The 141,115-nt window shown below is 37.3% G+C and overlaps 15 protein-coding genes and 1 pseudogene across 33 annotated transcripts in view; 5 read left to right on the top strand and 11 right to left on the bottom strand.

Annotated features, from left to right (window-relative positions):
* The window catches only part of OSB3 (organellar single-stranded DNA binding protein 3), a 10,448-nt gene extending 1,088 nt beyond the window's left edge, over positions 1–9,360 (bottom strand). The window contains exons 1-8 of one of the 3 annotated variants that reach the window (XR_605255.6): positions 8,732–9,358; positions 6,960–7,098; positions 3,871–3,967; positions 1,077–1,165; positions 860–977; positions 599–735; positions 333–507; positions 164–238 (exon numbers count right to left, since the gene is read on the bottom strand). Coding sequence is in view for 1 of the 3 variants with exons in the window: in XM_008801991.6 (XP_008800213.2) it covers positions 164–238; positions 333–507; positions 599–735; positions 860–977; positions 1,077–1,165; positions 3,871–3,967; positions 6,960–7,098; positions 8,732–9,129 (1,228 nt within the window). In the remaining 2 variants the exon portion in view is untranslated. Of the gene's footprint in view, positions 1–163; positions 239–332; positions 508–598; positions 736–859; positions 978–1,076; positions 1,166–3,870; positions 3,968–6,959; positions 7,099–8,731 lie in introns of all 3 variants that reach the window. The other 2 variants (XR_605256.6, XM_008801991.6) reach the window with 2 other exon arrangements.
* A 3,516-nt stretch (positions 9,361–12,876) lies between these two features.
* Positions 12,877–20,467, top strand: LOC103714662 (suppressor-like protein). Its single transcript, XM_008801992.5, has 5 exons — positions 12,877–14,235; positions 14,659–14,994; positions 15,787–15,923; positions 16,825–16,979; positions 19,991–20,467. Exons 1-5 carry the CDS (start codon positions 13,082–13,084, stop codon positions 20,165–20,167), a joined length of 1,959 nt encoding a protein of 652 aa, XP_008800214.3. The 5' UTR covers positions 12,877–13,081; the 3' UTR covers positions 20,168–20,467.
* A 10,015-nt stretch (positions 20,468–30,482) lies between these two features.
* On the top strand, positions 30,483–34,014 carry LOC103714663 (adenosine/AMP deaminase family protein). The gene is made up of 11 exons (XM_008801995.6): positions 30,483–30,725; positions 30,897–30,967; positions 32,101–32,192; positions 32,267–32,326; positions 32,437–32,670; positions 32,758–32,834; positions 32,931–33,000; positions 33,181–33,294; positions 33,385–33,451; positions 33,546–33,650; positions 33,745–34,014. Exons 1-11 carry the CDS (start codon positions 30,625–30,627, stop codon positions 33,867–33,869), a joined length of 1,116 nt encoding a protein of 371 aa, XP_008800217.3. The 5' UTR covers positions 30,483–30,624; the 3' UTR covers positions 33,870–34,014.
* Positions 34,015–35,821: 1,807 nt separating this feature from the next.
* LOC120112858 (protein DELETION OF SUV3 SUPPRESSOR 1(I)-like) lies at positions 35,822–40,980 on the bottom strand. Of its 4 annotated transcripts, XM_039132806.3 has the most exons (4): positions 40,727–40,980; positions 40,452–40,493; positions 39,187–39,201; positions 35,822–36,131 (listed from the first exon to the last, which is right to left on the bottom strand). In XM_039132806.3, the coding sequence occupies exons 1-4, from the start codon at positions 40,818–40,820 to the stop codon at positions 36,001–36,003; spliced, it is 282 nt and encodes a 93-aa protein (XP_038988734.1). In that variant the 5' UTR covers positions 40,821–40,980; the 3' UTR covers positions 35,822–36,000. The 4 variants fall into 4 exon arrangements, with proteins under 4 accessions (XP_038988734.1, XP_038988735.1, XP_038988736.1 ...); XM_039132807.3 differs by lacking the exon at positions 39,187–39,201 and having other exon boundaries at positions 40,727–40,977; XM_039132808.3 differs by lacking the exon at positions 40,452–40,493 and having other exon boundaries at positions 40,727–40,974.
* A 2,339-nt stretch (positions 40,981–43,319) lies between these two features.
* LOC103714664 (uncharacterized) lies at positions 43,320–49,407 on the bottom strand. Of its 6 annotated transcripts, none has more exons than XM_088713643.2 (7): positions 49,171–49,407; positions 47,283–47,490; positions 46,479–46,607; positions 46,240–46,279; positions 44,291–44,412; positions 44,015–44,136; positions 43,320–43,886 (listed from the first exon to the last, which is right to left on the bottom strand). In XM_088713643.2, the coding sequence occupies exons 3-7, from the start codon at positions 46,488–46,490 to the stop codon at positions 43,580–43,582; spliced, it is 603 nt and encodes a 200-aa protein (XP_088569769.2). In that variant the 5' UTR covers positions 46,491–46,607; positions 47,283–47,490; positions 49,171–49,407; the 3' UTR covers positions 43,320–43,579. The 6 variants fall into 6 exon arrangements, with proteins under 6 accessions (XP_088569769.2, XP_088569770.2, XP_089784392.1 ...); XM_088713644.2 differs by having other exon boundaries at positions 46,479–46,612; XM_089928266.1 differs by lacking the exon at positions 46,240–46,279 and having other exon boundaries at positions 47,283–47,444; positions 49,171–49,406.
* Positions 49,408–50,351: 944 nt separating this feature from the next.
* Positions 50,352–51,612, top strand: LOC103714666 (calmodulin-like protein 2 pseudogene; annotated as a pseudogene). Its single transcript, XR_015974439.2, has one exon. The product of XR_015974439.2 is annotated as a calmodulin-like protein 2 pseudogene (transcript).
* Positions 51,613–52,620: 1,008 nt separating this feature from the next.
* On the bottom strand, positions 52,621–62,015 carry LOC103714690 (triacylglycerol lipase SDP1). Of its 2 annotated transcripts, XR_016398916.1 has the most exons (5): positions 60,676–62,015; positions 59,204–60,070; positions 58,629–58,772; positions 57,317–58,509; positions 52,621–56,791 (listed from the first exon to the last, which is right to left on the bottom strand). XR_016398916.1 is itself a non-coding variant. In XM_026807508.4 (4 exons), the coding sequence occupies exons 1-4, from the start codon at positions 61,225–61,227 to the stop codon at positions 57,511–57,513; spliced, it is 2,562 nt and encodes an 853-aa protein (XP_026663309.3). In that variant the 5' UTR covers positions 61,228–62,015; the 3' UTR covers positions 57,157–57,510. The 2 variants fall into 2 exon arrangements, 1 of the variants encoding a protein (XP_026663309.3); XM_026807508.4 differs by lacking the exon at positions 52,621–56,791 and having other exon boundaries at positions 57,157–58,509.
* Positions 62,016–68,607: 6,592 nt separating this feature from the next.
* LOC103714667 (putative calcium-binding protein CML15) lies at positions 68,608–71,912 on the bottom strand. Its single transcript, XM_008802003.6, has 2 exons — positions 71,123–71,912; positions 68,608–69,042 (listed from the first exon to the last, which is right to left on the bottom strand). Exon 1 carries the CDS (start codon positions 71,695–71,697, stop codon positions 71,128–71,130), a length of 570 nt encoding a protein of 189 aa, XP_008800225.3. The 5' UTR covers positions 71,698–71,912; the 3' UTR covers positions 68,608–69,042; positions 71,123–71,127.
* Positions 71,913–80,271: 8,359 nt separating this feature from the next.
* On the top strand, positions 80,272–83,778 carry LOC103714668 (uncharacterized). Its single transcript, XM_008802004.6, has 2 exons — positions 80,272–83,316; positions 83,403–83,778. Exon 1 carries the CDS (start codon positions 80,660–80,662, stop codon positions 83,303–83,305), a length of 2,646 nt encoding a protein of 881 aa, XP_008800226.3. The 5' UTR covers positions 80,272–80,659; the 3' UTR covers positions 83,306–83,316; positions 83,403–83,778.
* A 2,668-nt stretch (positions 83,779–86,446) lies between these two features.
* On the bottom strand, positions 86,447–93,380 carry LOC103714669 (uncharacterized). Of its 5 annotated transcripts, XM_089928105.1 has the most exons (8): positions 93,265–93,380; positions 92,034–92,080; positions 91,161–91,226; positions 90,375–90,535; positions 89,610–89,738; positions 87,420–87,541; positions 87,138–87,259; positions 86,447–87,009 (listed from the first exon to the last, which is right to left on the bottom strand). In XM_089928105.1, exons 5-8 carry the CDS (start codon positions 89,728–89,730, stop codon positions 86,706–86,708), a joined length of 669 nt encoding a protein of 222 aa, XP_089784231.1. In that variant the 5' UTR covers positions 89,731–89,738; positions 90,375–90,535; positions 91,161–91,226; positions 92,034–92,080; positions 93,265–93,380; the 3' UTR covers positions 86,447–86,705. The 5 variants fall into 5 exon arrangements, with proteins under 5 accessions (XP_089784231.1, XP_026663297.3, XP_026663298.3 ...); XM_026807496.4 differs by lacking the exon at positions 91,161–91,226; XM_026807497.4 differs by lacking the exons at positions 90,375–90,535; positions 91,161–91,226.
* Positions 93,381–95,211: 1,831 nt separating this feature from the next.
* Positions 95,212–96,573, bottom strand: LOC120112857 (Gibberellin-regulated family protein). 2 transcript variants are annotated; one of them, XM_039132804.3, is made up of 4 exons: positions 96,404–96,573; positions 95,952–96,032; positions 95,824–95,857; positions 95,212–95,732 (listed from the first exon to the last, which is right to left on the bottom strand). In XM_039132804.3, exons 1-4 carry the CDS (start codon positions 96,470–96,472, stop codon positions 95,551–95,553), a joined length of 366 nt encoding a protein of 121 aa, XP_038988732.2. In that variant the 5' UTR covers positions 96,473–96,573; the 3' UTR covers positions 95,212–95,550. The 2 variants fall into 2 exon arrangements, with proteins under 2 accessions (XP_038988732.2, XP_088569895.2); XM_088713769.2 differs by having other exon boundaries at positions 95,952–96,070; positions 96,404–96,547.
* Positions 96,574–104,190: 7,617 nt separating this feature from the next.
* On the bottom strand, positions 104,191–107,865 carry LOC103714672 (acyl carrier protein 2, mitochondrial-like). The gene is made up of 2 exons (XM_008802013.5): positions 107,586–107,865; positions 104,191–104,534 (listed from the first exon to the last, which is right to left on the bottom strand). The coding sequence occupies exons 1-2, from the start codon at positions 107,805–107,807 to the stop codon at positions 104,358–104,360; spliced, it is 399 nt and encodes a 132-aa protein (XP_008800235.3). The 5' UTR covers positions 107,808–107,865; the 3' UTR covers positions 104,191–104,357.
* Positions 107,866–121,366: 13,501 nt separating this feature from the next.
* CRR42 (DUF3148 family protein) lies at positions 121,367–123,073 on the bottom strand. The gene is made up of 3 exons (XM_008802014.5): positions 122,917–123,073; positions 122,215–122,658; positions 121,367–121,631 (listed from the first exon to the last, which is right to left on the bottom strand). Exons 2-3 carry the CDS (start codon positions 122,487–122,489, stop codon positions 121,529–121,531), a joined length of 378 nt encoding a protein of 125 aa, XP_008800236.2. The 5' UTR covers positions 122,490–122,658; positions 122,917–123,073; the 3' UTR covers positions 121,367–121,528.
* An 8,019-nt stretch (positions 123,074–131,092) lies between these two features.
* LOC103714674 (protein EARLY RESPONSIVE TO DEHYDRATION 15-like) lies at positions 131,093–134,128 on the top strand. 2 transcript variants are annotated; one of them, XM_008802015.4, is made up of 3 exons: positions 131,093–131,247; positions 133,156–133,530; positions 133,656–134,128. In XM_008802015.4, the coding sequence occupies exons 2-3, from the start codon at positions 133,173–133,175 to the stop codon at positions 133,817–133,819; spliced, it is 522 nt and encodes a 173-aa protein (XP_008800237.1). In that variant the 5' UTR covers positions 131,093–131,247; positions 133,156–133,172; the 3' UTR covers positions 133,820–134,128. The 2 variants fall into 2 exon arrangements, with proteins under 2 accessions (XP_008800237.1, XP_088569417.1); XM_088713291.2 differs by lacking the exon at positions 131,093–131,247 and adding an exon at positions 131,274–131,503.
* A 3,475-nt stretch (positions 134,129–137,603) lies between these two features.
* On the bottom strand, positions 137,604–139,939 carry LOC103714675 (ubiquitin-conjugating enzyme E2 20-like). The gene is made up of 6 exons (XM_008802016.6): positions 139,597–139,939; positions 138,737–138,764; positions 138,375–138,602; positions 138,176–138,239; positions 138,014–138,073; positions 137,604–137,937 (listed from the first exon to the last, which is right to left on the bottom strand). Exons 1-6 carry the CDS (start codon positions 139,722–139,724, stop codon positions 137,897–137,899), a joined length of 549 nt encoding a protein of 182 aa, XP_008800238.1. The 5' UTR covers positions 139,725–139,939; the 3' UTR covers positions 137,604–137,896.
* A 39-nt stretch (positions 139,940–139,978) lies between these two features.
* Positions 139,979–141,115, bottom strand: part of LOC103714676 (uncharacterized) — a 20,966-nt gene continuing 19,829 nt past the window's right edge. The window contains exon 14 of the mRNA XM_088713119.2: positions 139,979–140,113. The gene's annotated coding sequence lies outside the window, so the exon portion shown is untranslated. The remainder of the gene's footprint in view (positions 140,114–141,115) is intronic.

The raw sequence follows: 141,115 nt of genomic DNA on the forward strand, positions 1-141,115 counted from the left end.
ATGATCTATTCCAGGCATACTTGAAACTTTCAAGAAAGAAAATGGGCAAAAGTAGACTATTTAAATTCTGGAAAAGGTCAGAATGCTTATAAAATCTGTACGCTATATTGAAATGGCAAGATAACCCAAGCACAAACCAAAAGGAGAATCCTGTCCCACCCACCGTCATTCTTATTTTTGGATACTGCAGAAGATTTTTTTCCTTTGTTAAATTTATGAATTTCCCCACCAACAATTCCTGCAAATTCAACAGCATTTGCCAAAATTTAATAACAATCAGATATGTAAAGATGCAACTCAATAGGTAAAACCGCAAAAGATTACAGAGGTACCATTTTCAGTATTTTGGGCTTGTGCTACATTTTCTTTTGTCTCTTGATTTTCCGTATTATTGCTTCCAATGAACACTAAGCCACCCAATTTCGGTAATACCCAATCTGGTGCACGATCAAGCCATAATCCTATCCAAGTATCCTTGTGCGTAAAATCTGGGTACTTGGAAATTTTCTGTACAGCATGAAAGATTTTACAGTTATGGATAATGACACATCCCATCCCAAAAAATGCAAAAGGAGAAGAAAACAAGAGAAATGATTACCAATCCATTCGCTTTATCCATCCGATTATCCCTCCACTGTTGTGGATTGACAACAAGATCGCTCCATAATTTCATAGAACTCTCTGGCTTCTTTAAACTCTCTGGCTTCCTTAAACTCTCTGGCTTCTTTAAATTGCCTAAGATAAACATAATGCAGCATTATGACTTGATTGAATAAGAATATACTTGGTTTTATTATCCTATGACAGATATTTCTTGCTTCCCTACTAGAATAGTTAAATTTAAGAACAACATACTTACCACTATTTCTGAATGACAGACCATCCAATTTTGATAGAACCCACTCTGGAGTAGAGTCATTTATCCAAAGTAGTTGGCCACTCTCCTGGTGTCTAAATGCTGCAGACTTCGGATGGCTCTAGACATATACTTACAGGGCCAATTATGATTGAAAAACAAAAAAACAACAACATCATGAGCAAATAGACATTAAAAGAAACAAAAAATAGGAACTAACCTGATTTGATCTGTTATCCCACCATTCACGAGGGTTTGCAAGAAGGTCATTCCACAAGTGCAGGCCAGATGAATTTTCCTCCAGCTCAGCTATAATGAGCAACAGTAACTTGGTGAGCATGTGAGATCACTCACTAATCAGATTTGAATAGTCAGTCAAGAGTCATGAGCTAATATTTTTAGGTATATTCAACTAACGTCATTAATAATTTTCATGGAGATGATTAAAACAATCATAAAAATAGAACAGTAATTACAACAACATATGAAGATATACAAAAATAACAAAAAAATGTTACTACACCTTCACAGAAAAGAGATGATGGCAGCAAACATGTAGACCGAGGCATAAAGATGGGAGAACTAAAAAGTGTTAACTATAGTGAACAAAACTCAAGATTAAAACTCTACATCATTACTGTAGTACAAGATGGCTTACCATAGAACCCATAAAATTTTAGAGCTGTCATCACCAAAAAGAAGGCATATTTAAATATGAAGGAATCTTGACTGCACTAGGTTTTTGGAGAAGCATATGATTCAAAAGTCATGATTCTGATGAAACAGAACCTCATTTCTTATTCAGAAAAAAAATCATGAGAAAAGAGACATAATGTGATGAATACAGTAAAGCCATTATGATCTTGAGTCCAACCTTATGAAACAAAAACCTTTATTTGGTAAATAAGTGAAGAGAACTCTGCTATCTGTGATTTCATTTTATTCGTCACACAAAAGAAAGGATACCTGTTAATCATGCAATGACTCACCAATGATCTAACTTTTTCTGCTCCAAATGTAACATATATACCGAGAAAGCGGAACTGTAGTTTCTGAAAGATAATATGATTAACTAGAACACTTTCCTTTAGACTCAGTAGGCTACAATGCTCACATCATCTCCAATAGAGATACATCTAGGTTTATTCTGGGGTGTCGATGGAAAGGCATGAGTATATCTCTTGTTTAAATTTGAATAACAATATTATTTTTAATAAGAAACCATGTCTATTATGGACAGGGATAGATCAAACAAAGTCCCGCTTCCCTGTTATCCTGGCAATAGACATGTGATGTTCGGATTAATGATCCAAGGGAGAACTGTAGTGATTTATACCATAAAAGATAATGCCTTTATTTAGGCATATGCTATCTCTCATGAGGCAAGTACATTTACATTCAAGAAATGAGAAAGATTCAATAGCTTGATGGAGAAACATGACCTAAGTGAGACAGGAACTGCATGTTAGCGAAAAAAAGATTGTTGGACACTTTTCATCACAGTGTCAGGAAACTTCCACTTAGGGCGACACACCCACATCAGAATCTCTCTGAAAATTATTCCCTGATCCTGCTTCCTAAGCATTTCCTTAATGAGACCCACTTCTCCTCTCCTGCAGTTGCACTTGGCTCTAGTAACTAAAGTTTTAATTGCTACTAGAGAAGGGGTTTGGAGCGGAAAGAAGTGAAGAGAGAGAAAGAGTGCAAAATTGAGGTTGGCCTCTTTTTTAGGATTCTTTGCTAGCCAGGCTACACACACATTAGTAGTTCAAAAGTCCATTGTGCAGGAAGGCACACTATTCATTTCAAAATATAGACCACTAACATTAACAATATTGCTCACTTTGATAATTGTCTCAAACCTACAGTAAAATCACGAACATCAACGAGTCTAACAGTAAGCACTAGCAAAGAAAAGAAAGTTTGCTCCTTCATGATCATCTACTTCCAAAAAAAAGAAAAAGGATAACCATGCAGTAAGTTTCCAAAAAAAAAAGATGTTTACCAATGTCAAACATTCCAGTGAGTGTCCATTGCTGAGGTCAAAAGTTAAAAAACAAACAGAAAAATGACTAAGCATTTTCATGGCTTTTAAAATAAAATGCATAACTCCATGCACAAGAAATTTATACGCAGCATATCATTAACCCCTCAATTAAGCAATCATGGTCTTGACAAGCTAGAGAAACAGATTCCAAAGAAACAAGAGAAAAAATGCATATGTCTGAACCTGCACTAGACGTTATATTTACTAGAACATTGTTGAATGGGAATACATAAAATTTGAATCAGAAAGATCAATGGACATATCACAGAAAGAGAACTCTGTAAGCAAAAGAAAATATAATTAGCAGACATGTTTAGTCAAAACCATATGGACTTTATTAATTGATGGATGAGAGATGCAATCAGCATGGTTCTTCACACAACTCAAGTAAAAATCCTTTTGACCCATTGATAGTTCCTTAGCACCAGTCATCATTACTGATCACCAGAGAAACACCACTATAGATGAACTTTTTGTTTAATACAAGACCTATTGACCCCCTGCCTTATAAAGGGAAGCTAAAAAGGAGAGAAAAACTAGGAAAAATGTGATGATAGGAAGCTGAAAACATTTTAATAATTATACATGCATGCATATATGCATATTTACGTACATACATTATACATATACATATACATCTCAAGAGAAAATAGAAAATCACAACAATGAAAAAGGCAAGATTTTTACAAAAGACGGTTCCGGAATACTAATTTCTTAGTAAGGTGTAGATAGGTGCAAGGATCCATTAAATTACAATATATGAAGTGTTTTCCTCTGAACTTGTTATGTTATGCTAAAGGACAAAATTTGTATGAAAAGCAAAGGAAGATTGCAAATGAGATTAAATCACAAAGTATGCCAACTCATGCATCACCAACCCAATGTTATTAAATAATGGATTCAAATTAAAACTTCATATAACCAACAAAAGCAAATACAAGGTTTAAGTTATAAAACCAGAATTAACCTGAACCATCTGAAGCCACCTCATGTTTTTCAGACACTTTCTGGCCTTCCTTTTCTGGACATTCTTTTTGCACAAAACTTACGCTATGAGCTAAGACCTACAATAATCATAACTTAGGTGTCAATTCTAGAATCAATACAATGAAATTAACATCAATAAATCAAGACAGCAAAAAAAAGGAGAAAACAAGTAATAGCAGCAACAAAAGCAAAATGTGTTCACAACACCAGCCCCAAATATGTTGGCAAGACCCGTAGGTCATGTTAACAGTTATTTAGTGTAATTAATAAGAAAAGGGTATATCTAAAAAGTCTAAATATTAATTAAGGACACCGTTTAGTTGATTTGTGTTGTGCATATAAAATATATTTTCAGATCTAATTTCAGAATAGAAAATATTGACAATTGAGGAGTGAATTTCTGAAAATGGTTTCACTTGAAAACAATTACCCATTGCTGTGCCTGTGCATAATAGATCTGATGGTTTCCTATTATCTCTTTATATTACTTTGTCATTTAGCTGGTTTGCTTACATATTTTTTCGAGTAACTACTGTTTATGTAAAAATTTATGAATTGGTGTTTTGTCAATAAATATAATCCATACATTCTATGAAAACACATGGAGAGAAAATATAGCTAAAGAAAAATGTATTATCAGCATCTTAATCTTCTGACATTGCTTGAACAGGTTTTTTGAATATCTCAGAAAATACATTAAAGGTATTCTTGTGTTGTGATGTAATAATTGATATTGCACAATTTTCAAGCAAAAAAAGTCCAAAACATAACCAGCTATGTATTTGATCTATTCTTAGAAGGAATGGATAACTTGAGTTTCATATGCTACTTAGCAAACATCAGATGTAAGTCACCGCCCAAGATCAACAGTTGCAATTGAAGGACTAGCAACAACAATGCACTCATCCTTCTCCGACAACAATTGAAGAAATACTTCACCAAATAAACAGCATCAATAACTCAAAGTGCTTGCATATGTGAATAGACTAGTCTTTGATTTACTAATGCAAACACACTTGAAATGGTCCAAAGAAGAATCCAAACAACAAAAATAATGCAAAATAATGTAAGGGGCATAATCCTACACTAACATTACGAGGGCAAATATCGGCCACAGAACGTATCTGGGAATCAAATTTTGGGCACTAAAACATGTCATATTATCTTATTTGGGCTAGAGTGTCCTCCTATTTGTGATTTGAGGCTGCAGCTTTTATTAGTTTGGTGATAAATTCAAAGTAATTGAAGATTGCTTTTGAACCAAGTCAAGTAGAACTAGATGAATTTGTATCCAGAGATTTAATAGAGTTTCTGACTTTTCCTCCTTGCCTGATTTATCTTAAGCATGAAATGGCTGTAAAAGTTTGACATTTATCACTTAGTTGAATAAACCTTAGAGTTTTGAGTGGATTACTCCTCACCTTTTTTTAAAGTTGAAGAGTCCCACATCCTCTCTCTTTCTCTCTCTTCTCATCTACTTTAAATATTTTCTTTTATGTAATGTTCAATCAAACTTAAGACCAACTGTCATATAGCTTAGCATTGGATGAGTTCAAAACTCCAGGAACTATGAAAGTCTGGGTTCAATTTTAGTCATAAATTTCAGTGCCATAACTTGAGGTGCAGCATCCATTTCACCTATAATTTAAATGATTTAGGGCATATGGAACACATATTTTACATGTATTAGATGCACCAAATGGATTCATGTTCACGAAGTTATCATGGCCTCAAAGTGCCCTAATGGGAAGTAGAGATGTAAGAGCCCTTTTCCAATAACTTTCAGTCATTAGTTTAAAGTCTTAACTAAATCAATGGTTAGATCAAGTCTAGGCTTCCTATGGTTTATTTTCTATATATGTAGGGGTGGTTTCATCCCCAAAAGGTTGAAGATAAATTAATGAAAGTTTTATTTTATTCCTCAGATTTTGATTATCTTTATATTCCTTCTTTTTTGAGGCTCAAGGCTTCGTGTATAAGCTGCTAGAGCATTCACCCTGGACCTATGAATATCCAGCAAAAATTTTCTACATAAAATAGGAAGTAGGATTCAGGTTACTAGAAGAAGCTCTAAATTCAGATCTCTACTTCTTGAAGAATCAATCACACTGCTTTTCTGTACACGAAGTATCTAGGCATGCTCGACCAAACAAGGCCATCAAGCTTTGGAGCAAGTTCCTTCAAGTTCAGCGAGTTCAATCCATCAATAACATTATATTTCAAAGCTAGCTTGTTCCTTCCACTGACGGGAAGCATTTTTCCTCTTAGGAATATGATTCCTGAAAAGCAGATTTCTAGGAAGATGATGCCTGGAAAAGTACTTTTGGCATGTTTGGTTGGCCATGGAAAAGTGACAGATTTCCAGATTGCTTATGTTTGGTTGACCGTCCACTTTCTTGGGAAAGCTATGTATAATTCCTATTATATCCTTAATAAAAATTAAGTCTTTAATGCCTCTTTAATGCTGAAGAACCTTTTTGGAAAAAATAAAAATGGAGTGATTCCTGGTTCATGGAAAAGTAACTTTCCCATGTTTCTCATGGGAAAGACTTTCACATGAAATGTGGGAATCATTTTTCCATGGGAATACAACTTTTCCAACTCTCTCCTTTGCAAACTCCAACCAAACAAAAGGCATCTCATTACTTTTCCGTTGACCACACTTTCCCCCCTTCTTTTCCCGTGAACCAAACGAGAGGGTCATTATTATTCAGACTATCAAGCTAGAAATTGCTGGCCCAAAGTCAAGATGAGAGGCTTATATCAATTAATCAGTTATTTAGGCAGTCACATAGAAAAAATGGCATGGAAAAGCAAGCCAAGGAGACCTTGTTCATATATTAATAAAAAAATTCAAAAAGCTTTTTGCTTCGACAAATAGCAAGGCCTCTCATTATATTCTATAGCCAAATATTTTCCCACAACCAAGTGGCGGCACCATCTAATTATCAATATTACAAGGTTAAAAGTCTCAGTGAAAAATATGCTATGCCAAAGTTTGTTTATGTTGGAAATTGGGTAATGGTGAAAAGATAAGCCAAGCACTTCTGTAAGGGAAAAAATATATACCTGTATTTTGGTTTGAGCATCTTTAATTGTGAATGGTGGTACATCTCCACTTAACTTTCCAATTACATAGATAAGGTCATTTTCCTTCAAATGACATGCAGCACATTGTGCCAAATCACCTTGAAAAATAATTGGAATCCTGAACAAAACAAAAACAAGAAGTGAAACTTAATGTAGTAAATAAAAGTTATGCTAGTTCCAGAAAGTTAGAGGACGAGATGGGGTATACAAATATCATATTAAGATGGTTTTCTTTTTTTTGTCTGAAAACTATAATCCAAAGATTAAGAAGGGAATCAAAATGGATGTTCTGTTTTCACTGATATTTCTTAATGATGCATGACCAATTAAGAATATCAGTTTTAGGAGAAATGATATCAGCTGTAAAAAATAGTAAAATAATCAAATACTAAAGATTAAGGCAAAGTCATTATCCATTTGAGCAAAACTAGGAGCAAGAAAAGGAAATAAAAGACTTAGGAAAAAGAACAAATCAGTTAAAGCATTGTCTTCCTTCATGAACAAAGAAAATTACAATAATCTAAGTTCCAATGCTCCCATAATGACCAAGCAATTAAATATCAAAAGAATTAATTCTTCAAAGATTCAAATAAGTGCATAATTAGAAAATTTTGATGCAGTATATCCGTGTGAAACAAAGTTAGTATATATACTGTGAAGTAATAGCTCAATGAGAAACAAGCAAAGAATACCAATTTTCTAATTCTCAATCAACTTGTTGAAATTAAATACAGCATGATATTCCTAGAGAAGTTGCTATAACAGATCGTATAGCTGTGCATTAGAAATCAAGCAAAGAACAGGATCTCCTGAGTGCCATTTGCATTTTGAAACTGTACATAACATACTCACACTCCCTGATAAAACGGGATAAAAAGGTACAAAAGTCCAACAATCAAACCAGATTATAAGAAAATGAATAGATTTGGACCACAAAATGTAGAACTGCCAGCCTATTAGATAGAGTCAAAATATGGCCAAATTCACAAGGATACTTACATAAATAATCCGACAACACTTTACATGCATATAGACATACATGGATTTTCTACAGATAAAAACATTAAACTATCAAATATAACACAAGTAGAACTAGAATCTGGAGAGGACGGGGTCAAAAGTTCAAAGAAAAAAGATAGTCAGAATCTTGAAAAATCAAGAATAGCATTATTTATATACAAATTCATGCTATGAAATAGATTCACCACTATAAAGTTCCTTGAAGTTGGAAGTGATACTTGATGAAAATTGAAGATGTTGTGGAAAAGTATAAGTGAAATAAATATATTCAAGAAATAACCTATTCAAGAAGATATTTGCTGATCTATTTTAGATCTAATAATCAAACCTAACTCGAATCAATTTCAACAGAATGGCCATGAAAAAACAATAAATCCAAATGGGAAAGTGATTAGCTTATCAAGTTTGAATTTTGACATTCATGGAACCAACCATTTCCAGCCAACTCATGGCCCTACTTATAACTACTGAAGTTCTGCGCAACGAGTAGACATAATCAATGAAGCTAAGAGTGTAATAGGAATCAAAGTAAAAGAACGTCAGGTAATTATGGCAACATCTCCACCATGAAGCTCAGAAAAATTAGAAACATCGGATATATCTCAAGTAGACAAAAAAAAATCATGTACTAGCAGACAGCCATGAAACATCGCAACCAATCAGCCATTTTTTCCAGTAGAATTCAAGACGTAACCAACAATAGGAACATCTCAACAACAAATTAAGCATACCAGAGCTGTGGCAAACCCTTAGTATTTTCCTGAACGAGGACCGACACAGCGGCGTACAAGCCGTTGGGCAATGTCTGGAGCTGGACAGGCACGCCGACAGTCCCGACGAGGTGCACCGAATTGGCAACCTTGGGCTGATAGGGGACCTCGGTTGGCCTGGGCAGATCCTTGTGACCAGAGGGATTCCAGTCGGAATTCGAAAACCCTAGAGGGTCCTTTTCCGGCTTAGGTTTCGGCTTCCCCTTATAGTTGCGCTTGGCCGGTGCGGCGGCGGCGACGTCGGTGGAGAAGAGAGCGGAGGATTGAAAGGCGGCAACTGCGATGGGGCGAATCGATAGCTTTCTGGATTGGAAGGAGGAAGAGGAGAACAGGGAGGCGAAGGCTCGGGAGAGATTCATGGAGGCGGAGAAGAGATCGAGGCCGAGAAGGAGAAGAGGAGAGAGCTAAAGCCCCAGAGATTTTCGGAGTTGGGAAGTTGAGTGTATATAAAAACCCTAGTTCTTGGCGATTGATGGGAGCGTTCGGTTGGCTTCGGCCGGAATGGGAACGGGAAAGGGCGTTTTGATGCAGCGGCGGACAACAGCCTGGGTTTTATTAACAAAAATTATTTTTATATGTGTTTTTGGTGTATTAAATGGTGGTATAACAAACGTTTTAAATAAACCGCTATTTTTTATAAAAAATGGTCCGCTGTCAAAATCATTATCGGCCGTTACAAAAATTATAATAATCATTATTTATCTGAAAATTATAATTTTTAAATTTTAAATATTAAAATAATTGTTAAAATAATGGTTATCATAGAAATAAAATAATAATGTTATTTTCTATTCATTTTTATAATATATTTTTTGACTGTACAAGCATTTTTTGATTTTTTTAAATGAAAATTAAAAATATATTATTTTTACCTAAAAGAAAGTAAATAAAAAAAAAGTTGTATTTACATTATAACTCAATAAGATAGAGAGACATGATTTAGGCTCGGACAAGAGAGCTCTCCCACCAAACCTACTAAAATATGATTGGAGAGGTCTATTTTCAGCATAAAGCATTTGGAACTCGAACTCAGTCCAAATGAGATGAGGGTAGATAAATATGATGTTAAGAGAACAGCTTATTGACCGCGCATCCATCCCTTGACTAGCCTGACAAAGGAGCCTACTTTAGCGGAGTTCTCCTATAGTGGTGGCTGCTCTCCCCCAAGAGAAGAGATTTTTGGGAAAGAAAAGGCCCTCAATAAGAACCTAGTAAAATGAGCGTGAGAGTCTTTAGAGTATCTTGATGAGGGCCAAATACAATGCATGATCTTCAGCTCTCAATATTCAAATTGGGCGACAGTTCTTTCATCTAGAAGGAGATCTATGTCCGCGCCCTGGTAGTGCTCCCCTCGATTAGATGATCTATTGGTGACGGTCAGTATATCGATGTGATTGATAACAAAGCAGCTGCTTGGGTTGTTGCCTACCATGATGCATTTCTACATGCTTCTAAATTCACTCAGCCTATTGCTCTAGTTTCAAAGATGTAGGCAACAACCCAAGCGGTTGCATCTGAGGATTGTGATAGATAGTGTTGCGGGGACGGCCTTTGGCCGGAGCCTCACACAACAGCATAGCCCACATTAAGCTAACAGAGAAAGAGGACTGCGTTCCTCCCGAAGTATTGTCCGCTTTGGGCGCTCCGGCCCGCACGATCAGCGCAGACGGGGGGAGACTGATGCCCTCACGATTTTGTCCTACAAAAGAGCCTTCGAGAGGAAAGGATTTCCACCCCCCATTTAAGGCACAGAACCTTCCCGCTACTAGCCGATGTGGGACTAAATTCAAGGCCCCCTCCTCCCCACAACATAGCCCCCTCAGCGGGAAGGTCTTGTGTTGGATTTTACCCGCGACAGCCCCCAAGACAACCTGAGGGGTAGTCAATGGAGAGAGGAGGCGCCCCTACCTGGCGCGCCATCTGTTGCGGGGACGGCCTTTGGCCGGAGCCTCACACAACAGCATAGCCCACATTAAGCTAGCAGAGAAAGAGGATTGCGTTCCTCCCGAGGTATTGTCCGCTTTGGGCGCTCCGGCTCGCGCATCCAGCGCAGACGGGGGGAGACTGATGCCCTCACGGTTTTGTCCCACAAAAGGGCCCTCGAGAGGAAAGGATTTCTACCCCCTATTTAAGGCACAGAACCTTTCCGCTACTAGCCGATGTGGGACTAAATTCAAGGCCCCCTCCCCCCCCACAACAGATAGAACACTTCTACATGCTTTTGAAATCACTTAGCCTACTGCTCTAGTTTCATCCGAGATGGGGAGGGATATATGGAACTCTCATTTTGCTTTTACAGCGAACCAAGTTGTTTTCGTCTCATGGGAGCCCCCCATCTCCAAGCCTTTTTAAGGTGAATTCCGATGTAAGCATAACTGATAGCGGCGATAGAGGAGGTGTGGGCTTTGTGATCGTGAGTCATGACTTTAGACTAGTCACGACTGAGGAGGTGTGGGCTTTGTGATCAGGAGGTTCTGTAATCAGGGTCGACATATTTTTGACATGACTACTCTTAGAGCAGAGCTGAGAACTACCTGGGAAGGCCTCACATATGCAAGGCTTGTCTTGGGTGTGGACAACATCCAGCTTGAAGGGGATTCCGCCATAGTGATTGAGTAGTTCTAGGATTTACATAAGATTGATGATGGACAAGCTTTGTTGCGGGACATTTATGGGCTAGCGAGAGGTTGTGGCACTTTCAGAGCTACTCATGTCTATCGGGGCCTTCTGGAAGAACCATGGGGTTGTTCCTATCGGTGAGGACTAAGAGCTCGGTAGAAGCCATGGTGTCACTCTCCTCTTCAATCCACTTTCTCTTGGTGAGCCTCCCGGCCTCTCCCCTCCCCCGCATGCCAACTCTCTCTCTCTCTCTCTCTCTCTCTCTCTCTCTATATATATATATATATATATATATATGCATGCGTGTGCGTTTGCGTGTGTGAAGGCTCAAAAAAGAAAAAGCTCCAACTTTTGATACTAGAGTATCCGATAAAATATTTGAAATTTTGGTACTTTAGAGTTGATAACCATGGGAATCAGGAAATGAGTTACATAAATGATTGTTACTCTTAATGCACCCCCGTCTTCAAAATTAAATAAATTAACTTAAATAGTGATACAAAATAGTAGCACTTACCCAAAATTTTTGGTCGATTATGTGCATCTTCCATCATTGATCTTGTACATAAAAAATGAATATTCATTATGTACGATATATTTTTTATTATGTCGGTTGATTGAGGAAAATCTTTTTATAGCTTAATGTTGACGACAAGGTTGTTTTAAAGGGTGGAAGAATAAGCGAGTAATAATTTTATAAACAATCCTAGCCTAAATCAGCACATATTTATTTTCTATTGTTTTATTTTATTTTATTTCTTGATATATGTAAGAATAGCACATCAGTTCTTTCCTTGTTACACATGCTATGTTAGTCTTACACTGTGAATATATAAGCCCATTGGATCCAAGATTTCAGTTATTTTTGTTCAATAAAATTTGCTAACAGACATTGAAGATGTTGATTCAACAATTCTTCTTCCACTCTTTTTTTATTATTTTATATTTTTTATAAAAATATTATTGATAGGAATTAAGTCTCCATCACATAGCTTGGATAGTTGAGTTTCTACGTGTTATGCTTCTCCAGAAAGCTATTAAAAACGTCAAGCTACTAGTAATAGCTCACAAGTTTCTTGCACTTGAATCGACTTAATTATAATTGAGCTCGACTAGAGCTTGAATAGCTCGAACAATTTTTTGAGTCAAGCTCAAATAACAAAATTTTTGGCTCTTGTGAGTCTAATCAAGTAGATATACATAATATTTAATAATAATATATTTTATTAATTTAATATTTTAATATATAATGTTATCTTATTTTTATTTTAATTATAAATTTTAATTATGGTCGAAACTTGAATTTAACTATGCGTATAGTTTGGTTGATATTCGAGTCAAATCGAATCAACCTTAAGTATTATTTTTTTAATTGAATCTAGTTTCAACTTATATATTAAAGCTTGATTGGGTCAAATTTTGAGCCTAAATATTTTGAATTTAGTTGAGCTCTATCTTCTAGCTGTTCTACCTGGCTAGGCTCAATTGCACCCCTTGGAGGGCCTTTATATGTTCAAAATCGATCAAGGGCGGTATCCTCAACTGATTCACCGACATCAGCTCAAAATTTAAGCTGGAACACCGGACCTACCCGAATGAACTGTGGGTGATAAATCTCCGCTTCTTCCCGTTGCTCCGTCAGAACCCAGAACCTTCTCAAAATCCAGGGAACCCTTCGCGAGGGAGACCTCCATGGAAGAAGCTCGCCGGAACCCTAGAATCCCCGAGGACACCGTCTTTTACGCTATTTACCCGGACCTTCCGCCGGATTCCCCGCCGGCCGAGGCCGCCGCCGCCCTCCGCTCCCTCCACCTTCACCTCATTCAATCCGTCCTCGCCCCCCACCTCCGCGACTACATCTGGCAGCACGAGCCCTTCCACCTCTCCATTCCCTCCTCCTCCTCGGCCGCCTCCGCCACCGCCGCCAGCAACTGCCCCTTCTGCGGCTCTCCTTCGCTCCCCCACCTCCACGGCAAGACCCGCTTCGGCGACAACCTCGATGACGAGTGGTTCATTGTCTTCCTCCTTTTCGAGGCCTCCCGCGCCGTCCCATCCCTCTCCGCGCGCGTCTGGGACTCCGATGGCGAATTCCTCCTCATCGAGGCCGCCTTCTCTCTCCCCCGCTGGCTCGACCCCGACACCAGCACGAACCGCGTCTTCATCCGCCGCGGCGACGTCCAAATCGTCCCCCGAGATCGCTTCCCCTCGGGCCCGCCCCTCGCCGCCGCCCTCGACGCGGTCCGGAGCGAGGACGTCGACACCAGGGCTTCAGATGCGGTCCAGGCTGCTATCAGTCGGAGGATCTCCAGCTATCCGGAGAGAGCTCGGGCTAACACACACCGGGTCAGGGTTAGGGTTCCGCTGCCGGTGGCCCAGGTCTTAAAGCACGAGCCTTGCTTGGTTTCGCTGGCGGTGGAGGGGTTCTACGACCGTGATGTGGATTCTATGAAGGACGCAGCGCGGATGGACAAGTTCTTGAGAAGCAACGGAGGAGGGATCGAGATGGTTAGGGTTTCAGTCCCGATGTCGAGGGCGATGTATGCCCAATTGGTGCAGCAGAACTTCCAGGCTCCAAAGTGCTACCCGATGCCATCGAGGGAGGAGGGGCCGGCGGCTTACATCGAGGCCGAATTGGGGATGAAGATAGCTTGTGGATTTGAGATGATGTACCAGGAGAGGCGTCGGGCTGGCAAAGAAGGAAAAGGGACCACTTGGGAGGCTTTCAAACGGAGTTTGGAGAGCAGTGGGTGTTTTGAGGGCCTTCTTCCAGGATCAAAAGAGTATCAGAGGATTATGGATAGTGCATTGGAGTATTACAAGAGCAGTTCTCTATCTTCTCGGACAAGGTATCAATGTTTTCTCTTTTTAGTTCTCTATCTTCTCGGACAAGGTATCATTGTTTCATCTTTTTATTGCTAATCTGACATATGTTTCTAGATTTGAAGTATAACTTTCGGTATTAGTTGAGTACTGACTTACTGCAATAGTTTTTTTCATGATTATTCCCAAACCCTGATAAGTTTCCATAGATATGCACTAATTTAATACCAGCTACTTAAGGTTAGCTAAATGGTCCATTTGACAGAATTTTGGTAACTCCGGTATGCTGGTACCTAGCTTGAACGTCTGCATGATTCCATCCCATGCTCGTATATTTGATTTAGAAAAAGCGTGAAGCCTCTTCTAGATGTACCTGCAGTCATGCAATTAGAGATAGATTTGCGAAGCAGGAGAGAAATTGATTGCTATGATGATGTATTTTGGTGCAGGGAGATCATGAATGCTCCAGTTCTGCGCATAGATGAAATTCTTTCAATGCCCTGTTCCGTTGATGATTTTAAGGGTATCGAGCTTCCTCTAAATGATGATGATTCTTGGCTGTATAATGGAGAAGATGAATTGAACTCAGCCATTTTGGAGAGGCAGAAGGAGATGGAAAATTACAAGGCTGAAAGGAAGCACAGAAAGGATAAGCGGCAGAAAGACACTGCCGATGGTTCTAGTTCACTCTCAGATGATTTCAATCTTGGAGACATAGTGGAAACTATGCAAGCATTTGTGCAAAAAGTTTCAAGCTTTGAAGGAGCAGAGGTTCCTCCAAACAGGTTCTTTTCCATATTCTTTGAAGACTTCATCAGTTATCTAGACCTATTTGGAGATATGTCTTGTTTATTAGTCTAATTGACTGTATTAGTTTTTTTAACTATGGGCGTAATATACTCTGGATATATTCCTTTGTTTCTACTTTCACTTTCACTTACACTTTCACTTTCACTATCTTGAATGTGCTGCATAAAATAAAAATGTGTCCTGGAGCACTCAGGAGCAAACTATCAGCAAATCCATCATTTTATCTTAAGTAAGTTAGCTGCCTGTTCTGTATGTGGAAGTTTTTCCGTGAAATTATGATTTGATTTTGTTAGATTTCCAAATATTATGGATTAAAGATTGCATCCACCTAGGAAGAGGTACTTAGCCTTGTATATGGTATTGTGACAATGCTAAATTATTTTCTATCTAGGAACTTTACAGTTTAGGAGAGTGCAATTCAAAATTCAAATTTGAGTGAAGCCTACCACTATAGGGTAAGGAGAACTGTTGATTCTTACATGCAGATATTGCAGTAGTCCTCAGACATTAGGGCAACACTGTCTGCTGCGAATTTAGTCTCACCTTGGAGCCAACCATAGTGAAGATAATCTTTTTGAGAGATGGCTTAAAGCCTAAAGAGATCATCGGTGTTCTTAAAGGCTTAATTATTTTGCGCCAGCCTAATTCAAATTGTGCTGGGGCTTTGCATTTAGTTGTTACTTTTCATTGTGAAATTCTATTTAAGTTCTGAGCAGCATGTGTCAAACTTGTTTCTTTATCTCTCTCTCTTTTTTTTTTGGGGAAAGGAACTCAAAAGCAGTGGAACTGGATGCCGATCAATTCATGAAAATCATGGGATCAGTGGCAGGAGAAGCATCGCGTGAGGAAACTGCCCGTGATGCTGATATTGAAGGAGATACCTCATCATCTGATATGGATTTTGGTACTTTCTTTATTGCTTTTTCTTGTGTTATAATTGTGTTTTGCTTTATTCTTTGTTTATAGGTTATAATATTTAACTAATTGTTCGTCTATTGAAAGAAAGTTATATTGCAAGTGAAATATTATATCATCTTGTACTAATTCTCAATTTGAAAAGGCTTTAACATCAACCACTTTAACTGTTTTATGGTCCACTTGTAAAGCTAATAATGATTGAGGTTACCTGCTGTGAATGCCCTGTCGCATAATTAATCAATGGTTTTTAATATCATGGTGTTTTTTTAAATCTGCTATGATTTGAGTATTTAATGGCTAGTGTTGTCGGTCTCTAAATCCACGTCTTTTTTGGTTGAACTTTCAGAATTTTTTTCCCCCTAGATTAAAAAAAATGGAGTCAAAGATTTGAGGAAGAAAATGTGATTAGGATAATTAGATATGAGTGTAAGTCTGAAACATGCAGTTCTTGTACCCCATCTTTAGGACTGTGAAGAGTATTGGGAGCTAATAGTTAGGCACCAAAGAATTGTGTAGGAGATGTATGAGCTGAAATGTGCCCCCCCCCCCCCCCCCCTCCCCCCTCTCTCCTTGCCGTGGAAAAAAAAAAGTTGGCTGGTTAATATGGTTATGAGTCATGACATCAAGGGTTTGTGGATATTCTGGTAGGATGCCATTGGCTTGAAGAGAATGCTAAGTGAATTTTTAAGGTCATGATCTTTAAGGGTTGGAGGTATCAATTATAAATACATCTCTTTGGTTAATTCTGCTTACATTCTGCATATTTCACCATGTCATACTTGTTGATGAACGGCTTTCTTCCAGCCATTCTCTAACGTTTCGTTTCTTACCAGAGTGAGGATGGTGTTCCTATTCTCTTATAGATGGTTTCAAAAATGATTTTGCAGATGATTCTGAAGATGAAGGTGATATTGCTGAAGATGGCAATGGGGATACATTTATGCAGTCCTATTCTGATGCTCTGAATAAAGAATTAAATGCTACTACTCTTAAAAGAAGCTTCATTCATGCAAGTCAACAACACTCCAACAATAGCAATGAGGTGATCTTATTCTTTACGTTCTAATTTGATGATTTCTTTTGACTTTCTTATCATTCTTGTCTTCTCCATATGTTGCATTTAAGATAGTTAATATGCCTATAGAACTTAAAGCATATCCTCTTGATTTATGGTTATGTTTTGTCATCTCTATGCAATTGTCTAAGAAAATCAGCCCATTTCTGGAAAATTTATAGAGTGGATAGATCGTAGTGCCGTAATTGAATAAAAGTTGAACAAAAGTTTTGGTGTTTTTGGCCCTTGGCTTGCAGGTTTAGTAAGTCCACTAAAATTTGACCTAATCCTTGCATTTGGTCATTGTCTTTTGCTCTGATTTTGCCACACGCACTGATACACAACTGCTGATTTGATGTAGCAAAATGAATATTAAGTTTGAAAGATTAATCTTATCATATTTCATCAGTAGATTGCAAATTTTAGTATCTGTATATGATAATAGTAATATAATACAAATATTTTATAAGGGCTTAGTTATGAATTCAAGTTCTATAAGGGTTTTATGAGTTTTTTATCAGTAAATACTGATAAATAGAAGGAATCATAAATTATTCATTTTTTTATAATGTTCTATGTCGAACAAGACAAAGTTGGGAGTTCATAATTTTAGAGATTATAAGGGCATCTCTCATGCTTGATGTGCACACTGGCCTTATGGGTGTCTATATTGTGTATGATTAGGGGTGCAAATGGGTCGGATCGTGTCTTGAGTGACCCCGATCCGATTCGGTTTCTTGTTCGGATCCTAATTTTGGACCCAGATCCGATCCGATTAAAGATTGGATCGAGTCCGGTTGGGTCTATGGCTACAATTTTTGACCCAACGGGTCATTTAGATCGGATCAGGTCCATGTATAACCCAGACCTGATCCAAAAAATTCGAGTCCGGTTTGGGTCCGGTCCGAATTTGGTTCAGGTTTGGGGCGCACGAAAGAATGATTGATCTCATTTCGCAATATGGAATGTTGGATCTTGGTCCGCACAAATCTCCAAGCACTCTGAACTCCATTTTTTCGCTAAAAAACTCCTCCCTTGCTGCGGCTGCGACCTGTGGGCCTGCGGGACCAAACGGGTAATAAGGGCTTGGGTTGGGTCGGATCGGGTCGTTGGGTAAACGATTCAAAAGTGACCCGTAAGACAACGGGTCGAGTCGGGTCCGGGTCGGGTCGAGATTCAGTAAACTCAGACCGACCCAAAAAATAGGGCGGGTCCAATTTTAGGACCCGACCCAGCCCCGCGGATGCTCCAATTCGGATTGGGTCGGGTCGAGTCGGATCACGGGTCAACCCAACCTATTTGCAGCCTTATGTACGATGGAGAAATTTGAGAGTTGTTGTTCATTAAAGATGTAAGAAACAATGAGTGTGAGTACCAATACTTTTATTCATGAAGTTCATGTTTCATTGTAGTGCCAGTTACATAACTGTGTTGTGATCTTGTTTCAAGATTGTCCTTTTGATGCCTTTAAATTGATTCTCGTTTATATTATGTTTCTTTACTATGTAGGTTTCCCTATGTGTTGTGATAGGGTATCCCCTATTCATCTTCTATTATGGCTGGATTCTCTTTTGGCTGGAAACAAAGAGCAAAAGTACCTAGCAATGCATTATATATGTTTGTTAGTGTATATGAATCTTTCTATCTTTTTTTTTTTGATCACACATTTCTTTCCCTCAAGTGTATGTCATCTTGTGCAATTTGGATGGGCTTTAAACATCAAATTTGCATGATAATAAACTGCCTTTAGTCCACAAGAATGTCTTATTACTTGATGAACTATATTGTTTAATGGAAATTTGGTTTGTTTGAATTAAAATAAATTGAAATCGTTTTTCTAGAACCATCATATATTCTTTGCCAGCATTATTCATCTTCTTGGTTGTTAGTCTATTCAAGAATTTAGTATATATAGCATACTTTTCACTGTTCTTTTTCTTTGACGACAAGAATACATATGCACACAGGTGCTGTTTTGAAGTACAAAAATGCTCAACAGTCAGTAGCAGTGTCAATCTTTTCAATAATGTTTATAAATGTTAAAGTTGTTGATATTAGAAATCCGAAGTAGTTACAATAGAAGATAATTTGAAAAAAAAATGATGACGACATGGATTCTAAATATGATGCCACCAGCATAGAAGACACTACCTTTACTTAGATTTGCATTCTTGTTGACAATGGATGAGCGGAGGTTTGTTAAAAATTTAGTGCAGTCAATTGACTAGTTATTTCTTCAAACAAAGCTAACTTTTTGTTGGCGGGGCTGAAATCAAATCGGATGCCAGAATATCCATATCCATATTTGTTTTGTTTGACGAATACATATACAGATATGGATATTAGTCGGATGCAAAAATTCATATCTATATTTGTTTTAAACGGATACGGATATAAATTAGATATTGAAAGTATGGATATAAATATGGATATAAGTCAGATAATTAAATTTTATGACTACAGAATCAAAGATACTACTAAATGAATGGTAAATTAAGTTAATAGTATGTTAATGTGGTTATATATATTTTTAAAAAGTCCATGAGTGCTATGAAATTAAATAGAGTTACAAATAGAAACAGATATTTGGATGCGAATCGGGTAGTTGTCTATGCATATTTATATTTGCTTTTCTTTGACGAATATGGATATTGAATACAGATGTTAGTTAGATGCTCAAATTTTTATCCATATCTGGATAGATTCGGAAATGAAAATGGATCCGAATAGATATTATCCGGTCTATTTTTACCCCTACTTATTGGAATTTTTTTTGTACATCTTCCTCCGGATGGTTGGTTTAGAATGTAACATAACTCGTAAATCATAATCCACACCTTTCATGCCATCAAATCCAGCTTCCTCTTCTTTTATTTATTTATTTATTTAAATGCAATTCATCAAGTCCGGCTTAACCAGGTGGTTATGTGTGAAAATTGGATGGAAGGTTTTTATCGCAATTGTTTTTATTTCATTAAATTGTAATATTGTAATTTCAGGGACCATCAAATGCTCCTAAGGAGATGGATGAGGAATTAACCCCCGTGGATGTGGATGCAAACCTTGTGAAAAGCTTTCTTGATTCATTTTCTTCTCAACAAGGGCTTGCAGGACCGGCTTCCAACGTGCTTGGCCTCATGGGTGTAAAGGTCCCTCCTGATGCGAAGAAGATGTAGCACATTTCTTTTGCGCATGTGTGTCGTTGCAATTATGAAAAGAGTATATTCAAAGAGGAGGTAAATGTATAAGTTTGTGCTGCAAGGGACAATTTACATGCAACGGGCCTTGTTCTTGCTGAAAACTGAGTGACTACTTGATAATTCACGAAGAATCATATATGTATGTATATTCTCCATTGCCACAGTGATGGTCAGCTTTTGTGAGCCGTCATGAGTTGGAAAGCATAAAATTATAATAGTTGTAATCATGAAAGGTGAATCAAATATGAATAATATCTTTTGAAAATTCTGAATAAATTATATGGGTGTAATGAGGTGATGGATTGCTAGAGAGGTAGAAATTTATAAGTTCAGCATGAAGGCAAATAAAAATAAAGTATATATTTTTTATATATATACGCATGTGTGTGCGTGTTTTATAATATTTATTGAAGTGCAAATCTAGTATATGGTTGACCAGGTCAACAAAATCAAGATTCAAAGTTGGACAACCGAAGAGTGTGGAGATCGGCTGGAGATTTGAAATCTACCTTCTAGATGTTCAACCAAAAAGCAAAATTAGATACCTTTTTAAATTTGGGTCAGTTAGCCTTAGGCATCAAAAGTTTAAAAGTTTTAATTAGCCATCAAAATTTTATTTTTGTTGCATAGTTAATGGAGTGTGAAAATATCAAAATATTCTTGATTGGAAGATGTTAGACTTTGGTGTTTGTGCAATCTGAAAATGTTCCATCTTTTATATTCATCTACTTATGCAGATTTTAAAGTACTTCATCTTTTGTCATTCATTTACTCATACAGATTTTAAAGTGCTTCATTCTTTGTCATTCATTTACTCATATAGATCTTAAAGCACTGCACATATCTCTAAGTGCTCCATCCTCAGTAATCCATCCACATGCACAGATCTCCAAGCATGTCATCCTCAATCATTCATTCATCTTCATAGATTTCAAAAGCATCATGTCATCTATCATCCATTTACTTTGCATAGATCTCAAAGTGCTACATCCTATGTTATTCATCTGCCTGCACGAAATCTCAAAGCACCCCATCTTTTATCACATGTCCACCTATGCAGATCTCAAAGCTCTCCAACCTCCATCATCTACGTGCCTACATAGATCACAAAGCGCTCCATCCTCTATCATTCATCCACCTGCATAGATCTCAAAGCATCCTATCTTTTATTATCCATTCATGTGCATAGATCTCAAAGCACCATATCCTCCATTGTCGCACTGATGGTCAACTTTTGTGAGCCGTCATGAGTTGAAATGCATAAAATTATAATAGTTGTAATCATAAAAGGTGAATCAAATATGAATAATATCTTTTGAAAATTCTGAATAAATTATATGGGTGTAATAAGGTGATGGATTGCAAGAGAGGTAGAAATTTATAAGTCCTGCATGAAGGCAAGTGAAAATAAAATTATATATATATATATATATATATATATATATATATATATATATATATATATATATATATATATATATATATATATATATATATATATATATATATATATATATATATATATATATATATATATATATATATACACGCGCGCATGTGTGTTTTATATAATTTATTGAAGTGTAAATCTGGTTGACCGCGCCAACAAAATCAAGATTCAGAATTGGACAACCATGGAGCCTGGAGTTTGGCTAGAGATTCGAATCCACCTTCTTGATGTTTAACCAAAAAGCAAAATTAGACATCTTTTTAAATTTGGGTCAGTTAGACTTAGGCTTCAAAAATTTAAAAAATTTAATTAGCCATCAAAATTTTATTTTTGTTGCATCATTAATGCAGTGTGTAAAAACGCCAAAATATTCTTGATTCAAAAAGGTTAGAATGTGGTGTTTGTGCCATCTCAAAATGCTCCATCTTTTATATTCATCCAGCTGCACAAATCTTAAAGTGCTTCATCTTTTGTCATTCATCTGCTTACACAGATCTCAAAGCGCACCATCTTTTATGATTCATCCACCTACACAAATATTAAAAAAGATGTTGATTATGATGAGACGTTCAACCCAGTTATCAAGCCTATCACACTTCACACTATTCTTTTTCTCGCAATTTTCGAAGGTTGGTTCATTCGGCAATTGGATGTCAAAAATACGTTTCTCCATGGACTTCTCACTAAGAATGTTTATATAAAACAATCTCCTAGTTTCACTGACCCAGATCATCCCACTTATATATTTGTAAGCTACAACATTCTCTTTATGGTCTTAAACAGATGCTACATTCTTGATTTTAGCGGTTGAGCTCTTATTTATATACTCTTGGCTTTTCTAGATCAAGGCTGACGTCTCAACTTTTATCAAGTATACCAAAGAATATGTGGCACTTATTCTAGTTTATGTTGATGATATTATTCTTACTAGCACTCTTATTTCTCCATTAGATGACACTATTACTCTTTTACAAACTGAATTTGCCATGAAGATCTAGGCCTTCTTCACTACTTTTTGGGCATTGAGGCTGAACTACTAATATTGGACTTCATGTGACCCAATCAAAATATATTTCTAATCTTCTTCTTAAAACTAACATGGATGGTTCTAAGCTTGCCTCGATATCTATATTTACCGAGTTCCAACTTTCTCATTCTGATAAATTTGCCACTTTTTGATCCAACTCAATATCAGAGTGTTGTAGGTGCGCTTCAGTACCTTACTTTTATACATCCTAACATTGCCTTTGCAGTCAACCAAGTATGCCAATTCATGAATAGGCCCACTTCCATGCACTCGCATGTAGTCAAGCATATTCTTCGCTATTTAAAGCATATTATCGACTATGGTATTTATTTAACCAAAAGCCCATTCTTTTTCTTCATGCCTACTTCGACACCAATTGGGCCGGTGATCCCGATGACTGATGTTTTGCAAATGACTTAAATATTTTTCTTGGCCCTAATCTCATATCTTGGAGTGCTAAAAAACAACACACAATGGCATGTTCAAGTACCGAATTAATCTAAATACAAAGTACTTGCCAATGCTATTGCTGAATTAATTTGAGTTCAAGCTTTACTACATAAATTGGATATCTCACTTTTTTAAGCTCCTATATTTTGGTGTGATAATTTATCTGCCATATTTCTCACTGCCAATCCCATATTTCATGCTCGGGCCAAGCATATTGAAATTAATTTTCATTTTGTTCGAGAGCGAGTGACTCTGTAATAACCCCAAATTTTTTTTATATAAAAAAGGATAAAATAGACCTTAAAATTGATATAAGGGGTAAAATTGGAAGAAAATAAAAGTTAATGGCATAACAGTAGATGCGTTGAAGTGTTAGGGGCAAAATATAAATTTAATAATTTTAAACAAAGGGTGAACAGTGTTTGATGTGATTTAAATGGGGGGTTTGTGCTGTGGCGGTGGGATTTAAACAGAGAGAGAGAGAGACAGAGAGAAGGAAAGGGAGTGGTCTTAGGCGATGAAGAAAGAAAAAAGAAGAAGAAAAAAGAAGAAAGATGAAGGGAATTTGAGGTGGAAGGGAGCTCTGGTTGCGCTGCCAGCTGAAGAAAAAAGCGTAGGTTTCCTTCCCCTCTATGCAAAGACCTCAGTTTTCAGAAGAAAAAAGGTAAATACCCGATTCCTACCTAGTATTCTAGAGAATTTAGGCTATAGAAAGGGTAGATGACAGTTTTAGAGGAGGTTGAAAGAGGAGGAGTCGGATTTCGACAAGGTTTTTCTGGGACTGCGGAAAATCTGTGTCGATGTGCTGACTTCAGTGACATATTTCGGGGGTCAATCGGCCTCCGATGGTGATGCATGCTTACCTCTCTGGAAACCTCTATAAGCGTAGAATATTAGGTATAAATTTCATAGAGTTTGGAGTTTGGAAAGTAGATCAAACATGGGATGAAATAACCGGCTGTCGGTCCGAGTTACTGTTCATCCGGGTGGGAAAATAAGAAATTTCATGTCATAATAGGGTATTAAGCCTAGATTAGGCTAAGGGGAACCTTGTACTCATGCTAGGGAGTCCCTAATACACATAAATGGTGAGTTAATTAATAGAAGAAAAAAAAAAGAAAAGAAAATATGTTAATTAAGAAGGGGGAGTTGAGTCAATTAAAGTTTCTAAGCTTATGATTGATACATAGATTATGAGTCCTTGATACAAGACTAATGTATAATTAATGCATGTCACAGTTGGGCAAGAAGCTAGGAAACAAGGGGAAGAAGTCCCTCACTGCCTACTGTAGATTTTGAAGGTGTATCAGGACCGTGCCGAATTGGCAGGTGGGTGGGAGTTATGTACTTTGCACCATGAGCATTCTTAATTCATTTTCATGAATGTTGCCAAGTGTGAATTGATTCCACTTAAGCATATTGATTGATATTGTAGTAGATTCCTCTATAATCTTGTTTCTCCGTGCTTGATTATTTTGTACATGCATTGGAGGGAATATTGAGAGAAATTACAAGGGGTAAAAGAGTAGTTAAATTGGTTCTGAGTTGTGAAATGACTTCTTTTGTAAATTGATTTCATTTGCTCTATTTCAAAGACTTGTAGAGCTTTTTCAATGGTATATTGAGTTGCATTACACTCCATTGACTCCTCACTCCCAATCCTGATGTTAGTTTATGATTGGGTCGTGGTCGAGTGAGTGGTAGTCTTGATTATACTCCTTTATAGTTGAGTATTGGGAGGGTGCATTATGTCATTTATGCATGGCTTGGCAGTATCTACAGGACACCTATAGTCAATGGGGTTAGACATCAGCCTATGTGCACATAGTTGTCCCCTGGGTGGACGCAGCCCAGTCCTTTTCTAGGGGGGATATGCCCTAGGCATAGGATCGGCCAGTCCTATGACATATATTTGCTTTCCGCCGGGCATAGTAAGTCCCCGCGAGGTGCAGTAGGCTTTCCGTGGATGTAGAATTCCTACGAGGTGCCATTTAGTATTCAGATGTGAGATGAGTCTCACGGTTTTCTATGGATTTCTGTTCTGGATACTGGCCAGCATTTGTATGTTGGGAACCCGCCCATGCCGCTGATATTTCAAAACAAAAATCAGATGGCAGCGGAAAGGGGGCATGTGCGGGATCGACGTTCATCGCATGAACGTTGTTTCGAGACCTTTCGTAATTAGGTAAGAATTAAAACTTTTAAAACCATTAGAAAGATCAGATCTTCACCTTGCGCGGGTAGATGATCACCGCAAATCTGAATTCGTGGTTCTCGGAAGAGGGTTCGCTTGAAGCCGTTCAAACGTCCGGCCTCTACGGGTATCCACACGAAGTAGAGGACCGATCAAATCTTTCTTGTCTTCCCGGGGTGCTAGCTCCCTTGCAAAGACTTCTTTTGATGGCTGATCTCCTCTCTTTCAATCAACTCTTGATTGCACTTGAGAGGAGGAAGAAGAAGGATGAACAAGAGGAAGAAGATCAAAGCCCTTCGCAGCCTTCTTCTTTTCTCATGTGTTGAAGCCAAGAGGAGGAAGAAGGGATGTCGCCAAGGTCTTCTTTCCCTTGCACCTTGCTTGCGGTTGAACCAAGGGAGGAGAGGGGAGGGTGGCGGCAGCAAGAGGAGGGCTTCAAGTGCATTAGGGCGCCGGCCCCTTGCCTCCTCTTATATAGCCATCTAGGGCTCCTACAATCTAGGAGCCCTAGAGTTAATTCCATAAGAAGGGGGCGCCGGCCCCTCTCTTCATGCCGCACACAAGGAGAGGAGGAGGGGCGTGATCCCTCCTTGTGATGCCCTAATCCTCCTCTAAGGAGGATTAGGTGTCCCTCTTATGGCTAAGTCCTAATCCTATTAGGCTTTAACCAAATCATGAATCAATTGGGTTCAATCCATGCTAGTCCTAATCCTATTAGAACTTGAATGAACCATGACTCAATTGAACTCTTCAATCCTAATCCAATTAGGAGTCATGTTGATTCATTAGATTAATAATTAATTTAGACTTAAGGAATCCTAATCCAATTAGGATGTATTTAATTTTAGTCCTAATCCAATTAGGACTCTATTTGAATCCGAAGTCCTAATCCAATTAGGATTTCTAGGAATCCTACTCCAAGTAGGAATCCAATTTTAATTCAAAATTCCTAATCTCATTAGGGTTGTAGGAATCCTATTCCAAGTAGGAATTCCAGTCCTACTCCAACTAGGATTCCCAGTCCTAATCCAATTAGGACTCTAGGAATCCTACCCGAAGTAGGATTTGTGTTTAAGTCCAATTAATTAATTCCCATTGTTCCTTCTTCAACCGAATATCAATCGAATTGATTACTCGTGATTCATAATCACTATTCAACCATCGGATCGGTCAATACTTCTAGTGTGTGTGACCCCATAGGTTCTACTCTGACTGGTAGTGAGATATATTATGATCTCTATCACAATATCATTGAAAACTCCTTTCAATGGGTTGGAACGATTCCAACTCAACTCATTAGGGTTTATCGATCATCAAGATAATCCCTATGAGTCCCACCATCCACCAGTGACACCTAGCAGCATGTAGTGGCTACCCAGTAGAATAGAAAGATGAACCTCTAGGTGCAGTTAACATGTGATACAGTCCTACTATCGTAGATCCCTACAGGACGGAGGTCATGGACAACTCGTCAAACCCCATCGTCTGTCATATGTCAAGATTTATTCGACTTGAGTTTGATAGTGGAAAACTCTTTTTCCACTTTATATTACTGCCCTGGCCAAGGTCTTTAGAACTCAGTCTAACAAATCACATAGGATCACTCCTCTTCTATCAAGGTCGATAGATTCCTTATAGGTGCATACCCTACTCCTACAGTGAACTTACTGCAGCCAATCTACACTGCATAGACCCATATGGCTAGAGACCATGTATGTGTGTAGTCAAACTACAATAACCTCACTGTGAGTAGCCGCAGCACCGCAGGTCAAAGGACCAGTCACACTACTGCAACATCAAGCAAGTCACTGACGAGTGGATAGACATCCAAGTGACTTCTTGTCTTGGTCACGCTCAGTACCCTTGTTCTCTAACAAGCACCTGCACTATCACTTCAGTGTCCCTACACTGTGGACTCAAGTCTCGTCCATCCATAAGGAAAGTGATCTGTGCACTGATCGGATCGATCACCGTCCTCGTGATGATCCATTGATCAGGAGCATTTAGAAATTAATCACCAATGATACATGGCTCAAATTCTCAACTCTTGAGAATATGTATCATCGTCTTATTAATTCCTTGGACGATTCATAGACACATAAATAATATGAATGAAAAGATGCCTTTTATTTATTCAATAATAAACAGTCAAGTACAAAATTATGTCCCTAGAATCAACAATGTGTCAGCCAAATTGGCTTCTAGGGCATACATCTAACATTGTATTATTGTGTGGTGTCATATTTCTGCATATGCATGTGACAATAGGGAGTTGTTATGGTTCGCCTGGGGCGTAAGACTCACATCCCGATAGCTGTCTTGTTGATGATTCAGCCTATTGACACCTGATTTATATGTTTCAGTATTATAACCTGTTGAGCATATTCATGTTATCATACATGCTTATTTGATTATTCTATATATGCTCCAGATGAGTTGACTATGACTATAGTGATATTGTGATGATTTACTCCATATTTCTTATGTTGAATTATATATATCCTGTCATTGATGATTGCTCATATGTTCTTGAGATTTCACCTCGAGCCATGATTATATCTTGTCTCATGTGCATAGTACTCTCTACTCCACTCACTGAGTATTCATATACTCACTCCCCAGTTTGATATTTTTGTTGCAGGGCAGATGTCGTTTAGAGAGGAGCAGGGTTAGAGATTGCCTACTGGTTGTACCGCTCCATAGTATAATATAGATAGAGGTTTATACATTTTGGTGTAATATAAACCTTCTGTTGTACATAGTGTATAGTTACAGTCATAGATCCTGTTGTGGATATGGATTAACCATGGATGGATTGGAAAGCAGGTATATATATATGTGCAGATCATTTGTGTGCCTGTGATGATGTATTTCGATATCTTGTCCAGGTTTATATTGTAGCAGGTTATATGTGCTGCTCTGACAGGTAGGGTTGTGTATATATTGTTATATCCTGACAGGTTATTATAGGAAGAGTGATCATTTTGTGCATGCCTTATGCCAAAATATTTCAGGGATTTGTTGATGTTTGTGATAGGTTAGTAGGATTCTACGCGGTGGCTGGTGGCCTTATGTCTACCTGCACCCTAGAACCGTCGCGGCGGCCCGCCGGATCGGGGCGGGGGTCGTGACAGGCTCGTCATCAGCTTTATGTCCAAGTCATCTATTCCAATGACCAACTTGCTGATATATTCACTAAAAGACTTACCTCCTAAAGCTTTCAATAGTTGCATTTCAAGCTCTCAGTAGTATCCATCTTAGCTTGTAGGGGGTGTTGGCAGTATTTTCATCTCAGCTCTATATCAAGCCACATATTAAGGATCCATGATTCTAAGAATTTTGAATTTCGAATATCATAAATTTAAGGTTGATCCTAGAGATCCATTTGTTATTTTTTCTATCTTTGTACCATCCTAGTTGTAATCTCTTGTACTTTCTCAACTATAAATATACATGATGACTACCTCATGAGAGTAGGTAGAAAAAGTTTCCCACAATATTTTATTTCCCACATATTCTCCTTCCCACGAAGGTAGATAGGAAAAGTTTCCCACAACATGAGGATAGGTAGGAAAAAAGTTTCCCATAATATTTTCATTACAATCACCTATATGTCATCATCTTCTAGATTGAAAAGTCTTTGGGGCATTCATTAAGTGCACCTCACAATTTCATAAAGTCTAAAGACACTAATTTGGCAACTGAATGTTCAACAACCTTCTATGCATCACACCAATTAATGCAAATCACCAATCCCCTTGTGCTACATGGCAAGAGTACTTTCCATGGGTATGAGATTGATTCCCACAACATCACAACTTATGCCACAGCCAAAGCATGCTCAAGAGGCATGCGAACACCATTGGTTGTCACTATAAAACCCCTTTCCTTGTCAAAGAGTAGGTCAAGAAATTCTCTCAGGGGAACTCCTTTATCGACCACAAATGAAGAACAAAATCTGGTGTGAATCTGTTCTGACCCAAGAATTCTTCATTGATGAGCTTGCCGAATCAAAGCTTGTCTAGCCGATATTTTGCACTTCCTTCCTGTTTCCACTAAGAAAACTCTATTCTCCCATCACAATTACTAAAACCATCATTTCCTGTTTGTGCGAAATAACATCTTTTATTTGCTCAGAAAGCTTTTGGTTGGATGCTATTAACCTTTCAACAAAAACTAAGTAACTTCTCCTCAAAAAAAAAAAAAAAAAAAAAAAAAATTAAGGTTACCAGCCATTACAATGAAAAATAATGTGAACGATCACTATGAAATATGACTGCCTTCATTTGTCAAAGTAATGGAAAATACAACCATTATTTATCCAATCAGCCCTGCACTAAATTTTTGTGGAATAAAACAATAGCTTTTACATAACCAGTGCTAGCAGTTTCCACGTCCACAACCCTAGGGTGGGGTGTGAGCTGCCGTTGTACCTAAAAAAAAAAATTAAGAAAAAGTGATAAAATAGCAAAATGATACTTTTATCTCCTTTAAGAATATACTTATAAAGAGATCTAAGTCTTTTGCTCCAAAATATATTACAATATCAGAAGAAGCAATTTGTGGTAGGAGTCATATTGCTCAACTACTATAAATTAGGTCAATTTCTTTCACAATGTTGCGGATGACTATCATCACCTTCCGTTAATTGCTCGGAATATCTTCTTCAATTTTTGAATACATTTACAACGAGATATGCCTTCCATGAAGCACATAAGCCGGTGGATCGGACCACAATATTTTATTTTTTTTTTGGCTACAACAGAGACTCATACTAGTTTAATATAAATACATTTAAAGAATTTAAAAAGCAACAAATTTTGAAGCGCTCTAGAGAGCTTTCTCTTACTAGTTCAGAGACCTCTCTCAAAATGATTAGTCACAAATGAGGCCATCTAATCCGCAGCTCTGTTGGCTTTATCAGCATATATATTTAGCTTGGAACACGATGCCATCAAGTGGTAGATGGGAGCCACCAATGCCACCGATTGGATAACAAATTTTGGAGCATGAAAAACTGAAGCTTCCGTATTCCTGTTATCTCATTACCCATTGCTCCTTCTGCAGAAGCGCCGTTATAACTGGACATCACGTAAAAGATGGTTGCCGTTATAAAAAATTCCCGCTGCCGTTATGTTTGACCAACACAGAATGGAAATAAAAAAGCAAGCGTATTTTGGGAATTTCAAACCTAAAAAACAGCCCTCGACCTCTTGCTCGTAGGCTGGACTAGCGTTTATAGATCCCCTCAATCTTTTACCCCCGAGAGTTTTACAAAGAAAGAGCGATCACAGAGAGAGAGAGAGAGAGAGATGGACGGCAGGGATATGGAGATGAGGGAGTGGTGCCATGAGATTCCGAAGATAGAGCTCCATGCTCACCTCAACGGCTCCATCAGAGATTCCACCCTTCTGTGATTCTACTCCCCTCCTCTCTCATCCTCTCCTTTTGTTTTCATCACAAATTTTTCTCTCTCTAGACCTTTTCCGTTTGTTCCAAGTATGATTGTCTCGTTTCCTTTTTTTGTTTGAGTGGATTTTTTTTTCTGTAATTGTTGTTTTGCTCTTGGAAATTTCTTCCTCAGGGAACTTGCAAAAGTGCTGGGCGAAAAAGGTGTCATTGTTTTTGAAGATGTAGCGCATGTGATTATGAAAAGTAAGTATAAAATCATGTTTTTGCTCAACCTCTATTATTTTGCCATTTTTTTCCCAATAAGTTGCTGATTTAGATCCTGTTATCAGGCAAATTTCTTGTCCTGCATGTAGCCACTTTGAAAAAGGACTTCAAATTATAGAGAAGTTTTTCCCTTCACAGATCTTGTAACATGTTGTGTTTGGTTTGGAGAAGCAAACAGTGCTGGCTTGTTGACTTGCTTTCAGAAGTATATCATGACATTCTTACTAGGACTTCCTTCATGAATCATTCAACAGATATAGATTATTTCCAGGGCTAAAGCCTTAGATGAGCAAAGTTTTCCCATATCTTTCAGCACAACTTACTCTATCTATGATATTTATTTGTTCTTGGCTTTACCATCTCAGTTAGCTTTGTATCGCTATACCTCTTCCCTATGATGCAGCTTTTTTTAAACTTACAGCAAAATATCAGTCTTTCACTGCCTTGTGCTACCATCCTAATCTTCAAATTGTCTTTTTTGCTCTGCATTTGCGCCAGCCTTATTGTCTTATTGTAGTTTCCATGATTTCATGCTATTACGCAGCATTTTGAAAGCATATCTCCGTTTCATTTCTATTACTTGAATTTTACAACAAGCATTTTCATCTACTTCTCGAAACTTATGTATAATAAATGAAACTTAACTGATATAATCACTTTAATTTGCTCTTGGAACGATTTGGACTGATGCAGCAGTCTCATTTGTATAGATTTCCTAGAATTTGCATTCAACATATTCTGTTTTGGTTTTAACAGTTCTTTTTTTTATTTTTTAACTTCATGGCACTTCGTTATCTTTTCAATTTTGTCCCTCTTGATTTCATCTCATTAATCAGGACTATATCATCCATAAGTATTCAACATGTTTGAGTGCAGGGCCTCTTATTCAGAAAAGGGGGATTGTGGATATATTAAAGGCCCTCTTGAAAGTTTTTGGAGTAAAATGTGTACAAAGGAATTACAAGAAATGCAATATTGAGAATAAGCATAGGGTTTGTGTAAATCATAGAAAAAATCTGTTAATTGTGAAATGCATAAAAAGCTATTTGTTTACCATTACTGTCTTTCTGATGAATCTGCTTATCATTATTTCTTATTATGACTTTATGCAGATGGCAGATCCTTGCCTGAGTGCTTCAAGCTTTTTGATTTGTATCACATTCTTACAACTGACCATGAAACAGTAGCAAGAATCACCAAGGAAGTATGTTCAATGCATCCTTGTTGAAAGATCTCTGTTGTATGTCCTACTTGGTCTTAACTCGTACTTTGAAACAGGTCGTTGAAGATTTTGCAGCTGAGAATGTTGTCTACCTGGAACTAAGAACAACTCCAAAGGTATCCCATATGTGCATTTTTCTGACCAAATCAAGTGGATCATTCATATCAGGAGCTTTTGATAGTGAACATGACCAAGTCCACTATTTTTTGGTTTCCTAATCTTACAGAAGAATGAAGCTAAAGGGATGACTAAGCAATCTTATATGAAAGCAGTTATTGATGGTTTAAGAGCTGTTGATACCGTTGATGTTGCTTTAGCAAATTCTGACTCAAGTACTGATTATTGTTTAGAACCTTCACCAATAAATGATACACAAGGTAGAATAAAGAGGAAAAAGATATACGTCCGCCTTCTTTTAAGTATTGACCGTCGTGAAACAACTGCATCAGCAATGGAAACGGTTTGAGAATTCTCTGTTAGACTGTATGTTATGTTTTTAAATGCTCTTGTGAAACTGGTTTCATCCTCAACTTTCTCAATTTGATAGGTTGATTTGGCAATGAAACTGAAGGATTATGGGGTGGTTGGTATTGACCTCTCTGGCAATCCTGTTGTTGGGGAATGGTAAATTAGAACGGGTATATGGTTATGAAGAGAACAAATGCAGTGATGTCTCTATTCTTAAATTTATCCTTTTTCTTGTAATGTTTTGTGTTGCAGCCAAACCTTCATTCCGGCACTAAAGCATGCTAAAGAACTGGGGCTCCCTCTTACCCTCCACTGTGCGGAGGTGCGTCAGTTTTGAGAAAATTTTCACGTACTTAAGGAAGAGAATATGCTTTTTAAGCCCCAATGTCCAGTTTCACTTGAAGTCAAAGCTAATTTTAAATTATTTTATTTTTCTTTCTTAGTGTCTAGTTTGTCATTCAAATCAGCTAACTAGTTTGTTGTTGTATCTTAGTGACTTTAGATACCTAACCGGAAGGAAGTCCAAGCAATGTTGGGCATCCACCCCGAGAGGATAGGTCATGCTTGTTTTATTGAAGAGGAAGAATGGAGAAGGATAAAATCAGCAAAAATTCCGGTTAATTTATTGGCATCTTTCATTATGCTTCATCCTTGGTAAGTTTTAACTTCCACCAGTTCTGCTGAAGTTATTCCTCCATTTATGCAGATAGAGATATGTTTGACTTCCAATGTCCGAACTGAACGTTTCCATTCAATAAATGATCATCATTTTGGTATGTTCTGCTCCATCCTTATATTTATCAAACTTCCTAATTGTCAACACCATATATTTCATTTTAGCATATTGACTATATGATGTTTATGCAGTTGATCTGTACAGTTCAAAACATCCAGTGGTCCTTTGCACTGATGATTGCGGGTTATTCTCTACCACTCTTTCCAATGAGTACTACCTTGTGGCCTCAACATTTGGTAGGCATCTTCCTCATTTTGTCAGTAACAAAAGTCATTAAATATGGAAATTATGTAATTTATTGCTGGTTCCTTTTTTTTTTGAACTATTAAGGACTCGACAAAGGTCAAATGTTCCAGCTGGCTCGAAGTGCAATTGAGTTCGTGTTTGCTGATAATGGAGTGAAGCAGGCTCTGAGAAGTATATTTGAAGCTGCTGAGAGAAAACTAATGCCATAGAATTTGCTTGATCAAAATTATCACTCATTATCACACCATTAATGGATGCCTATTAGCTTCAGACATTGTATTGAATGCTTGGTGATGTTATCATATTGTTTTTCAAACAGTGAAGATATCTGATGTTTTCAGGATTGCAAAGTTATCATGCTGCGATTAGCTGTTTTTAATTATATTTCCTTGGTGAGCTGATGAACAAAAACATGAACATGAGGATGTCAGCTGATCAAGTTGGTAAAGTCTCTTAGTATTGATGCAACAGCCCTAGGCTCCAGTCCAGCCTGACTACAAATTTATCCATCATGCAGAACTAAATACAAATTTTATCCATCAAAAGTAGGTTATTTTTCCCATTCTTGGTGGATCAGATGAACTTTGATCCAGGCGATCACCTTATTAAAATTTAAAAGAAAAAAAAAAGAAAAAAAGAAAAGATACAAACATCAGTTTTCTTGCCGTAAAGTCGATACTCATTAAAATGCGCAGATGATTCTTGAGGTCACGAGGACAACTTGCCAATCTATCAGCATAGAGGAACATATTTGTTAATAAAAAAAGCTAGATCCGGGAGGATGATCAAGGGAACTTGGTCATTCATATGTCGAGCCCACTGATCTGTGCTTTCAATTTTGACATTGGCCTCGAACTTTGTAACAAAATGCTTCTTGAGAAGTAGACTCATTTTTTATGGCTGATTCCTCTTCTGAAACATGGCATGCGAACAAGAGACCTGACTCTTTCATCTCTGCCTGCGATATTACTTTTTCTTTCTTGTCTGTTGTTAAGAAATGATGAGACTATACTTCATAGTATTTGGGTTCTCTTCCTGCAAGGTTAACACTACATGCCTATTGAATACTAGAAGTTATTTGACTATGGGAAAACAGATTCCATGGTAGAAAAGTGAACAAAGAGGCATGAACTGTAAAGGTGCTGAATTTTCCATATCAAGCATAGAATGTTGCTTCAGATCATGCAGGGTTCGACGAAATTTGTATATAATGGTGTGGATGTTTTCCAAAGAATAGTCATGCGAATATCGAAATGACTGTCAACTTAGGCAAGAGTTTCTTCACAACATGTTCTATATTCTTGATAACAAACCCTCCAAAAAAATAAATTAGCCTTCTATCATTTAATAATTAACAGAACCATCATTACCAAAAAAAAAAAAGAAAAGATGATCAAACCATTGTTACCAAAATGGGTAATTATCAAAACCACCAGATTTGGTTTTCGATTTTTAAATCCACTATAACCAAGGCATTGAATTTTCAAGAGCCACATATAAAGGACTGCAGTTTATGAAACCATTTGGTATAACATAACCATGTATCTATTAATTAATGGTAAAATTTTCTTCTAACTCCTGCCTATGTAATTTGATGACAAAGGTAATGCCACATTAGTTATCGCATCGTTCAGATCAATAAAGTGGTTTTGGCAGCATCTAGAGTAAGATCATGATGCGGTAGGACGCAAACGGATGCAATAACCGCAAACATGTTAAGAACAATGACATGGCCATTCAAAGCTGTCACAAATCTCTATAATAAATATTCACTTGAAAGAAATTGCTGTCATAGAAGACATGCCCGCATCTATTGCAACTGTTGATTACTTGAATTCTTGCTTCAGACTAATTAATCCATGCAACTATCACCACTATTTATTATGTAAAGCTTCCTTTATCTCTAGATACATTCCCCAGAGCTCTTACCCGAGAGCAGAACCAATTAAGGAACACTGATTGGAGAAAAAGCATCAAAATCTATTGCAGATCGCTGTAGCGAAAAAGCTCCCACTTGGAAAACACTGACCAAATATCATGCTTCGCTCGGCCTGGCGCTGCCCTCATCCTACTGACCAGCGTTGCATCAAATAAGGTTCACACGAGCGAGTTGTTTGTAACAAAAAGAGTTAAAAGTAACAAAAAATTCAAACAGTAAGACTACTAGAGAAAACAGTGTTCACATTAAGGCAACAATACTAATCATATTAAAATATGTTTTTCGCAATGATCAAGTATTGAAAGCCAGAGAACTACATTCTTTAACGTCCAACTAAAAGGAAGAAAGGACTACTGCAAGATTGAGCAGAATAACTGTTTCCCACTAAACATGGTAAGAATTTAACTCTTCTCCGAGTTAAGCTCGAGCTCCCTCCTCAGCTGTAGGGAGAAATCATCACTGACATCATCATCATCCCAATCATCCTCCCACTGCTGCATGGCTTCTTTACCTTCTTCATTGTCATCCCATTCTGCAATGTGTTTAAGACAACAGTTAAAAACGCATGGTTAATCCTGATTCTCACTTATCCATGAAGAGTCAATCTTATAGAATACGAAGAAGCAGTTTCCATTAAATTTTTTTTTTAAAAAAATGCAAGCAAGTTTCTTCATCATCATCACCAGCTTGTTTTTCACTTTAATAGTTATTAAAGTACATCATTAATAGGGAATAACAAATACGACAGCACAGATGTCAGATATTATTCAATGCTATTATAAGTCAACCTGCAACTTCATTCCACCATTCTAGACAAAACAAGTTGAGTAATCTCTGATTTGATTTGACCTATTCAATTTATGTGACTAACATAAATTGACCTTGCATAGCAACATAAATAAACCACCTCAACTTACATGACTTTGAGGAACACAATTTGTGGACGTTTATACTATCTGGGTGCCCAGAGATCCAGGCAACCAAAAAATAATAAGTCTGATAGCTGGTAAATATGAAAGATTAAAAATAATCCAAAAAAAGAAACATAACAAGTAAGATGAAAAAATCAACAGCAAGTACCAACGAGACAACATTCGATATTGATTCATGAATCAATCACATCCTCCACGCATAACACAAAACCATTAAGGTGAGTGCCCAGGCAGCCATCTACAACAAATTGGTCTTCTTGAACTAATTGGAGACAAGAGAAAGATACACATTTTCTGTGGGAGAGTAACCACAATATTCAGCAGAAGGGCAACAGATCACTCTGCAGCATTAGAAGAAGATTAGAAAGCAGTGTTTCGCTCAATAAGCTCAAACTAACTTGTTGTACAAGAATTCCTCTCAGTCAGATTTTATGTAGATAAGTGAAAAAAAATGAACATTAAAATCGAAGGAATTTTTAGTTATGAGTATTGAAATTCACATTTTATAATTATAGAGTATTTTGCAAATTTGTGGGATTGATTTGATTGGTGAACAAGAATATTACATAATCATGAACTATCATGCTTATTGGTTCCTAAGTCATAGACAAGGATTCCCATTCCTATAGTACCAATGCATCCGACTATTACTGTTCGATTCTGTTGAGTAAACAGTACCTGGGACACCACTATGACACCAGTTCGCTTGGGGCATCCCAGTTGGCATTAGTCAGGACCGACTGGTTCACTAGTTAGGTCACCCAAGACCAGCTGGAATAGGTCCCATGCACAAAGAAGAAAAACCTAATGGCTCTCTTTTGTCTTGTTGGTTCAATCACGGGAGGGAGCTCCAAAAGGAAAAGAGAGAATGAGAGAGAGTGGAAGTAGAGGAAGGGGAGAAGAAACCAATTCATTAAAAACATGCAAGGAAGGAAGTGTTCGTATCATACCTATCAAAAGGCTCAAGAGGCCTATTTAAGAGGATAAAAGGATTTGAAAAACATTAAAGACAACAAAAATCTTAAAGGGGGGGGGGGGAGGGGGGTGTAGTTGGAGACATCCTGGTAAAGCATCAGGATTCCAACCTATCGTAGGTGTTGAGACAGGAGCATCCCAATACCATATCGACCCAATACAAGACTGAGACAGGTGCGGGTACCATGTCTTAGATCCTTGGATATAATGGTCCAAAATCTTCTGGCGGACAACAAGTTGTCACTATGTACATGCTAAAAGAAAAGAATTCTAGAGTGGCCACTATAATCAACTTAAGTTGAAGATGCATATTAAAAGAAAGACGGGAAGAGAGCAGCACATGCAAATCCTGTTGAAGGGAAAATGATACCTGGGTGTCAATGGGGTTTCAAATAGCAAAGTGGCTCTTCAAACTCTTTCTGACAGATTTTTTAAGTGTTTTAATATGACTGATTTCAAGATATCAGTTACATTAGTTAGCAATGGCCTGTTGTTTCAGCTTAGAACAAAGAGACAATAACCATAAATTATGATCTTTTCTGCAGAAATATTTTTCTTCGATTTCCTTAATTCTTCCTATTCTTATCAAAGCTTCCTGGGTAGGGCTGAAAATCATCCTTGACTAGCTGTAGATTCAACTATGAAGTCAAATCATCCAAAACAAAAGGAAAATTTGCCAAAGATTCAGTGGAACTAGTTTTTGAAATATAATCATGAAGAAATTCTTATATACGAACCTGGCCGCAATATCTAACCGCTTTAGCAGGATAGTGAAAAAAATCAGTTCTCAAATTACCATAAAAAATAAATTATAAAAAAAAAACTACACTAGCAAGTTGCATTATGTAGAGGATACATATGCTGTTCATGAAGCTATACATAATTAACTTTCCTATATATGTTTAGAAATGAAAGCAAAATAATGAAAAAAGTTAGAGAATGTCGGTGTTATGCCCGAACTTAACCACAAAAATCTCGAAGCAATCAAATTCCACTAACCAAATAATAATGAACAGCTACACTAACGCACTGCACCACAGTTTGAAATTTGAGTATGCAAAAATTTAAAAAAAAACACTGTGTTTTTCATTATATTTGGTTGTGAAAATAATAAAGGTCTAACTGCTAAAACTCTCAAATAAGGCATAACATAGAAGTACAGGGTTTGCATGTTACACACCTTTTAACTTGATATGATATCCTTCACACCTATAGAGCCTTGCTAACGAGCCTCGATGCATTTTTGAAGAGGCTTACCTCTAGATACAAAGCGAAGTATGGCCTTATATGGCTTCTTAAACAATGAAATCTATGACACTTACAATTCAAAGTCATAGGAAAACTTAAAACATTAGCACAGAGCTACTACATCAAACTCTTTTAAGACCTCTATATATCATAGAAGCTGTCTTCTGCAGATTCCAAAAAGAACTAAGAACATAAGAAAAAATAGCAGACCGCTTCATGAATTTGGCCCTCATGAGATGTGCACCATACTACCATTCATAAGTTAATGATAGGTCTTATTTTATCGATCTGAATGTTGGGTAATGATTTAATTATAACTGCTTTGATCCACTTGAGTTTTCAACATGACACAACAAGAGCATTTAGTTGCAATATGCAGCATTCAAGGGACAGCTTAACCCTTAGGCAGAAGGTCGAGGCCTAGGCCAATACCTGAACACCCAATATCTGAAAAAAAATTCAAAAAAATATGAAAACAGAAAATCAGAAATAAATTAAGAGAAATTAGAGTGATTAGGTAATTTAAGGAACTTTTTACATCTATTTGAGAAACAATTACATTGTAACAAAATACATTGACTTGTAAATTTGCAAATTTTCCCCACAGTTTGTGCAGGCAGCATAACTAATCAATCATCAAAGAAAGATCATATTTAATAATTGAAGCAACTTAATGCAACAAGTCTACAGAACGATTAATAATTAATGCCAGTGTTTTAAAATGCAGTGCATAAGGTTGCATCTTGTATCTGATTCCTTGACCAGACCAACGTCCCTAAATTCAGCTACCATATGCGGCCAAGCCACATATGAGAGAAAAGACGGACAGCTTAACACTACACAAACATATATGCGACAAGATTAGCATTATGCAGCTGCATTTCTTGCATACTTATCATTGCATGACCACATATGTAGCCCCATTAACATTGCATGAGCACATATGTGACCCGTTCTTATGTAGGCCCACAGGTAGGTTCATGCATATGGTTAGGTTAAATGCAGATTTTAGGCAAGGCAGATATGTACGTAAAAATAATATCAATATGTTACTTATGCTAGAATTTTTGCTTTTAAGAATTACATACTGAGTAGTATAAAATAATTGTTGGATGTTTTTCTTATTAATATTTCTATTAGTTATCAACAATATTGCAATTTTTATTGTAGTTAATATATTTTTATTTATTTTAAATATTTTAAAATACTAGTTGATTATGCATCCATATTTGCAGCATGCATAATGCATATTCACTATGAGCAACCGCCTCTTAAAACACTGATAAAGGCAAAATAAGAAGTAAATGACTAAAAATGAATTATTGAAAATCATAAACTACCGCTAAGGTGTTTGGGCACCAACAAAAAACAAATGGGGTTCATAATCTATTCCCTTAACATACACTCTTTCCAACATACTTAGAGCCCAACATGTAGGTAGGAGTGTACTCAAGCTGAGCTTGATGAATCATATCTGACTTTTGTGCCTAGGGTTCGACATTAAGCACGATTCTTCATTACTTAATTGAACATGAGTTCAAGTTGAGAAGAAAGCAAACCAAGCCTATTTCAATCGAACCGATAACCATAAATCAATCCAAAATTGATTGAGATTGCATCAAGCTCAACTAGAGATTGATCCAAACTCAACTAAAGCTCGAATAAAATCTAGGTTCAGGTCTGAATGAAAGTTTGACCTGTGGTACAGAAAATCCTGCCTGCCTTTTCAATCACTTGAACTGCAATCATAAAATTGATGATGATCATAAAAATAAACACTGTTTGCATAAGGAGAAAAAATAAACTAATAAAAACACGATCGAATCACCTCATCAAACTAATCCTACTCGTAATTACTTCTTCCTCTCTTCAATCATCGTTTATTCTCAGTAAAATTCAACACCAAATCTCAGTGATTCATCTATTCCGGCAAACGAAACAAACGAAACAAAGACAGATCTCTAAACGTTACCTTGGTCGATCTCGAACTCCTCGAACTCGTCATCATCCTCAAAGAGGTCGATCTTCGCGTCCTCAGCTGCCGCGGGCTTGTTTTCCGTCGCCATTCCAGAAGAAGATAAAGGGGATTCCAACGTTTACGAAACCCTAGCGACCCGATAGCTTCTTCTTCGCTGAGGGAAAAGGGAAGCCGCCCTTCTTATAAAAAGCAGCCGATGATGGTGGGTATCGTCTTAGCTCCACTACCCGGCTCGTCCAGCCCAGCTCAAAATTTAGCGGGCTCGGACTCTAAAGATAGTCCATGAGTTGCCCTAGGCAAAAAAAAATATAAAAAATAAAAAAAATAAAAAAATTGGGCCCGGCCTGAGAAAATTAAAAATTAGCCGGACCCGGCCCATCCGAAGGTAATTGTATAATATTTAAAATATATATTTTATATGTTAATTATATTATCTAATTATATATTATAAATAATAAATCTTATAGTTAAATGTTAATGAACAAACCAATATCGGTCTGTTGGGCGAGCCTGGTACCAACCTTTTAGGATTGGGCCGGGCCTGAAAACATGGAGCCCAATTTCATGTATGGAGCCCGACCCGGCCCAACGTTTGATCACTTCGAAACATGGTTTTAAGTTTTAGAAATAGTATAGACTTTTGAAGCATGGTTTTATGTAACGGTGTTATAACCGTTATAGCAGCCATTATAATAGTTTCAGTCACCTCCTATTATGTTATTAAGATAAGTAATAAGACATCAATAGGCCCAATATCATGTTGTTTTTAATTCAATGGTGCCAACTACACAAATCAAAGTGGATCGCCCAAGAATAACAGGTGTTGTCATCTAACTCTTCCCTCAAAAGGGTAGCCATCACTAAAATGTTGGAGCTACTATTCTGTCGAGCTCATACTCATGATTTTAATTTTTAATTTTTTAAACTCCATTTCTTATTTTTAAAAGATAAGTATGTAAAACTTGATGGAAACCTACAAGTGTAGCAAGAAAGTGCTGTTTCTATAGATAAATCAAATCAATAGAGTATGTTAGGTAACATATTTGACAACACTGGAAAATTCTTGAGAGATTCGAACAATCTTAGTTTTTTCAGGCATGGGAAATTCTGGGGTCAAATATAAATAAATAAATAAGCTACACACCAGATGAGAAACAAAAGAACAAAGAGAGAGTTCTAAACAGAATAGATCACTTTATTATATGCACAGGAAACTACATTCTCAGGTTTCCAATCATTCTGTAAAACCTCAGAAGACATCAGCAGATTTTAAATGACAACTTGGACATAAGGGTTACCATGGCAAGAGCACTTGAAGCATCTGAGAACCTATAAGATTTTCCCCATTATAAGATTTAATGCAGCCACTTAACTGGAAAATCATAGGAGTCAAACCCGGAACCAAATTGGGAAACTAGAAATTAATTATTAAGATGTTCACATGCCAACTTGAACTTGGCATGATTCGCACTCCAATATCAAATTAAAATGCTTTCTAAATTAACAATGAATATACATCGTTCTCGTCACAAAAATATGTAATCTGTCAACCTGTATCTGCCCATACGCATATAAGATATCCATTTATTTCTTACTCATGACAGCTAGTTATTTATGTGAAGTAAACATTTGATTCCATCAAGTATTTGAACTACTCTTTTTCTATCTTTTCGCTAAACTAGACGTGATAAAATTTAAGGAGGTCCTGATCTAAAATGATGGTGAACAATGGTCAGGCACACTTACCCCATATAATAGCAGCAACATTAACTTTAGCATACAGACAAACAGCAGTAAAATGATGAGAAAGAAAAGTATCAATGCTTGAACCAATTAAATTAAAGTATTTAAACCAATAATTATAATTTGTAATATTTAAAGCACCTAGAAAAAATTACTATGTTTTGGAGGTCACCTATCTACCAAGGCCACACATGAAATGAATGGCACCCATGAGTGTGCGTTAAAATGTATGGCAGGAACTTAAGATGGAAAATTCACATCATCAAACATAATCTTCAGATTGTAAAATGCTTGGGAACACAAAACCCAATAGACTTGAATGCGTGTACAATTGAATGCTTGTAAAACATAAACCAAGACAGTTGATGTAAAAGAGACCCAAAAACATTATTGTTGTTTATAGATATTTTGAACGTTGTAAATTATGATCAACAATGTGGATGTCTAATTTGATATGTCATACAGACATTTACCAGCCAGCTGATGAGTAGCATAACCCAAACAAAATGTGATACTGTAGTAAGACCAAACATGAGCCAGAGCTGGCTTCTTCAGAAGCATTTGAGCTTTTGAAAAACAGATACGAATCTCTCTTCCAAGTATCAATGAGGAAACAGCCCAAGATAGCCTTTCCATGCTAAAAAAGGGAAAAAAGAAACATAAGCTGAAGAAGTAGACTTTATAATATTTGCACTTAAATGGTTTGATATCATAATTTAGCAGAGTCAGAAGAAAAACCTGTCCATCTAGACATTGCCTCTAAAAATAAAAATACAATCTCTTTAACCAAAATCAAGAACTATATAAAATATGGATCGCATATAATATAATAACAGGTAAAATATTGAAGAAAACGAGTCTGGAATTGTTTAGTCATAACATTTATTGTAGCGACTTACAAGGAACAAGAAGCTATGATAAACCAACAAAAAGCATATCTCTACAGATTACACCGCCCCAGTCTATAATGCGCTAACACAGAATGGTATGGTGAAAATTTTGTGGTGAAATGTAACCGATAAGCCACCATATAAGGAATACAAGCTATTTGTTCATTCATATAATACCAGAACATTCATTTAACAGGACGGTCATACAACCAACTCATGTCTTAATTGCATTAACATTAATTTCTGGAGCATCATTGAGAAGAGAAATAAGGTCCTTATAAAGATTCTCTGACTTATTGGAGTTTGAATGTTCATCTGTCAAGGATGCTACTTGCTGATCTCCTTCCGAATGATCTTGAGAATGCACCGATCCATTCTGCAAGATGCTATTATAATACATTTTGAGAGAATCATTTGCGGATATTGCTTGCACAGATTTATCCAAATTCAGGAACCTCTCTCTGTTCTCAAACTTCTTCACCAACTTTTCTTTAGAGGAATCTGAGAGGCCGGCAAGCGCACTGTGTTTGTAATTACCAAGAAAATTTTAAAAGAAAGAAGGGCAATCAGTACGGATCAATATATTTCAAAAATGACTTGACATATTCATGCGTAGAGATCAGGACTCATAGCAGGAGCCTCTTTTTACCTAGTAATGCCCCTGACAAGGCCCCATCTATAACCAACATGTACAGATTGCCTAAAGCCAACATTAAAACCCTCTTGTGCAGAAGCTTCCTTGCCTGCTGTTATACCATCTCGATATCCCATCCAAAATTTTGTCAAGTCATCCAAACGGTCGTGGTTCAAAAAGTTTTTAGAAGATCTTGTTCATATAGAGATGCAGTAATGAATTAGAAAATTCTGCGCACATAAGCTAGTAGACGAAGATAAGTGAATGATTTGGCATGGTCTGAAAGGATACTGTATGATTTTTGTTAAGCCTGCACCTCCCTTCTCTGTTTAATACAGATGCATGACTCGAGTCATCATCTAAAATGTCATTTGAAAGATCATCTTCAAACCAAAAATTATCACTTCCATCATCTGAAACAAAAATGTGCCAAGTCAACAGATCTAGTTAGTTCCTTCTAAATCAACTATAATAGTTGCTTTTATAAAATTCAAACTCCATGGAAACTCTCAAAAACCTATAGATAGCAAATGCACAGAGAGGATATAACATTGCAGGGCACAACAAATTCGAAATTACTGACCAGATGACTATAGGAAACTAGAACATACACCACATAATCCACACAATAATACTCTCGGTCTCCCAAAAATATGGAATATGTATATATTTTTTCTTTTTTCAACCATAGATACCAGATACTATATCTAGTCCTTCCAATAATACATGAAAAAAATGAAATATGCAATTATACAATATTATACATATATGTATGTATGTATGTAGGTATGAATGTGTGTATATATTATGTGAGTATGTACGTATTTAAAAGCAGCCATTGAGTATATATGCCATTGATTTAACAAATGAGCCATAGCGATTACAAAGGTTTTCAGCAACTCAAAAAGTGGTTGAGCAACTAAAAATCACACATTCCTTTACTCCTAAAATTGCATCTGGTTACTTATAATTAGCAATAACAACCACATTTTTTCTAAAAAATGATATAACTCAGATAATGGAACTAAAACTAAAAGTCTAAGTCTAGTATGTATTTTCAATGGTGGTAAAATTAACTAAGGATAACCCCAATTCAGTTGCCTAAACCATAATATCACTACAAAAAAAAAAATTCTAAGGCACAAGGTTGGCTCCCATATACAAAGTGTTTGTAGGACCTGACATAAGAGACAAATAACAGCACACAAGCTTTCCAGTGTAGTTAGTAAGTTGACTTTAAAACTGTTCTCACTGATGGGCTTTTTTGAGATTGGAGGCCCTTGATTTTCTGTTGCTGGATTTGCCAAGTGTCAATAGGAGATAGTAATATCTTGGCATGACTCAAATGAAGTGGCAAATGAAGCCTATCTATGCCATATCCAAGTAAAAAAGGAAAAGGAAATGGCGTTTGTATACTAACAGAATATATCATTATTTGAGACATTTTAAGTGCTGTATAATGTAGGGGCGCCATCCCACCCCATGTATTGATTAAACCTATTTAGCATATATAATATATGACAAAATCACTAATTTCAAGCAATCTATTATGTGTTAGAGAACAATGCTATCCATCATGCATGGAAGTATCTTTGTCATCTCGAACATGCTTTCTTGGTGTAAATGTCTCAATTACACATTTCCATGTAATTAACTCAGTAAGTTTTTTGGGGCCCCTCATCTAGGGTATACTTCCATGAATTTTGGGCTAGCTTAAATAATGTGGATCTAAAATTATGCAATATAAATCACCTGGTATGCTACTGAAAAAAAAAAATGCATATGCAGAACATCTGACAGGGGGTGGCAACCTCCGCAGGATCACAATAGCAACTCAAGTAACTCTTGAAGTATAAAGATGATTTGAACATTCCTTGGCATGCATAGCTACCTGATTTTCAGGATGTTAAAATATGCCAAAGCTAATATAGAGTATGATTATATTTTTTTACATTTGAATCACACCTTGTATCAACACTAATATAAACAGCGAATCTGTTGTCCCAACAAGAGCAGGACACTAAACTTTCAATGGTTTTTCATTCACTACAATAAAAGATCAATACTTTAGCAAATCCATCTAAACTAAAATGTCACCAAAGGATTTCTTATATAGTTAGAAAAAGAAAAATTTGAAGGCCAGAGGTTAGGAAAATTACAAGAATAAAGTGCCAAATGATTTTGGGTAATATACGTTATAACAAGTGGAAATTATCACTTGATATGTGCTAAATCTGTACCTGGATTCACAAAGAACCAACTCCTGATGATAACTGTCACCTTTACATGACAAGGAGAAAAGTTCAAAAGGATGCCATTTTCAGGTCCACAGAGTACAACAATTAGAATTTTGAAAACCATCATGAGCCCTTATAACATCCTATGCAATATAAAACCAAAATACTCGACAAGATAGAATATCGAGAAGAAAGTCAGGTATTTGATTTCACAAAGTATTAGCAGGACCATGAACTCAAACCTTGTATATCATTTTGATCTCCCCTAGTAGATGGCAATGAAGTATTTTCGATGTTTAGTTGCCCAATTGATGTAGTTAGACCTCCAAGGCCCTCAAGTTCATTATGTGCACCATCTGCCATTCCAATCCCTGCACTATGAAACCAAATTCAAATATGAGGCAATATTACATAATACCATAATGATTGTAATAAAATGTATGTCTTCCAAGAAAACCAGCAGATCTTTACATATAACATATTGCACTTTGCAGATCTTTGCATGCATATGTCGTTTATATAACTCGAAACTAAGAAATAATAGGAGACAACCCATAAAAAATTAATGAAAAAGAAAAAAAAAATGTGCACTACATAACCAAGCTTTCGATCAATATATTTAGCGAAAAAAAATACAAATGTCTGCACAGATTGTGCAACCAATGCTAATCTTAAAAGGATGAAAATATGGCCCATAGCTTTGAACAAAATCTACCTAAACTAATTATTTGCCATATGCACTACTTTGACAACACCTTGTTCGAATTTTTTAAAGACTATTTCTATCGACTTAGAACAGCAAATTCTCAAAATTTGCCAAGCTCTTCAAAAATATAATAGAATAACATAAAATACCTGAACCTTGACTTGCACTTGGAAAATACAGATTATCAGGCTAAAATAAACTTGGTGGACTCTTTGGGCTTACGAAGATCTACTAGCAATTAAGAGCTAGAATGGAAAGTAATGCCTATCAAATTGATGTTTATAAAAAATGATCTTTACGTTAGTAAAATAAAATTAGTTAGAGAGAGAGAGAGACTTACCTGGCACAGCATCGGCCAGTCGACGAACGGGTAGAGAGAAACTGAGCTGCAGGGTGGATGGAATTCTCGGATCGTTGAAGAAGAAAGAGATCCAAACAAGGATGGTATCTGGGTCAGACTGGGTTTGAGCGTCGACTCTCAAGAGGATATTTCAGTTCTTTTCTGAATTAGGGCAACTCTTAGTTTCTTCCCATTGTTGGATATGAATCTACCATTTGCAATATATATTAGTAAATATAATATTTGAATCATTCAACTAAGATCTAGCAGCTGTGCTACTTCAGATAAATCCACAAAATAGTTGATAATTACGAAAATTATTTGTATCTATAAATATATATATGAGAAAATAAATTATGTAATATATCAATATATCCATCAAGAGAGACAAGGTGGACACACCTCAGAAGCTTGTATGTTAATCACAGGTCAATATAGCTAGAGATAGATAAGATAATGATTGAACCACAACATTTAAAACCCCTTACGCCACTCACATTCTTAGGATGGATGAAATTGAAATAACAAGAACATGCAACAAATCCAAGAAAAGAGATGCAATGAATTGTTGTTCCAATCTTTTACTGTGCAAACTAAGAAAAAGAAAAGTTTTGATGCAATCTATTTAGTGGCTTAAAGGCAATAACTGAGGGAGAATGTTGTTTAAAAAAAATTATAATCAGCAGAAAATTTATCATTTGCTGAGGGGCCATTCAAGAGGTGATTTGCACCTGATGAGATCCCATAAATCCATCATTCATGCATTAAGTCAACTCAGACATACAACCTCAGTTCATTTCTAATGAACTTTAAGGGAAATTTAGTACATATCCATTAGCAAATAAGCAAAACCATGAATTACAATAACTATATCATGTGTTTACAATTGGATAATTTAATATTTTTACAGACTTTCTGATTACAACATGAAAACGCCAAAAAACTTAACTTTCATCTATTTATATTATCGTTCAGATCCTTGTCAACTATAACCCTGTATGTCAGTTCAAATCTTCTTACCCTTTCTAAGATAAATTGAAACAAATCCAATCTCTCCCACGAAGGTTTTTTTTTTTTTTATAATCCCCTGGAGCACATGCACATCTGTTCAGAAATTCTAACCACCTCATCCGGATGATTTCATATCCATTATCTTTGATTGCTCTGTTTTACTTGAACATCTTTTGCCATTACCATCCTATGCATGTAAAACAAGCCTTTGAAAGTGTTTTTCTTTTTCCTGTTTGACATGTATATCATTCCTCTTCCTTTTTTCACTTCAAATCTGCTTAGCATTTTACAGTCAAATGATTAGTTAGAAGCACATATAGGAGCTTATTGAATTCTTAAAAAAAAATCTGGATACTACGAGTTTAAGCAGGACAGTATCCCATCTTAAGGTTAAAATCATATCCTCCTAAATCCCATTAAGCAGATCGACAAGTTCTCCTACAAGCTCAGACACTTCCAAGAAACCAAAGTGATCACACGAAAGAGCTTGAAGATGCATAAAAGGTAATTGACATTACTCTTATTAAGCTATACATAGAAACCAAAGTGACATCTATCTAGATAGATAGATACACACATACGAGCATATTTAAGTATGTATTTATGTATGTAATGTTATGTATGATCATATTCATATGAATATATAGATAACTAGAACTGCAATGATAAAATTGATGATAATCATAAAATTAGACACCATTTGCATAAGGAGACAGAGTAAACTAATAAAGACACGATCGAACCACCTCATCAAACTAATCCTACTCGTAATTACTTGTTCCTCACTTTAATCATCGTTTGTTCTCACTAAAACTCGACACCAAATCTCAGTGATTCATCTATTCCGGCAAACGAAACAAAGATCTCTGAACGTTACCTTGGTCGATCTCGAACTCCTCGAACTCGTCATCATCCTCAAAGAGGTCGATCTTCGCGTACTCAGCTGCCGCGGGCTTGTTTTCCGTCGCCACTCCAGAAGGAAGACGATAGACCTGGGACCACTGGCACAAGAAATCGCCACGAAGAACACAAAAGGTTAAATCAAACTCTAATTCCGGTAGCTATTTCACCGCTCGAATTGGCTTCGGAGAAGACTGAGAGAGTGGGGGAGGGGTTCTAGAACCTTTACGAAACCCTACCTCCGATCCGATCGCTTCTGGAAGATTCCACCACCGGCTCGAAGCGGGATCTGACCTCCAGGTTGCCACGTAAGATTTTAGATTCCATGAACTAATCATGGGCCTGACGAGCTATCCGGCCCGCCCACCCACCCTAAAATGTAGCATGCTTGAACACCAAAATTGTCCCATTGGTTGGGCGTAGACCCAAAAATAAAAAAAAAAGCAGGGCCGTGTTCAAAATAGTGCCAGGCCTGAAACTTTGAGTATTTAGAGATGCTCTCGTTATTCTCAATAAAATTATCTGATAACATATCGCTTTGTCCCAAACATGCTAGTTCCGCTCACAAAAAGGCGATTTCTTATTGTTACTTGTTTTCTTCCTTAGGGTCGATGAAGTTTGTTACATGTGTGCTATTAATAGAGTTCTTTCTGGTCAACAATATCTCATTCGCAATGGAACAGGGCTCGATGCATCATTTTCTTTTTTTTATCTTCATATTAAGAGTTCAAGCAGAGTTCTTGAAACTTCGAAATTTAGCTCGTGAATACATCGTATTGGTATGTTCACATTCCAATTTGGATCAAGAGAATCAGAAATAATAATAAAAAAAAGACTCCCATTTCAAAAATGGAACAAATATCCTAACCTAAGATTATTATTTTCTGAGAAAATTAGTTGACAACAGTTAAAAGATGGGACGCCGAATGACTATACAATAGAAATCTTTCTATATATATTATATATATATATATATATTTAAAAAATATATTATATTAGCAAATTATATATTATAATAATAAAATTTTATACTATACGATGATGAATATATCAATATCGAGCCTGGTATTTCGAGATTAGGCTGGACCTGGACAAAAAATTAAAGCTTAGGCCCAAGGATACGGCCTGAAATTGCCATGTAATCATTTTGAGATCTGCGCAGGCGGATGATTGGCGGAGTTGAGAACGCTTTCAGATCTCCGCAGTGGGTGATCAACGGCGGATTCCCTTCTTTGGCGCGAAAGATGCAACCCCCGATATCAAATACTATTCTGACTCGTGATCCAGCATCTCCGAAAAGCAAAGCAAATAAAAATCAATGACAAGGATTGGTGGGTGGAAAAAAATTGCGCCGAAAATCTTCCCACGAAGCTTCCTCGAAGCTCACTTCCCTTCCCCACCACCAGCCCATCGCTCTCCCTTTTTAATCCCCCCGTCCCAACCACGAAGTTTCCCCTGAACTACTCTCTCTATCTCTCTCTACCTCCCTCCCCAAATCGAAGAAGCCATGAAGATCTCCATGGGAGCCTTCTTCGGCTCCTCCAAGAAGTCTTCGAAGAAGAAGGAGAGCCGTTCGATCTCTGGCAGCGATGCCTCCTTCGCCTCCACCGCCACTTCCTCCTCCCCCGACGGCTTCATCTCCTCCGGCCTCCACTCCACCCCTCGCTCCGTCCTCCCTGCCTCCCCCGGTCTCCGCCCGGCTGAGAAACCACCCTCCGCCGCCGGATCCAACGACCTCTGGCTCTTCTTACCCGCCTCCTCCTCCTCCTCTGTCTCCGAGCTCTTCGCCGTTTTCGACTGCGACGGCGACGGCAAGATCACGCGGCAGGAGCTCGAGGCCGTCCTCCGCAGGCTCGGCGGCGCGGATCCGCCCACGGAGGAGGAGGTTGCGTCGATGGTGGCGGAGGTGGACCGCGACGGCGACGGGTGCATCAGCTTGGAGGAGTTCGGGGCGATCGGGTCAGCCTTCGGGCCGCCGGCGGGGGCCGAGCTCCGGGAGGTCTTCGCCGTCTTTGACGACGACGGCGACGGGAAGATCTCGGCGGAGGAGCTGCAGCGAGTTTTCGTGATGCTGGGGGACGACGGTTGTACGCTGGAGGATTGCCGACGTATGATCGGTGGGGTCGATACCGACGGCGATGGATTCGTCTGCTTCGAAGACTTCGTCCGCATGATGGACGGCAAGAGATGAATGAATAGATCGTGTCACGACCAGATGAAATCAAACATAAAGGAATCGTGTCATGACCAGATGAAGTCAAGCAAAGAATGGACGGTGCTGATGGATGATCTTTTTGGTTTTTGGTTCTTCAAGAGGAAAAGAAACAAGTACTAAATTTGTAATTACCATTCAATATCAACCATCAATCCATCATGTCATCTTTTATGGGTATTAATACAAATATCTTTTGTTCTAGAATGTTCTTTGTACGTGACATGACTTTAATACTTATATATATATATATATATATATATATATATATATATATATATATATATATATATATATATATATATATATATATATATATATATATTAACTTTTTTTTAAGGCAAAGAGAGGTTAATCTTCCCTATCCATCTCAATCAACCAAATTTAACCCTCCAATCTCTTCTCCTTAGGTAAGAGATAATACCATCAAAACAAGTAATTGGTGACATTTTTTTAATTTCTTTTTGTGTTAATATTCAACTTGATTAGCATATGAGAATCCTATCATTTCTTTTGATTTTAGTTACATGACATGCCTGAAATTTTCATTATAATATATTTTAATTCATTTTTAGAACTTGAAATGTTTGATGGGCCACTAGCCAAAGCAATCAAACATTAAATCAATAATTTCCTAGTATCTGGTATAATGCGAAAAAGAAAAAAACAAATGCTGTGAGATAAGTGATGAACACTTTACATGATGGTGGAGAGTTAGAAAAGAATATGGAGGTGATCAAATGAGTATTGTATCCTTTAACATGTATCAATAAGCTTGACTTGATAATCTACCCCTACATAGATTAAGCTCAAATAAACCCCAAATATCGATGTCAATAAATAAGTTCATTCATCATTTGAAGAAGTGAGTGTGTTTCGTAGAGGATTCGTGCCAATGAGCCTAAGCAACAAGTTGCATCCTTTAATCATATTTGATTGCTGGACGAGTTATGCTGAGTTTTTAATATGAAGTGGCTCAAATATTTCTCTCTTAAAATTTTTAACATTCTTTAAATAAAAAAAAAATGTGTCTAAAAATCTTGATCTATTGCCAACAAGACCTAGTATCCATGGTTAGCACCTCTTTTCTAAAGAGTTGCCCTTGGAGTTTAAATTCTAGCGGTGAGATCACTGTACTGGAATTTGGAAAAAATAATCTATTAAAATGTAATGAGATTATATTCTAGCATATACTCAAACAAGTACTGTAGCAGATACTCAAAAATTTGCTGAACTATTGGGGTTAAAATACATTATGTATCCTTTTGCATTAAAAATACAAATATAATAATTTTAAAATACTATATTTATAAAAACAAGATATCACACATAAGTTGGGGCCAAAATGACGACAAAAAGTTCTTCAAATTTGTTCTTCTAGTATAAACCCAAAATGCTTACGATGCGTAGTTTGTATTGCAAATAACCATACAACACTTAATAGCCATCATCGGAAGATGAACTGCTGGTAACAAAGATGCGCCATGTATGATATATAAAGCTGATTTGTTTGACAACTATTTATCTCTCGATGGCAGCCATTGAGAGCTTTATAGCACCCTGCAATGTAAACTATAAACCATAGGGGATCCCTGTGTCAAAATAAAGATTCCTTCAAAGGCAACAGTCAACACTTGAACACAAAGACCAAGCAAGAAAGCAATGGATTAAATAAAAGATACTCCAAATGGTTCCTAGATGCAAGGCACATGTTTGCAAGATAAGATATATAGCCTTAGCCTTCCCCACATGCATGTGATAAGTAAAATGAGGATTCAAATATACAGCTTACCTGGTCACCTACTAGTGCTCTTCTAAGTATATATGTGCATGAACTTGATGTGAAATTGTGAACTCAAGAGGGTCAAAACACTTTTCCTAAGTTGCCAAGCAACCAACATTACCATGGTTCATGTGAACCCTTTGTAGTTTGGGAAGAGAGAAGCATAGAGACAGCTACGTCTCTTAGAACAGAGATGCTGCAAGTTAGTTCTATTTATGTTTGGCTATGATTTGGGAATTAACTTTCGGCTACAAATAATTTTGTGCATCGAAAAAGGAGATAAGAACAAAAAAATAACTTTAAGCCAAGAATAGTATATGACAGCTTCTACTTGAAAATAGTTATACGAAATGTAAGTAAGTTCGACTAGCATAACTATTTTTAACTTATTTCTATTTTTAGAAAATTACTTTAATAGATACAAGACTTATTCCAAGCCTTATCCATTATTTGTTTCCTAAACCAAATGCTGCTTTGGAGTAATATCTTCTTTTTTTTGGGTGTCATAACAAGTATCATAGTTAAATTTGTAAGATGGCTCTTGCCTCTAGAAGATCATGTGCACCTCATCATGGAATCATGTGCAAAGTTCTTTCTTCTATTTAAATTATCCACCTCCATCATTTTATTAAATTCCTCTAGAGTAAATAAGCCATTTGATATGATTTATGATACTTATTTTCATTTCTTTATTCTCCTAACAAATGAGAACTTTAAGGCATACCTTCTATAATTATTTTTCTGAAAAAAGATAATGTGTTGGTCATCCCTAATGGTGAAGACTAAGCTACATATTATACTTTCAGTTAAGTGTTAGTTGTAGAGATAAAGTAAACAAGGAAAATAGTATAACCACATATGTCACACCATGCATATTGAGTTATAGTTTACCATTTGCACCCCTATTTCTGTTGTGAGTTATGTTCTGTCCTCGAACTATAAAGAGATGTTTCTCAGCTGTCCAACATGAGAAACTCCGATAGGTGATTCTCCCACTATTAATTTCTTTCACAATATATAGTTTTAACTAGTTTTACCAAGAAAAATTATCGTGCTCGGCTAGTGCAGGAAGTAACAATGGTAACAACAAGATGGGCTCAGCATAGCCGAGGCATCTTATCAGTTCCTTTATTTGTTCTATCCAATCATGATACTGATAGGCCTCTCAATCTTTCCACAAAGAGATAGGCTTTTTCATCTTTAAAAACTTAGATCTGTGCATAATAAGTATAATTGATCTTATTTTCTTAAAATATCTGATTTTTTGATCTCTCCATCATCCGGCTGCAAGAGAAAAACGTCAATCTAAGAAGATTGCTAGCCAATCTCAAAATTGACCTATGACCTTAGAAAAATTTGCTAATTTTGTGCTTTGCACCTGTAGTGTAGCCTCAACCATAATCAACATCAGAGATCAATTTAAACATCGAGTTGCTAACAAGAATGCACTTAAATGACAAACAAAAAATGCAGTTCGGTAAAGCGAAGAGTGAAGAAGGACGTGGTTGGATGACAGTGTTGCATGACATGAATGGAAGTCGAGGGAGAGTATTCTATAGAAATTAAATGTAGAAAAAATAGAAATGATGTTCCATCACGGTATTCCTATTTTCTGACTAATGGTTAGATATGAATTTTCACAATTCCAATTCTCAAATGATATGGATATCCATATTCCTATATTGCAACTAGTAGTGGAAATGTGATTATGTGAATATGAATGTCATCAACGTCCAAATTCACATTTGATCCATTTTCCGCCCTAGCTAGCTGCTAAAGCCATGGCTCCAAACTACCGGCGCAAAGAACAAACTTAGCATATTTTTCTAAGATCATAGGTGAATTTTGAGATTGGCTAGCAATCTTCTTAGGGTCAAGTTTTTCCCTTGCAGCCTGATGATGGAGAGATCAAAAAATCAGATGATTTAAGAAAATAACTCGTTTTCACTTTTATTCATTTTCTTTGTTTTGTTCTTATTTCCTATGAACTTTAGTTCAGCTATTTGTGCTTGTAATCTCCTTTCTGGTGGTTATTGCTTAATAAGCTTGCTAATAAATAAGTGGGAAATATTTTCCTGGTGCCATTCTTTTCTTCCACATGAATGGAGGGGCAAGGGTTTTTTTATTTTTTTCTTCCTTTTCTTTTGGGCAAGTAACTGCTTTTAAATATCTCTAGGGGCTAAATTAGTTTGGGCTTCTTTTTCTGTGTCAATTTTTGGAATTCTATTGGGCAATATGATGTGAAGTTTATCTGGAAAGCGTGACTCCGCTTTCTTTCCCTTTCTCTTTGTAGTGTTCTGACCAAAAAAAATTCTCTTGCTGGTTTGTTTTTTCCAGTATTTTGTAAATTTAATATGTAGATTTTCACAACTACCATGCAGCCTTTTCCCCCCTTTCCCATGCAAACAAATAATTCCAGACAGTTTTCCAATAAAGAAGTTTTATGAGACAATGGTGGTCACTGACAGTGGGAATTTGTAAGATCTACATTTCAAAGGCAGGAACACTACAAAGAAATTTTGACAAAACTTTGATGAAAGAAATTTTGATGAAATTTTAAGCTGAGTTGATTAAATGTTATGATTTAAACAGACTTGGTTAATCCAACCCATCCATTGATTAACTGAGAGTGGTAAATGAAAATCAAACTTTTCCTCGATTAGTTACCAATAAACATATGCAGATGTAGAAGGAAATTGGTATGTTATTTGCCACATAATGTATATGTTAGAAATTCTTACTATTACATGAGCTGTTTCTCTTTTTTGGCTTATCATGAGATTATCACAGAATTTAATTAAAGAAGTTAGATTTTTGAAATGTATTTTGAAAAGAATCAATTCTTGAAATCTAGAAGTATCTTTACGCTTCTAGCAAAAACTTGGCTCGGGTCACAAAGTAAGTTTCGCTCTGGAATTTCAGGTGATAGTTCATGTTCTAGTCTTATGCTGCAAGTAGATTATGCCACCGAAATCCAAAATATTAGCATCCTTAAAATTATTTTGTAATTTCATTAGGATTTTTTACTAGTTTAAAAGGAGTAGAACTGTCTCACAACTACAGAAGAACCCAGAAATTTTTGCCTCTAAAAGGAGTCAATACATGTGTTGTCAATGACAAATTCATAAAGATCATACAATTGTCAGTGCTATTGCTATATTACAGATTTACACAGCCTGAGATAGCATGCATTGTAATAGGAGACAAGGAAAATGATAAAGAATAACGGATAAGGAAAGAATGACATCTTACAGTTCAATTGGAGGAAAGACATCCACCACAAGTCTAATGTTCCAGCTCTGCACTTAATGCCGAAATAAAGCTTGCACATCTTAGGAAGAGAGAGAAAAAAAAAAGTGAGAACCGAAAAGATAAAGAGAGAAGGTGAAGAGAAGGAAAGGGCGATGGTGGTGTTACAGGAGTAATAAAGATAGATACCCAGATCAGTTTTTATCACGATGTTTCTTTATTTTTCTAATTGTTTTGAAAACCTTTCTAGGGTTGCTCAGTTGCAGCTTCATCTATCCTTCCGCTATGAGCTTACACAAATAATGCTAACTTGCCATGCATAACAAGTAGATGTAAGGCAGAGTAGCTCTAGTTCTGCAGTCATATAGATAATGGTTATGATCACTGCAGTTCAGGTAAACTCCTACAATGGAAAACAAAGGCTTCAAGATCAAACTACCGTGATCTCTAATGAAGTGGGTGCTTCATAACATCTAATAAGGCAACATACTGCCCCATAAAGACAAAATCACACTTTGTTGATGTAGCTTGACATACAATTATACATTTGACTTTAACATAACATAGCTTCCTAAGAAGAGTTAGATTGCATGAAATTCCAGCAAAATAAGCATAGATGATTGCAACATATAAAAATCGTTAATGCTGTTGATGGATGAAGAAAGGCACAGTTATGAAAGTATGATATGCAAGCCAAGTTTAAAGGTTGCATCAAGAAGTGATAAAAGCAAGGTTCTTTAATATCTTCATATTGAAAAATGCTCAAGTCACATCATTTGCAGACTATGATGCATTTGATTGAGAAAACACCATCAATAGTGCTAAATAATGATGTGATATATTCTCTGTACATGGAAAACTCAGAAGAAATGACTTTACAATGCCAAAGAACCTGTTGCAGATTAGCCTTCCTTTCAAATTAACAACCAGTCTGAGAGGCCATGAGATGATAGGCTGGCACATAACCCTCTCATAAATGGAAATACTGCCACCGAAAATAACAGGGCGATGTAAAATGGATGCCACTGCATTTACCCATGTGGTTCAACTTGACCCCTCAAAGGATATTGATCTCATTTTTCAAGCATCTTATTGCTATCAATACTTCCAGGTTCATCACAATGTAGCACTGTTTCATCAATGCAGCTCGAATTGGCTTCATCATCCTCACATTCAGAAGCTGTGCTGGCAGTGCAACTTTCAATATGGACACTCTCTACAACCGCATCTGGCGAAGAACCTTGATGTTGCTCAAAGTCACTATTCATGTTCCCCAAATTACGAGCTTCTTTTCTCACTATGTTAAACACAATTCCATTATGAATCGTTTCAGGCTGCAACAAGTCACCTTCGGAAACCATAATGCTACTAGAAGCAGTTGTTGTGATTCTATTACCAAGCTCATGTGTATTGGTATCTGTATTCTCTGAATTTATATCGGAAGTTTGTACTCTAAAGTTGGTAGAACATGGGTCCCTACCTTCCATTTGAACCAATGGAGAGTTGGATTGTGTAGCTAAATGTTCAGTTTCATCTTCTGTGGACCAATTCCTGTTTGGCCCAGACTCAAAATCAAGGTTCTGAACAAACTTAATAAATGTCTCGGCAGAAGCTGTCCTCATAAGAGGACCGCCAGACCTTGTCCAAGAATTAAGTTCTACGCTCTCCGATTCACTATCGCTTCCATCATGCAAGCTTCGCTGACTATGCATATTCCTGTTTGACGAGCTCCCCACATGACCAGACCCTTGGTGGATTGAAGCAAGGGCATCTGCAAATGCATCTTCTTCGGTGGAGCCCACTGAGTCCTCTCTTGAGATCCGATTCCATGAAGGGATCCTTCTAGATGGACTGATCTTGACTGTGCTTGTGAGCCCATGGGAAGCAGCAGCCCTCATAGCACTCCTCTTTAGCCTTCGCATGTGATTAAGAAGGGCAACACATTCATCTAAAACAAGTTCAATAGCACAGTTTGCCTTCATTGCAGACAGCTTCTCCCAAGTACATCTCCGTCCTTGATTGGCAGCCTTTTGAAGCTCCACATATGATGGGTTTTGTATAATCTTTGAATACTAATAATAGAACAGTAAAGAAAAGGAGCAGCAAATCAATCCAACATATAAAAAACCCAAATGTGAATAGCAGTCCATAATGGACAAATATGAAGAAAGAAAGAATGAGTATCAGATACCTGAGCAAGAGTAGCAGGCATTACAACCGTTACATCCCCCTCCCACTCTTGAGCAAACAGTTTAGCAATGCCTCCCAATGGAAAGCCAAGTTCGAGAATTTGATTGCATCTATGTTTCACCTCCATCTCAACAAGATGAGCAAGCTATTTCAAACACAGAAAAAAGAAGATGTTGATGATGACCAAACTATTTGATAACAATAACCATATCACAATTACTGAACTAGATAAAAGAAAAAGACTCCATCCAGAAGTTACGACATAAATGGATTCAAGCATAGAGACCTAGGAACAATATAAACAAATGATTGTTTAGAACATACAACATATTTTTTGGAACATAGAATTATCAAAATCTTATATCTTTGAAACTTTTGTACTTGCATGTGGTCATCATCCTTAGAGGCAGGTCTAACTCATTCGAGAGGTTTCAAAATTATGGAACACTGTATGACAGAGTACTGAAAAAAAAATAAAATAAAATCTGCCACATGGTAAGACTCCTAAAATGTAGCATCCAAGAATGATTTGACACAAGGAAAGATGAAAACAGCTTTAAGTGCATGAAAAACTACCTTGGCAGCAAAATTGCCTCCATAAGCTCTCACAAGTTCCTTCAGTCTTAGCAGGGGAGCAATGTGAGGATTAGCTTGGCTGACAATGAAATGGTTCACATTAAACAACTCCTTCAACTGCATAATCGGCAAATCACTCTCCAAACTCCCATCTCTCCATCGGCGGGATGAAGTTCCTGAAACCTTCTCCAGTTCCTCAAAAAAGGGTGCATGGAAGGGAATAATATCTCCAAATCTATCCTTTGCCATCAACTCTTGAGCCTCAAAGAGGCCAGGAAATGCACAAGAAGCAGTAACAGCACTCCATATAACAACATTCGGTGATGTCAAGTAGTTGAGGCATCTTGGTGGCTCATGCTTTCTAGGAGAGCAAACTGTTATATTCAGAACTCGACCAGTCATATCATAAGCCTCTTGAAATGTTAAATTGCTTGTGAGGTGCCTCAACATCTTCTGCAACTGCCCAATCTCATGGACTGCACCATAAGTTGTAACCCTCTTAACGACAGCCAAGATTCCACCCATATTATCAAAGAACTGCAAGGAACGCCAAGAACTCTCAAAGAAGCTCTCAATTTCAGGCCATGTTCGAGTAGCAACAATTGCACACATGATGGAGCCTACACTGGACCCAGCAATTATCCGTGGCAGAAGCCTGTTCTCTACTAATGCTTTTACCACACCCACATGGAATGCTCCCAGTGATGCACCACCACTTAAGAGCAGTGCTGTCCTGCCAAAGGCATGCCTTGTTTCTTGCATGAATGCAAGCTTCTCTTCCAATAGCAACTCCTCAGATTCTGAATTGCAGACCATTTTCAGTTGGGTAGAGACCTCATCAATGTATTCCTTTATGAGTTTGGGCACCTGCATCACACACAAATTTGTGTTTCTTCTTAATCCAGTTTTCATGGTGAACCACACAAGTACATTTACAAGAAAGCTGGCGATGATTTTTTCTCCCAAATAATAAAAGAAGAAAATACATTTGTTCGCTTTCTTTTCCATACTAGCTCTTCCTAGTCTTCTCTCCACATAACAAAAGGATAAGTTCAGTCGGTTTGGATATCTCGCTGCCTGCTTAAACAACTCATGGCTGCCTTGTGATTATTTCCCAAAATGATAGACACCTTCTTTAGAGTTCGTTGAAATTTGATGCTTTTATTTATGTTAATATAGCTATATCTTGGTTCTTTCTTTTCCTTTTCCCAGCCTCAATGTTTCACTGAATTTTGATAATTCTTTCTAAATTATTAACTTCTATCCGAGGCAAATAATCCTTAAGTCAGATTTGCAATAATCGTATCAAGAATATGGTTGTGAGGATATAAGACAGAAATATAAACAGCAAAGCATGCAAACATAAGCAGGACAGATTATCAAAGTCACACATGTTACGCGAGAAACAACCAGAGCATAAAAGTAGGACTAATCAGCAAAACTAACAAATTGCAAGCAAAAGAAGTTATTACCTGAAGCCTCCCCTTGTGGAGCTGGGGATTACACATATTACCCAAATTCCTCACCAGATCAGCACGCATATAGAAAACTATGTCCCTCAATGATCCTTCCTCCCTGCGGCGCCGAAGCTCCTGGAGCTTGTTCCTCACCAACTCCTCATCATAATGTTCGGACTCATTTATCTTCGGCGTCTCCTTATCGAGCATCTTGGCTGCATGGGCCCATTCCTCGTAGGTCAAGGCACTCCTCATCATGTTGTGCCAGAACTTGCGGCGGTAGGCCGACTCCGACCGCGGCCGCACATTGGTAAACTGCCTCAAGAGGAAGGCAATGAGGGTGACAACCACCAGGATACCCCGGGTGTTCCTGGGGTGAAACCAGGACACCACCGGAACTACGCCATTCCTTACCCTGCCGAGAAAGACCCGGAGGGCCCGCGCAATCCGCCGCCGGAGATCCAACATCGTGCGGCAGAACAGGATCCGGAATGCGATCGTGCGGCCGATGACCGTCGAGGGGCCGATCGAGAACGGATCAACATTGGCTTCATTGCTGATATCCATCCCCCCCCTCCCGGATACTAACCAGAAATCGAAAAGAAATCAGAACTTTTCGGCATAAACTTGGAAAAATCGGACCTTTCTAGGCCAATTCACATATACTTGGAACGCCGCAGCAAAATCTCAGCTTTCCTGCAAAAATGGATCCAAGAGGGTGCGGCTGCTTCGGAAAGAGGGACCTTTATCCCCAAGGAGAACCAAGGAAGGTTGCGGGTCAAAAAGAAGGGGGAAAACACACAGTTTTCAACGAAGCCCAATAGGAGGGCGATTGAAGCAACACCCGATAGAGTTCGGAAAACCGAAGGAAGGGGAAAAAAGGGTCGCTGACGAAAGAGAGAGATGTCACCGTAATCTCTTGCACGGAATCGACAAAAGAGAGAGGGACCTTTAACCAAAACATCCGTCGGGATTTATGAGGGCACTGCATTGAAGAGAGGAGAAAACAGGCTTGGTGAAAGCGACACCCATCCGAAATATCGATTCACATGGAGAGAGAGAGAGAGAGAGAGAGAGAGAGAGAGAGAGAGAGAGAGGGCATAAGAGATGGCGAATCCTTCGATGTTAGGTGACGAGAGAGAGAGAGAGAGGCTTTGCGTCTAATGGAAGAAGTTCCCGAAGATCGCTGGAGGAAGCTAAAGATCGCGCAACCCAACGACTTCGCTGAGCTGAAGAAAATGTAGCAAGAGAAGGAGACCGCTTTCTTGTCAAGACGTGAACGGGAAAATGGGGGAGAACCGCTGTTCAAGGAAGAGGGGAACAGGAGATGTGAAATTCTAATAATAGGAAAGATGAGGAACAGGATAAGTTGGATGAGTCGCATGGTGGGATACTTGGATTGGATATTAGATTTTAGTTGTGATGGCTTTTTTGGCAGGTTTGGTGAGTCAGACACAACCAGTCCAAAATGTTTTTAGGTCAGAATACATTATGATCGGTATACATATCTGCAGCACCGCTTGATGGGTACCGTTTTAGGCCCTGTTTGGAAGAGCTGCTGGTAGTAGAGCTTTTGAAAGTAGAGCTGTTGGAAGTAGAGCTGTCTGAAGCAGAGCGTTTATAAAAAGTTGTTTCGGTAACTATATTTCTAAAGTGCTGTGGCATTTTAACATATGTTTGGTAAATAAACTGAGAAAGTATTTTTATGTGACAAAATGATCATAAAGAACATTACCAGTATTATACAACAGAGCATAATAAAATATAATATGTATTAATGCATATAATATAATATTAATGTAATGTAATATAATATTATTATAATATAGTACTATAATATTATATATTATAGAATAATAATTTAATATAATATTAAATTAGTTAACATAACATATCAATGTATTATGATATAATGTAATATAATATTATATTTATAGTATAATATAATAATAAATATATAAAAATATTATAATTATTAGTGTAAATTAATTTTTCATCCTTCCAATGACCATTTATCTCCCTATATAATTTTCTAGCTAGGTGATAAAATTGGTTAAATAATTAGTACTATTTTTATTTATTTATTTAGATCAGGTTATTTGCCACTCACTCATTATTTATTTTATTTATTTTATTTAGTTATTTATTTATCTATTATTTTATTTCATTGAAATATAGAGGGGTCGCCGGTCATGGGTGGTGGCCAACATGGTGGCTGCCACTGTGGGCAGTCATAAGCTCCCAAAACAAAAAAAAAAGAAGAGGAATAATCAGGAGAGGCGGCGGCGTTGAGAGGAAGAAGAAGATAGAGAGGGAGAGAGAGGGAATGGGTGAGAGAGGAAGAGATGGGATGGGGGTTTTGGGGGGAAAAAAGTGAGATTTAAATGGGGGTATTTCGGTCCAAAAAATAGCTTCCCGACAAAGCTAAAAACAGCATTTTCGGAAAGCTCCAAATTGGAGCTTCTCCCCAAAAGCTGTTTTCAGTTTTCCGCAAAAGCTGAAACAGCTTTCCGAAAATTTTACCAAACACCATTTTTTATCTAAAAGTACTTTTGAAGGGCTAGAAAGTGCTTTTTGGCCCTCTAAAAGCTCCCCCAAACAGGGCTTTAATGTCATTTCTATTAGGAGAGGATCCAATTTCTAGGTGTGTTGGATTGCAGCTGCTCCCATCAATTTCTGTAATTTATTGTGATGTTGCAATCTAAAAAAAATCATTTAATTATTTATTACTAATAAATTTTTATTTTTAAAATTGTTATTTATTTTTTTTGCTGAAACAGAAGATTTATATAATTCTAATACGAATACATCTAAAAAGATTAGAAAACAATAAGTTTTGGAGCGCTCTAAGCAACTCTCCTTCTCCAACACACAAGGTGCTCCTGGAGTGACTGGTCACATACAAAGCTATCCAGTCTACAGCCTCGTTTGCCTCTCTGAACACATAATTAGCATGGAAGGCCATATTGCCGCTCATCATGGCCCAAATATCTCACAAGCAAGGGGTGGCCCTTGCCACCACTGCCGATGCCACCCTAAATCCATTCAATCACAATGGCCGAGCCACCCTCAAGTAAGATTGAGCTAGTCCGCAGCACTCGCTGAGCATAGCCTAGACCGGCCCACGTTACCCTCAACTTTGCTATGGGAACTAAGGCGTCGAAAATCTGGTAACCTCTAATAATGACCACCCTAGAGTCCGGACCTCTGATGACAAAGCCAACACCCTCCACCTGCCACCATCAAGCACGCATCCATCAAAGTTAACCTTGAGAAAACTTGAGGGTGAGGGCTCTCAAAGGAAGAGCCTCAGGTGCTCCGAGCTGTCAAAGGTCCATACGACATGTTTGCATTAGTAATCTCAGCCACATGTACTTGGGCAGGTTCCACGACAAACCTCGAAGAAATGCCACTCTCGCCAAAGGTCTGGGCATTCCTAGCCAGCCCAATCTAGTAAGTAGTGTAGGTCACCTCAACGGCCAACTGCTGCGTCTGGGGGGCGTCAGTCCATTGGCAAATCACCAGCATAAAGGGACCCAGATGGCTCCTGATGTTCCGCGGGATCTCAACAAGCCTCTAGACCCCCTAGCTCGCTCGCATTGAAACAGGGCATGGTCCACGGACTCATCCACCTGGCAGTCCGGGCACTGGGGTTAGATGCCCAACCCTCTTCTACTCAACACCAATCTCGTCGGCAATTGCTCCTATGCTACTTTCCACAAAAATAATGCCACCCTCAGGTGAAGACCAAATCTCCAGATCCAAACGCAGTCCAGCACCGGCTTGTGCTCCCTCTGGAGGGCGCGGAAGACGTCTCCCACCTTAACACTGGCTTTCTAGAACGTGCTTCAAACCCTCACATCCGGGCCGGCACACCTTGGGACCAGAATCGACCGGATCCGCTTTGCGAGATGCTCTATAAACAACTGACCGATTTTGCCAGCATCCCACTCTGCCCACTTCGGTCAAAGTAGATCACAAATCCGGAGTCCGTTCGCAGCCTCGACGTTGACCATAGTCGGCCAAAGTCTCATAGAAAGAGAGTCCACCTAGGGGTCCGCCACCACATCCATACTTTGCTCATCGCCGATTAGCCATTTAGAGTTTGCGAAAGCAGTGGGCACATACCTACAAATTTCCCGCCACATATAGGAGCACCTCCGGCTACTCGGAGCTGCTCCATCGATCTGCACCCGACCATACGCAGCCGTCATCACCTAACTCCAAAACCCCTGGAGCTCAAGGATAAGCTTCACCACCTAACGAGCAATCAACGCCTCTCTCCTCTTCAGAAGGGATTGCACCCTCAGTCCTCCCTCACAGATCGACACGCAAACCCTCTCACAAGCCAACAGATGAACCCCATGGCCGCCTCCATGCGAGTCCCTAAGGAAGTTCTGAAGGAGCCACTCATCTCAATCAGAACAGTCTTCGGAATAACAGTATTGGACATAAGGTAAACTTGTATGGAACTCAAGACCGACCTAACTAACATCAACCCCTCCATCATGGATAATGATAACACCCTTGAGCCCTTCAACTAATCCTGAACACATTGCACCAGTTAGGAGTACTCCGACACCCGCAACCTTTAGGAACCTCCTCGGAATCACCGGAATCTCTTGCACGGAATCGAGAAAAGAGAGAGAGACCTTTAACCAGATACCCTTGGGGATCTATGAGGGCAGAGAGAGAGAGAGATGGCGAATCCTTCGATGTTAGGTGATGAGAGAGAGAGAGAGGCTTTGCATCTAATGTCAGAATATGTTGTGATCGATATGCATATCTGCTGCACCGCCTGATGGGTACCGGCTTAGTATCATTTCTATTAGGAGAGGATACAATTCCAGGGGTGTTGGATTGCAGCTGCTCCCATCTATTTCTGTAATTTATTGTGATGTTGCAATCTGAAAAGATTTATCTAATTATTTATTTCTACTAAATTTTAAGTTTTTAAATGGTTATTCTTGTTTTACTTTTTTCTATTTGACTTGAATATGAACTCCAAGTTATGGGTTATGATCACCTCCAGGCTTTTTTTTTACCACTTGGGCTGATTCTAAGTCTAAGATCTAAATTCGAATTTGACTTGTTCATTTACATGATCCATTTCTGGATTGAGATAGCGTCGGATCCAATATTATGAATAGAACTGTAATTTTGGGCTCTTATTTGTAAGGTTTAAATGGATTAGAACTGATTTTGTGAGATCCAATTTTATGGACTATATGCTCACTTATGTTGAAAATTTAAGTCTTGATCTAGGGTTATACCCAATACATTGAGAAATTTTGGATACAGATAGTATCTAGATTGCATCAAGTGTAAGATTGACCATCCAAGTCCACTTTCACCATTGGTCACCTGAAGTTCTCTGATCATCTATCTCAACACAGGAAAGAGTTACGACATTATTTTATGTTATGTTATCAAATATCAACTAAATTCATGGCATCTAAATATTTTTTTCTCCTAATATTTGATTCATGTCCAATCATTTTTAATATCAGCATGGAACCTTAGAAGCTTTTGTAGCAACTAGCAGACATGTTAATCATTGCTTTTGAGCAATACAAATATCACCAGTTTGAACAATATAGTTTGCAATCTCCAAAATATCTAGAGGTAGAAGCATGGCATTGTAAATTTTAAATCAAAAACAAGTGGTGATTGGAATCTAACCATGTCACCAAGTTTAAAAGCAATTTTATTTGATGTAATACTGCTTTATTTATTAAACAACCATAATGCCAGTTTATCAATATAAAGGTGCAAATTGCAAATGGTGAGTTAGTTGCTAAGAGGAGAATATTCTAAGAGCAATAAGTTGGGAGAAGTATCTAGAGCAACACACACAATTTTATTAAAGGATCGGTTAATCTATAGGCAATTGTCATTATTATCTAATATATAAGCCAACTAAATTCTTTATGATGCAAAGAATTTATTTTTCTGAATACTTTTTCTGATATTTCTAAACAAATTATTTATTTTCTATTGTCTATGAATATCATTAAAGCAATATTATGGCACCAGGTTTGTGGACATAAAAAGTTTATCTTGCCACATTGTTAGTGTCAAGTTGCAAGACTAGCATTAGTGGGCTTGAGGTCGCAAAGCATTTTCCAATATCATGGAGCTTATTACTATTTTATAAGATATTCTTATATGAACATCCCTCTCGAACATCTACTTTTCAAGAGATTTTTTGCAGATGTCTTGCAAAAGAAAGATGCCTTGGATACGTATTAAGTGCCCACTAAAATTTACTTAGGGAGACTGATACATTTAGCATTCAACCCACCTTTCTGCACCGTTGCTTGCAAGTTATCCCAATCTCGTAATACAATGTGGTAAGAAAACCACATTCGTTACCATTTAGCTCTTTATTCTTCTTAACAACTTATCATTCAATGATTTAGAAAAATATTAAGAACGTAAATATTTGTTGTTTATCTTTGCAATGATTTTTATTATTGCATTTAGCTTGAGTACGTTTTCTTCTCTTAACTGTTTATATTTTTGAAAAGAGCACCCTTGGCATACCTCTCTAGTGTACTCGGAATGAGCATCAGACCAGGAATTTGTGCACCATACATAGGGTAGGTGTTTCATGAAGGTTTTTATCATCCATTTTTCCCCTAGTGATTCATAAATAACCGGGTTGGGGTATGCTAAGGGGTATACAATGCATTCTCTCTTCTGAAAAAATAACATGCAACCCTCTTTATAGATTGAGAGATAACCTGTTAGACCTTAATTAATGGGTTGAAAATAGGAAGTATGTGTAAATTTATCCAAGTTCAAAAGTATATCTAATAAAAACAAAATCTTGCCTAAATCCAAATCAAATCAGCATGGTCTCTCTTCCGAACGTGTAAAGCTGATGATGGGCCGAGCTCGAGCACAGAAAATCTAAAAAGCTCAACTAAAAATAAATATAGTTTAGACTTAAGGCTCGACCGATGATCGGCTCTACCAATATGCTGCCCTGGTACATGGTCTCTCTCCTATGGGCTTACGTCCCACACCAATGCTCTCTCTGGCCTATCCTCTCTCTCTTTAAGTCGTTCCTGCATAGGTAGCAAAGATAGGAGCCCTCTCCTTGCTCTCTTCCTCTGGACAAAATAAATAGTTGCCATAAATAAAACATGTACTAAATTAAAAATCTATTATTTTGTTTTGCAACCAGCAAACACTACTGTTGTGGGATGGAGTTCCCAGTTTAGTCCCACATCGGCTAATCAGCGAAAAGGTCTGTGCCTTATAATGAGGAGGTGCAAACCTTTCCTCCAGAGGGCCCTTTTGTGGGACAAAACCGTGCGGGCACGGAGATACTCATCGGGCGAGCCTCCGGAGCGGGGATACTCATTGGGCGAGCCCCCGGCACGGGGATACTCATCGGGCGAGCCCCCGGGACCCAGAGCGGGCAATACCTCTGGAAGGGACGCGAATGCTTTCCCTGCTCGGCCGGTGTGTGGGCTGGTGCCGGGGTGCAAACCCCGCATCAGATGGCGCTAGAGGAAGGGCCCCGCCCGCGCACAGACCTTCCCACTGGGGGGCTGTATTGTGGGATGGGGTTCCCAGTTTAGTCCCACATCGGCTAATCAGCGGAAAGGTCTGTGCCTTATAATGAGGAGGTGCAAACCTTTCCTCCAGAGGGCCCTTTTGTGGGACAAAACTGTGCGGGCACGGAGATACTCATCGGGCGAGCCTCCGGAGCGGGGATACTCATTGGGCGAGCCCCCGGCACGGGGATACTCATCGGGCGAGCCCCCGGGACCTAGAGCGGACAATACCTCTGGAAGGGACGCGGATGCTTTTCCTGCTCGGCCGGTGTGTGGGCTGGTGCCGGGGTGCAAACCCCGCATCAACTACAAAAGAACATGGCTTCACTCTGTAATGGATCATTTGCCAACACTATACATGAACAGGGAGCAAGAGATATCCAATTTCTAATCACTTTCAGCTAAAAGTTTTGAAGGAATGACAAACTCCATCAATCTTGTTCAAGAATTAAACCCAATTTGGGTTTCAAGCCTCTAAACCCAATGGCATATTCAGATAAATACACTGAGATTATTCTTGGCATATGATCAAAATTACGATTAACACCAACTTAAACATATAATTTAGTTAAATTCATTACAATTTCCAGCTTTAGTAGCTTTAAAGGTTAAATCAAAACTAACTTGAGCCTCAATCCATTGAGTCAAAGGGCCACTTACGTTGGAATGGAAAAATTGAAGCCTTTCCTCATCTTGTGTGCCTAGTGTGAGAGAAGCTCCATGATTTTTTTCGTGTTTGTGTCCCCTACCATTTTTGGTAGGGGGAGCCACCTTATTTTTGATAAATCGAGCTTGTCAAAAGATTGTTGGCCAACTGAGAACAGTAACAAAATAAAAGTTAGGAACTAAGAAAGTAGAGAATATTTAAGATTTTGTTAATATTAAAGGTATTTGCTAATATGTGAGAGTAAAAGGAGGTGCCTATTAGTTAAGAAATGCAAGTAACAGGAACAAACAAAATGAACCACGATAAAAACTATTATTAAGACAAAGTCCAAAGCGAGAAGACAAGATGGGCATGGCAACCTCCCATGCCCCAATCACTTTTGATAGACCTTCTAGCCAGATTTTTTTTGCAATTCTACCATTTTTTTCCTTGCTAATAAAGGAAGTTTGCTACCTATAATTTTGTACAACGTTGCAACAAAGGCTTTCCGGGAAAGGAAAGAAAACAAGAAGTTCCCAAGCTGCAGTTCTTTGACGTATGTCCATGCATAAGCCGAAAACATTCCAAACCAATGAGCCAAGATATACTTGGAAGATCTAAAATGAAGTAATCCCAAAATCATTGCTCGTGACCATGTATGATCTGATTTATCCAAAATTAATCATTGATAAAGAACATAAGGCCAGTCAATTAGCATTTGAAGCACTAGGACTAACATTTTGTAGTATTTGTATTACATTTAGTTTCTCAGTCGCAAGTGCAATATTTTTAGGAATAAAATTTTTATTTATATAGCCGTTATGGTAAGACTTGACATGCAGAAACAAGGTTTATTAATGCTAGACAAATATATTGGACCAAGGTCTCACCAATGTCATAGCTCCCTCAAAACATTCACCTAAAAAATTATCATTGCTGAGTACCATAACAAAACAGACAGCATTTTCTGGAATAAAGTAATCATCATTAAAATGGTCATTATTAGTTTTACAACAAAAGCATAAGAGTTAATAAAAGAAATACAAAAGATTGTTTCATAAAATCACTATTGACATATTTAATTAAGGCCATCTACTGTTTGCAAACATTAGTATACGAAACAAATATCATATACTCCCATACCACAAGAACTCTGTATCTAGAACAGAATTGGTTAAAAAGTCCTTCTCGAATACTCTAATAAGCCCCAAAAAACCGTTACAATCGCTGTTACAATGTTAGAATTACCATTATTTTAAAATTATGATTTTGATTAACATATCTTCACAAACATAAAATAAAATAATAAATTATTCCTACAATTAAACAAGGTAGAAAAACAAATTATACAATAATCGTTGCATCACATTATTATAAATGTGCAACAAGAATTTTGGCTATTATTATAATATAATGTATCATAATCACTAGACTTTATGGAATATTAATAAACAATTAATTAAAGGAGTGCCCCAATAATTCGCAAAATAGTTTGTGGGACCAATCAAGGCCGGTCACGCCAATGACACCATAAAGTTAATTTCAACAGAAAAATGAAGAAATATCTCATGCTTTGTTGGAGTTTTCAAATGAAAAAAAAAAAGAAAATAGCTTTTCTATAAAAATAAATTTTCTACTTAATGAGAAAGAAAAACCTATGGAAAAGCCTAATTTTCACTAACTAGGAATAAATTTTTTTTTTTCAAGAAATGGCCATAAAATTTTAGATAGAATGAGCTAAAATTTTTCTCTTTAAAATATAACAAGTTTTTTATACAAATTTTCCAATAAATCAACCAAACACAAGTCATTCTGGGATATATGATCAACTAAATATGTAAAAAAAAAAATACTTTTTCAGACATTATATAGCTTTTAAAAAAATATTTTAGTGATAAAAAATTCTTCATTTTAAAAGCAAATAAAAGACCAAGGAAAAGGCATAATTAGCTGAAACCGATCTCGACTGCATTAAGAGAGAACAAGAAGATGGACTCCAATTTATGTACAATTAATTGATCCCATCAGTCATAGCACCCTTTCTTCTCGACGGCCAGGCCAAGATCAGACGGTGATCAGAGACCAACACGACCCTCAACCCCAAACCCACATCAAGAAACCCACGAACCCAAATCCAAGAAACCCCAAATTAGCGCAAAAAAGGGATTAAAAAAAATCAAGAACGTGAAGAAAAAAGGTGGTGAGAGAGAGAGGTGGAAGGAGGACGAAAAGAATTCCGAATCCAAACCCTAATCACTCGATCTTGTTGGCAAGTGGGAAGCCGGATCCATTGGCCATCATGAGCTTGAACTCCTCGAAGGAGATGAGGCCGTCGCCGTCGCGGTCGACACCCTCGATCATCCGCTTGCACTGCGCGACGGAGGCCCCTTCCCCTATGCTGCGGAGGACGCGGGCGAGCTCGTCGGGGGAGATGGAGCCGTTGCGGTCGAGGTCGAAGACGGAGAAGGCGTGGCGGAGGTCCTCGAGGGCAGTGGAGTCATCGACGGTGCTCACGTTGAGCTCGACAAACTCGTCCAGACTGATGAAGCCGTCGCCGTCGGCGTCCGCCTCGCCCATCATCCGCTGCAGCTCCTCCTCCGTGGGGGGGTGGCCCAGGCTCTGGAAGATCGCCGCCAGCTCCGCCGACGAGATCTTCCCGTCGCCGTTCAAGTCGAACTTCTTGAACACCCGCTCCACCTCGTCCGTCGCGGCAGCGGGGCCGGCCGCGCTGCCCGCGGTGGGGGAGGTAGGCGATGAGGCGGACGCCGGGGAGGACTTGGAGCGGCCGCGGCGGCGGCGGAAGAGGGACCGGATGCTGGCCATCGGGGACCACGAAGGGGAGGAGGAGAGCCGGGGTTTGGGGGCGCAAGAAAAAGAAGAGAAGAAAGAGTTGCTTGGGGAGGGATCGGATTCTTTGTTGGGGGAAAAAGGAAGGAAAAACTGGGGGGATTCGGTTTGCTTTTCCGTTGGGGGAGATCTAAATTCGGCGCGGATTTATAGGAACGGGAGTGGAGGAAGAGGACGGTGGATTCCGTTATGACCTGGGAGGAGGGGGGGATTTGGCGGTGAGGTTACCGCTTTGGCTTCTTGCCTTCTCGTGGAGGCAGAGGGAGTTCGAGAGGCGCGAGGGAGTCGGAGTGTGGGGGTGAGTCAATTTATGCGCACCGCAATGCGGGTGGTGACAGCTATAAGTGACTCGACTTTGATTAAACGTCGGTGAATCGACCGCCATAACGCAATTGAGTTGAACCCGACCTGGAGATCAAGAGTTGATGGGAATTGCGTTGGGAACGCATGGTAATTTTGATTTTTTTAAAAAAACTTGAGTGGATTATTTATCAAAATTTCACTTAATAATTGATTTTATAAAATAATATTACTTTCTTTTACAAAATGATAAAAAGTCTATCGATGATTAAGCCCTTACATTTTTAAGTAAGAGACACGTGTGTGTGTGTATATAATAGACATATAAAAATACATATATGAAATGTAGATCAAGCATGCTGTGTTTCTGTATCAAAAAGACAAATATTATGCAAAAACAGCTAAATACTTATATTTTCTAAAAAAATATGTTTTCTTGCAAAATCAATAATCAAATGATTTTTATTGTTTGCAAATATCAGTTTCATCAAATTTTCCAATTACTTTTAAAGCTGCAAATGGGTTGGATTGACTCGTAACCCAAACTGCTTAGATCCGATCCAACCCATTTGCATCCGTAGCTACTTTGCTAATAAAAAAGAAAAAAAATTGTTGAACTACTTATAGCTAAGTTCATTAAGACATATATTGGTCCACTAAAATTAGACTTTAACTATTATTTTATTTTTTTGATAAACAATTAAAAATAGAAAATTACACTAAAAGAAAAATAAAAAACTAAAAACTCTATATCAAAATGAACAATGCCAAAAACATCCATCTCAAGACAAATTTTATGAAACAGAAGACTCGACCTATAGATCAAAACATGCTGCATGTGCATTAAAATAATCCATATTCAGTAAAAAAAAATAGAATGGACATTGCATCCATATGTAACTAAGAGTATACCACCATGCAACCATGATCATCCTATCAAAAACATAAGTTAGGGATATGGGAGACAGATTTGGGACTTGGTTTCACAAAATATTTTGTTTTTTCCCGAGAGCCAAATGGGAGATAAACCCCTTAATCCATCAACTCCCGTATGTGGCGCACTGAAGGGTTTGGCGGCTCCCTCTTTGCACGCTACACTTCTGGAGCCACAAACGCGCCACGCTGGGATTTAATGGTCCAGAGTAGCTGAGCCCACTAAACTAGCTCATTATGGTGGGCCCCAGCCACCGTCGCGTGTTTAGAGCCACAAGCTTTGAGGGCGAGCCAAGGCCCCGGCCTGGGTTTTTTCTGTATAGGAAAATAATTAGGTGCAATAAATGGGATGATAATAGAGGGGCTTTCTTGGACATGATGGGTCTCGTGACCTGTCGCCTCGTGTCATGGGCGACGCGTGAAGGAAGGGAACGATTGCGACTCGTTTGCCTTTTTTCTTTGCTTTAGATTTGGATCCGTGAGAGAAGATATTAGTTCGGTGGACGTTCGCATTGTTGGATCCGAGAGAGCGGCATCAAGGAATCGGAATGCCCTCCGGAAATGGTTGATGGAGGGAGCGCAAGATTCGTTGGATTTTTCTGAAATCTATGGAGGACAGTCCGTTGTCTCATGGTCGGATTGACGGAAAAAGGATTCAGACCTGCATGTGTGCAGGCAGAGGAAGTCCTCCATGCTCCAAGAGCCACATGCTTTTGTTGGATGGCCTGGAGCCCATTCTTACATCTCTTGCATGCATTAATTAGAGAGGTGAATGATTTGCACCAAAGATGGCAATCAGGTCGGATCGAATTGGATATATGATAGATATCAATTGGTCGGTTCAAACTTGACCGACTTATTAAATAGGTTAAAAATCTACATCCCAACTTTATTATTTTATTAAATAGTTAATTTAGCTCGATCTACAATAGATTGAAAAAAGTTAACAGGGTTAAACGGTTAAATATTGCTATCAAAATGAGCTCATGATTAAAACTTAGGGCATATGTGGTTGAAGAAAGTTAGGCTTTGAAATAGAAATGGAAATGAGTGATTGCCATTCTAAATGTTTGGTTGGAGAGAACCTTATTTTTATTCCGATTTTAAGAAGGAATGGGAGTATTCTAATCCTCCAAAATCCAATACCTTCCAGTACCTTGTTTTGCCATTGTAAGAGATCATCTTATGCCATCATGATTCATTTTGGCAGGCTTTGAAAATTAAAAAGACATGATTGGTAAACAATCACTACTATTCCTTCAAACATATACATTCCTCAGTTCATATGTACTTACTCTTGACATCCTCAAGTCCCAAGCTTAAATTTATCGGCAACTCTGCCACAATCTGTGAGTACTACCACAACATGGTGGCACTTAAAATTTGTTTGATAAATCATTCAATCATAGCTTCAGGTAATCACACAATAGTAGCCTTCTTACACAGTCCCAAGTAAACTTGCTAGCAAATTAGATTTCAAAGTCTGAAATCTTTACTAGTCAATAGACCGAATTATCATGTAAGATCCAGAAGTCCAGAAACCACAAACATTTCCATGGGAATCCTCATATCACCTGTTCCTGTCTTATGGTTATCATAAATCTTAATGCCTTCATGACTATAAAACTTCCTTGACTTAAAGTCGTTTTTGGCTGTCGTTATACAATGAGACTAGCCCATGGAGATTAAGCTGGTCTTGAGGGTTAGAAATCGTTCTGTTTGGACCCATCCAGCATTTAAAAGTTGCTAATTTTTGTCCCATCTTGATAATTTTAGTGGAGGAATCCTAACATGAAATTACCTCACAATTGTTGGTGAAGCTGACGAGTAAATGTATCACCAAAATTAGGAGAAGTCATATATAGATGAACGGTTGTGATTGAAAAGTAGACTTGCTCGGCATTTGGTAGACCCAGTGGTCTCCATCTAGAAGGGATTTTCTGGAGGGGAATTCACATTATCAAGCCTGATTGGGCATCATGCTTACATTGCTGTCACCCAAGCACTACATGTATGTGTAAAGCAGGGTTGCAAAAAAGCTTGGTTATATGACAAAATAAGAAGGATGAAGAGAGGTTTTGCAAAAATGTTTATGGTTTGTTTGGATATTCATATAGAATTAGACTAAAAAGCTAGTAGGATCGAGCTTGTCAGCCTATTTAGCTTATACTTTTTAAGAGTACGTCCAGATCTAACCCAGATCCTAGCTTTTGGATCTCTATAGATCTTTTTTTTCTCATAAAATTTAGGCTATGGAGTTTGGTTAATATAGGGTCATGCTTAAATGGATGGCCTAATTTTCGAATTCTATAAGATTTTCAATCCAATCCTATAAGAATAGCCAAACAGGCCTATGAGATTTAATAAGATCATTACATATGCTATAAAACTTTTGTATTATTTCTTACACTTGTTCCCATGAGATAAACTGCGTCCATTTCTTAGTCATGCAAAAATTCACACTAATATAAGAAATTAATAGACATAGAAACAATTGGTTGCTCTTTCTTTGGATCACCTCTATTTCCCTCCAATGGCAGATAGATGAGACCAATTCATTTTGCTTGCAACCCTCTTGGGACTCCACTCCACCACTTGAACTTTCTTTGTTTTTATCTTCCACTCTTTTGATATGGGGTTTTATTGCCAATCAGTCCATGATTAATTTCTAATACTAATTGTTTAAAGAGCTAATCTCCTTTTCTAACATTAGTTGTTTAATTCATATCACAAATGAGTCACTAGGTATTGTAACGCTCCTCGGTATTTTGAGACCCCAGGGTGGGCACTGGGCGGATGCCCTCGCAAGGCCTGTTGGGGGGTACCGCTACTGCAGTGGGCTTGTCGCACCACAGCAGGACACCTATCGGCTCACGGCAGACAAGCTATGCTCTTCGGCCCTGAAGAAGCCAACCAGCACCTCGTGCACCCTTGGCCCGTTGCATCAAGTGAGTCGGCCCGTCCGCACGAGATGCACGACCTAGCTGACTAGGATGCGAGTCCTAAACAGACCAGAATGCAATAACCTCAGAGTTTTGGAGGGCCAAGGGCCACATATTACCTAATAGTTAGAGTAGATTCCAATGTTGATTACGTAGGATTAAGTGCAGCATAGCCATGGAAGACTCAAAAAAAAAAAAAAAATGCTGCAACATGGAGCAAAATGCCACATTTATCAAATAATACCTGCACAAAGCTTTCGAAAGACTGCCGGTAAACTAGAAATTAGAAAGACGATCTTAGGTCCCTTGGCTGGTCAACATTTATATATGGACAAAGTACTAAAAAATCATCAATAATTGGTTTTCCCGTGCAATCTTGTAAAAAACTTAAATGCCTCTACATCGTGAAATTTTCAAGAATCTGTGTTGTTTATAAAAGACTTACATATCTGCATCAGTAGGGTATTTTCACCATACTTGAACTAGAAATCTATGAACAAGGATCAAAGTCCTACTGTATGAGAATCTCATATGAGATATTGGTAGAAGTATGTAAATATTAAGTTGATGAAAAAGGCTTAACAGTTAGTTAATAATGAACCATCACCTAACTACACCTAGGGCTCGTTTGGTTCGCGGGAAGCATTTTCCTTCCTAGGAATATGATTCTTGGGAAACAAATTCCTAGGAAGAGGATGCCCAGGAAAGTACTTTTGGCATGTTTGGTTGACCATGGGAAAGTGACAAATTTCCAAGGTGCTTATGTTTGGTTGGCCATCCACTTTCCTAGGAAAGTTATATATAATTCCTATTATGCCCTTAATAAAAATTAGGTTTTTAATACCTCTTTAATGCTTCTTTAATGCTGAAGGGACTTTTTGGGAAAAAGTAAAAATGGAGTGATTTCCGCCTCATGGGAAAGTTACTTTCCCATGTTTCTCATGGGAAAGTTACTTTCCCATGTTTCTCATGGAAAAGACTTTCCCATGAAATGTGGGAATCACATTCCCATGGGAATACAACTTTCCCTTCTCTCTCCTTTGAAAACTCCAACCAAACAAGAGGCATCTCATTACTTTCCCGTTGACCACACTTTCCCCCCTTCTTTTTCCGCGAACCAAACGAGCCCCTAGTTTCCAGGTGGTCCTGAAGATGTGAAAGCTTAGGATTCCTGTAAATCTTTTGGCTTCAAAAGATTTATGGATGCCAAGGTCATTGATCCTGGATGATCATCATGGCAACACTTTTTTTTTTCAGTTAGTAGTGCCTGCAAAAATTTGTTTAATGTCCTGGCATATTTAGTAGGTTGCTGGTGAAGATCGAAGAAAAATAAATTATATTGCATTTTTTTCTTCTGAATATCTTCCTCTTTAAACCATATTTTGTACCGATACCACACTAACACAGTATCAATATGGTATAATATTGATTTTTTTTGACCAAATATCGATACGTTATATATATCGAATACCGAATAGATATATAGTATGGTATAATTTGAATTGGATTGGTACGGTGCATTGTCTTCCTTTTCGGTTGTAAAATTTTTGTTGTGCATCACAAAAGCAAGGCAGAGCTATGTTGTTTGCCAGTCCCATCTGCCAGTTCAAAAGTAAAAGGAAAGTCAGTAGACACATAAAAAGGTACGTCATAGTATTGCCTGAACTTGTTCCCTTATTGAATGCAAATAAAAGGTACATCTTTTACTTTTTTTTAGATTGTTAAAAACATATTGCCTCATGCCCCCCTTCGAGCCTATTGCCTCAATGTTGATAAGATCGGTGCAAGTAACCAATGGTGGACACTGAAATTGAATGTTTCATCCTTAACAAAAGGGGAGTTAAATTAGCTGGTATCAGAAAAAGGGAAAATACTAGAGGATCATCCGACCATTTGTAGCGCCATTTACAAGTCACGAATCAAGATGCAAACAAGATATAGATTTTTGATAATCATGTGCATATGCCGTGTGGACAACATAAAATTGTGATGTAACTTTTTTTAATGATTGAGATTAACTCAGATGATTCGATGAGCTTATCGACCCAATCAGATTCACCAAGGAGCCTGTTTTGAGCTTCATAATGAGTGCATGAGATTGCAGCATCTCTAATTCATCATCTTTCTGGCGCCCAATCTTTACAAAGTTTGAAATGAAGTCTAAATTTTGGTAGATCTGCATTGCTGAAAAAAAGGGACCGGTATCAAATAGTTGGTACCGTTCGGTTGGAATAGAATGAACCTTTTGGATTGAAAAATGCACATTGTACAAAAAAAAAAAAAAATGTAGGACCAAAGTCATGATCTAAAAAACTTTGCCAAAGCGCCGATGCATTCAACTTGGAGTACTGGGCTGATAGGGGCAAGAAATGCAAAAGCCGGACCAAAGTACTCACAAGTTCGGCATTTGAGAATAATTTGGTGGGATTTCAAAAGTTCGGGATTCAAAACAATTCGGTAAATTTGAAATAAATTCAGAAAAAATGGAGAAATAAAATATAAAAAAATAAAAAAACAAATATTAACAGATATAATTTTTTAAAAATTTTAATTTTGTTGATTTCCATCCTTGTCAAGAGAAAAAAAAAGTTGAAAAGAAAATTATAAAAATTTTGGATTTTTTCTGTATTAAAAATTTAGAAAATTATCGCTCAATAGTTGTCATTAACAGATGGATAGCTGCCAAATTAGATATTATTGTGTCATACAGAATGCATCATTGTTGATAGTCGTTCATCTTCTAAAAACAGCTATCGAGCGTTATACAGTATTCTGCGATGCAAATCGCACATCATAGAAGATTCTATAAGATTAATGGAAATTCTAATTGATGAGGTTTAAATGAGAGTCATGCAATAATATGTAGTCATAGGACAGAAGGGAAGTCAATTCAAACACAAACTAGCGAAGATTGAACTCTCTTTAGCTGATTAGGTGTGGGTGCATCGTTTTGCATGAAAATTTGAACTAACGATTTGCTGCTCATTGGTGCGTGAGGATATATGTTTTAAAGATGCTTGTTACCATAAAGATTTATTATGTACATGAATGTTAGCTTAGCAATGAATCACGAAGAGGATACCTCTGATGTATTTCATATAATACTGCATATATAATGCTGCATGAAATGTTTACTACTGTTTATAATATGGAAGTGGTTTGGATCACCATCCCTCTAGCAAAGGGAGTGTGGTTTTTAGGAAAGCAGTTCAATGTGAAAAAGGATTTGGTTGCTTGAATTTTGCACAAGAGCCGAAGGAAAGTTGCTTCCAGCCAAGGAAACTTTGAGCCAAAGCTGTGGTCACTGATGGTCTCCCATCGGTGGCATTTGAGGCATCAAATGACGTCCAGTTTTGGCATTTTATACTTATGGGAACTATACTACTTGCTGCCTGCCTGGCTACCTTTTAGCCATTGTTACAAGTAATCATCTTAAAAGAAACCCATCAATTGATCCCAGAGTGTTCAGGATTGTTTGCAACGCAGGGCGTGGCTGACTGACCATATTAATTGGCAATGGATGGTGGATAGAGACTTTGCTTGCATAGAGTCATGGAGAAGGTGGGGTAGTTGGCTAAACATTTAATTTGAGATTAGAGCCCCAATTCCATCACCATTTGCTATCTCAGAGAAAGGAGAAATTATTAACTATTGCCAATAACTTCCTCATCAGTCACACATTGTTACTTTTTAGAGGTGGAAAGGAATTCATGTGATACCGGAGGTTGGGTTTGGTTGTTTGGGTCCCTTTTTTGAAAAAAAAAGCTTTAAGGAAACGGCAAGTCCTTGTCCATGACCCTTCGGTTTTGACATGCAACTGCAAGCTTCCATAAAGTCTTATGTCACCGAGGATGAGGATGAGGATGAGGCTGATAACGATAAGCCAACGCCGAGCGTATCCATGTGCAGACATGGATACGTGTATGCACAAAGAGAATTTAGCCCTTATTATTTTTATCTTTAAATATTTTTCATTATAAAATATCTTTTATTTCACAAAAATTGTAATATATATATATATATATATATATATATATATATATATATATATATATGTTTATGCGCGCGCGTGTATATATATGTATGTGTGTGTGTATATATGTATGTATGTGTGGATGTATGTATGTGTGTGTGTGTGTATATATATGCGCGCGCGTATATGTATATATGTGTGTATGTATGTACATATAGTATGTATGTATGTAACATCTGTTGTTAGTTAAAAAATAATAAATAAATAAGAGAGAGAAGGCCCACCACATTAAACATATACATAATTTAGATGTCGTTTTTTTTTTTTTTGGCTAAAAACTTGGATGCATTTTTTTTAAAAAAAAAATTCCCATACCTCGTCGAACTAGAATGAAAGGTCCCCACCTTCTAAAACAATAATCACAAGGGTACAAACAATGGGACTCCCAGGTCGCAACCCACAGTAAGGAATGGAGGATCCAAAGCAGAAGCTAAAAGCTAAACACTTGAACCCCATCACCACCATCAAAAGTGGCTGTTGATACCAATCTCTTATGCAAGCCAAATTGAACTTTGGCTAGCTCTATCAGATCCACCTTGTGAAAAAATCAAAGAAAATCAACCTCTGAATTCTCTTTAGGACTGCTGAGCTTTTTCCTTTGAACACCTTCATTCCCTACAACAAGACTTCCTTGCTTGCAGTCCTCCTGTTCCAAGGAAACCCTCAGATCAATCCAAACCTTGTCATACTAACTCCCTAAATCCCATCTAGGTCTCCTATTCCTTCCACCATGGTTAAAAGAAAAGCATCCAAGAAGCTTGGCTCTCAAACCAAATCAAAAGAGGAGCCTGTTAGACATGAGAGGAATCCATCTTCTTGTCAACAAGAAGATTCAGGAAGCAAGGGAGGAGGTGATAGCAAGAAGAAGGTGAAGAAGGTGATATGCACCAAGATCTCAGACTTAGAAAGTGATCAGGTCCAATTCAACCAGCCTACCATGCACAAGAGGTCATCAGCTATCAGGGTATCATCAGATCAGTTGCCAAATTATATGAAGCCCACACGCAGTTCAGATGTAAGGAAGGAGAAATTCAAGGTAACAAACCATTCACCAACCATCAGTGATAGGATTAGAAGCCCAAGAAATTTGAGTAATCTAAATTGCTCAAAGACCTCCACTTCTTCTCCTGATGGCTCTGGCCTTAAACATGTGAAAATTCTGAAAAGGAAACCTACTCTGAAACAAGTAAGGCCTTGGATGAAGAAGAACAGCTTAGGAGTTGCTCCTTGTCCCAAGCTATATGCGAACAGGGCCACCTGCTCATCAACTCTTAAGGATTCGAAGTCTCTGAAGGCTTTGGAACTCAATCCAGGAGGGACCGAAGCCGAAGGGACTTCAGTCATGAAGGTCTGCCCTTACACATATTGCTCTCTGAATGGTCATAGACATGAGACCTCGCCGCCTCTGAAGTGCTTCTTGTCATCGAGGAGGAACCTGCTCAAAACCCAAAAGAGCATGAAGGTAAAGGGGGTGTCTCCATTCAGAAAGGTCGGTCTAGGGAAGGATGAAAAGGTGGTAGAGACAGGACAAGCAGTTCTTAGCAGGGCCCCGTCTGCATTGGAGATTCTTATGGAAGAAGTAGCCAATGATTTCTTTGTTGACATCTATGTTAAACCACATAAACAGATTGTAGAATCAGACAATTGTGATGAAAGAAGCCTTCAAGAGAAGGATGATGGGGAGGGTGCCAAGTGCAAAGAAGATGATGGAAGGAATCTCATGGATGGGATTCATGAATATAGTAGCTTTGAAGAATATCCAGACCAGAATAGTGACCTTTCAATTGAAGAAATGGATGTTATGATGAGTGTTCGGGAGTATGCAAATTGTGATCAGCAAGATGAAGATGTGGTTCGGAAAGATGATGCAGAATTGAGTTTACAATGCCTGGTCATGGATGGATCGATCAAAGAGACTGAAGGTTTTGCAGGCAGTGCAATCAAGGTACCTTTTGAGGCCAGTGAGATGAATTTGGAGGAGGATGTAGACACATTTTCTGGCAATAAGACTGATTGCTCTGAGTCCACTGATGATGGTTTAGGTCCATTATTCGTGCATTTGTTCGAAAATGATGATCCTGGCAATGGACTCACTCTTAATGCAAATTTTACTCCAGTTGCATGTGAGATAGCTGAATCCGATGGAGAGCCGTCTTATGAAGCATACAAAGAAGTTGCCGAGCATGGTCATACGACAGCTTCCGAAGGCATTAGTTCTGAGAGAAATGATGTTTACTCTGATGAGGAAAAAGAAAGTTCTGCAATTAATTCTGTGAGCTGTGATGACAATGTTCAAATTCAGAGTACTCATTTTCTAATTTCCAAACCACTTGAAGCTGAAACATTGAAGGAAAATGATCTGGGCGACCCTCCATTTAGCAAAGAGAGCAGCTCCAGTGTGAGTTTTCTGGGTCATTTAAAGGCCTCCAAGGGAACAGCAGGCAGCGCAGCAAAACATGATCTCTGCAAACAGAATGGTGAAGGAGAAGCATCTGAAGCAGTTAATCTGGAAGTGAACCGTATCTTAGACAATGGAAATGCAGAGCAAACAATCTTCCATGTCGGCATCAAAGAAGAGGACGATGGGAATGAAGAGATTGAAGATGCCAGCTCCACATCCAGCATCCACCTTTCTGGTTCTAATAAAGGATCCAGCGAGAAAGAAAATGGTGCAACAGAGCCTGATCACATCCAAACAGAAATGGAGATCAAATTCTACAAACATGATGATACAACTGAAGAAGCAAGCATTCTTCTTAATAACCACCTCTCTTTTAATGATCTATCAGATGAGGTTGATAAAGAAGACGGCTGGGAGAAGTCACAAAAAAAACATCAGGCAGAAGTTGATGAAACAGAAGGAATATCGCAGTCCACAGAACAAGACTGGTACGTAATAGACCATGCAGTGCAGATTAAGGATGATTTGGAGATTTGCCTCACAGGTAGCACAGAAGGCCCAGAAGAAGATAGAATCATCACTACTGCAGCAGCACTCTTGAAAGCTCCTACTGAAGCCAGTGGTAAGCAAAAGGCAAAAATAAGCACAGCGAGAAAGAGAAGAACTGACAAAGAGGATCAAATGAAAGAATTCAACCCACGAGCACCAAACTTTCTCCCAATCGAACCTGATCCAGAAGCAGAAAAGGTTGATCTCAGGCATTGGGAGATGGATGAAAGAAAGAATGCAGAGGAATGGATGATCGATCATGCACTCCAACAGGCAGTAACAAAACTGGCTCCAGCTCGGAAGAGGAAAGTAGCACTGCTTGTGGAAGCTTTCGAGACTGTAATTCCGATGCCTATGTGTGAGAAAGCAGAGAAACACACCAGTCAAGGCTTCGATCATGCAAGGCCTATACAAGCATGCAGTTGATGACTTTGGAGGTAAATACTGTTCGTGGCTTCATTATCTTTTTCATGAATCTTAACAGGACCTTCATATTCTTATTTTCTTCACTTGTTCATTGCAGGTATTGCTTGAAGCTGAACTCCGTTCTTAAACTGTACCAAAGGATCACTGCAATCTTAGCCCAACAGAATGGATACAATGATGGAGAATATTCTGTAGCAACCGTAGTTATTTATCATGCAGGCAGGATGAAGATAACAGAAGCAAGTAACAACAGATCAAAAGAAATGTAAATAAGTATCCTGTAACTTAATAATCATGCTGTCTGATATTGTAATTAAGTAGAACAACCAGAGGATGCATTGTTCAGAAGCAAACAATGTATTTGATTTCTTCAAGTAGATTATATCCTCAGTTCTTGTAAATATCAAAATTAACGACTACATGGAGATATTTAGAATCATATATACAAATGCTTTCCAGTTATTTTAGACAAACTACTCTTTAATACAACTTCATTCAGTTCTATATGATTTACGAACTACATACTCACGAAGATCCTTGTTGGGATTATATGCAAATGGAGGGGGCAAACCTGCCAGCCATTCCATCAACCAATAGACAAAAAACAGTCATTAAAATGCTCTGAGGACTCTGCAAGCTAATAGATTATCAGAACACTTGTTTACCCTTGTTGATATAGATACTGCTTGCAAATGATAAAAAATATATTTGGTTATAGAAATTTTAAACTGAAATTCTGAAGATGTACAGCAGATTTAACAGAAACATGACATGCTATGCACACATACAGTGATACATCCTCTGCTGAACAAAATATTACAAAGTTTTTGGCAGCATGTGATATTTCCTAGTGCATCAAGTATGTGTTTTTAGACTCCAATGTCAACATAAATCATAGTATTTAAGCTCATACGATTCTTATCTTCAGCTCATACTGTATATTATGAGCGAACAGACACATCTGTAACATGACTTCTATGAAAGAATAATTATTTGAACTCTTGTCAACAGAAAATCAGCAATTACAACCTGAATTATGTTGGATAAAATTTCATATGCATGTTCCTTATTATATCAATAGAAAGAAAATCACAAGTAAGAACAAAAGATAGCGATGACTCTTCCATAATAAGAACATATGTAAAGAACTCTTTCTAATATTTTTGGACTTCGCCATGATTTTCTCGTCAGGTAAATGGTCTGATTCAGAGTCTAAAAACAAAGCAACTTGGTAGACATAGGAATCAGATGTTTATGTGATAAAGGCATACCAGCTATTACCCTCTTGAGTTGATAGACAAAGAAGTGATAACATAAAAAAAAAAGGAATTGGACTATCCAAAGAATGAGCACTAGTTGACAAATCTATCCCATAGGCATATTTGGAAGATTTCTAAAAGTTGTTTCTGTGTAGCAAGAGTTTTGTTGACAAATGGAAAGCTACATTCGTTTGCAAGAAAGTACTGTTTCTATAGATAAATCAAAACAATAGAGTATGTTAGGTAACATACGCAAAAGCATTGGAACAATCTATTATTGGGTTTGACAACATTTGGAAATTCTTGAGAGATTTGAACAATCTTAGTTTTTTCAGGTAAGGGAAATTCTTGGATCAAACATAAATAAATAAATAAACTACCCACTAGATGAGAAACGAAAGAACAGAGGGAGAGTTCTAAACAGAATAGATTACTATATTATATTCACAGGAAACTATATTCTCAGGTTTCCAATCATTCTGTAAAATCTCAGAAGACATCAGCAGATTTCAAATGACAACTTGGAGATAAATGTTACTATGGTAAGAGCACTCGAAGCATCTGAGAACCTATAAGATTTTCCCTATTATAAGATTTTAAGAGTAATGCAGCTACTTAACTGGAAAATCATAGGATTCAAACCTGGAATCACATTGGAAAACTAGAAATTAATTATTCATATGCTCACATGCCAACTGGAACTTCGCATGATTCGCACTCAAATATCAAATTAAATGTTTTCTAAATTAACAATGAATTTACATGATTCTCGCCAAAAAACATGTAATCTGTCAACTTGTATGCATATAGGCATATAAGATATCCATTTATTTCTTACTCATGACAGCTAGTTATTTATGTGAAGTAAACATTTGATTCCATCAAGTATTTGAACAGTCTGGTACTCCTATGGAATGAGGCAACTCTTTTCCTATCTTTTTGCTAAACTAGACATGTGATAAAGTTTAAGGAGGTCTTGATCTAAAATGATGGTGAACATTGGTCAGGCACATTTACCCCATATAATAGCAGCAACATTAACTTTAGCAAATAGACAAACTGCAGTAAAATGATGAAAAAGAAAAGTATCAATGCTTGAACCAATTAAATTAAAGTATGTAAATCAATTACTATAATCTGTAATATTTAAAGTACCTAGAGAAAATCACATATTTTGGAGGTCACCTATCTATCAAGGCTACACATGAAATGAATGGTACCCATGAGTTTGTGTGTTAGTTAAAATGCATGGTAGGAACTTAAGATGGAAAATTCACATAATCAAACATAATCTTCAGATTGTAAAATGCTTGGGAACACACAACCCGATAGACTTGAATGCTTGTAAAATTGAATGTGTGTACAATTGAATGCTTGTAAAACATAAACCAAAACATTTGATGCAAAAGAGACCCAAAAACATTATGTTGTTTATAGGTATTTTTGAACGTTGTAAATTATGATCAACAATGTGGATGTCTAATTTGATATGTCATACAGACATTTACCAACCAGCTGATGATTAGCATAACCCAAACAAAATATGATGCTGTAGTAAGACCAAACATGAGCTGGAGCTGACTTCTTCAGACTATAGAAGCATTTGAGTTTTTTAAAAACGGATATGAATCTCTTCCAATTATCAATGACTTGAAGGCAACAGCCCAAGATAGCCTTTCCATGCTAAAAAAGGAAACATAAGCTGAAGAAGTAGACTTTATAATATTTGCACTTAAATGGTTTGATGTCATAATTTAGCAGAGTCAGAAGTAAAACCTGTCCATCTAGACATTTCCTCTAAAAATAAAAATATAATATCTTTAACCAAAATCAATAACTATATAAAATATGGATTGCATATAATATAATAACAGGTAAAATATTGAAATAAACTAGTCTGGAATTGTTTCGTCATAACATTTATTGTAATGACTTACAAGGAAGAAGAAGCTACAATAAACCAACAAAAAGCATATCTCTACAGATTACACAACTCCAGTCTATAATGCGCTAACACAGAATGGTATGGTGACAATTTTGCAGTGAAATGTAACTGATAGGCCACCATATAAGGAATACAAGCAATTTGTTCATTCATATAATACCAGAACATTCCTTCAACAGGACAACATTCAACCAACTCATGTCTTAATTGCATTCACGTTAAGTTCTGGAGCATCATTGAGAAGAGAAATAAGGTCCTTATAAATATTCTCTAACTTATTGGAGCTTGAATCTTCATCTGTCAAGGATGCTGCTTGCAGATCTCCTTCTGAATGATCATGAGAATGCACTGATCCATTCTGTAAGATGCTATTATACATTTTGAGAGCATCATTTGCGGATATTGCTTGCACAGATTTATCCAAATTCAGGAACCTATCCCTGATCTCAAATTTCTTCACCAACTTTTCTTTAGAGGAATCTGAGAGGCCAGCGAGCACACTGTGTTTATAATTACCAAAAAAATTTTAAAAGAAAGAAGGGCAATCAGTACAAATCAAGAGATTTCAAAAATGACTTGACATATTCATGCATATAGATCAGGACTCATAGCAGGAACCTCTTTTTACCTAGTAATGCCCCTGACAAGGCCCCATCTATAACCAACATGCACAGATTGCCTAAAGCCAACATTAAAACCCTCTTGTGCAGAAGCTTCCTTGCCTGCTGTTATACCGTCTCGATATCCCATCCAAAATTTTGTCAAGTTGTCCAAAGGGTCATGGTTCAAAAAGTTTTGAGAAGATCTTGTACATATAGACATGAAAATCAGTAATGAATTAGAAAAAATCTGCACACATAAGCTAGCAGACGACGATAAGTGAATGATTTGGTACAGTCTGAAAGGATACTGTATGATTTTTGTTGTGCCTGCACCTCCCTTCTCTGTTCAATACAGATGCATGACTCGAGCCATCATCTACAATTTCATTTGAAAGATCATCTTCAAACCAAAAATTATCACTTCCATCATCTGAAACAAAATTGTGCTAAGTCAACAAATCTAGTTATTTCCTTATAAATCAACTATAATAGATGCTTTTAAAGATTCAAACTCCATGGAAACTCTTTAAAACCTATAGATAGCAAATGCGCAGAGAGGATATAACATTGCAGGGTAAAACAAATTCAAAATTACCGACTGGATGACCATGGGAAACTAGAACATACGTCATATAACCCACACAATAAACTCTCGTTCTCCCAAAAACATAGAATAAGTATATATATATGTGTATATATATATATATATTCTTTTTTCAACCATAGATATCATATAGTATAACTAGTCCTTCCAATAATACATGAAAAAATTGAAATATTCAATATACAATATTATATGTATATGTGTGTATGTATGCGTGTATATATTGTGTGTGTGTGTATGTACTATCTATGTATTTATAAGCAGCCATTGAGTATATATGCCATTGATTTAACAAATGAGCAATAGTGATTACAAAGGTTTTCAGGAACTTAAAAAGTGGTTGAGCACCTAAAAATCACACATTCCTTTACCTCCTAAAATTGCATCTGGTTACTTATAATTAGCAATAACAACCACATTTTTTTTAAAAAAAAATGATATAATTCAGATAATGGAACTAAAAGTAAAAGTCAAAGTCTAGTATTTATTTTCAATGGTGGTAAAATTAACTAAGGATAACCCCAATTCATTTGCCTAAACCATAATATCTCTACAAAAAGGAAATTCTAAGGCACAAGGTTGGCTCCCATAAACTTTGTAGGACCTGACATAAGAGACACATAACAGCACACAAGCTTTCCAGTGTAGTTAGTAAGTTGACTTCAAAACTGTTCTCACAGATGGGCTTTTTTGAGTTTGGAGGCCCTTGATTTTCTGTTGCTGGATTTGCCAAGTGTCAATTGGAGATAGTAATATCATGGCATAACTCAAATGAAGTGGCAAATGAAGCCTATCTGTGCCATATTTAATTAAAAAAGGAAAAGAAAATGGCATTTGTATATTAACAGAGCATATCATTATTTGAGACATTGTACGTGCTGTATAACATAGGGGACCATCCCACTCCATGTATTGATTAAACCTATTTAACATATATAATATATGACAAAATCACTAATTTCAAGCAATCTATTATGTGTTAGAGAACAATGCTATCCATCGTGCATGGAAGTATCTTTGTCATCTCGAACATGCTTGCTTAGTGTAAATGTGTCAATTAGACATTTCCATGAAATTAACTCAGTAAGTTTTTTGGGGCCTCTCATCTAGGGTATACTTCCATGAATGTTAGGCTAACTTAAAGAATGTGCATCTAAAATTATGCAATATAAATCACCTGGTATGTTACTTAAAAAAAGGCATAAGCAGAACATCTGACAATAGCAACTCAAGTAACCCTCGAAAAATAAAGATGATTTGAACATCCCTTGACATGTGCAGCTACCTAATTTTCAGGATGTTAGAATATTCTAAAGCTAATATAGAGTATGATTATATTTTCTTAAATTTGAACAACACCTCGTATCAACGCTAATATAGCTGGTGAATCTGTTGTCCCAACAAGAGCAGGACACTCAACTTTCAATGGTTTTTCATTCATTACAATAAAAGATCAATACTTTAGCAAATATATATAAACTAAAAAGTCACCAAAGGATTTCTTATATAGTTAGAAAAAGAAAAACTTGAAGGCCAAAGGTTAAGAAAATTATATCAATAAAGTGCCAAACGATTTTGGGTAATATACGTTATAACAAGTGGAAATGATCACTTGATAATGTGCTAAATCTGCACCTAGATTCACAAAGAACCAACTCTTGATGATAACTGTCCTTTACATGACAAGAACAAAAGTTCAAAAGGATGTCATTTTCAGGTCCATAGAGTACAACAATTAAAATTTTGAAAACTATCATGAGCCATTATAACATTCTATGTGATAATAACAGACCAAGAACAAGATCTAAAGCCAAAATACTCGACAAGATAACATATCAAGAAGAAAGTCAGGTATTTGATTTCACAAAGCATTAGCAGGAGCATGAACTCAAACCTTGTAGATCATTTTGATCTCCCCTAGCCGATGGCAATGAAGAATTTTTGATGTTTAGTTTCCCTATTGATGTAGTTAGACCTCCAAGGTCCTCAAGTTCATTATGTGCACCATCTGCCATTCCAATTCCTGCGCCACGAAACCCAAATCCAAATATAAGACCAATTACATAATACCATAATGATTGTAATAAAATGTATATCTTCCAAGAAAACTAGCAGATCTTCACGTGCATATGTCATTTATATAACTCGAAACTAAGAAAAACTAGAAGACAACCCATAAAAAATAAACGAGAAAAGAAAGGAAATTGTGCACTACATAACCAAGCTTTCGATCAACATGTTCAGTAAAAAAAATAAAGTCAGCACAGATTGTGCAACCAATGTGAATCCAAAAAGGATGAAAATATGGCCCATAGATTTAAACAACATCTACCTAAATTAATTATCTGCAATACGCACTACTTTGACAACTCCTTATTCAAATTTTCTAAAGACTTTCTGTTGACTTAGAACAGCAAATTCTCAAAATTTGCCTAGCTTTTTAAAAATAAAATAAAATGAAATGAAATACCTAAACCTTGACATGCCCTTGGAAAATAAAGATTATCCATGAGGCTCAAATAAACTTGGAGGACGCTTCGGCTTACGAAGCTCCACTAGCAATTAAGAGCTAGAATGGAAAGGAATTCCAATTAAATTGATTTTTATCAAAACAATCTTTATGTTCATAAAATAAAATTAGTTAGAGAGAGAGACTTACCCGGCGAGCGCCAGCCGGTCGATGAACGGGTAGAGAGAAACTGGGGTGCAAGGTGGATGGAATTCTCAGATCGGTGAAGAAGAAAGAGATCCAAACAGGGATGGTATCTGGGTCGGATTGGGTTTGAGCGTCAACTCTCAAGTGGATATTTCAGCTCTTTTCTGAATTAGAAGCAACTCTTAGTTTCCTCCCATCAAAATGGACCGTTGGATATGAATCCACCGGTTCCAATATAAATTAGTAAATACAACATTTGAATCATTCAACTAAGATCCAGCGGCTGTGCTACTTCCTATAGATCCACAAAATAGTTGATAATAATGAAACATTATTTTTATCTATAAATAATATATATATATATATGAGAAAATAAATTATGTAATATATCAATATATCCATCAAGAAGATGAGGTAGACACACCTCAAAAGCTTGCATGTTAATCACAAGTTGATATTGTCACGACCCAGATCCGGAGCATGATTTGTCACGCCCTAGATTCGGAGCATAACACGGCTGTGCTACTGAGGCATACAGCCCACGATAACACGAAGCCAACATTATATTTAACTTTCAGATCTATCTCAAATATAATAGAATCAATAGGAATTCAATTTCATTATTCATTAAATAAAAACTAATATTGGTTCAGAGCACCTAAATCCAGACATAAATACCAAACCCATAATTAGAGAATCAATAGAAATTCAATTTTATTACTACTCAGAAAATCACTAACTACAATTTCATAATCAACTGAAGAACTAAGGTTCTGCTCTGCTATATACATTGCCAAGTTTGCTAGCGCGAACTCTAAGCCTGGACCATCCTTCGTTCCTACCGATCCTATTCCCCTAAAGAAAGAAAAATAAAAATAGAGATATATAAGCGACAGCTCAGTAAGTAAACATTTCACTACCTTACCGCATCAAGCATAAGTTTTTCCGTATCAATGCATCATTTAAGAAAAATAACAGATATTTCAAAATAAACATTTCATAATACAGTATAATAAAACAAGTCATAGCAAATCATGCGTGCATAAATCATACATATTTCATAAACATAACTCCAAATTTATTTTGCTAATAAATACATAAATCATCTTTCAACCATTTAGCCATATCATAGTTCAAGATATTGCTCATAGATATTCGTGCTATGGTCACTTTATACCCGTGACAGAGCAGTGTTCATAATCGCTATAGATTTATGTGCGCATGTCAACTTTATACCCATTGGCGGGGCTAGTGTTCGTATGGATGCTAGCTCCGGATGTCGATTTTCTCAATTCAAGAGATCATACATAGCTATCTGAGAACCTTTAGAAAGCTTATATATTTTTCATAAAACATACGTATAAATAGATGAAAAACACTAAACAACATGATTAGATTCAGATTTCATAACAAAGCTATTTTCCATCAAATCATTCATGAAACTATTTTTCATAATAAAACACGATTTTCATAACACATATGCTAATCCATAATTTTAAGAAAAGCAGGATATTTCCACAAGCAGATTTTATGCACGGAAGATGTGATCATTTAAAAGATAATAAAGAGTGCAAGAATCTAGTTACAAGTTTGAAATTTAGTAAGGAGTATAAGCCTTATTTACAAGTTTAAAAAATAGTAAGGAATACAAGATTTACTTACCTCTTTCGTTTTAAGCCGTTAAACTTCACTAGGCAATTGAGTTAACCCTATTAAAAATATTGAAAGCGAGATTAATTTCTATTCGAATTAAAATAAATAAGAAAGAAGACAGTTGGTCGAGTGACAGTGTTCGGCGATTTTGGATGGGTCAGGCTTGAGCGATTCAATCATTAACTCATAGGGCATAGACTTGATCAGGGCCAAAGTTAATCAACATAGTTCATCAATAAAGATTTTAAAAACATACAACAGGGTTGGGGCCAAGGTCCGCCGTACCGGTACCGGTCGGCGTACCAGTGGCCGGCCGGACCGGTACGGTACTGGTCCGGTCTGGTACATACCGGCAGGTACCGGTACCGTACCGGCCGGTACGCGGTGGTTTCAAAAACCACAGCGCGAGGCGCTATGGTTCTTAAAAAAAAAAAAAAAATCGTACCGGTGCGAACCGGCGGTATGAGGCCGGTACCAAGCAGTACCGGCCGGTTCCGACCGGTACGGGCTCCGTACCGGCCGGTTCGGCTAAAAAATCGAAAAATACCGGTTTTCTTGTGGTTTTGGTACCGGTCTAGGACCGGCCCGGTACGTACGGGCCGGTACGGCATTCCATGGTTGGGGCGCTCGGTTTAGTAGGCAGCCCGGCACCAGGGCCCTATTACTGGGTCAACACAGGTTCGTAGATCATGCCGACAGGACCTTATACTAGATTCCATAGATGTTCAAGAGAGAGAAAGTAGAGAGAGAAAAAAAGAGGAGAGAGAGAGAGGAAGAGGGATGATTCTCTCTCCTCTTCTTCTTCTTCTTCTCTTCTTCTCTCTTCCTTTCTTCTTTCTTGGTAAACAGGGGGGAGGCGGAGGGTGGACTGGTGGTTAGCCATGGTGATCCGGCGAGGCGGCGGTGGCGGGAAGCAGAGGGAAGCCGGCGGCGGTGGCCGTCCGGCCGAATCCAACCCAAAACAGGGTCGAACAGGGGGGTTTTGGGCTCGGTTGTCCTCGGATTCCCAGCCCGCATGCCGGCGGCTGGGGTCTGGCTCCGGCCCGGGGCCGATGCAAAGAAGGGCCAAGGCGCTCGGCGACGAACGCCGGCGCCTGCGGTTGTCGGAAAGAGGAAGAAAGACAGGGGAAAACAGGGTCTTCTTTTGCCGGTCGATTTCCGGCCGATTTCTCGGCCGGCGGCCCCGATTCCTAGTCGTGGGAAGAAAAGGAAGAAGAGGAGAGGAAGGAGAGGGCGTTACCTCGGCTCCAGCGGCGTCCGACAGCCCCGATTTCCGGCAAGCACAATAACGGACAGCCGTGAAGTCTATCCGAAAAAGGAAGAACCACGAGTCGGACGGATCAGTTTTACTCTTTTCTTCTTCTTTTTTTCTGATGTGAGCTTGGGCTGGGCCAAGCTCGGGTGAGGCCGGTCAAGCGGACCGGGCCTTGAGCGGTCCACAACAGACATATGCAGAGATAGATGAGACAATGATTGAACCACAACATTTAAACCCCCTTAGACCACTGAGTCACTCACATTCTTAGGATGAAATTGAAATAACAAGATCATGCAACAAATCCAAGAAAAAAGATGCAATAAATTGTTCTTGCAACTCTTTTATTGTGCAACCTAAGAAAAAGAAAAGTTTTGATGCAATCTATTCAGTGGCTTAAAAGGCAATAACTGAGGGAGAATGTTGTTAAAAAAAAAAAAATTATAATCAGGAGAAAATTGATCATTTGCTGAGGGACATTCAAGAGGTGATCTGCACCTGATGAGATCCCATAGGGTCCATCATTCATTGTTTAAGCCAACTCAGACATACAACCTCAGTTCATTTCTAATGAACATTTAGGGAAATTTAGTGCATATCCATTAGCAAATAAGCAAAACCATGGATTACAATATAACTATCCCATGTGTTTACAATTGGATAATTAAATATTTTAACAAACTTTCTGATTGCAAGAAGAAAACACCAAAAAACTTAACTTTCATCTATTTGTATTATTGTTCAGATCCTTGTCAGTTATAACCATGTATGTCAGTTCAAATCTTCTTCCCCTTTCTAAGATAAATTGAAACGAATCCAATCTCTCCCACGAAGTTTTTTTTTTTTTTTTTAAAATTCCTTTGAGTACATGCACATCTGTGCAGAAATTCCAACCACCTCATCTGGTATTTTTGCCTAATAGGCTGATAATTTTATGTCCATTGTCTTTGATTACTCTGTTTTGCTTCAACATCCTTTGCCATTGCCATCCTATGCATGTAAAATAAGCCTTTGAAAATGTTTTTTCTCTTGTTCCTGTTTGACATGTACATCATCCCTCTTCCTCTTCTCACATCAAATCTACTTAGTATTTTACAGTCAAATGATTGGCTAGAAGCACATATAAGATGTTACTAAATTGTTAAAAAAAATCAACCTATTAATCTGGATACTACCAATTTAAGCAGGACAGTATCCCATCTTTAGGTTAAAATCATATCCACCTAAATCCCAGTGAGCATATGGACAAGTTCTCCTACAGCTCAGATACTTCAAAGAAACCAAAGTGATCACATGAAACAGCTTGAAGATACATAGAAGTAATTGACACTACTCTTATTAAGCTATACATAGAAACCAAAGTGATATATAGACATATATAGACACACACATACATACATACATATACATCACACATACACACATACATAAATACATACATACATAGTATGTATATGTATATGTGTGAGTGTGTGTATGTTGAAATCGATAATAAGTTGACTTGTTTTTAATGTAAGAAGGTATCAATCAGTTATAAGGTCACGTAGTTCTTGAACGTCCTATACATAGATAAAACTCAATCTGATTATTTTTTATTTAAATGTCGAATAAAATATATTGCATACCTAAATAAGAGCAAAGCCCCTCCTCTACAACATTCTCTTTTATAAGTGCAATCAAATAATGGAAAACACTACTTCTATTTTCTGTTTACTCTGTTTTCCATTGAAAATGATTATTTTATCACTCTCTGAGAAACCAAAGAGGTGAAGCACCTCATTTTCCTCGCATTGTTTATCAGAATGCACACAAGGTTTTAGTTCTTCTTGAGGGAATAAATGAGTTTTATTTTGAAGTTAAAATGCATAAAAATCAACATTTATCATGAATCACTCCTCAGAAAACCGAAACAGAGCTTCAGGCTAAGCCAAGTTCAGGAGAGAAAGTATTACTGCATACTTTTTAACCCATTTTATTTTGATCTGAATGTCCTCGATCCACTTTGAAGTTTAGTTACACCGCATCCAACTTGACAAAGCCTAGGGAACGGCCAAGAAGCAGAACAGTCAAAGATATATACAACAAGAGAGTACCCTTTCAACCATCAATACAGCATTGTGGAACCTGGCTACAGTCCCAACCTTGTCCAAATATTTAGCTAAGGTGCCTGATGATTGGAACATAACTACAACTTGGCTCAACAAAAAACGTAGATAGCTACATTGTACTCCAAAGACAGGGAAAGCCCATAAAGAAAGATCAGATCATCCATCATGGGCACTTGGGTCCCCCTCTCTTGGTCTTCCAATTGTTGTAGCAAGGGCAGAACTCCTTGTTCCCATACGTGCCGGGAGGCACACAGAGGCACTTGGAGCAGCACTTCTGGCAGAAGAACATGCATGGCTTCTTGTAGGCAGTCGCCGAGCATCGAGATGCGCAATGGACCGGGCATTCTGCAAGAGGTTCATGATCACATAATTCTTAGCGAAGGAGGTGAGATGTAGGAAGGAGTGAAGTTAAAATGGGGAAGAAAATGTTTCTTGCCTTGGGGTTGGAGGCTTCCTTGAGTTGTTCCATACTGCAATTCAAGCATGATAGAGTTTTAGTTGGCTAGGAAAATTTCAAGTGAATTATAAAGATGGCAAGAGAAGGGCTTAGTTGAGCCTCCTTACCAAGGGAAATTTGATGGGTTGAGGATTTGGGGCTGGAGTGTTTCCTGGCTGGGCAGCTGGACTTGGAGAATGGTGATTAGCCTGCATTCACCATGCAGCTACTGTTATGCTTCTCTAGTCTGTACATGTACTGCTATTATTAAGGAGGCAATGTGTTTGAATAGGGTCAGAATTTATGCATGCGTTATGCATTATTAAATACTTGCAAGAACAAGGTCCCAATTGTATGGATAACTAAGATTTTAATTCCAGTTTTGAATAAATTAACCTGGCCCAGGCAAGCAAACTGGTCCAATTCTATGGATCATATCAGATGTTCAACTGAAAAATCATGGTACTCTGAAACAAAACAATGCAATGCATGTAATTGACATGGATCTCCACTGACACTTTATGGATGGTTCATGAGCACAGCTTTAGAGAGAGAGAGAGAGAGAGAGAGAGGGAGAGACCTGGCCTTCAATGGATAGGAGTAGCATGAAGACAAAGCTTAGAACCACCATGCGCATTTTGCTTGCCATGGCCGAGCTAAAGAAGGAAGAATACTGGGATTAGAAAGCCTTGTGTTCTCCTGGCTGAGGATTTGGTGAGGGAGCTGGGGTTGATATAGGCCGTTGGGGTTGGCTCTATGCACAAAAAGACAGTACACATCATGCAATCACAAAAAAAGAATGCAATAATGCTACAGTTGGGGAAGTTGAACACACACACACACACACACACACACACACACAGAGGGAGAGGGCAGTTGGTAGTTTTTGGCCCGTGTCCCTGGTAGCTTTGCAGGGACAGAAGAAAAGGGGTAGTTCTAAATACACCCCCCCTATTGCTCAGGACACCCCCCAAAAATTAAAAAAAAATACCCAAACTAACCTTTAGTGTAATTACCATATTGCCCTTGAAATTTTCTCAGTACACCCCCTTCCTCCTCCTCCGTTTCGTGCTCCGTTCGGCACTGGATCGCCGAACAAAATTCTTCTGTTCGGCTGAACGGTGCCGAACAGAAGGCTTCTGTTCGGCGATCCAGTGCCGAACAGAAGGCTTCTGTTCGGCAACCCTCAACCGAACAGAATCCTTCTGTTCGGCGGAGGGAAGGGGAGGAGGGGTAGGAGGGTGGGGAGGAGGCGGCGGAGGGGGGAGGGGTAGGAGGGGTAGTTGGAGGAACGGGAGGTGGAGGAGGAGGATGAGGAGGGGGAGGTGGAGGAGAAGGGGGAGGAGGGGTAGGAGGAGGAGGAGGAATGGGAGCAGGGAGGAATAGGGGGTGGAGGAGGCAAAGAAGGGGGAGAAGGCGGAGGGGGATGTAGAGTAAGAGGGGATGGGGATGGGGGGCGGAGGTAGAGGGGTGGAGGAGTAGGAGGAGGGAGGAGGGAGGAGGAGGAGGAGGGTGAATAGGCGGAGGAGGAGGGGAGAGGGATGAGGGGGAGGCAGAGGTGGGCGGGAAGAGGGGGAGGGGGAGGAGGAGGATGAGGAGGGGGAAGGAGGAGGAGGCAGAGGCGGGGCGGAGGAGGCGGGGAGAGGGATGAGGGGGAGGCAGAGGTGGGCGGGAAGAGGGGGAGGGGGAGGAGGAGGATGAGGAGGGGGGAGGAGGAGAAGGCAGAGGCGGGGGGTGGGGAGGTGGGGGGTGGGGAGGGTGGGGGTAATTTAGGAATTTTTAATTTTTTAGGGGTGTCCTTAGCAAATGGGGGGGTGTAGAGAGTATTTAATTTTTTTTTAATTTTTGGGGGGTGTCCTGAGCAATAGGGGGGGTGTATTTAGAACTACCCGAAGAAAAGCCACTTGTTTCATGTGCAATGTCAGATATGGGCACGTCCTCGTTTGTTAGCTATATCCATGTTAATAATAAATCGCTAAGATTTAGAACCACAATAATACTATATTCAAATTTGAGAAATATACCTACATATTGAATACGTTCTTCAATCACTTGAAATAATAGCGGCTGGATCTTTCCTTTCTTGATCCTTACAAAAAATAGTCGTTAATGGAGCAAGCTATGAACCATATGGAGAGGAGAAAAAGATCTAGCATCTATATAGGAAATATAAGGAAGCCTTTCCTTTAAAGGCTCCAAATCCTAATTGAGTTTTCTGGCCTATATACCAAAATTACCACAATAAATAGAACTCAATCCTATACATCCAAGGTGCACCAAAGCCAATAAAACAAAATGATCATGCATCATATTGAACTTAATCATAGTACTATTACGTCTAACCTGTTTTATAAAACAAAAATACTAATTCAGTGAAAGCCCATATTTTAGAATTATTCTGACAAGTTATACTAGATATCCCTTGATTAATAGCTTAATATATTCTTACCAAACATAAGTACGTTTGATGATGTTGTAGTTTAGTGGTAAGAGCTATTCTAGGGAGTCACAAGTTTTCTTCTCCAGGTTTGTACCATACGTTATTCTTTGACAAATTTTAATTTTTTAGGGTCTTATCATATTCGATTAAATTGCCCATCCGGATGGAGATGTTGACACACTGCCCGATGTATATCCCGTGAACAAGGCATGCATGGATACCGCGATGCACCACCAGGAGGTGACCATATCAGGACCCAGGCTTCAGAGGCTAAAGATAACCCGTGAGCCTCCATAAGAGAGGACAAGCTGAATAGATGTTGAGTTACAGGAGAAGAGAGCAGTCTGCATTGCAGTACGTGACCAGGCAATAGTTTGGTCAGCCAATTCAATAAGCTCTATGCAAATATGAGCTTCACACGAGTATGATTTTTGGCATACAATCAAATATGAGCTGATAGTTATGAAGATTTTTGGATGATAGATGGTTCAAGTCTTCGGCTAGAACTATGGTTTTTGGTACAATTATATATGATAATTTTGGATAGTAGATGGTGCTGCTTAATCGAATTAACATTTAGCACATGCAATGTAGCGATCCAAGGCCTCACCAAAAATGGCTAGCTGTAAGGTATTTTTTGAGTTCCTTAGCCCTATATATATATCCAAGTTCTCCTCGATGAATAAATCTATGTTGTAGTGTCCTCATAGTTCACATAGGTCATGGACCGAGTTTACTCTGATACTATTTGCAGCAATCCAGAACCTCACCCAAAATGGCTAGATGGAAAGTAATTTTTGGATTTCTTAGTTCCGTATAAGTACCCAAAATCTCTTCGGCGATTAACCGATATGGGACTAAACACATATATACTCATCGGGTCCTTACATACAAGAGCCATCATTTCTTTGTTCAATCAAATATGAGCTTATAGTTAGACTGCAGCAAGCAAGAGGAGCAATGCATGCTGATGTTGGGATGTCATCCATGTGCAATGAGAGAGACGGTGGGGGGAGAGCCCTCGCACGCATGTGCCCTCACATGTTCCCTTCTGCACTCCAAATTCATTTTTTGGCTAACTTGTGACCCACCATGGGTGGAACCTAACAAATGAAGCCCCAAAATGTGGCCCCAAGAGGACGGGGCTCATGGAGGGATATGGCTCCCGTCGCTCTCTACCTTTGTCTTTGTGTGCGAGGCCATCAGTCTCCCGTGAACTCCAGGAATCCTCCTCAATCCAACCCCCTGTTTTTGATATATATATATCAACTGCAAGGCTCCAGGTGGATCATGGATGGACTTTGTGGGTTAATTAGTGTTCGCGCAAGGCTAGACTTCTCCTGTAAAGAAACACGTTTCGGCCATGCAGAAAGGATAGGAGGGGTCGTATCAAGTCACCGCGCTGCTCGGGGCGTTGGGTACGGGCTTGTTTGTAGCGTCCCGTGATGCCCTCTTTGGAGTTTGGTGGTTCTCTCTGCCGTCAATTCCTCGCCCACCGGAAACCATGTAGAGCCGAGAATGAATGGATAGAGATTTTGATATATTTATATTTATATTTTTTAACAAATACAAATATAAATGCAAATATTAAATATGAATATTAAAATTAATATTTATATTTATTTTAAATGAATATGGATATGGATATGAATATGAATGTGAATCGGATATTGAATATATCTATGTTTTCTTATCTGAATTAGAATATAAATTGAATATTTTTTTGGATATTAATCAAATTGAGGTATAATGAAAACTAGCAATAAAAACATGATCATAAAAAAAAATAAAAATATAATTTTAACAAGTATTTATCAATAATAAAAGTTAATGATTTTATAAAAGATATACCGCTCAAGGTTACTTATCACCAAAGTAGATGGAATTTATAGCGCCCTCAAAGCATCTCATGGCTCTAGCTGGTTGCAATTCTCGAGTGGAAATCCGTAAATAGACGAAACCTTCGAAACCCTAATTGTTTGAAGACAATGAAGAGGAAAGAGGGATGAAACAGACGAACGAGAGGGTTGAGCATTTCAGGCGTGCAGGGTGATTCGAAAGATTTTATTTGAATCGGGTATTCTGTATTTAGGTTACTATCTTAAGTAACGGTCATCCGATATCCGAATTTTTTTTAGTTTAGGTTTGATTAATTACTTAATTGATTTTCTATTTTAATTTAACTTAAACTTCTTCTTTTCACTTACTCTTATTATACGGATATTTGGATCTGAATCCAAGAAAATCATGTGTATCCGTATCCACATTCGTATCTGAAAATTTTTTGAAATGACTATCCAAATTCATATCCGAATCCAGTCGGACCAAAATTAGTATCCAAATTCGATTTGAATCGAATACGAAAATGGATACGGTCGAATATAACCAGACCCGCTTTCAGCCCTAAGCTATTGCCATCTTAAGGAAAAAAAATTAGGATAAAAGAGGAGGCTTCTTTTTCATATAAATTGGATGCATTAAATTAAAATAAATAGATATTAAAAAATTGCTTAGGAAGACCTATCAAGAAAATTTATAACATAGATCCTATGTGGTTCACCATGTAAGATGTCATTCAATCAGCAGCACTATGAGCCTCTCTATAAATATATATATATATATGAAACCTCAATAAAGAACAATAAATGCATCAATCTCCAACAATCTTTAATAATAGATGCACATTACCATCAACAAGAGATGAATCAAAGAGCCATCATAGAGACACCCTTACAATAAATTTGTGAAACCCTCAATGAATATATAGCACAAGCCAGCCCTTCCTAGGCTGCATGCAATTTTGCCACCAAAACTATAGTATCAAAAAACCCAACACCACTGCTACTGGAAAAAACACCACTATTATTTCTGATGACAAAGGCTACTCCACCCGAAGCAACAAGTATGTTATTGTGAAGATGCAAAAAGTATCAAAAAAAAAAAAAGAGCCACAAATTGCCCTTGCTGTCAAAGATCTCTCCCTAGCAGCCGCATCAAAAATTCCATTAGCCTAAGTAGAAGCTTTTAGGGACGTGTAGTGCCAAAAAAACATTATTGCACTAAGAAAATGAATAATTTCTTACACATTACCATCGTGCAGATATTTGGATGATGACTCCCGGTTCCTTCTGAAACCTGGTGTGAAGCCTACCCCTTAACCAAAGAAAAAAAAAATCCTCTTCATTCTTCCAACAAATCCTTGATGTACTGACCCTGATGCGAGAGGTTCCTTTCTCTTTTTGGTAAATCAGATGGTTTAAATTAAATCAGAATAGACGCATTTATGGAAGTCTGAAAATAAAATATTAAAAAATGGAATAAAAAGATACATCGAGGAATCTCATAGAGAAGACCCATATGGTTTAACACATATGACGCCATGCAGGTAGTAGCACTGTTAATTTTTTTATAAATATGTGAAACCTTAATAGATAGTAGTTATCATATTACTCTGTAGCAATTCTGTAGAAATGAATGAATCCTACCTTCAACATAAGACGAATCAAAGAGTCATCTGATAATTGTCATAGAATTACCCTCTAAATAAATCGGAAGCCTATAGTATATAAACAACATAATTCAATTCCTCCCATATCGTCCACAACTCAGCCATCAGAACCGTGGTGTCAAATACCTTAACACCACCTGTTACTAGAAAAGCACCACTAGAATATTAGATAACAAAGCGTGCTCTACCTAAATCATCTCTCCAATGCATTGCCATCAAAATTAATCTTGAGGAAGTAGGAGGGGGTGGCTCCTAAAAGAAATATAATATCTGGAAAGACACAAAGACTGCCAAGAAAAACCATAGATTGCTCCGGCTGTCAAAGATCTTTCTGCAATAGCCGCCTAAAGATATTCATGAGCTTGGGTGGAAGCTTTCAGAAGAATTAATCTAGCACTCCGCCACATACTTTGGAGGATGCGATCATTTTTTACCAACCAAATATTGTAAGCAACATAAGAAGCCAAAATTGCTTCCTCCTTTTGACAATTACCGAAAAAACTCGCTAATAATGCATAGAAACTCCTCCACTTACAGAGATGAAAAAGCGGCCGAATTCTCTAATATACGAGGTTTCTTTAATACCCCGCTCATTCTAACTTAGACGAAGCTAGATGACTTAAACGACCTGAGTTCCTAATTGGAGGGGATGCTTGTGCTTGGTCTGCCGAAGAAATCTCTCTATTTTTTCAATTGTTTCGTGAGACATGAAGAAACTTTTAGACATAACCAAATGTTACATAGGTCCCTGATATTTTCTCCAATGCTTGGTCTCTCTTGTCTTTGCTTATTGTTTCCAATATCGTTTATGATGCTCCGAGGACATGGATCATTCATTTATTCTTGTAGATTTTCCACCGTGGTTGAACCTCTCACCACTATGTCGCCGTCTCACCGCAGCCTATGATGCATATAGCTTGCAAAGCCTAGGCAACATGGGAAGAAACGGGCCTTGAGTTGTTGTTGGAGTGGCTCCGCCACGCATCTGTAGAGTTTACTCGCTGCTCTAAACGATCGAAGAATTTTTTTTTTCTGATTTTGTTCGCTGTACTCATATTTGTTTGGTGTGAGGAGCTGGTGTACTTAAAAATAAAAAATAAAAAAAGAAAAAAGAGGACTGAAGGATACCATTTGGGGTTCAAAGTTCTCTGTAGATTCTTGAGCGAGCATGGGTACCAATTGCCGCTGCCTTCCCTGCCTAGTGTTCCGTCCTGTTTCGTTGGGAATTTGCTCTACTGCCTTGGGATGAGGCCTTGCCAAGGGTGTCAATGTTAGTCCAAAGGCGTGTTTAGCGTTGCTCTCTACAATAAGATAGTGTTGGTCTCTACAAAGAGAAAAGAGAAACTAGAAGCTAAGTATACGTGTGTGTGTGTGTGTGTGTGTGTGTGTGTGTGTGTGTGTGTGTGTGTGTGTGTACACGTATATATATACACATATATATATATACACATATATATACACGTATATATATGTGTGTGTGTGCGTGTGTGTGTGTGTGTGTGTGTATATATATATATACATATATATATACATGGTTATACATTGGCTAAACTAGATATATTATATTGTCCTTAAGCAAATACATTCATAAGAATCAACATATAAAATATTCAAAAGCTAGGTAGAAGTCCATAAAGTTATGCTTATATGATTAGCCGCCTCTCTATAAATATATACTGCCTAAAAGAATATAGCTTCACCATCATATGCCAGCAATCTTGCACCAGAAGATGAGACCCGAAAATAGCTGTCGTGAAATCCTCCCTTTGTAGGATATGCGAAGCACCCAAAACATGCATGCCATAATTTAAACCTTCATATATTTCATAGAGTTCTAGTGCAAGCATTTTTCGCATAATGCTATCAAACATTTATGCTTTCTAGGAAGAGTTTTTCTCTATAGAAGTCGAAAACCTTTCTTCTTTTTTTTTAAAGGTTATCCCAAACATTCCCCAGCTGTCACTTGGGACGAAGGCAGGCTTGTGAACCCTTTAGCCCACGCCGAGGTGAGAGGGTGGACATGGCTCCAAAGAGGCCTCCAAAGAGTTCTACTGCCACACCCTTCATGAGACAATTCTTTGGAAACGTAAGTTTATCAATCCTGATGTTCACGTCAAGTGTCTTTAAGCTGAACAGCCATTAGGGCTTATTAAGGGGAGCATCTTTACGTTGGAAGAATATTCACATCAAACATAAAGGGAATTTCCCCCCTTTTTTATTAAAAAAAGCAGGGAATTTCAACAACATATTGTATGTATCTAATGGAAGATCATACAAATGCCTTGGCATATATCATTAAGGAATTAGATTTATCCAACTCATACAATTGTTTCCTGAGAAGTTGGAAAAATCTATGTTACCTCCAGAAGCACGCAAAAAACCCAAAACAGCTCAACATTGTGTCCATAATATCTTCAGCTTAAAATACCATAATGGATAGACTACTTTTAGTGCAAATGCATTAAAATGCTATGAATAGATCAAGAAAAGAGTCTAATTCCGAGCTCAAAGTGAATTTTTAGGACAAAACAGCCTGTTGAGAGTTTTAAGAAAGCAGACAGAGACCAAAGCAACACAGACAATGTCTCATTTTGCCTGAGGATGTGAAGCAATAAAGTCAACGGCTACGTTGATGGAATCAATCTTGTCTGCTTCGTTGTCCGGGATCTCAAACCCAAATTCTTCTTCTAGGGCCATGACAATCTCTACAGAGTCCAAACTGTCCAGACCAAGGTCCTTCTGGAAATGAGCATTTGGTGTGACCTGTACAAAGATCACAATATTAGACCACTTTAGTTTTAGATCTCATTAGGAGTATATCAATTTACAGTGTCAAGTTTGGCCAATGATGTTACAAATTTTTGGCATTCATGAATTTGGAACCAACAATTTTCAGATGCATTTTTATTACATTTTTCTACAATAATTCTCCATAGGCTAGTCACTCATCATTGTTACTAGCAATTGTTGAATAACAATAGTAGCGATGCTGACAATAATGATGAACATCTACCAACATGCCATTGCAGCCAGTCTTGCAAAATACCACAGGGCAATACTTGAGCTGGTCAAAACAGCAAGTTATAATCTTTGGTGGGCAATGTAATATTCCAAACAAGCATATTCTAAAAATTTTAATTATTTTATGACAAAAAACATACCACCTCAAAATTTTATTCTTATAAAAATTACAGCTTACGTAGCAACATCTCAAAGATGCCGCAGCATTTTAAAATTTTTACATAATCCCCATCATGCAGAATAAGTATAATTTCTTGAAGAATATTGGCCGAACATCACTCTGAAGTAAATGTTGTCCCTCTTCTGCTCTGTTACGCAACTCTGGCCCACAATGGCCCACAATGTGGGCCTCATGTGACTCATAATATTTGTCCTCAAAAGTCCCCCAAGTTTGCAGGAACACTTCCTCTAGCCTCATCTATTACTGTTTAAAACATCTTTCGATCATGATTGAGGCATAAATTTTAAGTAGATAGTATGTATAAACATTCCACCCTATTCACAAGCTACATAGCTTGTTTTACTTCTAAATCTTTGACCCATTAACCTTGATAAATTAAATTTAGCATTGGACATTAAATTTGTCCTGTCAAGCAGCAATACATCATTTGAGAGTTAAATACTATATGGTCCTTCCAGAATCAATAATCCATTTATAATAGTCTAATATGATGATGGTTTAAAAGTTGATTTCTCGTGCAGGCTCAGGTAAAAATTTCATTGTGGTGTCACAGCTACATGTATTACTGCTCCATGCATGTTTGTGACAATATGAAGATCGTCCTTTGGTATATGCTATCGATCAGTTACCTTCAATATGCCAATAAGGCAGATAAATCTTGCTCTTGTCTAGATTTTTTTCATCAATTGCCTATGCATGTCACATATCTAGTTTTTTTTTTTTTCAATTGCATGATCGTGCATTATTTTTTTAAATTTTCAATATAATGATCTTCTATAAGCAACATCCTCGCAAGAAAACCAAAATTGGAACTCAAGCATCAACTCTTCCAAGAAGAGATTTGAATGCAGCCTTAAGAATGTAAAGAATAGCATTTCAAAATCCGAGGAAAAAGCTACGAATGAATGTGAAGAAACATCAAACCTGCAGAAGAAGGAGAAAAATAGCAAAGTGCACATAGATACAACCTCTTGTCAAGGCATTAGAATGCTAATCTTTAGTATAAAAATTCAAATAAGAAACAAAAAACCATTTTCCTTTGATTAAGTCAAATGAATGTGATCTATAATTGTATTAATGCAGGAATCAGATGATTTCATGTTACATTTCATTGTCTATTCTCTTCTCTATTATATTTAATTCGGATAAGTTCATGTTGTTTCCCGAAATTCTTGAGGCTAAGTTATGCAATGTTTCACCAAACGCATATAGAACCTTAATCATGCTACAGAAGAATACATGCATCCAGGGTGCAATTGAAGGAGGAGTCACAATGGTAACAACTCAGAAAATCCTTCTAATATGGCTTATGCACTATTAAGTAATGCTGATAGGCTCCAGCTTGAAGAATGAAAGGGGAAAATACAGAGGAATCTATGAGTTCTTTTTTTTTTTTTGGGGGGGGGGGGGGGAGAGAAGAAAGGTGATATGATAAAGATGGCAAGACCTTGAAACATTCACATAATTTGAGGTTGCAGGATTTATCCAGCTTTTAGAAAAAGATACGGAAGATAATAATTGAACCTTTTTCATCATTAAATTAAGCACAACATGGTACCAGTCTTGTAATGGATCATAACATCACATGTTTATTTGGAATGTGATTAATTTAGTGAATAACTATAAAATAGAAAACCAAAAAAAATATAGCAAATAACACAAATGTGAAAACAAGGAAGAGGAAACTGAGAAATTTGAGGTACTGCATCTATTATTATCCATAGGCCAATAAAAAATTAGTAAAATATCAAGGATGAGAACAGGTACAGATTGAGATAATGAATAAAGAACTGGGGCAAAGATCTAAGAAATTTGATTAGAAAAACATCAAGGCAACAAGACCTACTTCTGCACATGCTGAGTTATTATCTATTCTAGAAGTCACAGACAAATAGTGTTCTAGGAATGCCCATGGGATACTATCAAACCATATTCATAATCAGCATCAGCAGGAATTGTGAACAAAGCCATTCAAACATATTTCAAGCTATTTCAGTTTTCTAACCACTTTCTTTCAATTAAATGTTACTTCACCCTCTGCTGTCTATGCTTGGAAATAAGACCATGGTGCATGAAATTAGAACAGCAAGAACTCATGTATATTACTACGGATAGATGCATATAGACTAAAGTTTAAATGTTAGCTACGATGCTGCATTTATATAATTTTAATAACACTTCTCAAAATTATTAGTTGAACAACACCAAGAAAACAATAAAAAACATTTCTTTTTTTAATCAAGCGCAAAGAGAAGGAAAGCACAATACGATCGGCAAAATAACTCAATGGAAAGACGCCAACAGGATCATATAGTTTGGATTTGTGGATTCAAACCAAATTTATGCAGTAAAACAAATATATAGATAAAAATTAATGAGACGTATCATTAAAACACACGACATAAAATGCTAATCGTGTGACGAATTATGATAATTCGGAAAATTCCAAACGCCGAAACACGTGGAATATGACAATAAAACGGTTCCTTAAGATTTAAGAAGAGTTTCAGCAATGAAATAAACCGTAAATGAACCCTAATTTCCAAGCTAACACTCGAATCAGAGAAACCCTAGACTTAGGAGGAATGGGAGGATTTGGGGATTGAGATTACCTTGGAGGGATCGACTTTCTGGAAGTTCTTGACAACGGTGACGATCCGATCGGCAACCTCGGACTTGTCGAGGAAGGTGCCCCTGGCCTCATCGGAGAAGGCGCGGCGGTGGAGGAGATGGGCGAAGGAGAGGGGGGCCGCCGGCCGAAGAGGCGCCGGAGATGTCACCATCACCCTGAGGTGTTTCAGGAGAGCGCTTCTTGCCGCTGCCGCCGCCGCCATTGGAGAGAAGAGCAAGAAAAAGCTCGGAGCTTTATGAGCGATCTCTTCCTCGTGTTTTATCGCGAAGGGAAGAAACTACCCTTCGAGAACCTTTTCGAGTTCTGTTCTGGTGCTCCCGCGGAGCAGTGGTTGCCCTTCCTCGCTCCCTCCCCCCTCCTTTCGGGGGATGGGCCGGAGAAAGCCCATTGGATTATATTAAAATCCGTGCACACTTGCGTTGGGACGTTGCCCATACCAAAATAAGTTCTTCTAAATGGATCGAACTCAACCAAGCCAAGCCTAGCTCGAGTTCAACTTAAGCCAATCTTAGGTTAGCTTTACTTTTTTTTTTTGAGCCAAATTCAAATTATTCACAAACAAGTCATTTAAATGATTTAATGACATTTTGAAGACTTTCCTATATACATGCATTCATATGTATGTATATGGAGAGAGAGAGAGAGAGAGAGAGAGAGAGAGAGAGAGAGAGAGAGTTGATTTCTACAATTATATATGGGTTCATCTTCAAGAGAAAATAAAAGGTTGTACTTATAAAAAATTAACATGATACTAAAATATTTTATTATTTATTTCTTTATATTTCAAGCGTATTGCAGCTAAAGATAAGATGGTCATAGAGGTCATTTTGTTAAAATATTTTAAGCTTATTGTCTACTTTTATGACTATAAATATCTATGACCAAACATTGGACATATTTTTACAAGAAAAATGGCAATTAAGCTTATTACCTATGCTAATTTGCAAGTTGCCACTAGCCATTGGCTTCCCAATAAGGTAACAAATATAAGGTGAAGAAGCCTCATTCAAAGAAGGGTCGTAGCATTGTCAACCACATCTCAATTGTCCGCTCACTCTTGAAGAAAAGAAAATAATTTCTTAAATAATTCTTCTATCATATTTACATGAATAATTCTCTTACCATGTGATATAAAAGGACTTATGCAATGCCCAATAATGCCATATAGAGGATTGATTGATTACAAACTTTTGGCATTATCAACTGCTCTTCGAGACACAGGGAGAAAATGAAATATTATCAAATACTTTAAATTTTAGTTACCGAAGAACAAACAACTTTTTAATTAAAAGTTTTGTTATTGAAAGCTTTAACCCCAAAACTCTACTTTCTAAAGAAATGCCATGATGGCCTAATTGAGAGATGCTTAGGACATTCACATACTTCTATGATTGAGCAAGCCCAAGTTTCTAGCAAATAGGAGTATCAGCACAAAGGGATCCTCTATGAAAATGTCTCCACATGAGCTTGCTTGTGGATATTGAACTTGAATCTAGAATATTGTTTTATCAATTCTCTAAAGTAAAAAAGAAAGCCTCTCAATCAATCATCCCATTAGTTCTATTATTGAAATGGATCTCGAGTGAGCAATCTAATCCAGTATCCATCATATTTCCACCGCTAACTCTCTAATATATGGTTTAAATTCTTGTCAAGAGGCATGTGCTTAAAATTAGAGGGTTACCACCCATCGAAATATCAAATAGGGCATCAATTATGGAGTCATCATCACCGAATATGGTCCATCATGATGTTAACAACTTTGCTAACAATTTTGTGAAGGAGTATTACTCCATCAATCTGAAGTGAATCTATACTTGGCAGATATGATCTTACACCATAGATTTGTCGTGCAAAAATAAAAAGCTTGCTAATTGCTTTCACAAGAAAGTGAGGATGATAATGTTATTTTGATGATTAACAAGCAATTATCTAGAGTATGCTATAAGTTAAATTGATACTTCATTTATAAGTTCATTACTCTCAGTATATTTGTATGAATTGATATAGAGACATGTCTTTGTTCATTTGAATGAATCTAACCTTGAGATGCAGCAAAGTGTGGATTGAGTCGACCCAAAGGATGATTAGGTCGACCCCGGCACATCAAGAAATTATTTGGCACACTTCTGCAAAAATGGCACGGATGAACAGTGAGTTGGGTCGACCCAAGGAAAATATGAGTCGACCCAAACATCAAGATCCTCAAACAACTCAGAAAATGGTTCTCTGGATTTACTGAGAGGGTCGACCCAAGAAGAAGTTGAGTCGACCCAAGTAAGCCTTGAGTCGACCCAAAGAAAGGTTGAGTCGACCCAAATGAAGAAAGGCTGAAATTCAAGATTCTGAATTTTCTGAAAGTTGGGTCGACCCAAGAAAAGTTTGAGCTGACCCAAGGTTGAGTCGACCCAAGAAAAGTTTGAGCTGACCCAAGGTTGAGTCGACCCAAAGAAAGGTTGGGTCGACCCAAGGGAAGGAAGGCTGAATTTCAAGTTTCTGTGTTTTCTGAGAGGGTCGACCCAAGGAATGTTTGAGTCAACCCAAGTGAAGGTTGGGTCGACCCAAGGACAGGTTGAGCCGACCCAAACACGGGCTGAACATAACGGCTAGTTGTGCAGAAATGCTTTTTGGACTCCCAACGGCTATAAACGGCTAGTTTCTTCAATCCAACGGTCAGAAAGGACTATTTGGAGGTTGGAGAAGTATTTAAGAGGGAGTATTCATTAGAGAAAGCAAGCTTTTGGAAAAATACATTAAGTGCATTCAAGAGAGAACCCTAGCAAGGCAAGCTTCATCCAAGTGCTTCATTCAAGAATCAAAGAAAGGGATTGAGCAGATTCAAAGAGGCATCAAGAGCTCCATCCTCCCTTGAAGAGTGAAGCATCCTTGACAAAGAAGAGCAAAGCCACTTCAAAGCGATAAATACTTTCTAACTCTTCTTTGTAGTTTATATTGTTTCATATGCTCATTTAGGAGTTTGAATCTTTTCTTTTCATTTGTTAAACACTTTGTAAAGGTTCGTTGGTAAGCCCGCAAAACCAACAAAGGTTTTTGGTGAACCCGGAAAACCAAAGTGTAAAGGTTCGTTGGTGAGCCCGCAAAACCAACAAAGGTTTTTGGTGAACCCGGAAAACCAAAGTGTATAGGTTCGTTGGTGAGCCCGTAAAACCAACAAAGATTTTTGGATTGTGAGCCCGGAAAACAATCCAACTGTAATCCGCGAGATTATAGTGAATTCCCAAGGGGTCGCTTGGGGAGTGGACGTAGGTGCTAAGGAAAGCACCGAACCACTATATATTGTTGTGTTTGTGTTGTGCATGTGCTTACATTTATTCTTGCATTATCTTCCATCTTTGTTCTAGTTTAACTCATTCAAATAATTTAAGAAAGCATCCACCGCACTTAATTAAAAAACTTTTAAAACACCGAAATTTAAAAGAAACCAATTCACCCCCCCCCCCCCCTCTTGGCTTGTCACCTTGGGCAACAAGTGGTATCAGAGCAAGGTGCTCTAATAGTACTCATTGATCTCACAATCAAGAGTTAAAGATCATGACAACCCAAGTGGGATGTTCTATGAGTGAGGGACAATTAATTGATAGACCTCCACTATTTGATGGTATAAACTACACATATTGGAAAGCACGCATGCGCATTTTCATTCAAGCACATGACTACGATTTATGGAGTATCATAGTCAATGGGCTACACACAAACACTAATCATGATAAAGAAAGGGCTCAGCAAAATGCAAAAGCCATGAATATTCTATTTTGTGCATTAGATGATAGTGAATTTAATTACATATCTTCTTGCATAACTGCTAAAGACATATGGAATATGCTTGAGGTTAAATATGAAAGCACTAACATTTTTAGCAAATCAAAAATTAGCTTTGAAGAAGATGAGAGGCAAGCAGATATTGAAAACCTATGCCTTGTGGCACACAAGAACGAGGTATGTGTTGAAACACAAAGTGTCTCCTCTTCTGAATATGAAGTATATGATAAAACTGAAGATGATTTTACACTTAATGAGTTACATGATGCATTTCTTGATCTAATGAAAGAACATAAGAAACTCATTTGTAAAAATAAGAACCTGAAGAATGAAAAGAAAATCCTAGTAAATGAAAAAATGAAACTGTCTAATCATTATGAAACACTAATTAAGAAACATACTAATGAAACTAAAATCTTAATTGAGAAAAAATAAAGAACTAAATCAGAAAAACCAACTTCTCACTGAAAGCTATGATAAACTTAAGAAAAATAACAAATTGCTTTCAGAAGACAATGAAAGGTTAACTAAAGAAGTTAACAAATTTAAGCCTATAGTTGAAAAATTTACTATTAGCTCTGAAAAGCTGAACTTAATGATAAATAATCAAAGAGCTGAATTTGAAAAGGATGGATTAGGATATCAATCTTGGTACACACAAAAATTCCTTAATGACATGTGTGTTAAATCCTCTACTATCTGTCCTAAAACAGATTCTAATTTATCTGATGAACCTAATAGGCAAAAACAGAAAATTGTAAGTTTATCTACTACTCATGTTAAATCTATGTTTGTTAAATTTAACAAGATGATGCAGAAATTCACTCCTTGTAATCCTAAAATTTGCAAGTCTATGGACAAAATAGCTATTAAGAAAATATGGGTTCCAAAAGGAACAATAATAGCTAACCTACAAGGACCCAAAAGAGCTTGGGTTCCTAAGTTGAAAATCTGAATATTTTCTGTAAGTGTATCTAGCACTCAAGGCTCCAACCAAAAGATGTTAATTTAGACATTGGGTGCTCTAGACATATATTAAAGAATGAAACTTAAAATATACTTAAGAAAAGTAATTGAAATGAAAAGAATAATGAAATTAGTAATCCTTGCATATCATCATTCTCTTTGCCTTAGTATCCAATTAAAACATAAATTGCAGGTATTAATCATTTCTGTGATATAAGTGATACTTTTGGCATGAAAAGAAAATATATCCAAATCACTCCATCTTTCTATATTATGCTTCAGTTATTGATGGATAACTTGCTTAATCAATACTCTTAGAATAACTCTTTAAATTCTCTATATGCTTGATTGAGAGGTCTTATCCATGACATTATCTTCTATTGATCACAAACATAAGAATGTCTACTTGGTATAATTTTTTTTAATATATGCATTAAGAATATCAAGATTAAAGAGTCTAGTTTTGGCATATAAAATCAACTCATACTAGTATGGACTTGATCTCAAAAGACCTTGTCATTGGTTCACTTAGATTATTCTTTGCAAGGTCAAAGTTTGCTATGTATGTCATCTAGAAAAACAAACTAGAATCATTTCTAAATCTGAAAATATTGTTTTCACCTTTTAGCCTTTGAAAACTCTTCATAAGAACTTATTTGGATCTCTAGGATTGAGAACCTAGGAGATAAGCTCTCTAATTTTGTAATTATGGATGATTTCTCAAAGCTAATGTTGGTTTTACTCTTGGCACTTAAATTGAAATATTTTCTGCTTTGGCACAAACTTACAAAAGGTTTCAAATGAAAAAGGTTTGCAAACTGTGAAAATTCATGGCACAGCCTTGAAAACCAATTTGTTGATAAAATGGTATTGAATACAATTGTGCTTGCACCAAGAATACTATTGCATATAGGGGTTATAAAAATATATATAAAAAAAAAAAATATATAGAACCTTTGTTGTGTAAGGACAATGCTTTGTGATAGCAGTTGATTAATACTATCATCACAGCTTGTCATATTATAAGGTTTCTATTAAATCTATTTTTAAAGAAAACCCCATGTGAACTCATGAAAAACAGAGAATCAAATGTTGCATACCTTCATGTTTTTCAGTTATACATATTATGTTCTCAAGAATGAAATATATGCCAAATCTGATAAAACAAGTATTTCTTTGGATATTACTCTTTGAACAATGCATATAGAATATTCAATGAAAAGATACTAGTTGTAGAAAGATCAATTTATATTATTCTTATTAAAACTAGATCTTTTATTGAGAATATAGTTTATCACTTTGATTCTATGTAACAATCTGAATTTTGATAGAAACAATTGTTTAAGATAATTTGATTAAAACTCAACTTGTATATCTTATTAATAATTATCTTAAGCAAATAGAATCTAAGCTAAATTAATTCTGAAAATAAAAAAAAATTTGATTTGACCTTGATGAATCCTTCTATTACCTCACATGCTTGTCCTTGAACCATTTTACTTAATGAAGTTATCTCTTTAGTTCAAGTGACTTGTGCTTGCTTATATTTAGACAATCTCTTGAGTGAAGTGACTTAATATTCAATTATTGTCATATCTTATGTTGAGTCATCTAGTTAAGAAATATGTTGTATGAATGTTTTTGTATCCTAGAGAACCTAATGAATTGCCTTCAAGAAAAGAAAAAGATTTTGCTAATGATACAGGATTTGTGAGCAAGAAATTTCAACTTGGAGGACACCTCGATGAAAGATACAATAAACATTCTCTTGGAAACAAAAAAAAAAGAGGAAGATTTTCTTCAGCCAAGGGTGTAAAGAATCTAAAAGGTATTTGGCTTGAAGAATGCTAAATGCACGGGTAATCTAAACTCTTCTCTTGTGAGTTAGTTGAGCAAAATCAATAGTCTGAAATTATATGGTAGCATGATTAAACCCTTAATTGCTGATCATCTTGATATCATGCTTCATTCTCATGCTAGTGATGATTGTTTCATGGTGTGATTAAATTGAAGTTTACTTTTTCCTATATAATGCATAACCATGAAATACACAAGTTTATGCCTCAAATCTCTAATTCAAAATAACTTGTGATAAGCTATGAATCATTGGGCATAATGAAAATGCTGTTTGCATGATATACATGCATATGCAGCATATAAGATTATTTCTTTATTCTGCTCTTTCATGTAAATTACTTGAGAATAACAAAAAGAGAGAGAGATAAAGAAAAGAGAATGGATATTATTCAAGAGAAGTAAAATCTAAGTAAAGACAAATACTTCAATCTTAAGAAAAAGCAAAACAAGCATAATACATTCGGCACAATTGTGAGACTAATATGAACATTCCTTTGGAAGAGATAAAATCCGTAATTAATTACAGAAAAAAGTTTGAAGTGAACATTTTAAACCTTCTATATTGCTCATCATAGGGATGGTGTCAATGGGAAGGCTAGTGGTAGTACCCGACACTATTTGACCCAACTATTAGGTGTAGGGCATATTAGGGACGGCACAAGAGGAAGGCTAGTGGTAGTACCTCGTGCCCCTTCCAACTCCACCGGATAGGGAGCAAATAGAGTATAGAGCATAGAAAAGTAATACCAAAAGAAATGAAGATTAGAATGTTCACTAAATGGTTAAAGGAAGAAATTCAAAAATAAGGAAATGAATGACAAGATAAATGAAAGTATATAAAAAGCTTGTGAAAAGCCAAATGAAGTTTCGATCACTTGAAAACACACCTTAAGGATAAAATCAGTGGAGAATTATATATAAATAGGGAGAGTTTATTTGAAAAGAATAAATTTTGATCTTTGACATGCTTGCTCTTAATGTTTTAATACATGATGTTATGACTTAATGCATATTATGTTTTGCATGTGACATGATATTTTGAATTATGTGTCTTCAATATTCAAATAACAAAGATCTTTCCTAAATATAACTGGTAATGCTTCAGGCCTATAAAATTTGATTGAAACATGGTATTACCAACAACAACATCATTCTGTTTTAATGAATATATTTTGAAAAATAAAAGAAAAGCATAATTTGAATTTGCAAATTAGGCAAAATGAATTGATTCTGATTTATCTTTTATCTTGCCTAACATTAGAACATCATGTCCTCCAATTTGTACCAAAATTCAATATGAATTACAAAGATTCTGGATGTGCTCTAATGTTCTTGAAATATGTATTTTCAATCGTAATGATTTAAGATGAGCTACAATGAGAAGATACATATCTCAAATTACAACTTTGAAAGCCTCCTTGAGAATCTTTATGAAATTCAGAATCTGATTTTATATAAAAGCTTAAACTCAATATGAATTTCTAGATAAAATTACAGCTTAAGAAAAATAGAATAATTCTGATGCCTTGATTGCTTGCCCCGATACGCATCTGAAACATATCATTTCTTATCTTCAAAGTGTACTAATATTGGTCTGAATGATGTGTCTTTTGATGATCTTGATTGCAAACAAATATTTTTAATATATGATTTTATTTTGATATTGAAAAGATTTATTGTGCTTCATATATACATTGCTGAAAAACCTTGATTAAGAAATTGAGTTCTATAAATACATATACTTCAATGATCATCTATATATTTTTTTTTCTCTCCTACATTGTTAAAGACTTTCATCAAAATATATATGTATATATATTATTAAAAGAGTGAATGATCTCAAGTCTAGAAATATTTCAGCTCACTCAAATGATTCTTAAAAGAAAGAAAATGTAAATGCTTTTGAAAGAATTTGAGCTTCAAATGAATCATTTTCTGATTAATATTTCAGTACATTTTCTCAAAGATTAAGAGGAAGCATAACTTGTTCTTAAAAGATTAAAAAGAGTGATTGCTATAAATTTTGAATAATTCTAGATCACTCTACATTCTTGATATCATAAAGGTTCAGTTTTATTCACGTTTATCATTAAAATCTGAAATTCAACTAAAGATAAGAGAAAGAATACTAAATGTAAAGTGGTATTAAACTCTGTGCTTCATTGAATATCTTTTGAAAGTTGGATTTTTATCTGTACTTAATTGGTAAATCACTTGTTTTGAAAACTAAGTGAAAAGAATTCCATTTGTCTTAGTATTGGAAATTTACTTTGGAATCTACTAATGAGCTCTTATTGGCTTGCACTTTAGTGTTTCAATCATGAGCCGATTCATTTTAATTGATTTTGATGCTATGATCTTTAAAGGAGTAAAAGAAAGTCTTTAAGAGAGGTTTAAAAGAACTTTCAAAGCCCTGAATTTTATATATCCTACATTGCATAAATTCATGTCTTGGTATCTATGCTCCAATACTTTTATATCATGAAAGAACTTTGAAGTCATTAAGAATTAAGGATTCAACATAATCTTATATTTTTTGAGTATATAAGTTTTGATCTTTATCTGCTCTTATACTATACTCTAAAAATTAATTAGATTGCTCTCATGTTGCTATATACTTAATATATTAAAAAAAAAAGGAGGATATTGGATTTTCATTCGTGCTTTCTTTGAATATTATTCTTGATACTCCTTGAAATAACTTGAAAGAGATTCCATCTACACTTGATTTCAAAACTATCTTTGGAATCTACATTTAGAGATCACTTCTGGCTTACATTCTAAATATCTCATTCCTAAAGCCAAACACATAGAAATAAGATATCAGTTTATTAGGGATCATGTGCAAAATGGAAACATATGAGCATATATGCACTGAAAAATAATTAGCCGACATATTCACAAAACCCTTGAGTGAAGATAGATTCTGCACGCTAAGGAGGAAATTAGGCATATGTGATCCGTTTTATTGAAGAGATATAAAAGGAAGCAAGCAGTCTCATGATACATTCCTCCCATTTCTAAAAACCTATGAAACATGAGTCAAACTTGTAATCTATAGATTCCTTACTCATGTATCATTGTCCCAGAAAGAATTTATAAGGATTGGAAGCAAGAAAAATTTTTAGAAGCAAAAAGGAAGAGAAAAGAAAAATTCTGCACTTGGGTCGACCCAACGTTGAGTCGACCCAAGAAAATTCTTGAGTCGACCCAACATCGGGACCCCACTGTTAAAAGGGGGACCCGTGAGCTATCTAGGGCACTGTTTACCCTTTGTCCTCTTCCGAAAACCCTATTTCCCACTCTCAAATCTTCTCCAATCATCTCCAAACAATAGATTACTTCAAGATCTTGGAGAAATGGGACCCGAGAGAGCCGTAGCCAAGCGATCCGAGAGAGTCTCACGATCTTGTTTAGAGACTAGGATATGTATCTAGTTCTCATATGTATTTGGTGGTTATCATGCATCTTTAAATCTTGATTGAGGAACATTGTACTTATCTTTATTTTGGGCATTAATGTATGAAAATGTTCCTATTTTGATCAATGTAGTCTGCAGTTTGTTCTTTATTGCATCTTTTCCCATATATATATTTTTGATGATAACAAAAAGGGGGAGAAGAAAAGAAAGAGTATATCAATTTAAGAAAAGAAAAAGTATTTTATTTGAGAAGTAAAGAAAGAGTATTAATTTTGGGAGAAGTAAAGATACGTATAACAATAAGGGAAGAAGTAAAGATAGTGTTTAGAGTATGTAAAGAAAGTGAATAAAGAAGTTATGTAAAGAAAAGAGAAATAAATGGGCAAACAAATTGAAAATCATATAAGAAAGCTTATACATCTAAGGGGAAGCAATTTGTAACAATGAAACTGTTTAAATCAAAAAATTTCTATCACAATTCAGAATTTGGCACATACAAATTCAGAATTTGGCACGCACCTCTCGCACCCCGATACATAACCTGAAACTCATATTTTATCTCAAATTTTTGAAGTTTCATTGTTAATGAATTATAAATGAAAGGGGGAGCCATTCAAAAAGTCAAATTGGCAACTTTTGAATGATATAGGGGGAGATTTCACAAGTATATATGAAAAGCTGAAATTCAGCAATTTAATCCCTTTTATAAACTGATTTTAAAGACAAGTATCAATAGGCTTATACTCTTTATTTTGTAATCATCAAAAAGGGGGAGATTGAGGATGATAGTGTTATTTTGATGATTAACAAGCAATTATCTAGAGTATGCTATAAGTTAAATTGATACTTCATTTATAAGTTCATTACTCTCAGTATATTTGTATGAATTGATATAGAGACATGTCTTTGTTCATTTGAATGAATCTAACCTTGAGATGCAGCAAAGTGTGGATTGAGTCGACCCAAAGGATGATTAGGTCGACCCCGGCACATCAAGAAATTATTTGGCACACTTCTGCAAAAATGGCACAGATGAACAGTGAGTTGGGTCGACCCAAGGAAAACATGAGTCGACCCAAACATCAAGATCCTCAAACAACTCAGAAAATGGTTCTCTGGATTTACTGAGAGGGTCGACCCAAGAAGAAGTTGAGTCGACCCAAGTAAGCCTTGAGTCGACCCAAAGAAAGGTTGAGTCGACCCAAATGAAGAAAGGCTGAAATTCAAGATTCTGAATTTTCTGAAAGTTGGGTCGACCCAAGAAAAGTTTGAGCTGACCCAAGGTTGAGTCGACCCAAGAAAAGTTTGAGCTGACCCAAGGTTGAGTCGACCCAAAGAAAGGTTGGGTCGACCCAAGGGAAGGAAGGCTGAATTTCAAGTTTCTGTGTTTTCTGAGAGGGTCGACCCAAGGAATGTTTGAGTCGACCCAAGTGAAGGTTGGGTCGACCCAAGGACAGGTTGAGCCGACCCAAACACGGGCTGAACATAACGGCTAGTTGTGCAGAAATGCTTTTTGGACTCCCAACGGCTATAAACGGCTAGTTTCTTCAATCCAACGGTCAGAAAGGACTATTTGGAGGTTGGAGAAGTATTTAAGAGGGAGTATTCATTAGAGGAAGCAAGCTTTTGGAAAAATACATTAAGTGCATTCAAGAGAGAACCCTAGCAAGGCAAGCTTCATCCAAGTGCTTCATTCAAGAATCAAAGAAAGGGATTGAGCAGATTCAAAGAGGCATCAAGAGCTCCATCCTCCCTTGAAGAGTGAAGCATCCTTGACAAAGAAGAGCAAAGCCACTTCAAAGCGATAAATACTTTCTAACTCTTCTTTGTAGTTTATATTGTTTCATATGCTCATTTAGGAGTTTGAATCTTTTCTTTTCATTTGTTAAACACTTTGTAAAGGTTCGTTGGTAAGCCCGCAAAACCAACAAAGGTTTTTGGTGAACCCGGAAAACCAAAGTGTAAAGGTTCGTTGGTGAGCCCGCAAAACCAACAAAGGTTTTTGGTGAACCCGGAAAACCAAAGTGTATAGGTTCGTTGGTGAGCCCGTAAAACCAACAAAGGTTTTTGGATTGTGAGCCCGGAAAACAATCCAACTGTAATCCGCGAGATTATAGTGAATTCCCAAGGGGTCGCTTGGGGAGTGGACGTAGGTGCTAAGGAAAGCACCGAACCACTATATATTGTTGTGTTTGTGTTGTGCATGTGCTTACATTTATTCTTGCATTATCTTCCATCTTTGTTCTAGTTTAACTCATTCAAATAATTTAAGAAAGCATCCACCGCACTTAATTAAGAAAACTTTTAAAACACCGAAATTTAAAAGAAACCAATTCACCCCCCGCCCCCCTCTTGGCTTGTCACCTTGGGCAACAGAAAGGCATACTGGTGCATTATATAAGGTATTGCCTATATATTATACAATGGGTATAAGCTATTAGAATCTCAAAACTTCTTTGAATTTTTCAAAATTTTAATTAAAGTGTGACTTACAGATGGTCCAATAAAATAATAAGATTGTCGGTATGACCGAAGAGTTTGTGATTAGCTTGTGCCCAGCGCAAAATCTGGCTCGCTTATTCACTAAACGAGCTAAGAAGAACTTCAAAACTAAGTTCGAATCACCTCGAGTTTTAGTTGAGCTCGAGAATTGTTCATGCAGCTCCACCCTCAATCCAAGGGTTAGTTGAACCTAGATAGTTGAAAACTTGACCAAAGGTCTCCAATTTGGGCCCCGGAGGTAGGACCCAAAAAGTCGTTCCAGGCCCAAATAACCTTAGCCCATTATCATCCCTATCTCCATCCTTCTGTACCACATCCTCTCTACTTATCCATAACCTAAAAACTTTCCTTCAACCATTGGAATGCTATGAAATTACCTCTAGAAAGCTAAGCAAGAGCCGGCATCAAAGATCAGTAACAAGTTCACATCACAGTTTAGTCCAAGCAATTCTAACAAGTTTCCATTTGATGAGAGGCCCACCTTGGAATAAGTGGTGGGCCACTGCTTAAACTTTAAGAAAGGAGAAGAATAGGAAAGATGAGCGAACTCGTCTGATAACATCACAGAGAGGATGACTTGGAAGGGAACCATGAGAATGATATTGACCAGACTAAAGGCATATTTCGTTAGAATAAATAGCTTCCATTCTAACCGATTTGGTTGGAGAAAAATTTCATTTCAATTCCAATTTCAGGAGGAACGGGAATGAGAATGTCCCGGTCCTCCAAAACCCAATCTCGATTCTTCCCTAATATTCAAATTCCATTTCGACTCTAATTCCGATTCACAAACCAAACTCATTGGAGAATATGGTAATATCGATTTCCATTCCAATGCATTTCAATTCCAGAACCAAATGCACCCTAAGTTCATTGGATAGGGAAGTGGTGTTCCGATTTCAATAACATGGATCATTCATCAGGGGGCTGTCATCTGCCAATCTCTGGCTATATTTGGGAATAAAATATCAGCTGCTATGGTACCTATTCATGCAAAATAATTGTTTGTAACGTAAAAAAAAATGCTGTTACTTGTTCAAGCTACTGCTGATTAATTCAAAGATTATTTTTTTTCAGATAACATAAAGATTTAAATGCAGCCATTGTTCGATTTAAATGAATGCTAAATCCACTTGCAACCTGCATGAACATAATCACTAAACACATGTCCCCCCTTTTTTGTGATGCGTATGCCCTAACTACTAATCGAAAGTTTTTTTTTTAAAAAAAAAAGCTGTTAAAAGGCCTAAACATTGATTACAAGAAGTCCAATGAAAGAGTGTACAAGATACACACACTATATTATCATACATATTTACAAAATGGTTCCATCAAATACATAATCGACGCCGTACATCGCGAACATACATGATACCGCATCTCTTGATCCTAAGACCTCATTCTTGGATGTCCAAGGGTTTGAAATGCTTGCCATCTATAAGATAGGTACCAATTGCTAAGCGAACTGCCCATACATCTTTAGGCTTCCTTGCTACAATTCTGCATTGATTATAATATGCTAAGATAATTATGTATTGAGTTGGCCATCCATTTACAAGCAATAACTTGAAAAGATCCTGAATCATGATAAAACTTAAAATCAATCATGCAACAATAGGTGCATTTGCTTATGGGAGATTTGCGATTGGACATAATAGGAGGTTCAGATAATAACATGGTAAGAGGTGTCAAAAGTTAGGATAACAAAATTAAAAAAAAAGAGAGAGGAAGAATAGGCACATAAACTAATTGATGTTATTATTCATATAAGTTCATCTAAAAAAATCATAGAAGAAGCCAAAATGACAATTTATGGACAAATACCACCATCTATATAAACATTACTTAGATATGCCATGGATAATTCATGAAAAAATAATAAAACCTATAATAATTCAACAATGCTCAACTTCTTTAGCTATAAGATAATAGTTAGGAGAATCATCTCGGCAAATGACTCGACCAGAATAATAGAATTACTACTATTCAAAAATTTTCTAATAGTTCAAGAATGATGTTGCTTTAGTTATATATGATTGCAATAACATTGACAGAAAAATTTGTGAGAGATGAGTCCTGCTACCTTCCCACATCACCTGCCTTGACTAATCCGGAGTTGGCTCTCAACGTAGGTATCGGGCTGGCGGTCTTCAACATCGGCGGAGCCTCCACGACGATGATCGGCGACCCTACTCTTAGATCGGTATCGCCGTTGCCGATTGCAGCTTCTTTGGAGTCTGATGTGCAACGATTGACCGGAACAACCCTTCTGAATTGGTAGCTTAATTGGTTGGGCTGCTGCAATGGAGGAATTGGTGGAAGGAGTGTCCATGATAGAATGGTGTGAGAAGTAGACATACTAAAGAGAGATGGATTTTGTTGGGCCTATGGTGTTCAAATTGGGAGTGGGTCTTGGTGCCTAAACTAGTCCAATTCAATAAGAAAACTTGGCATCCAACTTTGGTTCAATCACCACTCAATAAGCTTCTTCTCTCCTTCATTGGGTTTGCTCTCCTTCCACTCCCACCTTTGAAAAGAAAAAACACAAAAAAAAAACACAAAAAACACATATTAAACATAGACAAGGGAGACTCAATTTACATTGAATTGGGAGGACTGGAGGGATTCATGGAGAGCTCAAACTAGAACTTTGAGCTTGACAAAACTATATTAAATGCTGGAAATCAGACAAAAGCTTCTTTAATATGCATACGTTCGGTAATATAATTATTATAGTGAATAGAAAACTACTCTTATCGAATTATTTCATATGCTGCGGTCTTACCAGGATCAGTGGGATGGTGAGGTTTTTGGCGACGGTTGGAGAGGCCGAAGTGCGCCCTGCTCTGGTGTGCCGTGGGGAAGGAGATGATGAGAAGAGTTGTGTCAGGGAAAAATGGGTGGTGGAGATAATTTTGATGAGTATTGTAGACGTTAGATCTGGTGCCACTTGGAAGTCCTTTGGCTCCCCGGAAAAATATCATTCGTCTTCGTTGAGCTTGAGCCCCACAAAGCCAGTTCGGATCCTTCCACCTTATCCCATGGTGGGATGACAGCATGGTCCCGGGAGTCGCACAATATCTCCCATCATCAGCAGCAGAAATTATTAGACGGATCAGATTCATCGTGGATCTAAGATGTAGTCATCCTATATGGATTTTTTTTTCTTTTTTTTAGAAAAACGTCATGCATATAGCTCTTATATGGGTACAACCTGCCAAGTTAGAAAACAATAAAATGATATAAGGGAGAGGGAATTTTTAGTGGCAGTAGTCCAAAAAAACTTTCCGAAGTGCCGAGCAACATAGAAGACGACCCAATCTGCAAATCTGTTTGTCTTCCGACATACGTGTGCTGTCTGAAAGGAAGCCAACCCTCTGACCAGTCTGCGAGTCTTACAAATCAGTGAATGACCATCCCCATATCGATCACCTTCGCATATCCAATCAATCACCGTGGAAAAATCCTTCTCGAGGTATATCCTGTTTGCATCAAGTACCTTTCTTACATAAAAAATACTCTCCTATGCTGCCCGAAGCTTCGCCTCAATAACAATCAAGCCAGGGGAGCGCCGACCTCTTGCCCCAACCAAACTGCCATGGTCGTCTCTAATGGATTCATTTTACTTTCTTGGGAGATAAAATTTTAGGTGAATTTATTTCATTCTAGGTTCATAGTGGATCCGATCAATTTAATAATTCCTTCGTCAACTAATGCCTTGCCATGTGGCGGCCGGTATCATGCAGAAGCTTTGCTAATGCCATTGTAATCATGGATAGAAGAGATAAGATAAAGAATTCATTGCTTAGCTTTGGAATGCATTCCTACCTTACTTTAATTTGGCTTTCTTTTTCTTGGAAAAACTAGCCAACATCAAGAGAGGAGGGAAATATTACGAGGGTTTTTTCTTGATGGCTATGTACGTCCACGCTCTCTCTGATAAAATATTAATTCGGCATTGTTCCTCAAGAAACATGAAAAAAAAGTGCGTCTACAAAATATGAAGTAATTGCGTCCGTCTTCTAATTTTATGAAAGAGAAACACGATAGTAACACGCACATCATACATCTTATAATTGTTATGTAGTTTTCTAATTACAATATTTTATATGTCGCCAATAAAGCTACCGATTAGGTTGCATTCTTTGTGGTAGAGCACTCCGGACTAACAGTGCATCAGTACAGCACTCTCTAAGGAATATTTTATTTCTGATCTAATTGGATATATTCATTATGAGTTGCATAAGTTGTCCGGCTTATAAAAAAATGATTTACATGTCACATCATATTGCACTACTTTATAATTCTTGACTAATTATCTTTACAAAGATATTTTAAAGCATTCATTTATTGAATATAGAATGTTTAAACAAGTGTCTTTGGGTTGCCATAAAATTGAAGAATAATCTACATGATAAACAAATGTGTTCTATTGTAGAAAAAGTTTTTCTTTCGACTATATTATGATCTACAGCATGCATGGGAGATCTAGAGTACATGCAACAAGTTTGATGAAAGCATGAAATCATATGAATCATTGTTAGGTTGCAGAACATATGGTCTCATTATTATGAATTACGGATAGAATGGCCGTTATGAGCATTATAATGGCCTTAATGACTTGTGACTGATAAAGACCCTTGTAATAGTTGAACTAAGGCAATGGAGACGTTTCAGAATGGATGCCCTACATGGCTTGCCATGTAACCACTGCATGAGTGATTTATTTAAGTAATAAATGTTGCCCAAGAATCACATTAATAGCTTCACCTTGCATTAGAACCAAGATCATATGTAGTGCTTGTTTTGCATTGTAAAAAGCTGTATATCCTACACATGCAACATGATTCTCTATTTTTCAGAAACATGATGGCGGTCTGCTTCCAAGATGGATTACATGACGGCTATCAAATAATACGCAGCCTTCGGCACTGCAAAATGTATACTGTAGAGGATCTAGACTCGCAGCGCCCAACCAATCTATGAAAGTAGAGCAGAAGCCATTCTCTAACAATCATGTAAAAATGAATGAGAATTATCGGAAATAGATGGGTTTGATAACCACCTAATCACTGTTAATGAGTATTAGGGTTTCTATAACCCAGATCATTTCTGAGGAAGCTGCTACTTAATTGCCAAATTCAGTTCTGATTGGCTATACTTGGGAATAAAACATCAGCTGCTATAATACTCATTAAGGCACAAAATAATTGATGATAATGTAAAAAAGAAAGAAAAAAAGAATGTTGTCACTTATTTGGTCAATTTATTGTTTATGAAATACATCATTATTTTTTCCAGCTTAATTAGCATGAAGATTTGATTGCAGATGTATTATTGTATTAGAAGGAATAGTAAACATTTAAATAATTTTGATTATTTATGCAGTATCACATATACTATATATATTATGAAAAACTGCTAGGTAATGGTAGCTGTGATCTTTATAATGGCTGTTTTTTTATACCTTGAGGATGCTGGAGTCCTCTCATCATCTTCTCATTATGCCTTCATATACTTGCACATTAAAAGATAGAAGATTTTGGATACCTACGATATGTGTTCCAGGGTACTTATAGAAGGTAACTAAGGCCACTTTAGACCACTATAATAGTGTGATAACTGTTTTGATTTCCATTAAGGACACAACATTGGACATATTTTAGTATGTACTTTTAATTTGAATCTTTTTTCCCTGAAGAAAAGGCATCCCAGGATGGAAGATCCGGTGGAATTTGTATGGAAGAATATTGTGAGATTTCTCTCTTGATAAATCAAAATTGTCGATTAAATGGACCAAATTCAAGAATAAATTTAATAAATATAAAATTATTCATATAATTGATATCTTTTATTTTGTACAAACTTGATTTAAATGTCAGAGAATATCAAAACATATAAATTTTGGTTTCTAGATACGTTATAGTATAGATCGAGTCCAATAATTTATATATTTAGTTTGACCAGTCCATCATTGATTCTAAAATTATTAATATATATAGAAAAATAGTTTTAAGTCGAGATGGGCAAAAAAAAAAAAAAATCAACTCATGCCCTACCTAATTTTAATCAGATCAGAAAAATGACCAGGCTCGAGTCACTGAAATCGGAGCTCGAGGCTAATAAAAATCAGATTGAGTTAGGACATGCAAAATTTGCATAGATCTACCACCTACTCCGGCACCAATCTGGAACTGGGAACAAAGAAGTGCTGAAACTAGGTGTCGAGTAGTTATTTTGACAACAAAGTAGAAAATTTGCTCAAAGATCCATTGCGGTCATGATGTACTCTTGTTACTCTTTCATTGTACACAACCAAGGTATATGGCAGCATGGAAGTAATTGTCACATAGTTTATCTTATAATTATAGTAATGTTACATAATTAGAATGATTTTGTATGATTTTTGACATTGCACTATTTTAAAATTTTAATTAACAATTTACAACAATAATTTTTAGAGTTTTGATTTGCTATAAAGAGTTTAAACGAGTAGTGATACACTGCCATAAAATTAAACAACAGTTATTATGCTAATTTGACATAGAATAATTTATTATAACTTGTTATGATAATATGTGAGATCTTGAGCTTAAATAAAACTATTACAGAAAGTATGAAGATAAAATTATATAAGTGATTATTAGGTGGCACGATAATTAACAAACATATGAGCTTAATTAGTATCCATAGTTATGACTATACGGTTGCTATAAACATTATAATGGCATTAAAGACTCATAAACCAGGTGAGCGTCCTCTAAAATGTGTACCTTTTGTGAGAAGGGCAGTCATATTACAGGGAAGTTAAAGGTGGCTTTAAATGTATTAACAACTATACCTTCTACCCAATGCCAAGAAGGCACTAGTCTGTATTTTCTGGATAAAGAAACTCATAACTTGTTGCCCAATGCTGTGGATGAAAACTTCTTGATGGCCAAAAAGCTTGGTCAAGAGTTATGGGCATTTTGTTCATTGTGTAACATCTTAAGAAATTCTGATTTTTCTTGCCATCTATATTTTGGAATTAATTTATGCAAGTATTTTGGGTGGAGCAAATTTATGTAATTTATCTTTAATTATTGCATCCTCTCCCAAAAGAAAACCTCAATTATTGGATTGACCTCTATTACACCAATGTGTAGGCATAGCATGATCAAGCATGCATTGATATGATGTGATCGGAGAGATATGTTTTTTTTTTTTTCCAATTTGCTCAACTCGAATCTCTCAAAAAAAATTTAGAAAAAAGTAGAAGCATTTTAAAAGTAGAGTTTATATCCCTTCTTTTATTAATGACAATAAAATCGAGGTACATAACCTCTATTTATAATGTTGAGGTCCATCCATGCATAATTTGTATTGAATTCTTAGTTCAATTCTAATACAGTTTATTTTCGTAGACATGATTAGTAGATATAAACTCAAAAAACCTAAAATTCTATGGAAGATAGATTTCTATTTTTACATCAATTTTGCCTATGTCACTATGTTATATTCTTCTCGGATTAAGAGATACATTCGACGAAAGTCTTTTTCAAAAATAAAATTTTCGGTTTAATCGGCCTATTTTAAAATCCAAATGATGGAATTTAGGCACGATCGCTAAGAACATGGCTCTCCTTGGAGGGACATCATGTCATTGATCTTAAAAGGTTATATAATTTCAAAAAAATAATATTTTATTCGGGCGTCATATGACTCAGTTAAGACCTCTAGAAGTTTAGCTCACAACTCGGCTTTTCAATATGCAGGATCTTACTCCTAAATTCGGTCCGATCCTACTTATAATGGCCAAAGTGCTTCATATCAGATTTTGTAATCCTCCTCAATCATGATAATCCAACCAAAAATATAGGAAGAAAATAAAGAAAAAAAAGGCGAAGGCCCATTTGGTACCACCTTTGTTTTCAAAAATATTTTTAAAAATTAGATCAAATTAAACAAATACACATGATAAAATTTTCTTCCATATTATTTGAAAAATTATAAGAGTTTTTGATGGTAAAATATTTGCTACTTTTCTAAAATAGTAAAACTAAAAGCATCACACTAGTGCTACCCCAACAATAATTTTTATATGGTGTCCCACTCATTTGCAAGGAACATTAATACAAAAACAATACCAATACCAAACAGGCTCTGTGCATGGAGGGAGGGGGGAGAGAGAGAGAAACAACGAAGCAAATTTCAATTTTTTGATAAAATTAAATTTATTATACTAATTTAATAAAATTATATCCATATAAAAAAGAAACTAAAATATATAAAGAATCAAAAAAAAAATCCCATGCACTAATCTATGAGGTAATTTTTTTACCATACAAATCTCAAGCCCTCACTTCAAAACCCTCTGAATACTGTTGCATGAGTTATCCGGACCAAACAACAGTGGGACCCGCCAAACTGGCCACACCTGCTTCATTCCAAACCTCAGGTCCGGACTGAAGCACATGCTACGAGGAAGGGCTAAAACCAAACCAATAGTTTAGAGTTTAAACTTTAAAGCAAACCTGGTTTGTGACGTATATTTGTCACATCAGATAAGGAATTATTATAATACGATACATTTAGTGGAGTACAGGTGGAGGCAACATGGGCCCCACCAATCAGAGCCATCACATGAAGATCGTGGGTTCAGCGGGGGTAGTTCTAAATACACCCCCCCTATTGCTCAGGACACCCCCCAAAAATTAAAAAAAAATTAAATACTCTCTACACCCCCCCATTTGCTAAGGACACCCCTAAAAAATTAAAAATTCCTAAATTACCCCTACCCTCCCCACCCCCCACCTCCCCACCCCCGCCTCTGCCTCCTCCTCCTCCTCCACCCCCTTCTCCTCCACCTCCCCCTCCTCCAACTACCCCTCCTACCCCTCCCCCCTCCGCCGCCTCCTCCCCACCCTCCTACCCCTCCTCCCCTCCCCTCCGCCGAACAGAAGGATTCTGTTCGGTTGAGGGTTGCCGAACAGAAGCCTTCTGCTCGGCACTGGATCGCCGAACAGAAGCCTTCTGTTCGGCACCGTTCAGCCGAACAGAAGCATTTTGTTCGGCGATCCAGTGCCGAACGGAGCACGAAATGGAGGAGGAGGAAGGGGGTGTACTTAGAAAATTTCAAGGGCAATATGGTAATTACACTAAAGGTTAGTTTGGGTATTTTTTTTTTAATTTTTGGGGGGTGTCCTGAGCAATAGGGGGGGTGTATTTAGAACTACCCGTTCAGCGGACGGGGTCAAGGTTGTCGTCTCCCTTCCCACCCAAGCTTTCCGGCCTTATTTTCCATCGTGCCATCTATCATCATTTGCCCATCCAACGGCTGAGATCTGTCCGGCCTAAGCCGATGGTGACTTAACCTAGAAAGATCTAAAATTAACTCACCATTTTCTAAGCCTTGATCGAGACGTTGAAGTTGATGGAGCTGAATCAGTACAGGAACCCATATCAGTCGGCGGCCGATTTGGTTCGATATCGTACTGAATTGGTAGGGCATGCCGGTTCACGGACCGACACGACTATTTTTTTTGGAGTTTTCAAAAAAATTTAATTGATAATAGCTTTTTTTGAATTTTTAAAATTTTTTAAAATTATATATAATCTAAAAATTAAAAATTTTTATGTCAGGATGTGCATTGTCCATAGATCTACAATATATAAAAAAATAAAGCCCAAATCAAAAATTTTGACATGATCTTTTCTTATTTTACAATTTTTGGGAAAGAAAAGCAGTAGAACTGCTTCAAATTACGTTAAAAGGCTTTCTCGGGCCTTTCCAATGCCACATGATGCCTTTAAAAGGTATAAGATGGCAACGACAATAATGCAATACCCAACTCGGTTCAAAACTGGTTTTCGACAACAAATCGGTCAGTTCCGATCGGTCCAACAAGGTTTCAGGCGGAACCAAATAAAAATAGCTGAACCAACCCGGTTTCGCACCAAATCAACTCGGTACTACCTAAAACAGGCAGTTTGGCCTGGTTCGGCAAACCTCAATAGTGATGGAAATTGGTGACAAAGATCACAGTTCAGCAGACCCTGGTGGTGATGGTAATTTAAGAAAAAGATCACAATGAACAGATTTTTGCTGCTATCTTAGCTTCCATCACCATCAGCATAGCCCTTTTTCTTCTCCTTTATCTTTTTACCTATTCGTCAGATCATGTTGGTAATTCCGGCCCATCCCTCCAAGACAAATAGTGAAATAGTTGATGAGTTAGATTTGTCATGTCTCAAGAAATCTCAAAACTTAGATCTCATTTGGTTCATAACAAAAATCATTTCTCATCAAAATATTTCTTTAAAAAATAAAATATCAGAATATCCAATGCCAAAAAATATTTTTTATTAATTTGATTGCTATTGAGCTTCTATTTTTCTGAAAAAATAATATATATCTGTTACATTCTTAATACGGAAAAAAATCTTACTCCATTTAATCTAGAGAAAAAAAAAAATCCCTATTCTGATCCGGTAGAAATTAAATTTTTCCATATCTCACATAAATTTTTTTATATAAAAAAAGCTAGTTTCTATTTTTTTAAAAAACCCTAACAAATATTAAGTATCTATTATTTATTATTTATTATTAATTTTTTCTCTCATCCTGGTGAATCAAAGAGTCCTTAGAGATGATTAGATTAAGCTATATGGAGGAACATTCCATGGCACAAACTGTGCATATATTGTACTGTAATTTTGTGGCAGATACTAGAGTAATGTTATGATTATGAGCTATTTTACTGTTTCTTTTGTCTCATGGGAGAGATTGTCGACACTTGAAAATAATTTATTATTGTTGCAATGCCAAGGAATAAAGCACCCCAAGGTGACTCATAAGCTCGAGGACTTTTCGACCCTTCTAGATTTTTTTATCCCACCGTCGGCGCTACGACTCCCAACGTGTTCAAGCCTTGCTGGCCTAACCGAGTTACGACCCTTCTAGTCTCGCGGTCGTCCTGTTTCCGAGCCTCTAGCCTCGGAAGTCCGAACCACAAGGCTCGGAACTCGGTCACCCTTTCTCCGCCTATAAATACTACCCATGGTCTCTTTCCGCCCCGCGGGTCTCATCCTTTTCGGGTCCCTAAAATCGCAGATATTTAGCGGAAATTCCGGAAAGGTAAAAGTTTTTGTCTGGTTAATATAATCTCAGCAAATTTACCAGATTTGTTGTTCTCTGTTCGATGTCCGATCTGATCTCCAAAAGCTATTCTACTACTGCTAGATCTGAACAATTTGATCCAGATCTTTATACGGGGAGAGGGGTTGAACTCGTTAGATCTCGGAAAATCTTAAAAGGATCTGGTCGCATGATGCTTTAGGATTTATTCTTAGATTTTTATATGGTTTAAAAGATCTGGAAGACTGGTTCTGAGGTGAGACTGTGTGTTTAGGTCAGATCCGAGATTATGGATTAAATCTATGGATTTGCGAGTTGTGTATATGCTTTGATCTGCAAGCAGAAAGCTTATGGTTGTCAGATCAAGAATCACAGTCTTAGTCATAGTCATGTTCTCGGTTGCAGTTCCTGTGCTTGTGTTTATCTCGAAATAACCAAAATTTCGTAGATCTGCAAATAATGATTATGTTCTGCTTAGCCTCTTTCTGTTTTCGGAATTATTTGTCTGATTCATGCTTTTATTTGGGTTTTTGGGGGCTGTTTTCACAGTCTCTTTGGTTATCTAGTTTGATTTGTGGATAAGGATTATGTTCTGCTTAGCCTGTTCCTATTTTGAGGGATTAATAGACCGATTTATGCTGTTATTGCGTTTTTGGAGGCTGTTTACTGTTTATAATCTGTTTGGTTATTTAGTCTCATTTGAGTGAATTTTTATTTGGTTATCTGGTTGTTGAATTTTAGTTTAGAATAGTTTCTCTGTTTTAAGTAGGCTAAAATAACTAAAATAGTTTCTGTGTTGGTTGGCTGGTTCGGAATAAGTAATTTCTATCATTAGATCTTGTAACAGTCACAACTTTTTAGAGTTGTAGTTCGAGATGGAAAGGGCTGTCTCGGGATCTTATATATGCTTTTGGGATCACTTGATGAGGCAGATCTCTTGGAAGTGTTAGAAGCACGAATATGGTTTGTTTCGATCTGTTATCATGGTGATGGGATTGGGGGCATGAATTTATTCTTATTTTCTTCGGCTAATTTCTTGTTCAAGAATTTGAATAGCTATCTTTTGATCAATGGTTTAAATTATCTGCATGTATAGATTGGTTTTCTTTCTTCTTGGATGTGCATATTTGATCAAAAACATAATTCATTGTCTTAGATCTGTTCTACATTCAATTTGTTTGTTCCCCTCAGCACGACAGGGCAATTGGTTGGTTATAGGCATATCCGAACAATATTTGTTTATGATTTGGTCTGTCTGGCTTTTTGCATGCTGAATCTAAACCTTCCATCATCAATTATGTGTTCCCCGTTTGGTAAAAGCAGTCTGCAGTTTTATTGTTTATTGCTTGTTAGCTGCAGTTATGGGTAATCTAAAATTAAGGCATCTTATCAAATTTCTCTTTGGAGTTGTCTTACACATGATTGGTGCATGGATATATCTTTGATTTTTTTTTTGATTGAAATATTCTTATATCTTTGAAGGCGCCATAGTATGTTCCTTCACTTGATCAAATTAAACATTGTAATTTGCAAGCAGATTCATCATAAGTCAGTTCTTTACTTGTGCACTTTAAAAACTCCTCGAAGTTATTGCCGACATGGGTGTTTTACTTGCATTGCATATAGAATTGAAAAAGAGAAAAAAGAAACATGAAGTTTAGGTGCAAGTCATGTGTTATTCATGAAGCTTTGAGGAACTGTGTTATTTCACATGATTATACTTTGGGTGAGACATCAAGGTGTTGTGGAGCTTTTAACTGTTTCAAAATTATGCATCTAGAATAACTCTTCCAGCATTCCATTTTCTTTTGAGCTTTTGTTTGTATCACCTGCTAAATTATTCTCTCTCTCTCTCTCTCTCTCTCTCTCTCTCTCTCTCTCTCTCTTTTTCTTTGTTTCATTTTGTAGAAAAAGTTACTGCTGAAATGAGCACCATGGCAATGCCTTCTGGGGCAGCAGCAAAGTCTACACTCAACCCGAATGCCCCACTTTTTATCCCGGCAGCATTTCAGCAGGTAGAGGATTTCTCCCCCAAGTGGTGGGAGCTGGTGAAGACAACCACATGGTTCCGTGATCACTGGTTCCATCAGCACCAGGAGCAAGAAACTTTTGATGGCGATGATGATGAGGATGTCACAAATCTGCTTCCAGAATCTTTCGATCTTGGCATCGCAGATGAGTTGTCAATTCTCGAGGCGGAGTTTGAAGCTGCAGCTTACCACCAAGCTCTGGGTGCTGAAGAACTAGTTTCTGGTATGCAGAAGAAAGAGAACCCAAAGCCTGGTAGGCATTTCTGTTTCACAAAATGCACTGTAACATCTTCAAGTCTGTATGCAGCCAGCCATATGTAATTACCAGTCTTATCGATTTTTACAATTTTAATAGTTGTGATAATGTTCTGGATACAGGCTTCGAGAATGATGCAGAGGCAGTGATCAGGAGCCTGAACTTGAAATCTCCTAAGAATGGCTGGGTGAGACCTGCTGTGGAACCAGCCAGGATTCGAGCGAAGCCATCGCAATGCATGAGCCTGAAGCGCAGCCCTCACCGCATCATTCAGCAGCCCCGTTGAGAACCTGTGGTTGCTGCCGCTGCGGCGGTGGGAAGCAGTTCATGTCCATTGTTCCTATGCACAACTTAAATGTACTTCTGTATAGAACTAAAATGTAGCTCTAGTGTTGTCCAGTTCTTGTTCAGGCACTGTGTTCATCTGATCAGCTATGAGTAACAAAAAAAAAAGAGGAGAGTGATGTAATGAAGTTAAAAAAAAAAAATGCTCTACTTCCAGTTCAGAAAAAAGAAGCCCCATCAAATGCGGTGTTTGCTGAATGGCTTTCCATTGCTGGGAATGTTAATGAAATTCTCTGTGCCCCTTCTTCCATTCTTTGTGTGATATGAAGGTAATAATATCTACATTAACTATTAGACATATTTAGATTTCCTCGAGGAAATGTACCGTTTGTCATCTATTTTTCTGAAAAATGCTTATGATAGATTTTTAAATGTTAAAATCAAGTGAGATTATTTTGTTTTTCCCCCTTTTCTTTTTGTGAGATCACGTTATGTTATTAAGATGTTCTTGGATTGCTTTGCCTCAGAAAAGAACAGCAGGGAAGATAAATGGGGCTGGCCTTCCCTTCCCTTCATTGTATTAGGGAGAAAAAAAAAAAAAAAAGAAACATGTTTTTTGATAGGACTTAGGAGGAAAATTGTGAGATTTCATGCGGCGTGTATTTAGTTTTACATTGGTTATTTACTGGATAGATATAGTGTACTTATACGGGATCGAGAAATGTAAATAATATTTTCCGGTTGGCCATTTTGGATGAGATTCTGAGTTGTTACAAATGGTATCAGAGCGGATCTATGCCATAACCAATGTGGATTATGGGATACTGCGGTACGGATCTATTGAGACTGACTACGAGCTGATCGTGGTGCTTGTGATTAGATTTCTATGGATTTGAACATTTAGCCTGAAAAAGATGTCGGACTTTTAAACGGAGAGAGTATGTGAGGATCCGTACGGACGTGTATTTAGTTCCACATCGGTTGTTCGCTAGGTAGATCTTAGGTATTTATATAGGATTAAGGAACCTAAATAATACCAACCGGCTAGCTTTTTTAGATGTGGTTCTGTCTAGGTTGTTACAAATGGTATCAGACCGGATTCAATCTATAACCTATATGAACTAGAGAGCACTGCAATACGGTTTTATTGAGGCTGATCACGGGCTAATCATGATATTTGTGATTAGATTTGAATAGATTTGAACCTTTAGTCTGACGGAGACGTCAGAGCTTAAATAGGGAGAATATGTGAGAACCCATGCAGACGTGTGTTTAGTCCTACATTGGTTATTCGCTGGGTAGATCTGGAGTACTTATATAGGATCAAAGAATCCAAATAATATTTTTCGGCTATCTATTTTGGGTGAGATCCTAAATAGAGAATAACTATATACCAATTCTTCTCTTTATTTGTTCCCCATTTATTCCTCTTTTTGATCAAAATCAAGGTAGCCAAGACAAAGCCTAAATTACCGCCGGGCATGGAGAGCAAGCATAGCACTACTGTAGTATATATTTCAGATGTGGAGCAAGATCTCTCTTATGTTAATTGCTCTATAAGCACTAACTTGAAGAGCAAAGCACTACAGTAGTATATATTATTTCAGATGTAGAGCAAGATCTCTCTCATGTTAATTGCTCTGTAAAGCACTAATAGCAAAAGAGCCTCATGCAACCTGTCCTTCCAAGAACCTACTACTAAATTGGTTCTTAGTCGGCCATTTTGCACAGCGTTGCTTCTCTTGCATGGAAAAGAAGCAACTTGTGCCCCACAGGCCAAACTGGTTGAGATGTCATATAGCTCGCAGGCATCGCTTTCCACCTACCACCAGTCATGATGCTGGCTTTCATAGCATTGTTGAAGCTTGCATTCTCAGGTCAGCTACCACAAGTTCTCCAGGAAATAATCCCCATAGCATCCATAGATTTGATCAGAATCTGAAGCAAACAACCACCACCTTCACAAACTGTGGATCATCCGACTTTAGGTATGGGACAGAGACCGATAGCCTTCGCAATCTAACTTCAGATACGCAGCTAAATATGAAAATGATGTGATGCACTTCAAAAGGAGACCATCCAATGATGTATGAACCCACATCTGCTTTACCTCCAAAGGAACATGCTAAGAGCTTTTTTACAATATGTTTTGTGACATGTAAAGCAAATGAAAAAAGGGTAACCATAATGTATGCCTTAAAAGAATAAGCTCATCTGCCTGGATCATGAAAGGCCATCTGTGCCATCACTTTCTTCACAAGGCTTTTGACAATATATCTGTCATTGGCAAGAGAATGGCCGTAGAAGGGGATCAAGTTGCATTCAACTTGCCATGAACTTGAGTCCTTTGGTTGCCACCCCTCTTTTATTATTCAACTCCAGCACTGGTACATTTTTTTTTTTGTTGCAAACCCGTCTATGATATCTGGTGTTGGTGATCAATCCTCCAACAAAGGGGATGATCAATCTCCAACTTTAATTTAGCACAACTAACTTGCTGTGGACTATTGTGGCTACTTTGTGTGTTTGAATAGGGTTTGTAAGCAAGATTTGTGATATCCAGGACTCAATCACAATCGAAAAATTCAAATAGTCATAACTTCTAATCTAGGGGAATTTAGCAACGTGATAAAAGACGAGTCGATGTAAAAGATGAGATTTAGCTTTTTTTTTTTCTCCAAATTTTAAAAATTTCATCGTATTTTTTATTTTAAAAAGATTATATTTCAACTAGGAGAGTAATCTGATCAATAATCTAAAAGGTGGACATTTCTAGTACAAACAGATGCTTTATACCATACTTTTATAAATATTAATTGAAAGAAAGTAAAAAAAATAACCCTGCTTTCTATCTAATTTCTCTTTCAAGTAAAAGAAGTATCCAACCTGAATCTGGGGACCCGAACCTCACTAGTACAACAAAAAATTTTATATATGTATGATATGCATATATTAGGTGCGTGCGCCTCTATTCTCTGAAATTGTACTAGTATTCGTTTAACTATTTGAAATTAGGATCTACAGAATATTCACAAGTTACCATCTCTAGTTCATTTTATTTTATTTCTAAATGTTATTCATATGGCATGACTTGGTTAAACTGATCTAATTAACCCAGTCCAACCTGACCTAACCTAACCTAACATAACCTAACTTGAACCAACTCGATTTTGAACCCGAGCTCAAAAAATTAAGGCTGATCGGATTTGGATTGAAGTGGGTTAAAGATCGGATCTCTGGTTCGAAGAGCTTGGGTTACCCCAAAAAAGATTGGATTTGGTTTGGTGCTAAGCAGGCTCTCACAATCTCTAGTCGGGCTTGGTCTGACCTCCAACATGACCCAACCTATTTCCTCCCAATTACTTAGACTCTTGATCATGCTTCCAAAGAACAAGAAGGTTTTGCTCAAGAAAAGATTTGTACCATAATTTTCTTCCACTAACATAAGCACACAAAAAAGGCAAAACCAGTAACAATAACGACAATATGCAAAGAGGGAAAAAAGGAGGGGACAAAAACTAGCTCCTCAAAACTACTAATGTTATACTTCGATCACCAACAGCTATTAACTCAGCTGGTTAGGACCCTTTCTATCTGACAACAAGATCTGAGCAATAAAACAAGTCTTTTCCTTCTACATCTGTTACGAATTTCAGATGAAGCACAGAACAAGATGTGCAAGGTCGTTATTGGACAATATTGAGAGATCTTAGTCAATTCAATTGCTTTTTAGCAAAAGGTTTATTATGAGTGAGTCTAGTCAGACCCATGAGACAGACACTCCATGCCAGAAGGAATTCATACGATTCATTTTGACAAAATCCATATAGGCGATTCATGTCATAGGATTCATTTCAATTTACAACAATAACAAATGAAAAAAAAAAATCAGCAATGGTTATTTAAGCTATAAATCTTAATATGAAGTTTACTAGTTTGAGCTTAAAAAAAAGCTCCATGGGAAAATGGGAAAAAAAGAAAGAAGATTAACAACAGAAAATTGAAGAACACAACAATGCATCTCTCCTTCCTTTATAGGTGATGATGTCTGTGATACCAATTCACAGAACCATTCAAGCTAGGCAGGCTTGTAAGTCTTCTCCACAATTTTCCTGAACTCTGCATGAAAGAAATAGGGAAGCATTAGAAATTTGTTTTTCAGACATTTTGCTTTCTAAGATCACATCATACACACCCTCTTGATTGTTCCAAAGTGCTGCAGCTTGAGGGTTGAGAGGAGACTCATTGTTTGGTTCTGAAATCATTGTCACCACATAAGCATCATAAAACCACATAGCTTTTAAGCCTATTAACAGATGCTTGAAGAGAAATTAATCACTTAAGAAATCAATATTACCTCCCAAAAGACTCTGAATTGAGAGCAGTATGGTTCTCACATCATATGCAGATGACCATTTATCCTGAAAGGCCCATGAATATCAGAGCTCAAGTTAGTAACTTCTTGGCAGATATAAAACAATGAGTAGTAGATCATGTTCCAAGTAAAGAATCATTGAAGATAAGAGTGATGAAATGCAAGAAGATTCTATATATACCTGAAGAATATCCAAACAGATGCCTCCATTGAGATCGACATTGGGGTGGAAGCAGACATTTTCAAACTTCACCTTTGGAGGCTTGAAAGGATAATCATTAGGGAAGGAGAGGGAGAGCTTGTAGACCATTCCCTCATAGACAGTGTCTTTGCCCCCAGTGATGGTTCCTTTCCAGCAGAAGATGTTATCTCCCTCTGGAAAAGCTGATATCCCAGGATCTCCACACATCTGAAGACCAAGGAGGCAATGGGATCATTATTATATAAGACATCAAATATACCAGGTTGAAGAGATCGACAAGTAACGCAAGAGAATTCTGAGCAGAGCACTAACTAAACTATAATCTGTTTGGATATTCTTACCATTAAAGCCATCAGTTCTGACTGCAGCCTGTTTGCACAAATTAAACAGCAGAAAAATGTAAGTGTAAAATAGATAGAAGATAACAGAACGGGAAGGAGTAGATGAAACATGAAAACTTATTTTCTCTCGAGAAAGATACATGAAAAAACTTATTTAAGTGCAGTGAAAAAATAACACATGATCATCTCAATTTAAAAGAGTGGAAACAAATGTACCAGAGAGAGAGAGAGAGAGAGAGAGAGAGAGGAGACAAAATCATTAACAGACCCAAGACTAGAGTGTTTCAGAAAAGTTCGATAGAATTAACTATTTTAAACAGGATTAGATTAGTTGGGATAAAAGGTATAAAAGATCTAATCAAGAAGAACCATATCAGATTTCCAGCAAGAATTGGTCTAGAAACCCTTCCATCCACGACCTCAAGACTGAGAGGGGTCCTAGGATAAATTCTTCTTCAGGAACCATAAACAAGAAAGAATTACCGATGGATCTAATAAAATTCTTCTTGAGGGAATCAGTTCATGAAATTTTCTAAAAGATAAAGATACAAAACCAGATATCCATGCAAGATTAAGCAAAGAAAATGAAAAGAAAAAAAAAAACTAAAAGGGCCTGTAAAAATTCAGCAAGCATCCAAAATCCATACATACATATATATAAAAAAACTTCGTTTCCTTCAAATAAAGGGACAGAAAGCCCCTACATCCATTAAAACAAAAGAAAACCATAATGAAAAAAAAGAAAGAACGAAAGAAAAGTCCCTTCAAGAGTTCTGGACAGAAAAGAACTATATTATAAAAAAGAAACAAGAAGAAAGATCAAAAACATTTTAGACGGGACAAGGAGAAGAGATGAAGACCTCCTCAAGACAGACTGGCCATCAGGGCCCTTTGCAACGGGCAGAGGCTGTTTGGCAGCGGCAGCGGCTGTTGGAGGAGCCATTGCAGCAGGAGTGTTGGGGATGTTATCTTGGTTCTCCCTCGGCATCTTTGCTCGCCTCCGCCTGTTTCAGAGCTGAGATACCTCCTATCCACAAGAGGAAGAATTACCGCGAGAGAGAGAGAGGCTGGGTTTTGGTTGTCTTAAGGAAGAAGAAGAGACCAATTTGGGGCCTATCTCTTCTTCTTCTACTACTTTCTCCAGAGGACCGCAAAAGAGAGAATGAGAGAGCCGATAGAAGAGAAGAAACGAGTCAGAATGGAGAAGGGGCTCCTCTAAGAGGCCTCTTAAAAGCGTCTCGGCCATAGGATGCAATGAACCTTCCGTCGTTTTTCCGGAGATTTGAAATTTTTCGACCGTTGGTGGGAGCCACGCTGCGTTCCCTAACGGCTAGTTTATGCATTGCAAGCCGGGGTCGTACAGATGCGAGGTTTCGACTGTTGATTTCAAAAAATAAAAATTAAAATTTTAGTGACTGGAAAATGCAGTACTTTGTTTGGTTGGAAAAAATTGGGATTACATGATATAGGTGATAAGTGGAGATATTTGAAAAATTAGTCTTTGAGATTTCATAAAAAGATTAATGTGCAAAATTTCTCTATTTCTACTCTATGCAACCCATGAATGGGACTCGTACAGGGCATTTGGGCTTCCTTTTGCTACCTTAAAAGCCCACGATTTATCTATTAATCTCATCAGAGCATATGCACTCTGACTTCTGAGTGATGTCTTGGATCAAAGAAATCAACGGAACAACATTGTAACACAAATTCGGACAGCTACATATTATATAAATCCAACGATAGAAGAAAATTATATAAGAAATTCAAAGAGGATGGCTTTTTTTTTTTAACTGAATTGGACTTTTCAGATGTCTGTTTCAGATCTGGGTTTCCATAGGATATCAATTATGCCTTTTGACAAAAAAAAAAAAAAAAAAAAAAAAACTATGCAGCTTTTATGGGTCCGAAGCACACCTCCAATCCATCCAAAAACTCAGCTGAGAATTGGATCGATGAGATTTTTTCATGGATCATTCCCTCAAATTAAGTGATTTCAAAAGCAATCCAACTAGGAATTTTGTCAAATCGAATACTCTTTAAGTGATATTGCCTAGTTTCAAACAATGCTTGGGTTTCTCCATGAGCTTATCTCTCTTTCATGCTCTCTCTCTACTCTTGCTTAAGTTCAAATTTTTATAATTTATTATGTTTTACAGTTTACATGAACTGACCAAATGCCTATACAGGAGCGGAGACAGGATTACATGCAAATAGGAGGTGAAAAAGAATAGACCAACCATTAAACAAATGTTTCCATACATTTATAACAATTGTGTTTCAAAACCTATTATCTTTTAAAATAAATACTCAACAATAAAACTAAATAAATCTGGCCACCGAAACCTACACCCAAAATTTTCCTCTCAAATTAGGTTT

Source organism: Phoenix dactylifera, chromosome 17 (assembly GCF_051530095.1).
Source record: "Phoenix dactylifera cultivar Ajwa chromosome 17, Ajwa_hap1_PhDact_Kaust_v1.1, whole genome shotgun sequence".
Taxonomy (NCBI): Eukaryota; Viridiplantae; Streptophyta; class Magnoliopsida; order Arecales; family Arecaceae; genus Phoenix; species Phoenix dactylifera.

What these genes read in the sequence shown, in the direction of transcription:
- LOC103714662 (XM_008801992.5), top strand. Translation starts at nt 13,082, where the DNA reads ATGGAAGAAGCTCGCCGGAACCCTAGAATCCCCGAGGACACCGTCTTT. An exon ending in GCAGAGGTTCCTCCAAACAG is followed by an intron (nt 14,995 to 15,786) that starts GTTCTTTTCCAT and finishes TTTTGGGGAAAG; the next exon opens with GAACTCAAAAGCAGTGGAAC. An exon ending in ATCATCTGATATGGATTTTG is followed by an intron (nt 15,924 to 16,824) that starts GTACTTTCTTTA and finishes ATGATTTTGCAG; the next exon opens with ATGATTCTGAAGATGAAGGT.
- LOC103714663 (XM_008801995.6), top strand. Translation starts at nt 30,625, where the DNA reads ATGGACGGCAGGGATATGGAGATGAGGGAGTGGTGCCATGAGATTCCG. An exon ending in AATCCTGTTGTTGGGGAATG is followed by an intron (nt 32,835 to 32,930) that starts GTAAATTAGAAC and finishes TTTGTGTTGCAG; the next exon opens with CCAAACCTTCATTCCGGCAC. An exon ending in AATAAATGATCATCATTTTG is followed by an intron (nt 33,452 to 33,545) that starts GTATGTTCTGCT and finishes ATGTTTATGCAG; the next exon opens with TTGATCTGTACAGTTCAAAA.
- LOC120112858 (XM_039132806.3), bottom strand. Translation starts at nt 40,820, where the DNA reads ATGGCGACGGAAAACAAGCCCGCGGCAGCTGAGGACGCGAAGATCGAC. An exon ending in GGAGTTCGAGATCGACCAAG is followed by an intron (nt 40,494 to 40,726) that starts GTAACGTTTAGA and finishes TTATGATTGCAG; the next exon opens with TTCAAGTGATTGAAAAGGCA.
- LOC103714664 (XM_089928265.1), bottom strand. Translation starts at nt 46,363, where the DNA reads ATGATGGTTTTCAAAATTCTAATTGTTGTACTCTGTGGACCTGAAAAT. An exon ending in TTGGTTCTTTGTGAATCCAG is followed by an intron (nt 44,413 to 46,239) that starts GTACAGATTTAG and finishes TTTTTGTTTCAG; the next exon opens with ATGATGGAAGTGATAATTTT. An exon ending in GGCTTAACAAAAATCATACA is followed by an intron (nt 44,137 to 44,290) that starts GTATCCTTTCAG and finishes ACAAAATTTTGG; the next exon opens with ATGGGATATCGAGATGGTAT.
- LOC103714690 (XM_026807508.4), bottom strand. Translation starts at nt 61,227, where the DNA reads ATGGATATCAGCAATGAAGCCAATGTTGATCCGTTCTCGATCGGCCCC. An exon ending in GAGGCAATTTTGCTGCCAAG is followed by an intron (nt 58,773 to 59,203) that starts GTAGTTTTTCAT and finishes TGTTTGAAATAG; the next exon opens with CTTGCTCATCTTGTTGAGAT. An exon ending in TGCCTGCTACTCTTGCTCAG is followed by an intron (nt 58,510 to 58,628) that starts GTATCTGATACT and finishes TTCTATTATTAG; the next exon opens with TATTCAAAGATTATACAAAA.
- LOC103714667 (XM_008802003.6), bottom strand. Translation starts at nt 71,697, where the DNA reads ATGGCCAGCATCCGGTCCCTCTTCCGCCGCCGCCGCGGCCGCTCCAAG.
- LOC103714668 (XM_008802004.6), top strand. Translation starts at nt 80,660, where the DNA reads ATGGTTAAAAGAAAAGCATCCAAGAAGCTTGGCTCTCAAACCAAATCA.
- LOC103714669 (XM_026807497.4), bottom strand. Translation starts at nt 89,730, where the DNA reads ATGGCAGATGGTGCACATAATGAACTTGAGGACCTTGGAGGTCTAACT. An exon ending in AGATCAAAATGATCTACAAG is followed by an intron (nt 87,542 to 89,609) that starts GTTTGAGTTCAT and finishes ATTTTGTTTCAG; the next exon opens with ATGATGGAAGTGATAATTTT. An exon ending in CTTGTCAGGGGCATTACTAG is followed by an intron (nt 87,010 to 87,137) that starts GTAAAAAGAGGT and finishes TTATAAACACAG; the next exon opens with TGTGCTCGCTGGCCTCTCAG.
- LOC120112857 (XM_039132804.3), bottom strand. Translation starts at nt 96,472, where the DNA reads ATGGCAAGCAAAATGCGCATGGTGGTTCTAAGCTTTGTCTTCATGCTA. An exon ending in TCCTATCCATTGAAGGCCAG is followed by an intron (nt 96,033 to 96,403) that starts GTCTCTCCCTCT and finishes TGGTGAATGCAG; the next exon opens with GCTAATCACCATTCTCCAAG. An exon ending in AACCCATCAAATTTCCCTTG is followed by an intron (nt 95,858 to 95,951) that starts GTAAGGAGGCTC and finishes CTTGAATTGCAG; the next exon opens with TATGGAACAACTCAAGGAAG.
- LOC103714672 (XM_008802013.5), bottom strand. Translation starts at nt 107,807, where the DNA reads ATGGCGGCGGCGGCAGCGGCAAGAAGCGCTCTCCTGAAACACCTCAGG. An exon ending in AGAAAGTCGATCCCTCCAAG is followed by an intron (nt 104,535 to 107,585) that starts GTAATCTCAATC and finishes ATCTTTGTACAG; the next exon opens with GTCACACCAAATGCTCATTT.
- CRR42 (XM_008802014.5), bottom strand. Translation starts at nt 122,489, where the DNA reads ATGTCTACTTCTCACACCATTCTATCATGGACACTCCTTCCACCAATT. An exon ending in AAGGCAGGTGATGTGGGAAG is followed by an intron (nt 121,632 to 122,214) that starts GTAGCAGGACTC and finishes TAATCAATGCAG; the next exon opens with AATTGTAGCAAGGAAGCCTA.
- LOC103714674 (XM_008802015.4), top strand. Translation starts at nt 133,173, where the DNA reads ATGAGCACCATGGCAATGCCTTCTGGGGCAGCAGCAAAGTCTACACTC. An exon ending in GAAAGAGAACCCAAAGCCTG is followed by an intron (nt 133,531 to 133,655) that starts GTAGGCATTTCT and finishes TTCTGGATACAG; the next exon opens with GCTTCGAGAATGATGCAGAG.
- LOC103714675 (XM_008802016.6), bottom strand. Translation starts at nt 139,724, where the DNA reads ATGCCGAGGGAGAACCAAGATAACATCCCCAACACTCCTGCTGCAATG. An exon ending in TCTGTTTGGATATTCTTCAG is followed by an intron (nt 138,240 to 138,374) that starts GTATATATAGAA and finishes TGGGCCTTTCAG; the next exon opens with GATAAATGGTCATCTGCATA. An exon ending in ACTTTGGAACAATCAAGAGG is followed by an intron (nt 137,938 to 138,013) that starts GTGTGTATGATG and finishes TCTTTCATGCAG; the next exon opens with AGTTCAGGAAAATTGTGGAG.